Source organism: Pezoporus wallicus, unplaced genomic scaffold (assembly GCF_028554395.1).
Source record: "Pezoporus wallicus isolate ANWC-B61680 ecotype Strahan unplaced genomic scaffold, APGP_CSIRO_Pwel_v1 contig_13071, whole genome shotgun sequence".
Classification (NCBI taxonomy): domain Eukaryota; kingdom Metazoa; phylum Chordata; class Aves; order Psittaciformes; family Psittacidae; genus Pezoporus; species Pezoporus wallicus.
Genome location: NW_026641407.1, coordinates 521,280 through 623,309, shown reverse-complemented (window position 1 = coordinate 623,309; position 102,030 = coordinate 521,280). Strand labels below are relative to the sequence as shown.

The window sequence follows — 102,030 nt, the reverse complement described above, 5'->3', positions numbered from 1 at the left end:
ACTGAGTGTTACTGCACGAACCCTTGGCTGGGTAACCACGTGTATCCCTGCAAACAAGTCCTGGGGTGAGGGAGGGGTGGGGGGGAGAATTCAGGTGTTCAGTCTCTTGTCCTGTGGTTGTGCAGCACTTAGGGTTGCACCATGGAGCATGCTCGAAATGTGTAAACTCTCCCTCTGTGAAAGGTACAGCTGACTCTGAGCAGGATTGTTAGGTGGAGGAGTCCATTGTTCAATAGGATAGCGTCCCTGATGCGTTGGCACACTTCACATTACTTTTTTTGTTGTTTTTATTGATGTAAGTTTCATGCTGTCTTGATTTGCCAACAGTGTTGTCTAGTTGGGGAATAAAAGGGGAAGGGTTGGGACTGGGGGTGGGAGGGGTGGGTTGGGACAGGTACAAGTTTTGGGAGGGGCATTAATTAATCCCTGGCTTGGGACAAGAAGAAGTTGCGGAGTTCAGCGACTTCTCCTTTGTCAGAGCAGAGCCAAGATGTGAAATTAAATCTGCAGTACTCTTTTTTTTTTCTCTTTTTTTTTTCCTTTTTCCTTTTTTTTTCCCTCTTCCCCCCCCCTTATTTAACAAAAGAATATTCTAATAAATACTCACTGTTCCAGAGTTTTTCTCTCTTCCCAAGAAGCGCTCACAATATGAAAATCTGATACAAATATCCATGGAGCCCGGGACAGGGGGGAATGGTATCTTTGCTGGTTTGGCAAGAAGCTGTTCATTTTAAGATCCTATTCTGTTCCTTTTACTTGTTCTTGCTTTCATCAGTGTGGAGTAGCAAGGCCAAAAGCAGTGCCAGTGATTGCTGACATGGAAAACCACGCAGAAGAAAAAGCTGAGGCATTATTCCAGAAGTAGCTTGAAACCGAGTGTCTGGAATTGAGCCCAAATTACACCAGTTCAATTCACTTCAACTTAGAAACGAATGTACAATACTTGCTTACTCTGTGCTGATCAGCCTGAACCAAACTCTCAAAAGGGCTTGAATATTGTATCTGGAAGTGTACAAGAAATTCAGTCACCGAGCCGTTGAGTGGCACCTAACACAGCCATCTACTGCCTTCGATTGAGTTTTTGTCTTTACTGTACAGATTAGTACGTTGAAAATGCTTTGCAACAAAACAGCTGGTACTCCTGAAAGAGTAACTGCAGTTTTAATATCAACAGCATGCACAGTTTTGTTTTTAAACTAAAAATGTTTTTACAGGGCTGTTCAACTGACAATTTAGGGTAGAATATTGTTAATGACTCGCTAATGGCTTATTTGTTTGGGTCAGAAAAAATAAATTGTGCCAAGAAAGTGTTTTAATGTGGCATGAATTGATGCTGTTAACACAGGGACATGGAGTGGCTGATATTAATGCCTCCTTAACTGGAAATAGCTCCTGGGGTAGAAATAGCCTTTATGCAACAGATGCGACTTTCAGAGCAGGCCTTAGTCCTGTGCTCCTTGAACCTCTCCTTGCACCACACGAATTCCCCTCTTCCTCAGCATCTGAGGTTCTTCTCTAGTAGCGGTGTAGCTGCACGCCCTAGCAGTTCAAGCAGTTTCGTCCAACATGATGTGAAATTGGTTTGGGACCGACAATCAAACTACCTTTTAGTGACAGAAGAGTTGTTCTGGGCTTCGTGGGCAGACTGGTGCCTGCCTGATGGACCTGCTTAGGGCTGCTCTCATGACCAACTGCTAAAAACCCTGTAGGATTAGAGTGAGGCTTCCAGCATTGCTAAAACTGGTGCTATGTTGAGCTAGTGTTGGAGAGAATGGCATTCTTACCTCAAACGATGTAGTGTCCAGCCTGACCCCTTGCATCGAGCCATTACAATGTGTCTCAGCTTCTTGTTGAAGGATAGTGTTCTTAGTTTGGCCTTCAGCATTGCTTTCATCTTGGTGCTGGTGTGCTCTTAGCTAAAACTGAGGAATACCCCTGCTTTATTTAGGCAGTTTGCAGCAGATTTGGCCAAGTCACCCCTCAAGTTGCAAGGTTTCAGATGCTTGTCTTGGGTTGGGGTAAAGGCTAAGTGTGGTGATGCTGCGCAGTCTCTGTTGGAGGGGCTGCTGTTCATTACCTTTGGGCACACCTCTGACCCCTGGGGTCTCATGAAAAAACATCCTCTGCAGCTTCTTAGGGGTGATTTCTTTACTAAGATCACGTTTCCCTTGCTTTTTGTGTTCATGGTATGTACAAGGACACCTCACAATACATCAAGAAGCAAGTCTGCCTGCAGCTGAGGAAGAGGGGGAAAATTACTGGCCCTCGAAATGCTCAAGGACTGGATTTCTCTATGCACCTAAGCATCACCTCAGGGTTGCAAGATGAGTGATGAAGTAAGGGGGAAAAGGGAAACCTGCTGCTCAGTGCAGCATTGATTCACTCCCCACTCTGGTATTGTCAGCATTAGAAAGCCTCATGTAGTGGAGTTGCATCCGGCCATCTGGGACCTTAATGGGAGAAGCGTGCTCAGCGCTGAGGCACCAGCACTCACTGGGATGATCTTTTAAACCTCAAAGTACCTAAAATCTGTTGCTCTGTCACTGGAAGTGTTTGACAGACCACGCTGCATCGCTGCTGTGGCAGGAAAACATCAGCTGGTGGCTTAAGCCACCAAGCTGGGTAGTGGGTACATGGCATTTGTTGGCTCCAGCCTGGGAACATGAGGGAAAGGAGGACACCCCCAGGATACAAATGTCTCCAGCAGCGTTTGTCAGATCCCAAACCTCTCTGCTGGTCTGGAATGGTGTGTGGAGCTCAAAAGGCTGGTGATGTCCCTCTGCAGAAGGGTGCCAAGTATGATTTAACTTAGTGGAGCTGAAATTGTCCCTGTTGAGCTCTAGGAATTCTCTCTCAAATAAGGTTTTAGGATGGTGGAACAGGGATTTCCATGCATTGGTTAATGTCAGCTTAGGAATCACATGCAGCAGAAAATGAGGTACAGCAACCTTTGTCTTGAAGTGGTTTGGGCTTCGAAGTTGACTTTGTTCATGCTGAGGCTTTTCAAAGGCACATTTCAGATGGGAGAACCTTTGTTTTAACGAGTATTTTATGTTTGGGGAGTATTTAGTCGGTATTTAATAGGTATGGCACGTGGCTGTGCATGGTATTGGTGTCTGGCTGTGTAAGACACTGCTGGGCACAGGAGGTGACTTTTTCCTGGGAGATGCCTAGAGAAGAGTGAAAGAAGAGGGGTTTTTCTCCCCATTTCCCTGGAATCTGGCATTCAGTAATGGTGAAGTGCTTCGGTCGCTTCACAAAGCTGGATTATTGAACTCTAGACAATGGTTTAGTGGTGATAGAGAAACTTGGTATTGTCACAAAGCCAGGGGAAGCTCGTACCTCCTTTAGCTCGGCACACTGTTTCTGCTTGTTGCAGCCCTGGCTGTGCTCTCTGAGGGTTAGCTTCGGCCAAGCTCAGAACTGCAGTGACTCCATAGAAGAAATGAGTGTTTGGTGTTTCCCTCTACCAGGTCCATCATTTGGCACAGCATTCCTTTGGCTTAATGGCTACGTTGCAAGCTGAAAATGAGATTTAGTCTTTGTCACATTGAAGATACGTTTAACTTTGGGCTGTGAAAGCTCTTTAGGACCGAGGCAGTGACGGCCGGAGGGTGCAGGTTGTACTGCAGCCACCGGCTGCTGTGCCGTGGGCATTGCATAGGGTAGTTGTTAGTTGCTCATGACTTTGGGCTCTCAGAATGAGGCATGCACCCTCTGGGGGGTTTTACAGCTGAAATCGTGAGAGAAATCTGTTAAAGAGAAGGGGTCAGGATGAGGCTGTTCAGTACGGGTAGGGCAGATGTAGCAAAAGATCATTCCCAGGATTCTGATGGCGAGCTCGCTTGTTCATGTTTAATGCTGTTAAACAGAGCTGAAGTCATACACTGGTGTTACTGATAGACCCTATTAGCCAGGAACTGCAATTAAAACCCAATACAAGGGGATAGAAGTAGGGGCTTTAACAGAGGGGCTCTTCAGTGATTTGGGTTTTTAAGCTGCCTCATAGATCAAATAGGGAGAGCGTATCTGGCCTGTTAGTCTGGCCATTTTATCCCCCCATCTCTTGCTGATGGTCAGTATGGTAAGCTGCAAGAAGTACTTGGGAGTGGCTGTTGGTTCTTGATAGTAAGGCTGCTGTGATTTAATGGGGTTCTCTCTACGGTACATGATGAGAAACTTCAGATGTGAATGCTCTGATGATGATGCTGGCCTTCGGTCTCACTGCTGTGGAGGAAGGTAAGAGTTCTAGTTTGGGGGCTAGAAAGGAACAGTAGTTCAGCTTTCTGACTCGGTGCTGGACATCGTGTGCGCTTCCCAGATTTCTGTTGAGCACGATGGCAGTTTAGTTCGGTGTCATCTTGAATGTGCCTTAAAGCAAGCTCTATAAACTGGAAAATCAACAGGGATCGGAATCTGCTAGTGTTGCTTTTTCCCTTGTGCCGACACAAAGCGTTCGGTGGCTGAAAATGTGGGTAGGGAATGTCAGGAATCCTCGGCTCCCTTCTCAAATTGAGCATGGATTTGGGAGCCTCTGCCTCAACTTATCCATGCAGCGAACATGTCACCGTTTTGCAGCACGCTTGGTGCTCTGGGGAGCAGCTGATGTGGAGCTGCGCAGGGTGAATCTTTGCCTCTCCCGGTTGCAACCACTTAGATTCCTTTGCTTGTTCTCAGAAACGCTGGTTTATCCCAAATTGATGTTTTGTGCTTTCCGGAGAGCCAGATGCAATGTTTGTCCCTGCACAAAGCATCCAGTGCAAGTGGCAGCTTGTGAAAGACAGGTTCGGGTGTTTAACTTGCCTGGGGTAGAAGCTACAGCTGGTGCTGGCTCCTTGAAATACATCAGGCACTTCAGCCAAACTTGCATCAAGAAATGAAGTTGTTGCAGTCGTTTATTGGTGTGAAGAGCTTTTATCTTACAAAGATGCTGGACAACTTGGTACCCTGCCTTTAAATGCCTCTGCCTTCCCTCCCGGCCATGTTCTTCTGCTCAATAAGATAGCATCATCTAGTGGCTGCACCACAGCCTGGGGATGCAGGTGACCTTGCTCCTGGTGTACTCTCACCTTGTCTCAGAGTTAGATACTATAACATACATACATATATATATGTGAGCCTCACTTTTCTTAGTGTTAGAATGAAGACAGGGCTTTTGGCTTCAGTGGTGGAAGGTGGTGCGTCGATACATGTAGTGGTTTACTGGGTGTCGTGTCATGAGGTCTGTACATGAGAGAGGTGTAGGTGAGTGAAAGGGAAAACTGGATTGAAGATGTGTTTAGGAGATTTATAAAACCTCTTTTTGGTGTTACTTGATACAGATTTTTTTTTTCCTTTTTCGTGGGAAAATGAGTATTTTGAAGTTATTATTGAGAAATTGGCTCTAGAATTGCCTCAGAAATGAACCCCAGGAGGTCCAAGAGCATTTGCTGAACCTCTGTGTGTCCTATTTGATATTTATTACATCAGAAGACCTGGAGCAATCACTTTGTGTTTCCTGCTCGGCCTTCCCAGACCCACTGTCCCTGGCAGCATTCCCGGTGCCGGTTGGAGCAGTGGGATAAATGATCACCCTGATGGCAGCGGTGTGGATGCCTCTGCTGTGCCTTCTCCATCCTTTATGGAACCGAGAGACCTCGAGATGGAAGCTGTGGGGCTGTGACCATCTCTTCATGTCTGAGCTGGTTCCAACGCAGCTTCACAACCAAGGGTAAGACTTTGGTACCAATCCAGGTACTGACCTGTGCTGGCCTCATGCATGGAGCGCCGGTGGGAGCGATCCTTAGGGAAAAGGTTGGTGTCTTAAAGCCTCGCAGATACTTTTCCAAGTCATTCAGTGCCCAGGCCTGGTGGCAGCAGCAGAGGTAGACAGTGATCTTCTAGCATTCCCTGCTCCTGTGTGGTTGGGATAACTCAGTGTGGGCTCCTGTGCTGCTGCTGCTGCTGCCCGGCTTTCACATGGAAGCATCAGTTCCGAGGAGGAAAACTGATGTAGAGACCAGACTTGCTAGTTTATTAGAATAGAAGAAGGCTGAGATTCTCAGTGAGGTGTAAGTTAAATGCTTGGTTCTCTGTGAATTCTGGATGGTTTTGGACTTGTAATTCCCCATAATCTGTTTGCCTTTATTCTTCTGGCTGCAGACTTCTGTTCCTTACTTGAGTGCTTTGTGTTTGGGATCTGGTGACGTTAACACGTGGTTGTTTGAAATGGTTTGCAAAAACACTTTACAACTGCAAGAGCGCTTTGGAAATGTAGCGTTTCAGCTGGTGCTTCTCTCTCTTACTGACTTGGACTTGTTCTCCTTTATGGAACATGGGTCAAAGTCAAATGCATTCAGTAAAAAGCAACGTTTTGTTTGCCTCGAGGCTCAGGTCTTAGTTGGAGCTTATGAATAGCGCAGGTGCTCTCTTGCTCCTGGTTAGTCTTGGCTGGCAGGGGTAGCTATACCTATGTACTTTGGACCCCATAGTGTCTCCTCAGTGCCCACTCCACACTCAGCTCTGCTGTCGGTACAAACCCTCCATCCCTCTTCTGCAGTGAGGCCTTGGTGCATTCCAAGCTGTCGATGGCTGCAGGCTGGTTCCTTTCCCAGGGTGCCTGTGTCTGTGTGTGTGAGGGAGGAGAGGTCGTCGCTGTCTTTAAGAGGCTTAAGGAAGTGGAAACTGAAGCTTGGAGGGTGCAGGTTTGACAAGCGCAGGCTGTAACCCAGTGCCAACCAATAAAGGTGCCAGTGTTTCACACACAGCTCGGCTCGCCGCGTGGTCTCTCTTCCTCCCGGTGCTGTTACCCACAGGTGTGAACTTGGACATCGGGCACTAAAGGAGAAAGGGGCTTGGGATGGGAAAGAAAACCCGGAGGGATGCCACCAACAGCCTGAAGCTGAGGTGGGTTCATCTGAGCAGGGAGGGCACCCTGCACCGAGCCCGGCGTGAGTTTTAAGGCATTTAGTCTTGTTTGGATGCTTCTAGTCCTGACCAAGGGCCTCGTGGAGCTGGAGTGGTCCTGGCTCCAAGTCTGCTCACGTCTATCTCACAAAGTCCGTTCCGAGAGGCCAAGTGCCCGCTGGCACCACGTGAGCTGGGCTGAGCGCTGCAAGGGGACAGCGAGGGTGATGGCTCCATGCGCGTGCACGAAAAATGCATGGGGCGCAAATGCTCTGCCACTGTCTGATTGCTTTCCCAAAGGGTATCCCAGACCCTTCAGGGGTCTCATGCCCTCCCTGCCTGCTTGGGTAAGTGTGCCATAGGAACTCTGGTGCTTATCTGCAAAGTGCAAAGTGCAGATGCATCTCTTAACCTTCATTTGCACATCCCCTATGGGATGTGAACGCAACCGGGCTCCTCCTGCCCTGCATTATTACCCCTGGCTCATGCTTGATGTCCTCACATTTGCAGCATGGAGCCAAAGGCAAGGTTAACCTCTGGTGGGCCCGGGGCTGGCGCTTCCCCTGCCCTGGTACCTCTGGCTGGGTGAGCACGGGAGCGATGCGCAGGCTGGAAATCCGGTTGCTTGCTCTTAGCTGCTTAAATGGAGCTTAGTGCTCAGCAAAGCTGTCCCCGGTTATCTGTTGGGGTCTGAGAAGGGGCTGGTGTCTCTCACTGCAAGTTCTGGAGCAGAAATACCCGGTGTCACTATTTTAGCTCATCGTCTGCTAAAAACCCACCTTCCACCCCAGTCACAAAGGTGTCACATCTCCAGGCCAGGTTATGCCATTGACCTCAGCGTCCCTGGGGAGGTTTCCCTAGGGATGAGCATCCCTCAGCTCCCCCTTTATCCCCATCTGGATGCCCTGGGCAGCGATGGATGGGGAAAGAAAAGAGCCACCCAGGACTTGAAGATGCTGTGGCCATGGGGAAGGGTTGTGTGAGCCCCGGTCTGCTCCCTCGCGCTCTCCAAGGACTTTCCTAGAAGTGGTTGGGTTTATTTTAGCCGGGAAGAGACGGATGCAGCACAGCAGGAGCTGCCGCGAGCATCCCGCAATGCCCCGCTCAGGTGTGATGCTCTTGTGCACCAATGGGGTTGGGGACCAGGGGCCGCTGCGGCTGTGGCTGGTTTGGGAAGACTGCACAGGGCAGGGAGGGTCAGCATGGACAACGGGACCAGGCCCCCCAGCTCTGCCTTTCCCCGGCTCCTCTCTTCCACCTCACTGTTCTTAGCTCTTAGGAAGCAAACCTGGCTCCCTGCTCCCCAGTGCCTCCCGCTCCCGGGGGCTGACCCACTTAGTGGGGCCATCTGGTCCCAGCGCGGGCAAAGCGGATTAGCCCCACGGCCGGGATCAGGGCTGGGTGCTGCCACCGCCATGGGTGACACCGCCGGCACCGCCATGGCCCCGTCTCCTCGCCCTCTGCCTGTAGCTCCATCCATCCATCATCATCTGCGCGCCTACCGCCCCCTCTGCCCCCCAACGTGTACCTCCCATCCCCTCATCCCTCCATCCTGCACCTCCCATCCCCTCATCCCTCCATCCTGCACCTCCCATCCCCTCATCCCTCCATCCTGCGCCTCCCATCCCCTCATCCCTCCATCCTGCACCTCCCATCCCCTCATCCCTCCATCCTGCGCCTCCCATCCCCTCATCCCTCCATCCTGCACCTCCCATCCCCTCATCCCTCCATCCTGCACCTCCCATCCCCTCATCCCTCCATCCTGCACCTCCCATCCCCTCATCCCTCCATCCTGCACCTCCCATCCCCTCATCCCTCCATCCTGCACCTCCCATCCCCTCAGCCCTCCATCCTGCACCTCCCATCCCTTCATCCCTCCATCCTGCACCTCCCATCCCCTCAGCCCTCCATCCTGCACCTCCCATCCCCTCATCCCTCCATCCTGCACCTCCCATCCCCTCAGCCCTCCATCCTGCACCTCCCATCCCCTCATCCCTCCATCCTGCACCTCCCATCCCCTCATCCCTCCATCCTGCGCCTCCCATCCCCTCATCCCTCCATCCTGCACCTCCCATCCCCTCATCCCTCCATCCTGCACCTCCCATCCCCTCATCCCTCCATCCTGCACCTCCCATCCCCTCATCCCTCCATCCTGCACCTCCCATCCCCTCATCCCTCCATCCTGCACCTCCCATCCCCTCATCCCTCCATCCTGCACCTCCCATCCCCTCATCCCTCCATCCTGCACCTCCCATCCCCTCATCCCTCCATCCTGCACCTCCCATCCCCTCAGCCCTCCATCCTGCACCTCCCATCCCCTCAGCCCTCCATCCTGCGCCTCCCATCCCCTCATCCCTCCATCCTGCACCTCCCATCCCCTCATCCCTCCATCCTGCACCTCCCATCCCCTCATCCCTCCATCCTGCACCTCCCATCCCCTCATCCCTCCATCCTGCATCCATCCGCACACCCGTTGCTTCCCCCCCCCCCCAAGAGCCTTTTCCCCGTTTTGTGTTTTCCTTCTTTCCCCCGTTTGCAGTTTTCCCATTTTCCCCTTTTCTTTCCTCTTTTCCTGCCCGGTCTCTGCCGTCACGCGCCTCCGCGTGGATTCCGGGCGCGGGGGGTGCGCGGCGCGCGCAGGTGGGGCGGGGATGCGGTGGGGGAGGGGGGCAGAGATCGTTGCGTGTCCCCGGTTTCCCCCCTCCCCCCCCCGCATCGAGCGGGGCTCCTCGTGTCCCGGGGGTCGTTAACGCTGACCCCCACCCGCAGTCGTCCCCGTTGTCCCCCCGTGTCCCGTCCCCCCCCCCTCCCGCCGCCGTGGGGCCGGACGCGGGCGTCCCGATGCGCGCAGGAGCCGGCGCTGGGCTATGAGCAACGCCACGGCCCCCACGGCCCCGGGCGCGGCGGGGGACTCGCTGGTGGGCTACGTCCTGGGACCCTTCGTCCTCGTCACCCTCCTCGGCGCCGTCCTGGCCGCGGTGAGCGGGGGTCGGGGTAGGGATGGAGGGCGGCGGGGTGGGTCCGGAGCCCGCTGACGCCTTTCCCCGCAGGTGATGTACATCCAGAAGAAGCGGAGGTGAGCGGCGGGGTGCGGGCTTACGGGTGGGGGATGATGCCCCGTGGGACCGGACCCTGCTGAGCCGCCGCGCCCCGGGCAGGTTCGACCGGTTGCGGCACCGCCTGCTGCCCATGTACAGCTACGACCCGGCCGAGGAGCTGCAGGAGTCGGAGCAGGAGCTGCTGGTGCAGGCGGAGGATGCCCGGGTGGGTTGAGCCGCTCCGGTGGTTCGGGGCTGCAGGGGTTGGGTTTGGCTGCGTGCCGTGCCCATCCTTTACATGGGGAAACAGCGTTGAGCAGCGCCGCGGGTGTTTTGGGGCCCGGGTGGGAGCCCACGATGCCAGCCTGCCCTGCGGGAGCATCTCTGGGAGCTAAGCGAGGGGTTGGGTATCATCCATGCGGGAGGCATGGGCTGTGGTGGCTCCCCCGACCCATCTCGACATAGTCTGGGGTTGCTTTGCCCCTCTGGGTCGGGGCTGGGGCCGTCCCCCCCCCATAGCACTGTGTGTTGCAGGTGGTGCCCGGCTGGGGGGGGGCTGCGCCCCTCCGGCCCCTGCGCGGGGACTGGAAGGCCTGATCCTGCTGCAGAGCTGGGACTGAATCCTGCCCACAGGAGCCAAGGGATGAATGCATCCACACCGGCGCCGCTGCCTGCCGGGAAGGGCAGGATGCACCCGGAGTAGCGTGGCACTGCTGGGGGCGATCCCAGGCCATGGGTGCTGATGCTAACGGGTGATCTCCCACCTTGGCACCAAGTTCTGCTGATTTCTTTTGCTTGAGCTGCCCTGCCAGCCCCTTAGAACGTCCTCAGTGGGGCGGCCGGGGCTGGTACTCGGTGCGGGAGCATCCGGATGTGGGCCTTTGCAGGGTGCGGGGGGCACGATGCCTGTGGGGCAGCGGTGCTGGAGCCAATAAAGGTGTTTCTCTGCACTTGGCCAGAGCCTCCTGCATAGGGCAGGGAGGGTTTCAGCAGGCCACAGACCAGCCTGGGGGTCAGCATCGTGTCCCCACCATAGCAGCATCATGACTCGGCTTGGTTGTATAAAGGTGCTGAAGATGGGAGTTCTTGGGGTGGGCGGGCGGCAGGGCTTTGCCTGTTTCTGTTCCCGTTGGCAGCTCCCATCCATCCCTTGGAGGATGGCACCATCAAGGTCCTGTGGAGAAGGTTCCTTGCGGAGCATCCGCTCGTGCCTGTGTGCATGGACCAGGGCAGAGGCGTCAAACGTCCATAAAATGTTTTATTCAAGTAACTGCAAAGAGGAACCCAAAAGGTCGTTAACAGTGAACCCAAAAGGAAAAGACCAAACCAACCGAACCCCAATTGTCCCCCACCGGGGCCGCCCAGCGCCGACCTCCGGTCCCGCTGCAGCCGCTGTGCAGGGAGCGGTGCGGAGGGAGAGCATCCCAGTCCCCATCCCACCGCAGCCACTGGCCCGGGGAGCAGCAGAACAAAAACCTCGGCTGTAAAATCAGCAATTAATGAAAACCAACGAAAAAAAAAAAACAAAGGGGAAGGGAAAAACCAAACCAAAAACACCCCCCGGCCCCCAGCGAGAAAGGAACCACGGAGCCAGCGATGCCCCGCCACAGCAGCAGCACGTGTGTGAGTGCAGAGAGGAACTTAAATATCCAGAGGTAGTTGTGAATGAAAGGAAAACAACCCCAAAACAAGTACTAAAAAACAATTCTCTGTTTATAGCAGAACCGAGGGGGAAGGGGCTGCCCTGAGCTGGCCCCATTTGGGACCCCCGGGGATGGGCACCGAGCCCCGGCAGCACTGTGGGTGCTGCTCCCACACACACGGAGCAGTTGCCCAGGACTTGGGGGGAGCACAAGGGGAGGTTTGCCTGGGGTAGCAGCGGGTTGGGGCTAAGGTCTGATCCATGTGGGGGTCTCGCCTTCGCTGACCCCCTCATCCCTTCCCTGCAGGGTCCCCGGGGCAAAGCCCAGCGCCTGCTTTGGATGGGTGAGATCGCTGCATTGAGGGGCAGCAAAGGCAAGGGGTCCCAGCCCCAGCTCTCTGCCAATCACCCCCTTTGCCGGTGGAGCTGCCCCATAACCCAGCACTGGGGAGAGAGGGGAACTGGGACAGGTGCTCCCCCCCCACCACCACGGGCAGGGGGCTGTGGGGGTCACCCAGGTTGGGCCATTTTCCAGTGCTGCCGTTGTGTGAGGGTGAGGAGGGAGCGGAGGAGGGAGGAGGACAAAGCCAGGGCCGCGCCGTGGGTTTCTCCCCATCCCTGTCCCCCGGGGACACGGGACCATCGATCAGGCAATGAGGTAGCGCCGGTTCCGGAGGCTTCACTGCTCCTCCTCGGATGACTCCTGGGAAATGTTCACCTCCTCTTCGTCCTGCTGCTGTGAGGTGAGGGAGAGCGGTCGGGGAGGGCAGGGGGTGGCCAGGGGCTGCAGGCACCCCCCGTCATCCATGGATGCATCGCATCCCTTGTGCAAAGAAGGAGGCACCAGCATCCCCCTGACCCGGGGCACTGCCCTGTGCTTTGCTCCAGGTCTGACCATTGCAGGTTAAACCCCAGGTAAGAACCAACCCCCCGGGTGGGCTCAGTGCAAGGAGGGAGCCCCACATCCCGATGTGATGCTGCCCCGTCCCCAAGTGCCCCCCGGGGTGGCCATGAGCATCTGCACGTGGTGCTGAGTCAGGGCGAGTGTGAGCATGAGTCAGCGCCGGCCCCGCTGCCTTCATGGAGCGGCAGCACACGGTGTCCTGGGCATGGGATGGGCTCGGGCCCACCCTGGGGGCCCCAAAACTGTCCCTGGTTCTGTGCCACCGGGCCAGGAGACCCCAGGATGCAACCAGGCCCGGTTGGTGTCAGCCCCTTTGCCTTCCACAAGGAATTAAAGTGGGAAAAGAGGCAAAACCTCGCGTGGGGCAGAGCAGCCTCACAACGAGGACGCTGCTGGGTGTCCCAGTTCTCCATGGGGATGTGGCACAGGGCTGGGGACAATAGGATGTGCACGTGGGGAAGGGAGATGAAACCTGCTCCCAGCTATCTGGGTGGCAGTTGTGGGTGCGTGCTACATCCCATGGGGCTGTAAACTAAGGGGGGGGGGGGTGAAAACACAAAGTTAGAGGTGACCATAATGCACGGGGTGGGGGGGTGCTGCTGCACACACAAAGGGCCAGCATGGAGGAGGAAGGGAAAACCCCACTCACCGACTTTTTGGGTCGTCCTCGAGGTTTTCTCCCTGGTGTGACTGCGGCTTTCTGAGCAAATCGGGGGCAAAAAGAGACGTTTTGGTCAAGCTGGGGCTGGTCCCTCATCCCCAGGATGCTGCTGGAGGGGGGAGGAAGGGTGCGGGTCCCCTTCCTCCTCCCACCCAGTGACTGCCAGATTCATCACCCCAATGGCACGTCCCGGCCCGCAGGCAGGACCCCCCCCCCACCACCACCATGACTCACGGGGTGGGCGCAGGATGTGAGTCGCCTGTTTTACAAACAGGTTCCTCGCTGCTGTCCTCATCCTGACACCCACAGTTCCTGCCCCCCCCCCCCCCCCCCCCCCCCCAAACACACACACACACAGCGATAGATCTGCCCCAAATTGTTTGTAATTGAGCTCAAAACGGAGCTTGGCCGGAGCATCCCCCATCCCCAGCACCTACCCTGCCTTTGGGGGTGGCCTTGTTTTTACTGCCCTTCGGCCGTCCGCGGGGTCTCTTGGGGGTCGGGGCCTCACTGGGCTCCTGCTGGAGGGAGAGCAGAGCGGGGTCACGGCGGATGGGGACCCCCCGGCAGGGATGCGTGCCCCGAGTGGCTCCCGGTGCACCAGGATACCCTGGGATACACCTTGGGATGCTCCGGGCTGGGAGCCCCATTCTCCGCAGCAGAGATGCTCTTGCACGTGGTACTGGGAGCACTGATTGCCCCGGGATCGGCGCTCAGGCTGCTGCGTGTCCTTCACCCGGGCTCGTACATGACCCATCCCACCCGGCATTAGCAGCGTGGCTTAGCCCATGGTCCCGGCTGGTTCCTCAGCCCCGGACCCCAGCTTGGTGCTGATGCTGCTGCCTGGCAAAGGGAAGCTACCAGGCAGGAAAACGTGCCCCAAGCCCCCCCCGTGCCCCTGGGAGGGGACTGGAGGAGGAGTTGGCACTGTAAAGGTTCCAGCAGCATCTTATCCCTCTGAGCAGCTTTTGCTAATGGGGCTTTAATTAGCTCGTCTGCAAAGGCAGGTTCAGGCTGGGGTGGAGCAAGGGGAGGCCTCAAGCCCTTCCCTGGCCAGGAGCAATGGGGTGTTACAGAGCTAAAGGGGTGTGAAGCCCTTTGGGAGGGTTCTGAGCAGCAGGAGGAACTGCCCAAAGGGAGGTGGGGGGGGGCTCATTGCAGGCATCCCCATCCCTGCCTGGGGGATGCTGCTTGGGGTGCAAGTGGGGGATGTTTCTTGCTGCCCTGTAACATGGGGGTGCCCGGCCCCGAGGGCATCGCTATGGGCAGAGCTGCCCATTGGGGTCCATCCCCACCTCCCAGGGAGCCCCATGTACCTGCGGCTTCTTCCTGGGCCGCCCCCGGCCCCTCTTCTCCGACACGTCCTTCTCCCCCTTGGAGGCCAGGGGCTGGCTGGATTTGGCGCTGGATTCACTCATGGTCCTTCCAGCAGCGGTGAGGAGCAGGAGAGGGAAGAAGCTTGGTCAGTGATGGTTTGGCCACGCTGGACCACGCCGTTCCCTCCACCCTCACCCCGGAGCAGGCAGGCAACGGGGGCACAGAGGGATGAGTGGGGCAGCCGGAGCCTCCCATGGAGTCATGGACATGCCCTGTCCCTGCTACCTCCCAGGTAAGGATGCTCGCCCCCCCACAGCCACCTCCTGGTCCCCCTGTAGGGACGGGGATGGCAGTGGGGTATCAGCACAGGCAGGAGGTGACAAGGACCAGGGTCCCCCCCTCTAATAATGCCTCAGAATTATCATGCAGCTGAAATGAGCAGCTTTTACCTTAACCCATCCCTTCCCAGAGGCTTGCCTGCATCCTCCTCCTCTCCCTGCATGGACCAGCCCGTGGTGGAGAAACCAAAAGCATCACTAAAAGCTGTGCCTAGAAGGGACCCCACCTGTATTTTTGAACCCATTCAGCAGTACCACACTCTGGGGTGCAGGACTTTTGTGCCCCAGAAACACAAAGCAGGCAAAGACCATCCCTCCTGCCGCTGCAAAGCCACCCCGACTGCGCCCGTGTCCCTCCTGCAAACAGGCCTTTGGTCCCTGCTGTGCATCCCATGGCACAATACTCGCTGCATCAGTCAGTGCTGCTATGGCAGCTCCTGGGGTCCCCAGCAAGCATTTGGGGAGCAGCAGCTCTGCCCATTCCTGCAGAGCCCATTCGCTTTCCGGAAAGGAGGAAAGTGGCTCCGGATTTAATCTGGAGCGCTGGCAAGTTGGAACAAGGTGAATGGTGGCACAGGGCCCCTGGGCATCCCCATGGGAGCCCTAGGGCCCCACATGGCTCCCGCAGCCCTGCTCCCCCCATCCAGCCCCACTGCACCCCCATCCCGCTCCTGCCCTCCAGATGGGTTTAAGGACAAGGTTCCCCCAAACCGGTCCCTTGTCCAAGGGACACTGGGCCCCTTCCCCGTGAATGTTCCAAAGGGCTGGATGTCTTTCCTTGCTCATAGGGAAATCCCACAGAGGGAAAGGCTCCATCTTCCCTCCTCCACTTCGATGCTTTCCCAGGGGCATAGGGAGAACCTGCTCTTCCAGAGCCGTGGGGCCAGATCCACACCCAGCTCCCAGCGCAGGAGCAGGGAGAATGGGCTCCAGGCTGGAAGGGAGCAGGATTGCTACCACAGCCCTGGTTCTTAATGGTGATCCTCAGTACAGGGCACCCACTCTGCTCCTTGGTTGGGAGACTGTGGCCATGCAGGGAGGGGGGCACCTGCCTGGGGGGGGGGGTGTGGGTGTGTGATGTGATGATTCCCAAAGGAATCAGCCCCACCTCGCTGCCCATAAGCATGGGGCTTGGAGCTACCTGGGAGAACAATCACAGCTTTGCTCTGGGACGGATGGAGCGACCTCCCTGATCCCCCTCTCCCCGGGGATGCTCTGCATGCAAAGACGGAGGCACTGTCCCTATCTCTGCCTACAGGGTTAATAACCCCTGCTTCTGAGCAACTGGTTTCAATTTGGGCAGCATTAGAGCAGCTGGGACAGCGCTACCGGAGAGAACAGGGCTGCAGGGGGCAGCCGGAGTGCTGACCCCTCCTCATCCCAGGGGATGCTGAGCCTCATGGGGATGGCTGGGACCGGGCGCGGGTGGGATGTGCAGTGCCAGGAGCCAGGCTCAGACCTTCGAGGCGTGTTAGAAACCACGCGTCAGCTCCTGCTCCCCTCTGGAAGTGACTCACGAGTGCAAAACAACAACAACAGAGAGACAGAAACCACGCTGCCGTGTAAACACCCCGAAAGCATTACTCAGAGCAGCCCGGAGCCCTTCGAGGGGTCTCTTAGACAAGAAAAGAAAGAGAGAAGGATGGTTTCGATTTAGGGCAGAAAAACGCCGTTTGAGCAGGGGCTGGGACGGGTTTGTCTCTTTTTAAGTCAATCTTTGTCAGAGGAAACACAGCTTCCGAGCTGTGCCATACCCTCTCCCGAAGCTGGAAACAGATGGGCCCGGTACAGCCCCCACCGCGCCGTGCTGGGACAGACACGGCCCCACGCAGCGGCTCCAGACGGGGATGCTGAGGGGACCTTTCCCACTGGGAATGGTCCCAGAGCCGGAGCCTGCTGCCACAGTTGGTGCTGGGGAAAGGATGTGCGCACCCAAGGATCTGCCACCTCCAAGCTGCCCCCATGGGCTCCAGGGCTGAAATGCCCTGCTTCAGTAAAGGGAGATGAGGAGGAGGATGGAGCTGGGGGATGCTCCCCACTCCCACCCCAGCACCTTCCCAGCCAGCACCCGAGGGTGGCCCCAGCTCGGTAGCACCTGCCTGACCCTGGCTGCATCCCGAGCCTGCGGATGGTGCCGGACACAGCGCGGGAAGCAGTTCCAGCCCCGCTCGGGTGCATCGAAGCCCTATGGGAGGGAGGGAAGGAGGGAGGGAGCAGCAGTGTTGCCATGGAGGAAAGGAAGCAGCTGAGAGAGAAACCTTTCCACGCAGGGAGGAATCAGTTGGAGAGGAGGGCAGGGGGCTGCCAGGCTCCTCGAGGCCGGGAGGGATAAATCTGTGCAGGGTTTGGAGGTGGAGGGGCTACATCTGCCTCCGGATCGATGGAGCTGGGGGAAGAAAAACTCCTCCCCTCTCCATCCCTATGGATGGGGAACCACTGAACTCATTCCTCAGCCCCACTGTGTGCTCCGAGACAGGAGCTGGGCCGTCCTCAGCAGCCACCTCTTGCACAAGCATGGTTTGGGTTGCAAAAGAGCCAACCTGGTCCCTCGGAGCGATGCTCCCCGCTGCCCCTGGGCCTGCTCCTGCCTCCCCCAGCCCGCCCGCGCTGGCTTACGCTGCTCTGTGCAAATAAACCCATAAATCCCCCGCTCCTGCTCCTGCCACCTACTCTTAGATTAAACAAACCAGCCCAGGAGAGGCAGGAGACAGGCGGTGGCTTAGATCTTACAAGGAAAAAAGCAGAAACCTCTTCACGCCCAGGAAATCCAGCCCGATTGCAGCTGGAGAAGGATCCCGGCCGCACCTCCTGGCAGAGGGAGGACGGGAGAGGGAGGAGGGGAAGGAATAGTAGAGCAGAAGTTGAAGAGCCTGTTCGGCAGGGGTGCGAGGGCTGGGAAGGGATGTGCGCGGCTCCTCATTAGACAAACCCTCCATGGGGCTGCTTTGAAGCCCCCCCCCCAGGCCTGCTATTAAGGAAAGTCACCCCCCCACCCCCCCCTTCCTTCCTGGGCATGCATAATAAAAGGAAGTGATAAAAGAAAGGAAGGAGGGAGATGGGGGAGAAAGAAAAGAGGCAGGAAGGGCACCATCACACGCTTTGTGAAGCCCCTGTCCTGCGGGGTATAATAAAGCCCCGGGTGGAGCCAGCCCTAGGTCACATTCCACCGCCTCCCCCCCCCCCCCCCCCCCCGGCCAAAGAGGGCTGGGTGCGGGGTGCGCGGCCCCAAGGTCCGGGGTAGGGGGTGAGCCCCCAGCACCGCAACTTCGCACCGACCCTCACGCGTGTGTGTGTCCGTGTGTGTCCCGGTCCGCCCGGCCCCACGCACGGTCCCGATCCCGCGCCACGCACCGGCCGCGGCCCCGCGCACCTTGCACGGCCCCGCGCACGCTGCGAGCCCGGGCGGGGGCCGCGGCCGCGCATCACCGGCACCGCGCAAGTGGAGCCAAAGTACCGGAGCGCAGGGGAGCCCTGTCCCCCCGTCCCCCCCGCCAGGTGCACCGCACTATTAATACCGATAATTAATAACAATAATAATAGCGAGAGGCATTGCGGAGCCGGGCCGCCGCACGCACACACACGCGTCCTTGCACATACCAAGCAAACCGAGGGCGATCGTGCACAGCATGCGGAGGGGAGTGGGGGGGGGGGGGGCGAGCAGAACCCGGCTCTCCCCCCTTCCCCTCCTAACCACCCCCCGGCCCTCCCCGCACCCCCCCCCCCCCCCCCCCCCCCCCCGGAGCAGAAAGGAAAGAGGAAGGCCGGCACTCACAGTCAGCTTGATCCCGGAGCCGGCTGCTTGGGGTGGGTTTTTGGGGGGCGGGTTGGTGTTTTTGGGGTGTTATTTTTTTTTGTCCTGGCGTGTCTTGTGTTGTGAAGAGAATTAAACACACACACCCCCCCCCCCCTTCCCGGCGGCGGCTGCTGCTGCTCGCAAATGCGGATCTGAAAGGAGAAGGCAGAGAGAGAGGCTGCGACTCACACACGCATCCACGGCTCAGCCAGGCCCCCCTCTTATTTATATAAATAATAAAGGGGGGGGGGGGGGGAATGCTCCAGGAGGAAGGAAGCTGGATCAAAATCATTTGCAGGAACGAGGAAAAAAAAAAAAAAGGAAAATAGGGAAAAGGAGGGGGGGGGCGAGAAAGGGGGAGAAAGGGGGGTGGGGGGAAGGAGCGAGCTCCCAGCCTTACTGGAGAGGATCCAGCTGCTAAAAATAGCAAAATCACACTCGAAATTAAATAAGGGCAACCAGGCTAAGGGGAGCTTCCAGCCCTTGCGGAGCGGGGGGGAGGAGGAGCCCGGCTGCATCACGGCCGGGGGCGGGCGGCGGCGGGGCCGGGACCGATAGGTCCGTTCAAAGGGCTGTGGCGGGCGGGCGACGGCTGCTCCCCCGCCCCGAGCCCCGGGGCAGGCGGAGGATCCCCCCCGGGGGGGGGGGGGGGGGATGGAGGAGACCCCGACCCCCCCCCCCTCCTCCCCTTCAGCCGGGGATGCTTCAAGGATGCTCCTGGTGGGGCCGTGCGGGGGGCGCGGGTACCCCTCGGTGCTGAACGCCCCCGGCGAGCGGGCAGCGCTGTTTGAGGCTGAGGGGGGATTCGGATCTCCGTAGGGGCTGTGCCACCCACCGGCTCCAGCGCCCATGGGCAAAGCATGATGCTCTTCCCTTTCGCTGCATCCCCGCCGGGTTAAGCCCCATACACACACACTAAAAAAAGCCTCCGGTCCCCGACTGTAGGCACTGGCGGTGGGGGCTGCATCCCTGCGGCTTCCCAGGCCCGGCTGGGTGGTGTTGGGATATTTGGTGTATTTTTGTACTCCAGCACCATGGGAGGCTGGTGTGGAAGTGTTGCCCGCTGAGCACCGGGGGAGGTTTGGGAGCTGGTGAGCAGCCCAGGGGGCTCTCCTTGGGGTTTAAGCAGATGGCGGGGTTGGTGTGCAGTGAAAGAGCTTTATTCTGCATTCCTGTGATTTGGTTTGGAAGGGGTTTAGGTCGGTCTGGAGTAGGAGCTGGGATCAGCTCTGCAGGTAAGTACCCTGAAACCCCATTGTGTCAGGGACAAGGTTTTCCAAAGCATGCACTGGGGATCTCAAGGGGAGTTTCTTGGTGGATACAAGGAAATCCAGATCTCCTCTCAGCGCTGAGACTTTTCCCCAAACTCCTGCAGAAACTCCAATCCCAAGATTGAATGGAAACTCCAATTTAGGTGCTTTCGACTATCCTGACGTGAAATCTGGAGTTAGGAGCTGAACTTTAAACTGCCTGAAGCTGGATTTGGGTTTCAGGCAAGTTTTTATTAATGAAAAGAAAATCACCTTTAAAACTGTGAAACTTGGGAGCGTCAATGCCTGCATGTGCAAAACTGCTTCAGCCGGGAAGGTCTGCGGTGCGAAAAGGAGCCAGGCTCATGGCACTGGTTTTAGTAATTTTCACTTGGATTTTTCAAATCCCCTGCAAATTCCCCTGCCCAAAGAACAATCAAAGCACTGTCCCTTCGGGATGATTAAAAAATGAAAGCAAAGAAGGGGGAAAAACCACCCTGTGGGAGCCTGACCTGTTTAAAAACGCCTGCACAAAGAGCTGGCATTGCCCCTCTTGCACCGGCGCTGAGCCTGGCTCCAGGTCCCCAGCTCGGGAATGGTGATGGATCTCCTTCATCTGAGTGCCTTGCACCCAGACAGGGGTGTGTGTGCAGACCCTGATCATCTCTTTGACCCAAATCGGTGCTCCCCTACACCTGGAAGTGCCAGGGTACCCTATGTCTGCAGCAACCCCAGCCCTGCCCATGGCCACACTTGGGCTTCTCCCCTTTGCTGTGGGCCTGGCGAGGAATTTGGTTTCTGTCCCTGGCAGAGGCTCGTTGTTATTAATATCCCTTGTTATTTATTCTGCAGCAGCAGTGAATGGCTGTAACCAGAGAGCTGCAAACAACCTGGGCTGCTCCTTCTTGCTTGAATCCCTGGAACTTTGGGCAATTCCCTGCTCGGTGAGGCCATGCCAGAAACCCCCCCAAGCTGGGTTCACCTGTGGGGTGACCACTTGGTCTTTAAAACAAAACAGTGCTGCAGTGGTCCCCTGAAACTAAAGAGTGGCACTGAGATGCTTCCAGTGAGCAGCGTTCCGATGGGAAACCAGCACACAACTGTGTGCGAGTAGGGGAAATGGGGGAAATAAACAGGGATTTGGGGAAATGGGATGGATTTGGTGCTCAGGGTGTGTTTGCCAGGCCAGGAGTACCCGGGGGGGTTTGGAAATAGCCTGGTAATGCGCGGCAGTGAGGTCTGCACCCGCAGGAAAGGGGCTCAGGGCAGCGTCCTCTGTGTTAAACAGGAAGGAATCCCTATGCGATGCCCGTGCAGCAAGGTGGAGAGCGGAGCAGAGCAGAGCACTGGAATTCCAGCAGATCCCAGTGCTGGTCCCAGGGCTTCAGGCCGGGAAGATCATTTTCACTTTTGTTTTTGCAGTTTTCCCGAGTTAAAGCCTGCGCCCGGTGCGGGCTCAGGGTGAGATCCGCAAGTGACATTGTCTGGAAGCAGGGAAACAAGAAGTGATTTGTTCCCCCCCTTCCATGGTGGCTGAGCCCGATGCAGGGGTTGTCCCTGGTGGAGGTGCCTGTGGGGCCGGCCATGGCAGGAGGGAGGACAGAGATGGAGCCTTTGTTTCCCCTCCCGGCTTTGTTTCCCGCTGGCCCCATTGATGAAGTCCCATGTGGCCAAACAGCCCCAGACCCACCCCGAAACTGTCCTTTTAACTTGATTAAACAGCTCCTTCCTTCTCCCCCACTGAGCAGATTTAACACTCACCAGAGCAGTGTTTTCCCGTAGCCCTATTCCGGGGGCAAATTCCTAAATCACCTGATAATTATAGGCTTAATGCTGGTGCTTTCAGGAGCCCTGAGTTTGCAGGACGCGGTGATGCTGGATGGGGGGTGCACGTGTGAATTAGCGGGTATCCCTATTTCTCTTTCGTGTTTCAGGCCTGGGAGGAGAGCTGATGGGGAAACGGGTGCCCAGTGCCTGGGAAAAGCTGCACCTCTGCCAGCTCCCCAGGAAAAGAAGGTGCTTGAAATCATTCCCTGCTGCTTCAGTTCAGCAGGGCTCCGCGAAGCTGCAGGCACTTGAGCGACTGCCCTTGTCGGGAGGGATGTGGGGGGACCAGAGGGTGGCCCTGGGGAGGGGGGCACCTCATCCTGCTCTGCCACTGAGCCCTGCAAAGCTGCGTTTAGGATTCGGGTGCCTAAGTCCTGCTGCTCGCCCTGGGAAAGGGGAAACTGGATCCTCTGAGGCAGCTCTGGGAACAATCTCAGCCCAGGTTGTTGGGTAACTGCTGTGGGCTAATGAAGAGCAGGGTGTGTTTGCCACCTCCGGAGTCCTCCTTAATCCGGTAGCTCTATTGTTACCCTCATTGCACTGATGGGGAAACAGCAGCGATGCCACTGATGTGGCTCAGAGTTGGGGTGACTTGTTCAAGAGCACGTTTCACCATGGTCAGTGTCTGTTCTGATGCTTGGGCTGCACTGGGTCCCTCTTAGGTGCCTTTAGCCAGCATTGCTGTGATTTTGCTGTCCGGGGATGTTTCATCCGGTGCTTGGAGCATCCCCTTGCACTTCTCTGGTCGGGGCTGCATCATGGGGACCATTTGTTGGGGGTCCTCCTGCTGCACAAGCCACAGGCAGGACTCAGCACGCTCTGAACCTGAGTTTTCTCATTTCCAGCATCCTTGGGTTGATGCAGGCAGAGGAGCACGTATTTGTCTCCTCTATGTAGAGGAACCCCTCTCTCTGCTGCCTCTTGGATGGTCCTGGTGTCTCAGTTGCAGCTCAGGGGCAGGAGCTGCACTAGGTTGGGCAAGAGGATGGTGGCAAGGTCTGGCCCAGGCCTGAGCTTATTCAGTCTTGTCTGTCTCTTCCAGCACAGGAACTGGCTGAGCTCAGCATGGCCAGGATCAATGTTCATGCCACTGTGGGACCTGGTGTCCCCTGAGTCACTGCAGGGATGACTGGAGACACCACCCCCCCCGCGATGTTTCCACCCATTTCTGCTTTTTCTCTGCAAGGTAAGAGGTGGCTGCACAAGTAAGAAAGCTCTGCAGATGGGTCCATGGTGAACTGCCTTCAGTAATTCTTGCCCAGTGCAATAGGGTGAGCACTGCCTTTGCCACATGTTTCTTAAGGCACTGCAGGGCTGAACTCTTTCTTCCTCCTGGGAGGACATCTCCAGTGTGGAGCATCCTGAGACCGCAGCGTTTGGGAAGGGTTTTCCTGAGGTTTGCCACATCCTGAAGAGCTTCCAACACACAAGAACAAATACTCTCCCTCCAAGAAGCAGAAGGACTTGTGTAGCTCTGTGCAGGAGAGGCGGCAGTGAAGCCAGGCACGCAGGACCCATCCTTCCTCCCATTACTGTTATCTCAGAGCTTGCATACAAATCCCTGCTGAAATATTTATTACTGGCCGCAATCAATGATTAACCCCCAGGAAAAGACGTTGCTGGCAGCCTCTTTGCTTGCTTCCAGAGTGGGATGGGGCCGAGGCATGTGGGTTGCTGAGTGCCTGCCCCCCATTTATACCCAAGGGGACTGGGTGCTGGGGAGAAGGGTTGCTTGGGGGTGTACAAGGGTCCCTATGGTGCAAAGCTGGAGGAGAAGGAAGGGAAGATTACACCTTACGCCTGTCTCAACCCTCCAGCGTCGAGGGGCTCGGCTGACCAAGAGCATCGGTGCCCTTTGTGCCTGCAGAGAAATGGCCAAATCTGCCTGGACCAAGCCAAACCCATAGGGTGCTGCCTTGTTTTGAAAGCTCTGCCGGGAAGTCACCCCTGGGACAGCTTGGCTGCCTTGGGCGAGAGTCACAAGGCTCATCCCGGTGCTGCCAGGCGCTCGTGGCACATTCCCTCCCTCCTGCCCCTCTGGATGTGGCATTTTGTGTTTGCGATGGGGAGGTGATGGGGCCCACATCCCCTGCCTCCGGGAGCTGTGGGTTTAGGGGAGAGCTTGCCTACTTGGCCACAAGTCCGGCCATGCTATGGGAGCCAGAGGTGAAGCCATCCCTATGGGCACAACGTCTCTGATGGGAGGACAGAGGCTGGGGCAGGCACAAGGCACCCTGAGGGACCACCAACCTGTCCCTGTCTCATCCTTCCTCTTGTTCACAGTCCCTAAAATCCCTGGCTTCAGGGGTGTTCAGCTGCTGCTGCCTTCCATACTGTGGGGCTTGGGCTTCAGACCCCTTTGATCCCAGAACCAGGTCTAATTCCCTCTCCTCCTTTAACAACAAATTGGGATTTGCTTGCTTTTAATCTCCTGCCTGCAGGAGCTGGGCTCGGATGTGCTCACTGCCCCAGCTTGGTGCTGCCCAGGCCTCCACTATGTCTAACCTCATGTGTGTAAATACAGACATAAACCTAACGTGCAGGTCAGGGAGTGCTGGGGCAGGGAGAGCCGGATGAGCCGGTGGGGCTGGAAAGTGGCTCTGGCTCAGGCAGGGACGATGCTGCCATGCCTGGGCACCCCCCTGCCTGCACGCCCTGACCTGCTGCTGCCCGTGGGGACATGTCCCTGCCTGTGCACCCGCTTGGTGCGGCGGGGGCTGCACCACCGGCCTGATCCCAGTGCATGCCTCTCCCATCTGCTGCAACGGCGAGGATGAGCTTTGGGCGCTGCTGCCCAAAGAGAAGGGGTCCATGGGGGGAGGCTGTTTGGCTCAGGCACCCCAAGGGGGAGCATCCCATCGGTTTTGGGGGGCTGCTCGGTGTCCCGCAGAAGGGTGCCCCATGCTCCTGGGCCACCGGCTGTGCCACCCCCCGGGGTGGGCTGCTGGGAGCTGGGATGCTCTGGGGCTGCAGCCACACCGCGGTGCACAATGGCCTTTTGTCTGCGGGGCTGCCCCAGGAGCATCCCGACATCCCAGTTTTCCAGTAACATGAAACCTCCTCGGGGCTGCCTCCAGCAGCACAAAGACTGGGGCTGCTGCGGGGGGGCAGCTGCAGGCACCGATAGAAAGGGGTGGCATAAATCAGGGCACCACCACCAGGAACGGAGCCGTGTGCCAATCCCTGTGTCCATGGATGCGCCCAGCCCATGCTGGGGGATCCGGCACCTTCTTCAGCCCGGGGCTCCTCATCTTTAGCTTTAGCCCCACCATTGCTCGCAGAGGCAACCAGGGCACATGCCAGAGAGTGAGTGAATACTTGTGGGTGCTCCCTGGAGCCCTCTGCAGCTCTCACCCAGCCTGCCATGTGCTGGGGCTAACAAAGAGGGGTAAGAAGAGAGGTTCCAGGCAGGAACCTCTGTAAATCATTAACAGGGGACGTGGTGGAGGAGAATGCAAAGGGGGCATTACTTGAGAATTTAGGTCTGACTCACACGGAGCCTGATTCCTCTTTAAATCAAGGTATTTTACTGTGAGTGGCACATCAAAACAGAGCAGGGCAGCAGAGAGGCTGGTGGTGGCTGCAGCATCCCAGCGGGGCAGCAGGGGCAGAGTGGAGGGAGGCGCTGCAAGGGACATGGTGCAAGGGGTTGGGGGATGCACTAAGGGGGTTGTAGGAAGCCGGAGGACCTGTGGAGCAGGTGGGTGTGGGACACACGGTGCAAGGGACAGGGGACATGTTTTTCCTGCCTTTCCCAGTCCAGGACTCTATCCCTTGGAGTCTGCAGGCCCCTTGTGCTGGGTAAGGAGCACCCCAACCTCCCTGGGCTGCCGGTAGCTTCACTGCCCTACGTGCAAAGACCATCCATCCCAAGTTGTTCCCAGTGGGCACCAGCTTTGTGCAGGGCCATGTCCTGAGCTCATCCTCCCACGCAGGGCAGCACCGCAGGGGATGCTCTCAGCCGCATCTCTTGGTACCCCTGGCACCCCACGTCGTGTCCCTATTTCCCTTTGGAGGGGTGTTCCTGGCAGTGCCCCCCATGCGGGTGTACGGACACAGGCACCGTGTACTTGTTTGCTCCGGGTTGCGCTTGCTGCCGGTAGCCCTGAGTTCACTGTGGCAAAGGGGATGCTCGGAGAGGCTGCTCCTTGTCGGGGCTCCAAGAAAACACTTTTCCGGCCAAATTCCTTGACACTTTCCCTTTTACTCAGCTCCGGTTGGAAAAGCATCGAGGACCGAGGGACTTCCCTCCGTCGCGGTGACTCAGGTACTGGTCACGGGTGACTCAGCCGCTGGCGCTCTCCCCAGCTCCGGGGATGACCACAGAGGCTGGGGCGGGGGGGGGACGGGACATGGAGGTGACGGGGACAAGCGGGCTGCGGTGGGACAGAGGGAGCCGCGGCAGCCCCGCTCTCTGCTGCGGATGCCGGGACTCGTGTTCTCCTCTACGGGCACGGGGGGGGTTAAACCCCGCCTTTGATGGGGCGGGCGACGGCAAGCGAGGCTGCGGCATCGCGGTCCCCTGCTGCCACCTAACGGGAAGCGGCCTCCTGCAGCGGGGCGGGCTTGGGGGGGGCCAAAGCCTTTTCCCCTCGGCCGTGCTCCCTCGTAGGGTGCGGAGCCCCCCCCGGCTGTGTTTGGTCGCACACGAAGCAAAGGGAGCATCCTCCTGGAGCGGTGGGGTTGAGGGGGGACCTGCGAGGCAGTGAGGGGAAACTGAGGCACACGAGGAGCTGGAAAGGGACAGGGGTGTCCCGGTGTTCATCCCAACCCTCCGGCCGGGTCAGCGGCACCCGGCATGGGGCTGGAGCTGCGGGAGTGCTGGATTGAGCCCAGCTGGGAGCCCACGAGGTGTGAAGTGGGGCTGGTCCCTGCTCCTCAAAAGCAGAGTGGGCAGGAGCCTGCCCTGGGTGGTTTCTATGTTGTGCCCTGTGCTGCTGGACTTTGTGCCCTCTTCCTGCCTGCAGGCATGGCCACATGGTGAGGCTTTGGCCCCTTCTCTAGGGCGCAGGTTGGTTCTGGGGTGGGCTTGGGGATGAGGTAACGCTGGCTGGGACTCAAACTGCCCCTGCTTCTCCCAGCCTGCATATGGAAGTCCCCATAGGGGCTTGCTTGGTCCCCTGAGGACAGGATGGATGGACAGGGGATGCTGGTGGCCTGGCTCCAGGGCTTAGCCCTCCACAAACTGATTGCTTTGCCCCCCAGGGACCGCAGCGGCAGCATGTTTGTCCCTAGCAGGGGACAGCCCTGCGCTGTGGCTGTCCTGTCCCTGGGGAGGGTGTGACATCCAGCCTGGCCAGAGGATTAGGGCTATAATGGGCCGGGTGGTCACTGGTCGCTCCCGGCTCCGGTTACATGGCGCCTGGCCTGAGCGCTGCCCGGCGATGCTGCGGGTCAGCTTTCAAGTGGTGTGGACATGTTGGAAGAGAGCAGAGCATGGAGAGAAGGGGTGAGGGGCTGGGGGGGGGGGGTCCACAAGGCTGGAAGCCACCATGGGGCTGAGCATTATACCCTTCTGCCCCTAAACCTGCAGTAGGAGGAGCACTGCGGCCCCTGCCCGGTCTGGGGTTCCCACATGGTGCCTGCTGCCTTCATGACTTTGTTGCAGTGGGGCTGAGGCATCTTGAGTGCTCCGGTCCCTTCCATCCATCCCTAGAGCAGCTCGGTTGGAGTCTGTGAGGCTGTCACCTCCCCAGCCAGCTCCAGGGCCTGATTAATTGCTCACTTAGCAACTGATGCTCTATGTAGGTGCTGAAGCGTGTGCATCTCTCTGTGGAGCATCACGACAACTGGGGCTGGGGGGCGGCTTGGAGTGACTCGGAGCAGGGTTCCCATTCCCGATGAGAGGCCCCAGGGTCCCTGTGTGGGGAGAACACCCCTAAACCAGGCCAGCACTCAATCATTGCCACTGAATAGAAACACGTATTTAATGGGTGCCTGCTCCACAGCAAGCTTGGGGAGAGTGCTTGGGATGCATTGGCTGGAGAGGGGATTTTTCCTGAAGGTTTAAGGGAAGATGCTAGGACATGATTCGTGTAGCACCATCTGGAATGAGGTCGGTGGGAGTTCGGTTGTACTCATGCTATGCAACACCCTTTGCATGTGGGGCAGGAGAGGACAGTCCTCACCGTAGCCATGTGTGAAGGGGATGTTAGAATAGAATCATAGGATAGTTAGGGCTGGAAAGGACGTTAAGATCATCTAGTTCCAACCCCCCTGCCATGGGTTAGGACAGTGAATTGCCCCAAATGCCTTTCTCTCTTTCCCTCCTGGCCTGAACGGAGCCCAGCACGGATGGATCCATTCCGCCGCATGGCTGCAGTGAGGACGGCGGCCACAGGAAGGCACTGGAAGCCTTGAGATGCGAGATGCTGAGTCGAAATGTGGGACCCGAGGGCTGGTGTGGGCTGCGGTATGCGGGAGGCTGGGGGTCCCGGGGGCTGGCACTGCTCTTTTGGGACCCCTTCACTGCTGCTCCCCTTAGATCCTTGCTCAGTACAAACCATCCCGCCCTGCTGAGCCCCATGGAAACCCCATCCCTTGCTCTGGGTGCTCTCTTCTCTCCAGTACCAAGCCCACTTGGAACTGAGGAATGCGCCTGCCTTTGTCACCCCCTCTTCTCCTTGTCCCAGGGGATGGGGGCTTTGTTGGTCCTTACCTTGCTATCGCCAATGCACCCCTTTGGAACCCCTCACTGGGATGCAGGGAGCTGTGCTGCCCTGACATGATGAGGTTTGGCTGCTGCAGGCAAGTTGGTGGCAAAAGTTTGTTTTGGGCGATGTTTTAAGTGCTCTGCCTGCTTGGTTTTAACTGGCCCATGGTGTAGGAGCTGGGCCATGCTTTATTACAGCACGGGTTGCACTGGGCAAGATGCGAGTGATTAAACACGTGCTGCTTCTTGCCCGGCCAGTCCTGGAGGAGAGGTTAAAGGAGCTCCCTGTCCCTATGCTGGGGGCTCTGCTTCACTGCGGGTGTCCCCATGTGCCAGTGACCGGAGAGATGGCCCAGGCCCCGCTGTTCCCATTGCTCCCTATGGGCGGCGCTGTTCCGCTGTTCATCTGGGGTGATGCTGGGGGAGTTGGGTCCCTTCTGGGGTGGCTTTGCTGGTGCAAAGTGATGCAGCCATGAGCATGGGGAATATTTTGGGATGCAATTTTATGATACAGGATCCATCCCGCCTCTTCCCAAGCCCTTTAATTGCCCCTTTCAAAAGCCTCTTTCTTGCATGGGGGACCCATGCTGATAACGGATGGGGGGGGGCCTTTCCTAGTGCAGCCCCTCTTATTGCAGCATCCAGTCGATGAGGAACATCATAATTACTCCTGCAAAGGCAAATCGTGCCAGCCCTGGCTGCTTGGTTGCACTCCAAGGAAGGCAGTGTTTCCTTGCAAAGTATGAGCCCATGAATATTTGATGCCCAAGGAAGATATTTCTTTCAGGAGGTTGTTGCATGAATTATGGAAAAGTTGGGAGGAGAAGACTGGTGTTGTTGTGATGGGGTCGGCTCCATGGGGGAGGCTGCCCTGGTACCATGGGGCTTCGCTTTGCTCAGGATCCCTTCCCCAGGGTGGGGAGGAAGCTCTGCCCCTTGCCATGCAGCAGCAGGCAGAGCTTGCTGGAGGAGCCCTTGGTGCAAATCCATCCCAATTTGGGGCATTTTGCTTTCTATCAGAGCAGGTTGGTGCACGTGGAGTGAATGGGGCAGTTTTGAGGGTGGGCACCTTCAGGTGCTGGCTTGGAGGCCTTTGAGAGGGGTCCTGCAGCTTCCCTAGGCACTTGCGGGAAGAAGCAAAGTGATGCAGCCTCTCCGGCCTGTTCCATGCTCTCCTTGCTTTCCCCCACTCCCTGTGTGCCCTCACGCCTGGCTGGGAAGCACTGGGAATGCCAGTGCTTGATGCTGGGCTCATCCAGCATCCTGCAGCTTTCCAGGGCTGGTCTCTCCCTGATGGCTCGTGGCTGGTCCTGGCTGGGAGCTGGTAATGTGATGTCGATGTGCTGCTCTTGGGTCCCCTGCCCATGTCCTGTACCCTGGGCATGGCTGGTCAGGAAGGAGGAGGGGGTTAGTTAACACACAAAGCTATTCCCTTGATGCTCTTGTTGGTGCAGAGGCAGTATGGGCTGTGTTAATTTTACCACCAAATGTGCTTTCTCCTTCCTTTTCCTCCCTCTTATTTTAATCCTTTATTTTACTCTTAAAGAAAGCATTTCCAGCTGCCAATGACCCCTGCAGGTAGAAAAACCTCTCCTCCATCCACCTGGAAGTGCAGACAGAGCAGTCTGCCCCTTTTCCTTGTGAAACTCCCCTGGAAGTCATCTCTTGCCCAAAGCAGCCTCTCGCTGCTCACCCCGAACCTGCCCCATGTGAGCCCGTGCTCTGACACAGAGCAGCTCCTCCAGAATCACGGAATCAGGCATGGCTGTTTGGTTTCTAAGGACTGTTTAAAGGGTTTCGGGGCTGGAAGGTACTGCAGGGTGTTCGCTGCTGCTTGGCCTTAGCCAGAGAAGCATCAATGATGTTTCGTGCCAGGGCTGGATCCCACTGCAGAGGGCTGCCTGTGGGACAAGAAACCTGTCCTCTTCCCTCTTCCCTTTCACCCATCAGCTCTCTTGGGAGGGTGGGAGCAGCTTGGGTCCATTTCCAGTTTTCTCTGCCTCTGTGTGAGGGCTGGCATCTTGCTCAGCCACGCATCCCAGTAGGAAGGGGAGGAAATGGATGTCAGAGATGCCCACGCTTTGACAAGGCACAGGTTCTGCCTGGAGATGTCCCAGCGCATCCCACACTGGTAGTGGGTGAAATAACTTGTGGTTTTCATGGTACCAGGTCATGGTGTCGGCAGCTTGGATCTGAGGGAGCCGGCCTCTGCTCAGGGTGCCATGTGGGTGCTGTGGGGCTTCTCCTTGCTGCCACTCTTGCCGATAGGTGGAAGTGTTGTCGAGGAGAAGAGCTCTGGTGCTGCCTGACTCGGAGCTCAGAGAGCAGCGACAGCCAGGCAGGAGGCCTTTGTCCTCCTGAAACACGGAGGCAATGAGCTGCAAAGGGGAACCTTTAGGCTGCGTACACCCAGGAGAGTGCAATAAACCCTCGACAAGAGGCTCCTATGTGGCAGCTGGAGGAGGTTTGGCCGGGATGGGTATTGCCACAAAACAACGGTGCTTGCTCCATCCCCTCAGTGTCGTGGGGATGGGGAAGTCCCCCCCACCTTGGTCCTGCTGCTTGGACTCAGTTGGGGTTCTTCTGGAGGTCCCACATCAATGGGATGTGGGTGCTCGGCAGGACTCCAGCATGCAGGGGAGCCACTGGTGGGGCTTAGGAGCTCTCAGTGTTGGTGAAGGGCGAGTGGGGGGCTGCTGGGGAGCTGGCAGGGCCGCAGCAGCCTTCCTCACGAGGAGGAGTTGTCACCACTCACAGCCTGCAGCCAAATCATCCCTCTTTCATTGCTACGTCCTCCCTGCAAGCCCCCATGGGCTCCCCCCCTCCCCATTTCTTTAAAATGCAACTCTTCCCATCAAAATCCAGTTAGTCATGAAGTCTATAATGAGTTTTATATATACTTTAAATGGTCTGGCATTCAGCATCCCATTATCCTCACTCCTCAAGAGAAACAGGGACTCGCTGTGTGACTGTTGATCCAGTGTGAGTGCGGTTGGTACCATTTTTGCTCTCTGAAATATCTGTATCTATCACCCATATTCATGCGCCGTTTGTGTGTAGGAGTCTCTTTCTTTCAGAACGAAATCAAAGGCTGGGTTCTGGTGGTTTCTTTCCCTCGGGCCTGCTATTTAGGTACCTTTTGAGGGCAAGATGAATTATTTTGTTGCTTGGTTTTGTTTTGCAGTTGTGTTGATTCCTTCAGTAACTCCCATCCCTGGCTCTAATTGCCCAGTGCAGGATAACTCAATGGCTTTTGCAAGCAGCTCATGCAATTTCTGCTGGTACATGGCAGCGGGGGGCTGAGCCGGGTCACCCTGCTCAATAACCAGCCTGAATCACCCTGCAAGCTTCCAGCAGAGGCTTTCCCTGTTCCCCATCCTCTTGCTTAAGGCTCTTCTCTGCCTGACATCACTGAAACCCTTCCCTTTGCTGACATAAAAGCCTCCAGGGAGCATGATAAAAGTGTCAGTGTGTTCCTCTTCCATTCTTTTTCCCTTAAATCCTTCTCCTCCTCTTCTCTTTTCTTGCAAACCAGCTTTTTGCTTCCTCCCGTCACTGAACACGGGGCAGGAGGCATTGGCCGGACAGAGCCCATGTTTTTTCCCCCCAGATAAACCAGGAAAACCTTCCCAGCCCCTCTCCTTCTTACCCTGCAAACTTACTTTGTTTTAAATGCACATGAAAACAGCTCTTCCTGGGACTCCGGCTTTTTAATTGTGTGGATATTGCACCTCATTACAGCTCTATTAATATTTTACTTTGAATTAAAGATTTATTTTCCCCACCCTCCTATCCAAGAGGGAATTAAATCCACACCCAAGGCAACTACAGGCGCTGGCAACGCGTCCCACTCTGTCTGTCTCTGATCCATGAAGACGAAGGTGGTGACTTCAAGGTCCTTCTGCAGAGCAGAGCTGCGAAGTCCAGTCCATGAGATGTGGTTTCATGTTTTCCTATATTAAAAACAACCAATGAATTAAAACTGGCAAATCTCCCTGGAAGTGGCTTTAGCAGTGGACACGGTGACCTTCCTTGTTGGAATGGGGCCCGGGCAGTGGGAGGCTGGATGCTGTATGGCCAGAGCGGTGCCTGTCTCCATGGGCTGAGGAGGCTCTGGGAACACCGGAGCATCCTGCTGGGGTCTGCCAGCCCTGGAGGCTTGGGAAACGCTGATGGGGACCTTGGAGAGGCTGGAGCACCCTGAAATCCCTGGATGGAGTTGAACATGGAGCTGGGAATTGGCCTGGGGTGCACCCCTCCAACCCTGGAACAGGCAGTGCCTTGTTCAGTTCCTTCTCTTGAGGCTGATGAAGCTGTATTGATCCTGCGGAAGACAATGCTGCATCCATTTGCTGACAGCATTGAACTCTCCTGGAGTATTTGATCATCTCTTGACCTGGGTGCCCAGGCTGCAGCACCAGTGACCTTTGCTGAACTGCTCATGGGGTCAACCCATTAACCCCATGCATGGATTGCTTCGTGGTATCTCTGGGTATCTCCTGTTAACCCCTACCCATCCTGCTCAGCCACTGGGGGAAGCTCAGCAGCACTGTCCCCAGCCAGGTTTCCAAATGTTAATTGGGTTTTGATGCTCTGGATGGTGACACAAGAGCTGTGATGATATTTGGCTTCTGGCTGATGGCAGGGAGAGGGGTGTGAGGAGGGGAGATGTGTGGTCCATGAGGCTTGGAGAAAAGGAGGTGCTGCACAGAAGCAAGAGCATCCCTCACATCCCTGAGACTCTGATCCACAAGACTGGGGTGGGGGGGAGCTGCATAGTGATTATTTGCTATTGGAGCCAGTGAGCACCAAGCATCTCCAGGTAAGCAGGCTGCTGCAGCAACATGGGTGATGCCCAGACACCTTACCCCAGCTGTTCTTCAGGACCTGAGCAAAACAGAGCAGGCACAGCCTTGCCCTTCGCTGCCAGACCCCAAGCTGTGATTGAGATGCCCTCATTTCTCCCTGAAGGCAGAGCACAGGTCTTTGAAATCCCCTGGGAGCTCAAGGCTTCACCTGACCCAGAGCAGAGCTCTTGACCTTAGGGTGCCTCTGAGAGCTGCTTTTGGCAAAGGGATTTGTTGCCCAGTTTATCCCATGGTGGCAGGAGCCCCCTCGGCCCTGGTTTGGTGTGACCTGAGGATCTTCGGGGCATGAAGCAGTGGCATAGGCTCCTCTCCTCCCTGTGGTCCTGGGCACTGATGGGCGCAGACCCCCCTCCTGCCTTTGACTGTGCCCTGCTGGTCCAAGCAGCACCCTTGGGTCACCAGGTGGTCCCGTACCTGTGTCCTTGGTTTGGTCCCAGGGCCTCTTCCAGCCCCATTGCAGTGTTTCAGCTGCTGCCTGTGGTGGGGACAATGTGGCTTCTTGACCCCCCCCCCAGCTGCTCTGCTCCCAGTGCAGTGCTTGCCTCTTTGGAAGTAAGCCATGGACCCCCTAGGCAGGCAGACACTGGGTGAAAGCTGCTGCCCTGGGGCCCTGCTTGGGGACAGGAGACTGCTCCTGGTGGGACAACTTGAGGCTAAGAGGTGGGCTGTCACCATCATTCATCCTTGTGTCCCCTCCCCACAGCACCAAGGTCCTTTTGCTTCCATTCCTGGCCTGGATTAGGGTTGCACACTGTGCATGCAACTGGGGGTCTGGATGGGGCTGTCCCCCTTCCGGGGCTGCACTCTGCTGCACCGGAGCAGAATGACAATGAGGACTGCTCTGGTTCTCACTGTAAATGAAATCACTGCAACAGCTTGGTCTGTCTGCAGGAGACAGTGCTCTGGCATGATCCCGTGAGCATCTGAATCCATGGGAATATTGCCACTTATTTTAATGGCAGGAGGGCGGCTGGCCAGCTATTCAGGTGAGTGCATCTTGCTGGAGAGCACGGAGCTCCTTCAAAGGCTCGGCCAGGGAGCTGTGTTGGGAGCAGGGCACTTCCGAGTGCTTCTGGAAAACCAGATTGTCTCCAGCCTCCTAAACAGAACTTGAGCATCAGGGCTGCCAGCACCCAGCCATCTGCAGCAGCTCCCTTCCTGCCTGGGACCTGGCTGAGCCTGCACCAGGAATTGCACTATTCCAAGCAAGCAACACCAATCAACTCTTTGGGAAGATGAGGCTGGAAAAGTCTATTTGAAGGCCTGTGCTTTGCTTTTTGGTGCTCGGAGGGGCAGGTGGGGGCGCAGAGAGCCCTCCCTGCAGCCAAATCCTCCCTTCGTGTGCATGAACTGAGGTCCCTAGGGGCTGGGTGCTAAGAGTGTTGACCCCTAATTACTCCCGTGACCGATTCTCTTGCATTCATTACCGTGATGGATTGGAGCAGTTAATGTGTCAATGGCCATTACTAGGGGGCTGTGTTTGCTCTGGATTAATGAATTGACACACCACGATGGGCTCCTCGGAGCTGCCTGGGGCTGGGAGGGGGCGATTTGGTCGGGCAAGGAGGCAATGCATGAGCCGTGCTCCACGAGCACGTGTGCAGAGTGGGAGGTTGGCATCATTTTATGGGACTGAAGAGAAGGGCAACGGCTTGGGGTGACGAGTCCCTTGTCACTGCCTTGGGGAGCTGCTCCCACAGTGGGGAGAGGAATCTGGGGATGACAGGCCTTGGCACAGGTTGGTGGGTTTGCACCTACGAGAGCTGCTGTGGGCCTGTGCTCCTGCAGATGCTGAAACTGGAGGCTGTGACCTGCGAGAAGCTGTTTAACCCCGCAGGGTCTGGAGGCCCCGGACTCCGGGCAGTCCTGCTGCTGTGCTCATGGCCGCGATCGTGGCTGCAGGCGATGGGCAGGGATAGAAGGACACGTACAAGCAAAACACGTCTCGATGCAAAGACCAAGGGGCGGCAGGGCATGAGAAGAACCAGATCCATCCCCATTCCCGACGGCCGAGGCTTTTGCAGCCCTTTGTGCCCGGCGGAGGGGGATTTGAGGGGCTGTAGACCCCTCCCCGCGCCGGAAGCCGGGTTCGGGTGCGGGGGGTCCCCCGCAGCCTCCCCGCCGCGGTGCGCTAGTGCTTTAAAAGGCTGGCAAAGCCGGCGGCGGGCTTCCCAGCGCCTCTTCATGCAAAACTTCCACGGCCCCGGCCCTCCTCCCCCTCCTCTTCCTCCTCCTTCTCCTCCTCCTCCTCCTCCTCGCCGCGGCTGCGGTGCGCGGAGCTCGGCGGGTCCCGCCCGGCTGCGGCTCGCTCGGCTCCCCGGGCCGGGGCTGGGGGCCGCGCCTGCCCCCGCCGCATGCCGCAGGGTCCCCCCGGGGTGCCCGCGCCCCGCCGGGGCCGGAGATCCATCGGGAGGAGACGGGGTCGGCGGCGCCGCCAACTTCGCGCTGCCCGCGGGTAAGTGCGGGGCGGCGCGGGAGGGGCGCGGAGCATCCCCGGGACCTCCGGTCCCCCCCCCCCCCCCCCCCCCCCCCCCCCCAGCCTTCCCGGCGGGGCTTTGGGGCGGCCCCTCTTCCCCAACCCCCCCTCCCGCAACGCTCCAGCAAATTTTCCGCCTTTCCTTATTCTTGTTCCGGGGGGGCTGCGACAGCCGCGGCTGCAGCGGGGAGCCCCCAGCGAGACCCAGCCCGCCGTCTGCCCTCTTCCCCCCCCCCCCCAGGGTGCTCCCTACCTCCCCGCGGCTGCTCCCCGCCTCCCTCCCTCTCCCACTCGTGGCATTATTCGTGGCTGTGGGGCTGCTCCTCGGCGAACCCCCCGTGGGGGGCAAGGGGGCAGGCGCCCTGCTCCAGTCCCCGAGCTTGTCCCCAGAGGTACCCATGGGGTCGGGGGATGGGGGGGGCTGAGCGGGGATGGGAAGGGGTTTCGGGGCAGGAGACACCGGTGGCTGTGGCTGAGCAGCCGGCGGGTGCCTGCCCTCGCCTCGCCGCAGCAGCCGGGGCCCGCAGAGCCCATTGCTGGGGCTTTGCCCAGGTCAGTGGGGAGGGGGCTGCCCCTTTGAGCTTGGAGAGGCTCTGGGGGGTGAGAGCTTTCCGCGGAGCTGCAGGGACCCCGCGGGGGCAGCCCCGGTCCCGCTGTGCGCGGACGCGAGCTCCCGGGTTTGTTTCCCTCCCGTAGCCGCTCTCCTGCTCCGCGATGCTCCTCGGGAGCGCGGATCCGTGCGGCTTCGGGAGCTGCTGGGGAAGTTGAGCAGTGGGAAAAAAAACGGAGAACTCTCCCACCGCCTGCAGGGGCACAGCCCCGCAGCCCTTCCTCCTCCTCCTCTTCCTCCTCCCGCTGTGATGAGTTTGCCGTGCTCTGCCAGCCGGGCTGTTTTGCTCTGTGTTGGAGGGGAAAGCCCCGCTGCCCTCAGCGGCGGCTGCGACAGAGGCTGCGGAGTGAGTCACTGCCACCGCTGCTGCGGGTGACCTGTGGCTGGGGGCTTGGCCGGGGGGGGATGGCTCGGGTGACCCGAGGAGCTCACCGGTAGGGCTTTGGGAAGGGAGCGAACGGAGCCGATCTGTTGAATGCAGCGAGGAGCAAGGAAAGATGCCAAGAAAACTGCCAAAAGCGAAAAAAAAAGCTGATTTCCTTTGCTCCCTGTAAGCAGGGATTTATCTGCTGGGGTGAGACAATCCCCCCTGAGCTGGGAGCTGCGGTCGGATGGGCTGTGTGGAGATCCTGGCTGCATTTGGCCACCTTGGTCATCCCCAGGGCCCTGGGGATGCAGTGCAGGGCTGTGGGTGTGTGTGTGGGGTCTGTCTTTGCCAAGGATTCCAGCTCCCCACAGGCAGCGGTGTGCTCCAGCTGCCCTGGGCTGAAGGGGGGGGGGGGGGCACAGGCAAGCTCGTTTTGGGGAGGGCAGCAGGCACTGGGCTGGGGGTGCTGAGCTGCACCCAGGGGTGTCAGGGCAGCGGAGGGTGAAGCTTCAATGGGATTTTACAGCAGGAGCCAAAGCTTGGATGCAGCCGTGGCCCAGTCCCGCATTCCAGGGGCCAGCATCACCCTGCGGAGGAGCTTGCTGGCTCCCCAAAAAAGAGCATCACGTGCTTCAACTTTGGCATCAGGCAGGAGGAGGATGGATTTGTCAGCTCAGCCACCCCCTTCCAGCTCTTCCCAGAAAGGCAACGGCTTGGAGATGTGGCAGATCCTAATTATAACATATGCAAACCTGCTCCTGCCGCCCTCCCTGGCTTTCGCACCCACTGCGGGCACTGTCTCTTCCTCTTGGGCTTCGTGTTTAGTGGAGGGGTTTCCTCTGTGGACTGCTCCGGTTTCCCGCTGCACAAAGCCAGGCTCAGGAGGGGGGGTCTCTGCCCCCATTGGGCACTTCCAGGGCTGGTTATGGGCAGGGGCTCGTTCTGGCGCAGGTGTGATGGGGGCAGAAGCGCTGTGCTGTGCTGCGGGCACCGCTGGGGACTGGCAGTGAGGCTGCGCTCTCGCTCCGAGCCAGCATCGCCCCAGTTTGCAGAAGGTGATCACAAATTAACAGTGGGGTTCTGCTGCACGTGGCAGGAGTGGGGATGAGTCCCGGCTCCTTCCCTCCCTCCGGCTGCTCCCACCTGGAGCTCTGTGCCTTGGCTGCTGGCAGAGAGCCTGCACTGCCTCCCGCAAGGTGAGCCACTGCCATCGCTGCTTGCTCCGTGGCCGGATCCTGCTTGCCTTCTCCACACCGCTCCATCTGATCCTTCAAAGTGAGGGATTAGCTCGGCCTGCTTGGCAGCAGGGAGGGAGGGGAAAGGAGGGAGCTTGCTTGCAGTTAAGGATATTTTATATATGTATATATATATCTTGCATGATAAATATTCCCTGGCTCTGATGGGGGAGCTTCTTCTTTGGTTTTCAGCATCCTTTGGGGGATGCTCAGGGGCAGAGAGGAGGCTGGTGACACCCGGCTTCCCCGCTGTGGGGCTGTTGATCCAGCTGCTGGCAGGACCTGCTTGCAGAGAGGTCGAGTCAGCACCCTGGTGTTGGGCTTGGGCTTATGCAAGCATTGAGATACCGGTTTCAGCATCGACTGAGGGGCTCCTGGGGCTGGGAGGCTGTGTCTTGGAGCATGTTTGGTGGGTTTTGGTGGTAAAAGCTGGGGTCTCTGCTCACCGCTGCCTGCTGAGCCATGGCCTTGCTTTTCCTCCAAGCGAACGCTGGGGTACTTGACCTGAATACTGAAGGTTTTGCCTGTAGAGAGAACTTAACCTGGCGTCCCCTCTCTCCGTGTCAAAAATCTGCTGTATTTCATGGCGCGTTTGCAATGAAAAAACAACCCAGGAGCCAAAACAAACTTCCCTGGAATAGCTTCGAGGGGGGGAAGAGCAAGTGTGCGCTAATTGGGATATTGTGCTGGTGCCGGCTGGCCCCGCTGGCAGGAGGAATTGCAGGTGGGGAAAGAAACGGCCTTGATTTTCAAAGAGCTGCCGCCGAGTCTGTGGCAACGTGGCACGATCCAGGCACAGCATCCCCAGGGCCGGTGCTGGGCTGGGAGGTCTCTGTGGTGGTGAGCTGATGGGTGGTCGGCTCCTCGGCAGCCAGGGATGGGGATGTGCTGGTGAGTGCTGGGTGCAGGCTCTTGGCTGCTTATTCCTGCATCTTCTGGATCCCGTCCCCGGCTCAGCCTTTGCCTGGTTTAACAAACCCAGTGCAACCGGGTGGGCTCAACGCAAAACCAGTGAGCGCCCTGGCTCTGCGCTGGGAGCCAACGGGTCCTGTGCAGCCGAAGGAGCCCGATCCTGCTGCAGGCAGAGCTTTGTGGTCCATGGGAGCAGGGTCTGCGTGGAGACGGGGGAGCGATGCTTGGGCCACCGTGTGATAAGCCCTGGCTGGGATGCGGATAACTCACCTCCGGCTTTGCCCGCTGCCGGCGGGCGGTGATAAAGCCGCGGTGATAAAGCCGATGATTAGCGCTTAGCCAGCGCTTGGGTTGATGGCACATGAGACGTGAACTCGCCTGCCTGCAGCGGCACCGGCTCCACGGAGCTAATGGCAGTAAAATGACTTGGTTTTGACTGGGAGTGGGGAGAAATGGGCCGTTTCCTTCCTTATTTATTTCTCTCTCCCCTCCGAAGGAGCTTTTTCATTGCTGCGAAATCTCTTCTGTGTGTGGAAGGGTGTCAGCCAAGAGACCCCTGTGCTGTGCAGCCACGGTGGGGCAGGTCTCCTCTGCCCCCAGGACTGGGTGGTGGGGATGGGTCGGTGTGACTTGGGGGTCTCTGTGGGCTGTTTGTTCCCAGGGCTGTGGCAGCACCAGGCTGGAGATGCTCCAGCTGCATCTCCTGGAGATGCACCCGCCCTGGGGAGTGATCTGGGCACTTGCCTTGGCTCCAGAGCTCTGGGGCCGTGTGTTCGGGGGCTGCATCCCAGTGCCTGTGAGCACTGTGGGACATGGTGAGCCCAGGCTGTGCCTCGCTGCAGCCCTGTGGGCACCAGCGCAGAGCTCACAGGGATGCATGGAAGGAGGATGGGAAGGAACTGCGGAGGTGAAGCCCGGGATGGCCGGTGCTTGCCTCTGGGCACTGGAGATGGTTTTGCAGCAGGAGCTCAGTGCAGCGCAGGGCTGGGGTTTGACCAGTGTTTGATTTCTCTTGCCCAGCTGAGCCTTTGCCCTCACCCGATTCAGGGGCCTTCATGGATGGTGATGCCGGTGCTGGCCCGTGGCTTGTTGGCATGGCCACCACTAGAGGGGAACAGGATGAAACCGAGCAGGACTGGTCCTGTGCTGGGGACCCCCAGGGCAGAGGCACAGTCCAGGAGCACTGCCTGTGGCCCTCCTGGCTCTGCAGCAGCCCCATTAGATCAGTTGGGCTCAGGCAACATCCCATGGCCAGGATCTGGAGATCTGCTCCATTTGATTAACTCTTGCACCGCTTTCAGCGTGCGGATCCAGCTGTGGGATGGCTGGGAAGAGGGTGATGGAAAGGCTCGTTCCTCACTGATGACATGCATGTGGGAAGTGGGAGGAAGCAGCATTGCTCCTTCCTTTGGTGCTGTGATAAGTGAGCGTTTATCCCACTCCATTATTACCACCTTGGAGTGTGTGCCTGCACCTGACTTGTTGCAGTGGTTCTCCCCCGAGGCTGCAGAGATGGGGCAGGAGGGTGCCTCTGGCCCCTCGCTGCCTGTAGCATGTTCCCTGCTGTTCCCTGCTCCATGATCACCTGCTGTAGGCAGGTGTCTCCTTCCAGATGTTCATCTCCTTCCAGATGTGCAGGACCAGCCTCAGGACCCACGGGGTGCATCTCCAGCACAGGTGGGACCAAGATTTGGGCTGTGGCTGTGAGGATGCTCGTGGGTGGAGGGAGGAAGGGAAGGGGATGCTCACCTCCTGCCCCTTCCTCATGGGCCTCAGGCTATTTGCAGCACAGGCTTGTCGGGGAATTCAGGCTGCATCTCCCCTAATGATTCAGTGAGGGATTCAAACCAGCTCCTCCTCCCCTCCCCATTATTTGCGCTTTCTTCTTGCTTGCCGTGATATTTTTACCTTCGGTTCGTTCAGATTATATGATCAAAGGAGGCACAAAGGGGAGAGAACACAGACAGGAAGGCTTAAAAGAAGAAAGGGAGAGGCTCTGGGGGCACCGCCAGCTCTGCCGTGGGCTCAGAGGACTTTCCTAGGAGCAGGTCCACGTGGTGACCATCGCACCCTCCCCGCTGGGCAGAGATGTCGCAGCTCCAGGGGTGATGGTGTGGGAAATGACCTGATTTCAGCTGGTGCGAGGCTGCAGCCCTTGAGCATCCCGGGGTCTCCCCATCATCTGCCTGCTCGCCACAGGCAGAGCCTGACCCGCTTCCAGTCTATGGCAGGAGCTGCTTTTCCCCGCTGGTGATCACGGGGTGGCTCTTGCAAAGGAGGGGGGCCATGCAGGGGGTTGGTCGTTGGTCCCCATCCATGTGTGCGTGGGGCTCTCGCAGCGGTGGGGCAGGCTGGGGAGGGCGGTTATGGTGTTGCAGCACTCCCGAGCTCCTGCCTTTTGAAGCAGAGCTCGGCACTGGGTAATTCTGGCTGCTAAAAGCCCTGGCTGTCAGAAACGCTTTGGAGATGGGCCTTCAAGTGGCTCCAGCGGGCAGGGATGTGCATAATTTATGGAGGTGAGTTGAGGCAAGGGCCCTCCTTGCCTTGCAGAGCTGGGAACCTCCTCCATGGTGTAAAGGGGCTTGGCAAGGCCGGCTATTGCGGGCAGCACCCATGGGGATGGATAAGAACCTGACCCAGCAGGCACAGGCTTGGATACTGGGCTCTGCACTTGAGCTGAGATTCATTTAAGCTGTTTCTTTGGTCTTGCTGTTGCAGCCCATCCTGCCTGGGGAATGCATTTGCCTGCTTGGCTCTCCTCTGCTTTTTGGTGCCTTGCATTAATCATGCACTGCCCTCGCAGCATCAATCAGTATCTGCTTGGAGACAGCAGGGATGAGCTGCACAGGAGAGTCTTTCCCAGAGGGGAAACTGAGTCAGGGGCTGTGCTGGTTGGGCAGGGGCAGCTCTGTGACATGGGGAGATGGATAAAGGGCTGTACTGCAGTGATCTGGGGCTCAGACTGTGGCAGCATCCTGTGCCCACTGGAGTGGCTCAGTGGTGAAAGCAGAAGAGACAAAGTGAGGGCACAGGGGGCTGCAGGAGGATGGTGAGAGGTAAAACCTCCCTCAGCTACAAGCAGAAGGCTCCTGCAATGGTGTGGGGCCGGGATACAGGTGTTGGTGTGTGGGTCAGGATGCAGCCTGTGTCCATGGGCACAGCCTGTGGGCATCTCAGTGCTGCCAGTGCTTTCACCACTGGTTTTCCCCCCTGTTTCCCAAGGGACCATTCACTCCCTCCTTCCTCCCTTATGGGCACCCAGCTCAGGGTCTGAGGGCCTTTACAGCCTGATGCTGTAAGATGTTGGTAATGGATCTTGCAAAGAAGCAGCTGCTGGTTCAGGAATCAGTGGTCTGGAGGAAGAGCGGTGGGATCTGCAGTGCTTTGGGTAGTGATTCACATCCGTGATGCTGAGCTTCGGCAGTGCCTGCCTGGGTCAGCTCTTGCTTAAGCCACGGATGAGCTCTGAGCCCACTTGGGCTGTGGGGACTCACGGCAGGCAATTGATAACTGCGTTAGGAAACAGCCCCAGGTCCTTCAGCAGGGGAAGGTGATGCAGGGAGGAGGCTTGGGGGGATCTTCAGGCACAGACTGCTTCGCTGGGGCAGGAGGTTGTGTCTGGCTGGGCCATTGGTGGGACAAGGGAGGGGATGCTCAGGGGAGGAGGAGCTGTTTAAACACCAGGTTTCTCCCCACATCAGCTCAGGGTCTAAATCAAGCTCAGCTTTAAGTCTGCTGCTTGGCTCCCGTGCTCAGCTGTGCCCTAGGCCAGGAGAGGTGCTGTGGGACTAGGGCTGTGGGTGCATGTGGTGCCCCTCTGAGCACTGTCTCGGGGCCTGTCCCACCCTGACAGCTCCCTGAACGGGGGACAGGGTGGGATGGGATCCCAGGGCCTCCCTCCAGCCCCAAGCAGGGGGTGCAGAGCGATCTGGGAGCTCCTCACCAGCCCCTCTGCGCAGATGCAGCTGAGCTGAGCCAGAGCTGCTGCTGTGAATCAAAAATCAAATGAATCCCAAACCTCTTCCTTGCAGTGACCCCCGGTGCTAATTCCTTCTGGGCTCCCTGATGGAAGCTCAGGAGAGCTGATGCTTTACTCATGCTCCTGCTTAATTTTCTCTTTCCCTCCTGTTCCCCCGTCCCCCTCCCCAAGGGCTCCGGAGGAAGGACCCGAAGCATTGCTCGGGCTTGTGTCTCCATCACGGCATCTTGTCCCGGCGTAGCCATGCAGAACCCGGCACCCTCCTGCAGCCCGGCCGCCCGCTGCTCCTGGGGGTCCAGCACCGCGGGTGGAAGGCGCTGATGGGGCTGTGAGCAGAGCACACTGGGAGCCATGCCCGGAGCCGTGCTACCCGCCCGCGCCAGCCGCGCTCCCTGACTGCTGCCGGTCTCGGCTCCAGCTCTGCCCCAGCGTTGGCGATGAGCCGGGGTTCCTTTTGCATGGAGCGTTTCTCCTTCTGCCTCCTCCTGAGTGCCTGGAGCTGGGGGTGGGCGCCCGGGGGTGCCGCCAAGCCCAAGGGCCAGGGCTACCCGCACATGAACTCCATCCGCATCGACGGGGACATCACGCTCGGGGGGCTCTTCCCCGTGCATGGCCGGGGTGTGGAGGGCAAAGCCTGCGGGGAGCTGAAGAAGGAGAAGGGCATCCATCGCCTGGAGGCCATGCTCTTCGCCCTGGACCGCATCAACAACGACCCCGACCTGCTCCCCAACATCACGCTGGGCGCCCGCATCCTGGACACGTGCTCGAGGGACACGCACGCCCTGGAGCAGTCGCTGACCTTCGTGCAAGCCCTCATTGAGAAGGACAGCACCGAGGTGCGCTGCGTCAACGGCGGCCCCCCCATCATCACCAAACCCGAGCGGGTGGTCGGCGTCATCGGTGCCTCGGGCAGCTCTGTTTCCATCATGGTGGCCAACATCCTGCGGCTCTTCAAGGTAGGGCTTGGCGTGGGTATCGAGAACCACTGGGTGCAAGCACCGCGGGTGTTGTTGCTGTGTTCCTCTTCCTCCACGGCTGGGGGCAGGATGTCTTTAAAACTCTTCTCCTGCCTCCCCCAGGTCCCTGGGGATCCCCTCCTCCATCCCCCTCCAGTGATGACACTGTTAGCAGGAGGATTTTGAGCTCTTCTCCCCCAGCTTCGTGGTGTGGGGGGGATGACGATGCTCCTGCTGTCAGTGGGGCTGTGGGAGAGAGGTTGCATTGCAGGAGGTGGGATAACTTGGGCTGGAAGGGACCGTGGGGTGGTGGTGGTGGTGGGGGCTCAGCCTGCTGGGGGCAGACTGGGTTGCTCAGGGCTCGGTTGTGGTGGATCTTGTAAAGCTCCGAGGCTGGAGAGAGCTCAGCTCCCTGGGAACCCCTGTCCCTGCCTGTTACTTGATGGGATTTGGCCGGTCTGTGTCCCCTGGGGGTACGTTGGCTGTGGGACACCCTTTGCCATCGTATGAGACACACCGGACACCTCCCTGCCTGTGCTGTCACCTATAGACCGATGCTCTCGACTTGCCTACCTGGAGCAGCTGATGGAGCATTTCAGTATAGACCCCCCTGACACTGCATAGGGGGTGGCTCCATAAGGGGCTGTGGGTTTGACACCCAAAATGTAAGGTTTTAGCTGGGGAGCCGCAGGGTTGCTGCATTCCCTGCTGGGATGGAGGGGTTGAGGATGGCTGTGACTGCTCTCTGCTCCAGCCCAGGGGACATCAGCCAGGCTGGGGACACTTGTCATGGGGTGTGCAGTGGGGAATGGACACGGGGCTGTGGAGGGATGATGCTCTCCCTCGTGTTCTCTGTGCCAGCCGCAGGAAGGCCGAGGAGTTTATAATTGCTTCCTCCCTCGCTGTGCATTCATTTATCTGCAGCAAGGTCCCTGGGCTAGAGAATGTTTGAACAAGAGCAGGTCCCAGCGCCCCGAACCCCTCCGTTGTGCAGGATTGGTGCCGTTTTCCCTCTCCTCTCCCTCTGGTGAGCACTGGGTGCCCTCTTGGGAGGGCTGGAAGCTGTTAGTGAAGATGGAGAAACCAGATCGCTGATGGAGTTTAATTTTTTTCCTGGGTCCCCTTCTTTAAACCGTGTGAATGTTCCAGGCCATGAGTGAGAGGCTGTTCAATAATTAAAATAATATAAATTAGAGGGAGCGGGAGGAACTTAAAAGCTATTTGCTGAGACAAAAAAGATTGAATGCTTGCTGTGGAGAGGAGGAGGGAGGCAGGCAGGCAGCGGGAAAGGAGGCAGGAGAGTGACAGCTGGAGGAAGGGGGGTACCTGCCCCCTTCCTAGGTTATTGCTGATTGGGTTTTTTCTCCTCCTCCACCTCTAATGTTGCTCTTTGAGCAAAGCCACTGTGACCTGTGCGGGAAGGAAGGATGCTGCTGAGCTCGGGTACATCCGTGTCCCAGCCTTGCAGCCCGGCACTGGTGCTGCTGGTGGCCCATTGAGGGCATGTCTATAGCCCTGGGTGTCCCCAGTAACTTTAATATCCAGCCCAGTGAGATGGACGGGCAGGTAGAGGATGGAGGCATCAAATCCCCAGGGAAGGGAGGATGCAGGATGAGTTCAACCCATCCTGGACAGCACTGAATCCCTGTGTGTGGCGAGGGGTGCATGCACTCCCCGGTGGTCCCCATCACAGGGACACCATTCCCATGGGATGTGGAGTCTTGCTTCACCTCGCTGTGCACAGCAGCTTCCTGCAGGAGCTCCAGGACTCATCCCCCCCCTGCCACAACCTGGGAGCTGCTGCTGCTCTTTGTTATTCAAATAGTGGGTTTATGGCAGGGACATGCTTCAAATGAGAATAAGGCAACTTCCATTTCACGCTGCTGCTGACCTTTAAGCACGGGTGACTCCGCTACGAGGTTCAGCAAAGCGTTTGCCTTGCAGGCGCCGCTGCGCAGGCAGTTGCCTTTGCCCATTCCCTAAGGAATGATGCTCCCCGGAGCTCTGGCTCCTGCTGTGGCCTCGCAGCTCGAGGTGAGCGTTGCTCACTGCTCGTGTCCCCCTCAGCATCCTCGGCCCTCCGAGGGGATGCTGGTGTGAAGTGCTGGGAGCCGAAAGAGAGATCTGCACCAGATGCTGGGAAAGCACCAAGGCTGCTTGCCCTGAATGTCCCCTACAGCAGAGGGAAGCACAGGAACATTCCAAATGCCCTCTAGGTCCTTTAAGGCTTACGCTGCTGACGGGCTGTATCCCATCCACTGAGCTGCACAGGCACAAAATCAATTGGAAAGTCCAACAAGGCGAGAAGCAGCTTCCCCCTGGCCTGGTGAGCGCTCACACCTCTGCGCCCATCGGATCATCCCTCCCTTTGCTCCTTCGCCCCGCTCCAGCAACCACAGGTGGGTCGCAGCAGGTCTGCATCCCACCCTGCAAGTGTTGCAGAGCCCTTGCACCTTAACCCGGGAGCTTGGAGCAGCCCCTTCTCTACCTCCAACCATGTGCGTGGTGGCAGCGGCTGCTGTGCCCCAGGATGGTGCTGTCCATGGGACCCTCGCCCATCCCATGCTCCCTTCCCTGTTCCCTTCACAGCCCACGGTGCTCCCAGTGAGCCTTCGCTCCTCCTGCCTGGGGTTTGCCGCGCCTGTGCTACATGAATAAATAACGTGTCCTTCATTAGATGCCACTGCCTAATTAAAGCTGTACATCAGTGGAACAACTTGCAGATGCGGCATCCTCTGTCCAAGCTGGTTTCGTCACTCCTCATAGCTCTGCCTGCAGAAAAACCTTCCCCCAAATCCCTGGTCTTGGCTCTTCGCGATAGCATCTCTCTGGCGTCACTGAGAGAGCTTTCTGGCACGCTCCGGCTCCTTCCCACCCATTCCTCTTTAGCTCTCCAGTCCCAGCTCTCCTCACTTTCCCCTGAGCCGCCACAGTGATGATGGTGTAAAAGGAACCGAGTCCAACCCCTGCAAATGGGATCCCCAGAAGGCTGTTTTAGGGTCTGGGGTGCATTTTTCCACCCCATCCAGAAAGGGCTGTGACCTGGCAAAGCCCAAGCCGGCGTGAGGAGCATTGACATGAGCTCAACATGTGCCAGACGCTTTGAGGCATTTGTTTCCTGTCATGGCAGCGAGTGCAGCAGCTTTTTTTTTAGTGCAGGGGTGTTCTACAGCATGAGTAATTCACCTAACACAAGGCGATGCCCATTGCGTGTGCAAGGGGAGCTGGGGGTGCTCAGCGCCTGGGGGCACGGGAGGTTTTGGGACCAGGTTGCCATGGCCAGGGGGAATGTGCAGAGCTGGGTCAGGCTTGTGTCTGCCCCATGCCATCAGGGCTGCCTGGAGGCTTTGGCGGGGATGGTGGGGCAGGAGGGGTGCTGCATTTGGCACCATGCTTTGCACTTGGTAGGTAAATAACCTTCATGAAGCCAGCAAGGTGGAGATCAGCTGGGACGCTGATTAATCACCACTCCTGCCACTTCATTTTCTTGTTCTTTATTTGGCTTATGAAACAAATTGCAGCTGCCCCGGCCCCACAGCATCAGTCCGTGGGCATGGCACGGCTCAGTGAGGAGGAGCGGGAGGCTGAAGGCAGGGGGATAGCAAGCCTGGTGATGCCAAAGGGCAGCATCCGCGGCTCTGTGCACCCTGCGCTTTGCTCTCAGTTGGGATGAGCTGGTTTTGCTCGGGTGCAAGCACCCTCTGGCAGCAGCAGGGTTTTGCCTCCCCGGCGTGGGGAGCTGGGACCTGTAAGAGAGTTTTCTTTCCTGTAGCTGGTTTTACATCTGCTGCTGGCACCCCCGGATGAGCCGTCTCCTGTCGCTGTGAGCCGGCGCCAGGGCTGGCCGGGAGCTGCTCCCGCAGCTGCTTCCCAGTGCTTTATTTCTTGACAAGAGCCAGCTTTACGGAAGGGATGGAGCAGCCTGAGCCTGGCCAGTGGCAGCCCCGGTGCTGAGCTCGCCTCATTTACAGGCTTCGATGAACGGGTCAGGGCAAGGGGAGCCTCCTGCTCCCTGTGTCACCCCGGAGCGCTGCCTTGCAATGCCATCGGAGCTGTTAGCGGAGCTGTTATCGGCTCTGCAGCGCGTGGTGATCTCGGAATGATTCCAATGGGAGTTGGAGCAGCTCCCATTTTCAGCTGGGGAAACTGAGGCGCAGATAGGTGGTGAGCAGCTCAGGCTCTGTGCGTTGTGGGATCTTTATTGCTCTCTGAGATGCCAAAGGCTGGATCCTGCCGTGGCGCTGGATGGGGCAGTGGGATAGGGGCTGCAGCTCTCTCTGCTCCTATGACAAGACCCGGCCATCTCTGCTCAGCCCTCTTGCTCCTCCAAGCCCCTGCGGTGCTTTACGCTCTCCCTAATTAAAAGCTGCCGTCCAAATGGCTCGATGATGGAAATTCTAATTAAATCAATTCCATCTTGTCGGTGAACCAGAGGTTTGCATAAGATATGCATGAAAATTAATAATTATGGTTAGGGAATTAGCTGCTCCTGACCTTGTTTCTGGCATGGGGCGGGGGGGGGGGCTGCTGCAGGAGCCCCTTCTCATGAGGATGCTCCAGACCGGTGTGCGTGGCTCTGGCTGTGCTTTTTGGCTCCTTCCCTCCTGGCTGCTCAGGCTGATGTTCACGTTGATGGTTTAAGCCTCAGGGCGGGGGGGGGGCTGTGCTGAAATCACTGCCTTTACCTAATTCCCCCCCGTCTATCTGCCGCTGGTAAATGCTGTGTCAGCTCGTAAGTGGTGTTAATGGAATGGGTATGAAATCCAGGGGCTTTTGCAGTGCGTTTGCAGTTGATCACACCAGTCTATTGACCCAGGGGCTGGGGGCAGCAGGGTGACAACCCCAACCCCAGCTCCTGCCTGCTTTCTTACCCTGAGGGCCATTTATTCAGGTTGGGAGTGCTTCTGGATGATGCTGACTCTGTTTCTTGGTTCAAAATGGGAGGAAGGAGTTTGTACCCCCTGCACTGGGGCTCCTCCCCACTCTTGATGGGACAAGGGAGCCTTGGGATGCAGGGGAGCTGGTCCCACTGGTTTCCCCAGCACCACTGCTGTATTTACCCCAGGCCAGGTACCAGCAGTGCCCAAATATGCAGCTGAGATGCTTCCAGATCCCTCTCCCCACTGCATCCTTCTTTCTAAGAACCTTGAATTCCCTGCCTGTGTTTTGCTTTTATGGACCTGAAAGGACTTTTGTCTTTTATCTGAGAAAATAGCTGGTGCCACAAGTTAGGCTATTGTAGACCAGGAGATCAAAAAGACAGAGGGAGGAAAAAGGCAGAAGGAGTCTATGAAATGGTCATTTGGGAACCGGTACTTTATTTTCAGTTCCATCCAAGGCAGAGGAGTGAGAGAGAACTGTTCTTTCCGTTCACCTGTTAAAATACAGCTTCTAGTTTGTAGCCTGTAGATCAACAGGTATTTTCTAGGCTTTGTTTTCCAACAGGGCTTTGAGCAGGATGGGCAGCCAGGGGTCAAACACAGCCATGCCCCAGCTGAGCTGGGATGGGATGGGATGGGTGCCAGCCTCCATCACAGAGCTGCTGAGCAGGGAGGGATCTGTTTAAACTAAACCTCTGTGCAGAGAAAACACATCCTTGGGAAAGGATCCTCTGGAAAGGCAGGATTGCACCCCTGGTCTCACATCTCCTTTCATACAGGCACCGCTGTTTTCCATGCCTGTTTGTCCTTGTTGCATGGACACGTTGCGCCTCCATCCCAAGCCCCCGTGTCCATCCTTTGGCCGGCCCTGGTGAAGGCAGGGAGGAGGCGAGAGCAGGATCAACGATTGCCCAGAGAGCACCTCACCTGCTGAGCTGAATTCTAATCAAGGCTCATGAGCCAGCTCCGGCCGCAGATACCCCAGGAGCAGATCACAGCCCCTCGGAAAGGAACACAAAGCAGGCAGTCACAGAGAGTAATCCCATTTGTGCTTTGATAAAGATTCCTTCCTTCCCCTCTCCTTCTCCATCTCTCCCTTTTTCCCCATTGTACATTTTGCAGGGAGGTAGCAGGGTGGCTGCTCCTTTCCAGGGGCCTCTTAGCATTCAGGTGGAGTCGTGGGTTTATAACACGGGTATTGCATTAATAGAGAGAGAAGATGGCAGTGGAAGAGGGGAAAATAACAGAGAAATAAAGGAGAAGCTGTAAGGTGCAGCCTGGAAGCAGGAGTGGAGGAGGATGGAGCGTGCTGTGGGAGGGCTGGGACACCCGGGAGGGTCTGTGGGGTCTGTGTAAGTCTCCCCATCCTTGGGATGCTGCTACCCAGCAGGGCTCCCAGCAAAGTGACTTGGTCTTGTAACACCAAATAGGATTCCCACAGACCCCAAACCCTTCCCTGTCCCCTTCAAGCCCACCCGGGTGTCTCTGCTGCTGGGAATGGGCTAACTGCTTAATGGGGAATGGTGATGAGTGAGGCCAAAAGCAGCCTGAGTGCAACGCAGGTGCCTGCTGAACCCGTGGGATTACTGGGATCCATTGCAGTCCCCTGTGGCTCCAGCAGTGTTTGTGCTCCTGCAGGCTGTGATTACTGAATTATTCCCAAACTGGATTAGAGGGAGCAGGGGAGGGGAAAGCCCTCTGGGGGCTGGGGATTGCTGCTTGCTCTCAAGACATGGGGTGGTTTGGGATCGGTGATGCCCTGGGCTGCTCCTCCTCCGTTTGCTTTGCCCTGGCATAAAGCAGCATCTGCAAGAGGGCGAGAGGGCAGTGGGTGGCTGGACCCTTCCCAGGGCTGTGCCAGCTCCAGGTAGGGCTGATGCTGTCTCTGCAGCCCCATTGATTGCCCCAGGGTTCCAGCCCTTCTGATTATATTGATGCTGGATTTAAAAGCTTTTGGGAAGGGCTCTGCTGGCCCTTGCCTGCTCCCAGGACCGGTACCTGCCTGTGCGGGAGGAGAGGATGATGGATGGGGCTGTCTGGGTGTTCGGTACGTCTTTGGTAGGGAGCTTCAGGCTGGTAGGGAGAACCTGGGCTTGATAATTTAATAAGCCTATTCCATCTTTAAGATAAATTAAGATCTGTTATGTGTTTTGGAGATGTGAAGTGCTGTGTAAGTGTTAAGCGTCGTATGATCCTGCGGTACTAAATCATTCTAATGCACTGTGTGAGGTGCAGCAGCTCTGGTTAATTTAAAGGGCTTATTTATGGCTTGCATAGACAGGACCTGGCAAGGTGGGGCTGGATCTGTCCTTCCTGGGGAAGGAAGCCAAAGGGGGGAGACCTTAGCAGTGCTCTCCAGGGCAGAAGTAAGGTTTTCTCTTTGGCCTTTCCTATGCTGGGCACGTGTGATGCTTGGAAAGCCTTCTGGGGTCCTGCTGGGTGTCCCTGAGCTCCAGGCGGTCCCCAAGCTCCATGGACATGGAGCATGGAGGGGGGATCAATGCAGTCAGGTAGGGAGCAGAGCATGTGAAGAAATGGAAGCTTGGGATGCTCTGAACCTCTCCCTGTAAAGCCCAGGGCTGCCAGGCTCCTTGGTGGACCTCAAGGAGACTTGTTAGTGTCTGCTCTGCCCTAGGGCTGGTTTCCGTTCTCCTTTGGGAGATCCTGGAGTCTTTCTGACTAGAAGCATCCCCACCAGTGTTACGAGATCACCTCTTTCTCCTGATGCTTTGTCTTTCTCCCCCTCCATCCCAGATCCCACAGATCAGCTACGCCTCCACCGCTCCGGACCTCAGCGACAACAGCCGCTATGACTTCTTCTCTCGTGTCGTCCCATCTGACACCTACCAGGCCCAGGCTATGGTGGACATCGTCAAAGCCCTCAAGTGGAACTACGTCTCAACGTTGGCCTCCGAGGGCAGCTATGGTGAGAGTGGCGTGGAGGCCTTCATCCAGAAGTCCAGGGAGGATGGTGAGTGGGTTTCTCCTGGGCTGGGAGCTCAGCATGGGCTTTGGAGCAGGTGAGGCTGGACAAGAAGAGGCTATGGATGGGGATGGAGGGATGCCTCTGGTTGAGCTTGGCCTGAGCTGGGATGTGACTGTAGTGTGTGAGCATGGGTGGATGGCACGGTTTGGGGGATGACCCTGGTGTGGTGCAGGTTTTGGGGCTGTCCTGTTGCAAGGGCAATGTGGTGGCCAGCAAAGAGCTGAGCTCTCCGGCAAGGGTTGGGACCAGCAATCCCAAGCTATCTCTGCTCTGCAGGGCAGGTTGCTTTATTGCTGCCGGCTCCTTTCAGGAAGCATCTCAACATCCCATTCCCTGCTCACCAGGAGACCTTGGATCCACTGAGCTGGTCAAACCCCTTCCCCCTGTGTCTGAGCCACGGCGCTCGAATACTCTCAGGTTTTGACAGAAGATGGAAGTTGGCACCAATACCCACATCTCCCAGTCCGAGTGGAGTTATCCCTGAGGGCAGGTGCTCTCATTTGCTTTGGGCAGGCAGAAAGTCCATGCTCAGCAGAACTCCTTGAGAGGATTTGTCTGGAGCCAGAAAGCATTTTGCTGACTGGAGCACTGGGATGCTTAGGGGGGATTAGCAGCCTTGGGAGCAGTGACGAGTCTGTGGGTACCTGCTGGTGGCCAAGCACCAACCTTGGACTAGCTGGGATGGGCGAGAAGCCTTGGCTGTTGCTGCTGTGGATGCTGTTACCTTGAGCCTGAACCTGCCCCGAGACCCTATAAAGGGACTGGCACAGCACCAGGGTCCCTCCTGTCTCTGGCATCACTTGTGCTCCGCAGCATCGTGTGCGTGGGGTAAGACGGGAGCTAAAGAGTGTTTTCTGAGCCAGTTAAAACCCTGCAGTGCACAGGCTGCTGCCTATTACTGGCTTAACTGTATCTGAATGGCACATTAAGTTCTGGCAAAGTCGGTGGGACACCAGCCTATCTGGAGCTAGTCAAACTGTGTTATGGCCTTATAAATGGATAAAGGGAATAAAAACTTCTAGGTGACGAGCTCCTAATCAAAGCCCTATAAATAGGAACAGTGTTAATTCTGTCCCTCGCGCGCACGCCCTGGAACTGGGTACCGGCTGTGCTTTTAATATGCAGAGAAACCCATCTGGGGATTCAACCTGGAAGCTGCTCTTCAGGATTTTAACTTGAAAAGCAGAATATTTTCACGGAGCTGTGGTTTTGTGAGGAGTAGGCGGGTGCGAGGCTCGTTGTACGCTGGGTGTGCTGCCTGCCTGCCCCGCGATGGGGATGCGGGTGTGAGCGGTGCTGGGTTGTGTCACATCAACCGGCGGTGACAGCGAGTTGCTGCAGGGGATATGTGGATCTGCAGATGCAAAGGGGCTGTCGGGTGTGTTGGCAGGTCCAGGGGAGTTAGAGAGGTGCCCTGGGGTATGGGGTGTCCCATGGAAAGGTTGTGAGCGAAGGGCTGCATTTGAGTCTCTGTGAACAGTTTCCCTGCTAACCCTACTGGGGGTTGTGAGTGCTCACAGCAGCCCCATCTGGCTGGTGGTGATAATGAGATACTCATCTGAGTACAGGAGGAATAAGGGAAAGCAGTTTCTTATTTCGGACTGGGAGGGCATTTTTGCATCATCCATTTGCATTTTTCCACCCCAAAAAGGGAGTTCTCTTGCCCATTTGGGCCAGCAGGTCCAACCCTGCAGGGTGCTCGGGGCAGGGTTGATGGGAGTGCTGGATGACACAGAGAGGTAACAGTAACATTGGGTTCAGCAGCTTTGCTAGCCCATTCCTGGCCCTGTTATGCCCTTATCCCACAGCAAGCGTGGCTGGAGGTCGCTCTGCACCCTCATCCGTGGCACTGGAACCTGGGGGTTCCAATGTGGGGATGCACATGGCTGGGAGGAGTGGGTTGATGCACAGGCACAATTTGAGCCCATGTTCCTCCTTCATAAGGCACTGGTAAGGAGCATCACTTGTGACTGGAGCCCACAGCAGCATGAGCACTTCTTTGAGATAACCTGTGGTTACCGCAAATCCTCATAACCAGATGGTTAATGATATGACAGCATAATTGCAGAGTGAGCGAGTGTACATCGAGCAGGAATGCGCACGTATTAATCCAGGGCTGAGGCAGTCCTGTAATTTGTGTATCCTCATAACCCAACGATTATGTGCATTAGTGATAATTTAGTTATCAAAAAGCATAATTCCACTGTAATTGCGGTGTAACAGTGGGGTAAGTGCAGCCTGTGCGTTATCAGCAGCAGCACCGCTGCAGGAACACGGTTGTTTGTGAGAGCCATTGTGTATTAGCCCAAGCACGGGGTCCAAGTGGGCTCCAAGCTGCTGCCTAAAGCATCTCTCCTGGGAGGGAGCACTGGGGGGTTTTGCCCATGGAAGATCTGTCCACAGCCATGAATAACGGTGAGGTTGGAGCAAAACCAACTCTGCAGACACCAAATACCTTTATATACCAGCACAGAGCCCCTGGGAATGGGTGAAGGGTCTATCCCCTCTCTTATAGCCTACTTGTATACACCTGGCTCTCGTTTGTGCTTCTCTGGCAGCAGAAAGGGTCCTGTGATTTATTGCTGCTTCAAAGAGACTCCAGCCATCAAAGTGATGTTAAAGGGCTATCGGGTGACTGAGGATGTGGCCTCTGCCAAGAGCTTGCCAGCAGTTTGCGAGGCGTTGAAATGTCCCCATGCAGGGGCATTTACATGGGGCAAGAGGCAGCTCCTGCCCTGGGGGCAGCACTGCCCTTCCTGGGGGGTTTCTCACCCAACCCCAGCATCAGGATGAGCACGTCCCTGCTCTCCTCCCGAGCCACGCTCTGCTTCATTCCTCACGCCAAGCCCGAGCCTTCGGAGTCAGTTTTTATTTCCATCAGGCGATAATGCTCATTGCTGTAGTTAGCAGTTAGCATTCAAGCTGTTTGCTTTCTGATGCATTACCAACTTGACCTTCAGTTTCAATTTTTAGCAAAGCCTCATATTCGAGCCTTCGCTGTCGCAGTGGAAAGCGCTTCTGCTCAGGGCACAAACCAGCCCCCTCCGCCAGTGCGGGGGGAAGAAACTCACCCTGGGGACGGGTTATTCTTACAGCCAGGGCTGGCCCTGTGCTGCTGAGGCAGCCTGGCCTGGCTGGGACATTGCATCTGATATATTGCAATTACCCTGGCAATTATGCTGGCGGCCCCTGGCAGTTGCTGGTGGCTGCACTGATGCCCAGCCAGCCATTACTCACTCGAGCCATAGTTTTTTGGGTGCTAGCATTGCAGAGATGTAAAGCCTGCAAAGGATGAATTTTGCTTGGCTGTTTTAATGCGGTTTAGGTGCTCCCTGAAAGCATCCAGCAGAGGCAGGGGATGCGAGGTGTGTTTAGATTTGGCACCAAGGTGCAAGGCAGGGCCAGCATTGGGGTGTCCCCATCTCCAGCCCTTCTAGTACAGCATCTCCCTGTGACCCTGCCCCGTGGCATCCTTTCAGTGGACAGACAGACCCATCTGCAGCCCTCCGGCTCTGTGTGTGTTGACATCCCTGCTGTCGCTGAGCTCTGGGAGATGAATTATTAGATTTATGTTTATGTAATTTAGCTGGTGAGCACGGCATGTTATGCCATGCGTCGTAATGTGCAGCACTTGGGTTTGTGAAGAGGGTAATATTTCCAGCCAAATGCAGGACTCCTTAGTCATGTGTCTGGATCAATTTTAGGCTGTCATTTCCCCCCTCTTTTGTTTTATCCTTCGCTGAGTTTTCTATATTTTTACTTAAGAGGCTGATACATATTTGTGATGCATTTGTTCATCCCCATGTGACATTCACGGCTGTCTCTCTCTGGTTTTAGCTGGGTTCATTACTTTTGGTTGATGCATCAGGATGCTGCCCCCCAAAAGCCGTTCCCAAGTCTTACGGCATAAGCAAGCACAGAATATATGACTTTATGGCAGATCTGTACATGCAGACGTTTCCAGTCCTGGTTATTGACTGGCCTTGGGGAGTGCCATTGTTCCGTATTCCATGGATGCCGTCCCCATGGGATGGACGGGAGGATGATGCTGGTGGGTACCTGCCTCTGTAAAGCAAGTGACCTTCACCCCATGGCAGCGAGGTGTGCCCAGCAATAGGGTGAGCAGGGCTGATCCAGCTCCCTTTCATCCCCGAGGACGCTGTTCTTGTGCAGTCAGCACTCAATTACCGCGGCTTACCGAGGGTTGGCATTTGCTGCCGCCGTCTCGGCTCCCCAGCCAGATCCTCCCGCTCAGCAGCCAGCACAGAGCTGGATGCTGATCCATGGCATGATGCCGAGAGCCTGATGTGTCCCTGCGCTGGAGGAACGCGGGGGTTTGGGTGAAGCTTTTCCTGTGTCTGGAAACACCGAGGGTGGCAGCATCTCTGTCCCCTCTTGGGCTCGAATGGACCATGCCTGGGAGGTCCTTTCACAGCGTGGCTCAGGAAGGGGCCCTGGTTATACCCATCCCCTGAGTTTCTGTGCTGTTTCTGTCACCCCATCCCCTGCTCAGAAAGGAGCCCCAGCTCTTAGTGGATGCAGCACCTTTTGGGGCAGCTGGAGGGACAGGTCTGGTCCCCGAGGCTCTGCTGCCATCGCCGCTTTGGGTCTTGCAGGTTCCTCAGGGCAGAAACCACATTTCCTGGGTTATTTTCCTACTTCTTCCCCCCCCGCTGCTGCTTTTCTTTTTGCTGCCGTCAACACTGTGTACACCAACACAGCCTGAATTTCCTCACCTGGAAACCATCCCTGCCCTCGAGCTGTTTGCTGGTGGATGCCAGGTGCATGGCAGGCTGGTACTGGGGCTACTGGGCACTGCTGCTTGGGCCTGGAGCTTGTCATGCCTTTGCTGGCTGAGATCTGCTTATAGATAATGCTGTCCCCACCTCTTAACTCTGCCCCTTGTTCCCACATCTCACAGCTTTCTCTATGTGATGGAAGCGGAGAGGGAGGTGAGTGGGGCTGGACAAAAGGGAGCTGTTAGCTGTGGCTGAGGCTGGCACGAGAGCTCTGGCTCGGAGCCCGGGTCGATAACTTGCTCTTTAGTATTATGGTGTGTGTCAGGGGCTGCCTGCGGGTGACCCAGCCTGGGTCATGCCAAGCAAACGCCAGCGGCTTTGTGGAGTGAGGTCCGGTCTGAGGTGGGATGAGGAGGGAGATGCAGCCCTTGGGGATCGGTGAAGCTGAGGCCGTGGATGCTCTCTGTGATGTGGGCTTGGGTCAGGAGGGAAGGGTGCAAAATCTTGCTATAAACATCCCCAAAATCCCAGCGTTTCCTGGCTCTTCCCAGTCCAGGGCTGGAGCAGGATGAGGGGGATGGAGAGAGCCCAAGGGGCAGCTCACCCACAGGGGCTGCAGGAGCTAGTGGGGCTTGACCCACCTGTGTCCCTGGTTAGGTCTTTAGCAGAGGATCCTTCCTGTGGACACAGACCGTGGTGTTATTTCCTACATGAGAAGCCTGAACTTTCTGCTCCCTGTTGTCCTGCCCGGGGCCCTGGGTTTGAGCTGAACACTTGCTTCTTTTCTCCTTCTTTTCCCCTGTTACAAATTCATTAATTACTGATTTAGCCCAGCAATGCAGGCAGCTGAAAAGCAGGCTCAGATTGCTCAAATTGATAATGTCTGATGAGATTTCAAAACCCTCAAGAGCAGTATTTGAGCTGGTTCCAGGGATGAGGCAGGCAGCAAGTGCCAGGAGCCTCCAGTGATGGGGATGTGTGATGCAGAGCCCATGACACACAAGGAGGGACCCAGTATCCCCAAAGTGGATTAATGTGGGGATTGATGAGCTTCCGTCACTCCCTGCTTTGCATTCCTAGGAAGGAAAGGGTGAGATGCCCACCTTGGAGCGAAGTGCAGGAGTCTAAGAGCTGAGATTTGGCTGTACCAGGGGACGCGCTGTGGGTGATTTTGTGTGACAAAGGTGTCCTGAAGCTCACCTGAGCTGGTAGTGGAGGTGCTTTGCCATCAGTGGGGCTGGGACTCAAGTGGTGTTGCAGCCTCTGTGCTGGATCATCTGGGTATTGCTGTCACTAGGGCTCTGCCACAGCAAAGGAGAGATTACAGCCATGTGTGATGGGACCTGGGGTGGCTTACCAGCACTGCCTTGTGTGGGGGTACCTGTGGGACGTAGGGGGCCTTCCCTACATTGCAAAGCTGCTTTGTTACAGCAGTGTTGAGGGTGAAAGGGGAGATGGACGGGGCTGTGCAGGACATCCCGTGCTCCATGCTTACACCAAAGGGTTCCGATCTCACGATGGCGCAGGAGCTCTGCCTCCACGAGGGCGCAGAGCCGTGTCCCTAATGACTTCTCCTCTAATGAGTGGGCTCCTGGAGGCTTTGAAGTGATGTGAATAATGAACCCTGGGGCAGGGGAGCCGCCTGCCGCTCGCCAATTAAGATTGGGCTTGGGAATCTCACTTGAATGCTGGGGTTAGGAAGGGGAGGCTGGAAGCGTGCAAGGGGAGCTGTGCAGGTACTGCCTGCAGAGCCTGGTCCCCACCTCGGGAGGCGGACAGGGGGGGACATGCACGTTGCTGTCCCCAGCATGGTGAAGCCAGAACCCCCTTCTCCAGCGCCCCAGGACCATGCTCAGCAGCTGCTGGCTCTGCGGCAGCCCCGGCAGCGCGCTCCCTGATTGATGGTGCTCGGCAGTGACAGCAGTCTGATACCTGCAATCAAAAGGGTGCTTCCCGCAGCTCCCACTGAGCCTGTAATGGTGGAGATTAAACCCGACCTGTGTTTGACAACACAGTTTAACCCCAGCTCAGTGAGCAGAGTCCCACGAGGCCCCCAGCAAGTGGCCAGCAGAGCCATAGGGATGCTGGGGCCAGGGGGGTCTGAGATCCCACTGGGCTTTGGAGATGCTGGTGGGAGGGTGACAGCCCTGTGCTTGAGGATGGTGCAGGTTTGCTCCAGGGTGGGTGTGATCCTGTGATTACATCTCCTCCATTTCTCCTCCATTTCTCTGCTTCCCTGGATGCAGGCTGCTGAATATTTCATCCTTGGCTCTTCCCAGCAGCCTCCCAGTGAAGCTGCTGGCTCTGTCACCATGGGACCAGGCTGCAGGGGCTGCTGGACCCAGCTCTGGGTGCCTGCTTGCTGCCTCAGCCCATGGGAGGTTTGGAGATGGGCTCAAGTTGAGTTTTCAAGGCTGTTTCTCGCTGCAAGCACCCTGTATCTTGTGCTGCCATCCATCAGTGATGGTATGCATGGGACCTTGGCTGAGCACTCTGAAATCGGGTGCCCATCTCCAAACTGCCTCTGGTAGCTTGCTGTGGGCTGTTGCCCTGATCCTGGAAGCTTTCCCCACTATTCCTGCTCCTCTTTGGTCCTTTCCCAAAGCTGGGGGTGAAAAGAGGTTCTGTACCTCACCTCCTGCCTTCTTCCAGGGCCAGGCCTTGGGGAGTGATGCTGTGCTGTCCCACAGGAGGAGGGAGAATATCTACCTCCTCCCCATCACCACTGCCTCCTCCCCATCACCTCTGCCTCCTCCCCATCACCTCTGCCTCCTCCCCATCACCACTGCATCCTCCCCATCACCACTGCATCCTCCCCATCACCACTGCATCCTCCCCATCACCACTGCTTCCTCTCCATCACCACTGCTTCCTCCCCATCACCACTGCATCCTCCCCATCACCACTGCATCCTCCCCATCACCACTGCTTCCTCTCCATCACCACTGCATCCTCCCCATCACCACTGCATCCTCCCCATCACCACTGCATCCTCCCCATCACCACTGCTTCCTCTCCATCACCACTGCCTCCTCCCCATCACCACTGCCTCCTCCCCATCACCTCTGCCTCCTCCCCATCACCTCTGCCTCCTCCCCATCACCTCTGCATCCTCCCCATCACCACTGCATCCTCCCCATCACCACTGCATCCTCCCCATCACCACTGCATCCTCCCCATCACCACTGCTTCCTCTCCATCACCACTGCTTCCTCCCCATCACCTCTGCCTCCTCCCCATCACCACTGCCTCCTTGCTTTGATTTCTGGCTTTGAAGCAGCATTTTTGACTGAATGGATTTTTTTGTGCAAAGACAGCAGGAGCATCGCTTGGCAAATCCCTCTTCCCACTGCAGTGCCTGGGGCCATGAATAATGCAGGCACTGAGGGCTGCTGGGGGTGAGCGGGGCCACCTCCCCCGGACCCCCTTGACCTCTTGTTTTCATTATTAAGAAGATTTCATTAGCAAAGCAGATAGCAACATTAAGTGGTGTTGTCAGCATCAGTGTGTGGGCTGGAGGGAGGGTGCTGCAGGAATATGGAGCTCACAGACCCTCGGGGTTTTGTTCCTGGGCTGGGTCTGTGTTATTTTCAAGCTTGGAGAGCCCCAATGAGCTTTACTAAACCTTAGGGCCTGGGCGGTGCAGCCAGAGACTGCAGACATCTGGGTCCATCCGTTTTCAACCGGCATCAGGCTGCTTTTCTGTGTCCCCATCCCTGCTGGCCTGGCCATGTCCCCCTCGCATGCTCCGTGCCCTCCAGCTGCCGTGTTAATGAGGTCCTTGCTATATCCTAACTGCTCATATTCCCCTTTCTGTTTCATTCCTCGTTTGCTTGATTTAACAGAGCTGCCAAGTGACTTGGTCCTACCTGAATTGCCATTGATTTAGTCTCTTATTCATGGGCCCATCTCCTATTCCCATACATGCTCACCCAAGGCCACTTGCTGCCTCTGCAAGTGCTGCAGGACCCTGGGGGTGTTTGAAACCACTGCTTGAAGTGAAAGGGAATAAAGCACGTGTGGTGCAACCCTGTGCTGCTGTCCCAGGAGAGTCTCAAAGCTGGGTTTGCTCTTGCCATGTGCACGCCTGGGACCCCCGTGTCCCTGTGTTACACACTCAGGAGCATGCACAAGCCCGGAGCAGAGCACACGCAGCACAGGAGCCTCACGGTGCTGGTGGCACATGGGTATGTGCTGATGCCAACCCGGAGCTGTTGCTCCTTGCTCCCGTGCTGCACCGGGGCTTTTGGAAGGTTCTTGTGTTTGCAAACTGCTGCTTTTGTTGGATTTTCTCCTTTTATTGCCATGGAAACTGTAATTAAGCTGCACCGGCTCCTTATCCGGAGCACTGTCACTGCTGGCACAGCCGGTGCCACGCTGGCCTGGCCGGGGTTCAGCAGTGACCGGAGCTGGGTGCCCCAGGCAGGGCTGTGCCTGTCCTGCTGGTGCTGCTGCTGCTGGTGCCCGTCTCACCTGCCTGCTCTGTCTGTCCAGGAGTCTGTTTATCCAACTCCCTCCTCTCCATCCATCTGGCTCCCCATATGGGAAACAAGCAGCAAATTGGCCCAATTTCTCACTGTAGGAAAGGAAAAAGAAACCCCCTTCTTTGTAGCTGGGGAGTGCGGAGCTGGGGTTGGGTGATGCCCCCCCCCGAGTCAGCAAGTATTTGCTGGGGGATGCTGTTATCCCCAACCTTGTAACCCTCCCTATGTGCTCAGCACCCATCGCATCCTTCCCGCTCTCTTTTATTTGGCTGCAAGTGGTCAAATCATCCCGGTTTCCTTCTGTGGGTGGGAGGGAGTGAACTTTCCCATCCCAGAGCCCTCCTTGGTGCCTGTCCCCATCCCTGCTCCTCTCCAAGACCATAAGCTGGGAAATCTCTCCCTGCTGCTGTGTGCTAATTACTCTGACCTTTGCTTAAGTGAGGATCTTTTAATGGCAGGGAGGTATCATCCCTGTCATTTACTATGCAAATTGAGACCATCAATTACATCCACAAGGTCCCGCAATGTTTAATTTTCTCTCCAATCTCTCTTTTTTATTGGCATCTGCAAAAATGCAGGAGCAGGAGGGCTCCGGCTTTCCGGAGCTGGAGGCTGGGAGCCCAGCAGCCATGTGTGGGGACTCTTCCAATTGTCAGCTTCCCCTTGTCTCTTTTAATTTTAATGAGCTGCTTTTGCAATTGCCCCATGGAAAAGCGGGCTGGGAGCTTGGCCAGTGCTGCAGGGATGGGAATGGAGCTCTTTGCAGGGCCAGGCTGCTGTCTGGGGGTGAAGGGTTTGTGTTGGGGCTGCAGCCCATCCATCGTTGCCACTTCCCATGGGCTGTGTCTGCCAGAATTTGACCATTGCATGTGCAGAGCTGGTCGTGTGCTGGGAAGGGGCTGGTGCTTGGAGCCGTTTCTGCAGCCAGGATGGGACCGTGTGTCTGTTGGGGGCACAGGGTGTGATGTGGTTGTGTCTCCAGACGAGCAGGTACTGAGAGGAGTGGGTGAAGGCGGAGCTATGGAGATGTGGGATGGGAGGGGAGGCACAGCAGAAGGGCTGAGCTGTGGGGCAGAGGAGGGGTGAAGGCATCGACCTGGGAGAGGAGGTGTAAGGGGAGGGCTTGGGCACATGTCCCGAGGGGCTGGGTGAGCGCTCTGTGAGCGGTGCTGAGCCCTTTGCCTGTTGTGGGGCTGAGGAGCCCGGGGCGATGGGGATGCAGGATGTGTCTCATGGAGGAGGGGGGGATCTCTTTGTGCTGCAGGGGGTGTGTGCGTGGCCCAGTCCGTGAAGATCCCACGGGAGCCCAAGCCCGGAGAGTTTGACAAGATCATCCGTCGCCTGCTGGAGACCTCCCATGCGCGCGCCGTCATCATCTTCGCTAACGAGGACGATATCAGGTGCGGAGGGGCCGGGGGGGGACCGACTTCAGGGCACCCGCAGTGAGCTCCGTGTGAGCCCCGCGCATGGGGCTGGCCAGGGTGCGGGATGCTAATGGCAGAGCTGGGCACTGCAACAGGAGCCAACCCCACCTGCGGTGTGCGTGTGTGTCTGCAACGGGGTGTAAATGCATCTGTGATGTGGTGTAGATGTGTCTGCAACATGGTGCATTTAACATGGGGTAGATGTGTCTGCGGCATGGTGTATTTAACGTGGTGTAGATGTGTCTGCAATGGGGTGTAAATGCATCTGTGATGTGGTGTAGATGTGTCTGCAACATGGTGCATTTAACATGGGGTAGATGTGTCTGCGGCATGGTGTATTTAACGTGGTGTAGATGTGTCTGCAATGGGGTGTAAATGCATCTGCGATGTGGTGTAGATGTGTCTGCAACATGGTGTATTTGACATGGGGTAGATGTGTCTGCGGCATGGTGTATTTAACGTGGTGTAGATGTGTCTGCAATGGGGTGTAAATGCATCTGTGATGTGGTGTAGATGTGTCTGCAACATGGTGCATTTAACATGGGGTAGATGTGTCTGCGGCATGGTGTATTTAACGTGGTGTAGATGTGTCTGCAATGGGGTGTAAATGCATCTGTGATGTGGTGTAGATGTGTCTGCAACATGGTGTATTTAACATGGGGTAGATGTGTCTGCGGCATGGTGTATTTAACATGGTGTAGATGTGTCTGCAATGGGGTGTAAATGCATCTGCAATGTGGTTTATCCAATGTGGTGTAGATGTGTCTGCGACATGGTGTATTTAACGTGGTGTAGATGCGTCTGCAATGGGGTGTAAATGCATCTGCAATGTGGTTTATCCAATGTGGTGTAGATGTGTCTGCCGCATGGAGTAAATGCATCTGCAATGTGGTGTAGATGTGTCTGCAATGGAGTGTAGATGTGTCTGCAATGGAGTGTAAATGCACCTGCAATGTGGTGTAGATGTGTCTGCAACGGGGTGTAAATGCATCTGTAATGTGGTGTAGATGTGTTTGCTACATGGTCTATTTGCTACATGGTGTATTTAACATGGTGTAGATGTGTCTGCGACGTGGTGTAAATATATCTGCAATGTGGTGTAACCAATATGGTGTAGATGTGTCTGTGATGTGTATTTAACATGGTGTAGATGTGTCTGCAACAGGGTGTAAATGCATCTGCAATGTGGTGCAGATGTGTCTGCGACATGGTGTATTTAACATGGTGTAGATGTGTCTGTGACATGGTGTACTCAATGTGGTGTAGATGTGTCTGTGACATGGTGTACCCAACGTGGTGTAGATGCGTCTGTGACATGGTGTACCCAACGTGGTGTAGATGTGTCTGTGACCTGGTGTACCCAACGTGGTGTAGATGTGTCTGTGACCTGGTGTATTTAATGTGGTGTAGATGTGTCTGTGACATGGTGTACCCAACGTGGTGTAGATGTGTCTGTGACATGGTGTACCCAACGTGGTGTAGATGTGTCTGCAGTGCGATGTAGCTGTATCTGCATAGCTGCCTTTGCAGCGTGGCTCGGATGTCTCTCCAGTGGGAAGAGGATGCACCTTCCAGCGTGGCGGGGACCCACCAGAGCTGACTTTAGGGTGGCTGCCTGGTGCGTTGCTGCAGTCAAACCACAACACCACAGAGCTCACAGGAGATCAAACCCGGTCTTACAACCCCTGCTGTCACAACCCTGCTGCTTCACGCTGCTCATGGGCTGGGTCAGCTCCAGCGTGGGGCCTCGCTGAGCACTGCCTGTGGCAGGATCCAGATGCTTGTTCTGCTCTGCTCTGCAGCTCAGCCCCTAGCATGGAAGAGGGACAGGTCCTGGGGTGCCTTTGGGGACCCCCCCTTGCCGCTTTGCCTGAGGATGCAGCCAGGCTTTGAGGTGATGAGCTGCTCTGCAGGCGAAGCGATGTCTTGCAGCTCCTGTTGTTTATGGAGCAGAATGATTCACATGGAACTACCCCTGATTTCTTAAGTATCTAATTTATTAATCAGCAAACATTATGTAAATGTGGGTAAACTGCGATTCGAAATCAGTTTACATCAGATGCTCAAACGCTCCAAGTTTCTTTTTTCCTTCCTTAATAGAAATGTCTGCAAGCCTGACATTTACGCGGGTGTGTGGCGAGAAGCGGGGGATTTACCTCGCTGTGTAAATGGCAAGCCCCATTAACTGGGGTTTGTAAATATTTACCCATCCAAATAGGATTACATCCCATGAACAGCCGTTTACACACACCCCCACCTCGTGCAGGGTGAGCGTGGGTTTAGCCCCGGCATGGAGATTGCAGATCCTGACCCTCGTGCCAGCTTAGGCTATGGAGCCTGGAAGATGGAGCTGCCTCCCCTGCAGTGTGCAAGGAAGATGGTCCAAGGATGGTTGTTGCTTAGATTTCTGCCTGGCTTAGATTGGGTGTAAATCACTGATCCCCCAGGAACACCTTTGATTTTCCCTGGGGAGATCTGGCCCGGCGCAATGACCATGGGTGGCTGGAGATGCTTGCAGTGGGACATGGACTTTGCTGACTTCCCTGCAGTGGGATGTGCATGGAGCACGGGGCATGGCTTCCTGCTGTCCCCATAGCTCCAGCACGAGCCTGCCTCTTCCCATCTTGTCTCCCCTCTCTGATTTGTATTTATTGTTATTTCTCCCTTATCTCGTGTTTCAAACACCATCTGGACTTGAAATGATCAGCTCCTGTGAGTCACAAAACCTGCTTCCTCGCTGCATAAGAGGATGAAGCTGCCCCAGGCTCCGCTCCCATGGGGCTGGGGACCCACATGAGCCCCCTGAGGGCATGTGGGGCTGGGAATAAAGAGCCTGGAGGGTTGGATCCAAGAAAGCTCCTCTCTACCTATTAAGGTTTCCTGAGCTGGCTGGCACTGGTGGAATGCACAAGCACATGTGGCTGAGTGTCTGGCCATGATGAGGATGCTCAGCAGGGTGGATGGCATCTCTGGCTCCCAACTGCTGCCCAGCTGAGCCCAGCAGAGCCTAGTTCAGCTCTAGCCTGAGCACTGGCAGCACTGCCTGGCTTTCTCCCATGGCTTGCAGTGCTGATTGGAGCTGAGAGCGCACTGCTGCTGCGTTTCCTGCCTGCTGTGGCACAACCTGATTCCGCCCCCCCCCAATGTGTAATTAAGGGGGAAATTCAATTACCAGTCAGCAAATACACAAATGATGTGGGAGAAGCAGCCTGAGTGCCCAGGCTGGGAGGACAGAGGGTGAGGGAGCTGAGCAGCACGGTTTGCTCTTGCTCCACGAGTCGTGGATGGTGCCAACTGAGTGCCTGGAGTGGGCAAACAGCGCAGAGTCCTGCCCTGTGCCGGTATCCTGCTTCCGTGGGGCTGGACGTGGAACCCCATGGTGCCAGCCCTGTTGCTTCTCTCTGCAGAAGGGTGCTGGAGGCTGCCAAGAGGGCGAACCAGACAGGACACTTCATCTGGATGGGCTCGGACAGCTGGGGCTCCAAAATCTCCCCTGTCCTTCACCTGGAAGAGGTGGCCGAGGGCTCCGTCACCATCCTGCCTAAACGGGTCTCTGTTAAAGGTAAGGGGCTGTGGTCCATGGGTGCCCTCAGCATCCCCCTGGGTCAGTTGTGCCCCTTAACTGCCAGGTTTTGGCTGTAAAATCATCCTAGAATGGTTTGGGTTGGGAAGGATCTTAAATCTCCTCCAGCTCCAACCCCTGCCATCCCAGGGATTTATCCCTTCCATCCCCTCTTCCCTGGGCAGGTTTCGACCGCTACTTCTCCAGCAGGACTCTGGACAACAACCGCCGGAACATCTGGTTTGCTGAGTTTTGGGAGGAGAATTTCCACTGCAAGCTGAGCCGGCACGCGCTGAAGAAGGGCAGCAGCATCAAGAAGTGCACCAGTAAGAGCTGTGGGGATGCTGTGGGCACGCAGAGGCTCCCGGGTGTGTGTTGCTGTATCACACTGGGTGCAAAGGGATGTGGAGGCAATGGCAAAGAACCCAGGTGGGAATCTGGGGAAGGCTGGAGAAATACTGGAGGTGGTGAATGAGGGTGATGCAGGTCTGCCCTGTGCCTATGCGGATGTTTGCTGGTCTCCTGACAGTGGCAGCTTGTCTCAAAGTGGACAGGAAGGGTGCACAAAACTGCCTTTGTGCATCCTGGTGTGCTGTGTGTGGTGCAGGAAGCATGTGGAGCCTGTTCGGTGGTGTGTGTGTGTGAAGGCACGGTCCCCATGCAGGGCTCCCAGGGCAGCTCCCTGTCATGCATGCTTCTTGCATATCTCCCATCCCTCGGCCCCTGCTTCTGCAGGTACAAAGCCACCCAGGTTTGGGGGACTTGGGGATGAATTCTGCACTATTATGCAGCATTTGGACAACTGCCTCTTTCTCATCTTGTGCTAACACAAGCACCATTGTCCTGTGTAAGGCGTGAAGCCACTGGAGCATCCTTGCTCCCTTGCAAGCAGCTCCTATCTCACTGGAGCAGGCTGAAAAGATGGGGTGGTTGCAGAGGAATGGGGCCAATAGGTAGGACAGGGTCAGGATCTGGCTCTTGCTCAGCCAGCATTGATGCTGTGGCAGCAGGAAGGGTGCTGCCAGGCCCCATGGGAGGGTGCAGGGTGCCTGCAAGGGAGGCACTGCTGCAGTGGTGTTTGCCTGTGTCCGATGTGCCCCTTTGTCCTGCAGGCAGGGAACCTCATCCCTGCAGAATCCGATCCCAGGGCCTCAACCTCCTCTTTAACCCCCCCATTTTTACCCATTTCCAGCTAAAAGAGGCTTGTGGGGATTAATGCAGTAAACAAGGCAACCGGGGGGGATCTGTCTTGCTGACAGCGCTGCTGCTGAGGTGATGCTTGGAAGCTCAAGGAGGTGACATGTTTACTGAGAGATGGGAGAGATTTACTGCCTGCCTGGCACCGGCTGAAGGCAGATAACGACGCGGCGGCTCGCAGGCTGCGAGGTGGCAGGACTGGGGACATTTGTATGTGTGTCCCTTTCCCTTGGGAGGGATGCCTGTGGAAGCTGTGGCGTGATGGCAGGTGGATGGACCCGGCTGTGCCTGGGGACTTTGATCATTAAGGGCTGTTTTTTGCCCCTGCTTTAGCTGCTGAGGATGAGGATGAGGAGGATGCTTCCACATCCTCGCCCTTGCAGGCATTCCCCATGTGTTCAGCTGATCTGGGGACACCAATTTGGCTTTCCAGTACTGTAGCTTCCCCAAGTAGTCTTGCGGCTAATGCATAGGGGCGAGCTGGGTAAGTAGCAAGGGTGAGCAAGAGACCTTGCCCACATCCATGGTCTTGGGTAGCTCAGAGCTTCTCATCTTCCCTGACTGCATCGAGAGGTCCCCAGCACCGGGAAATGCATGAGCAAGTCTAGAAAACCACTGATCTCTTCATCTTCATCGTAATGTAGCATTTAAACAAGCAATATTTCAGGGCCAAGGTATTAGTGGAGGCGGCTGAAACCATGACATGGCAAATGTCCTAGGAACTGTCTTTAGATTATCTGAATTTGTCAGCAAATAAATTATCTCCTGAAGGTTTGCTTGGCAGATAGACCGGGGAAATAACACGTGATGAAGCAAATAAGCCGCCCGTGCGGATCCATGCACTCCTGCTTTGCATGGCTTATGCTAATGTCCCCTTTGGGGCTGTTTTCTAAAGGGAATTGCACTGATTTTCTCCATAAGCTTCAAGTTTAGGTAGAACGCAGCATGTGCAGAGAAATGCTGGGTTTGCTTGCTTTTGCATCCCAAAACCGAAGGGTCCCATGGAAAGGTGAGGGGTGAGGGCTGGGGTGGGCACCAGGTTTTGGGGCAAGTCCTGTTGGCAGCTGCTCACGTTATCCCTGAGACCAACCCCATCACCCATCAGGACCAGTGTGCCCATCCCCAAGCAGTCCTGCTAGGACCAGGATTAGGCCAGGACCTGCTTTTACAGGAGGATGCCCTCAGCATCCTTCCCCACATCCAAGCTCCCTCCATCGGGCTATACATACATACCCTTATGTATAAGGGTCCTGCAGGAAGCCCTTGCTCACACTGGGACAGGATCCTGCCAGTGCTGCTTCATTAATAGTTCACACACATGCGGATGCAGACAGGGAGGAGCTGGGATGGAGGAGCCAATGGGGTGACAAGGGCAGGAGGACGGGGCAGGGCTCGGGGCTCTGTCCCTCCGTGTGCCACTCACAAGGGGACTGCAGGATGCTCCCAGGCTCTATGGGCTACTCTTTCTCCAGGAGAGCTCAATAATGGCCTTCATTTAGCAGGGCTAGATGGTGACTCTGCTTTGAAGCAGGATGGGGATTTGTCTGTGTTCACCTCTGCCTGGCCAGGCGGCGGGTAGATGTCGAGCAGCAACGTGGGCACAGGGGAGAGGAGCTTTTATTTGATTTTCCTTCTTTATTTGTGATTCCTCATATTCTTTCCCCTTTCTGTTTTGCTTCTCACTGCTCTCAGTATGAGGTTGGGGTTTTTTTCCTGTGGCACTGGCTGTTTTCCAGCACAGCGTGCCCCAGCCAGGCCAATGGGGAGGATTTGCACTGCTCGCTGGTAGTTAAGATGATAAAAGGCTCCTGCTGACTGCAGGCAGGTCATCCCAGCAATACCTCTGCTCAGCATCCCTTCAGCTCCACCGGCTGTCCAAACAGGCACTTACGCCCTCGTTGCAGAGATGTTTGCAATGAGCATCCCTCTTACAGGGACAGTCACTGCGGCTGGATGGGCTCCCCCCAGCCCAAAAGCATTATGCTGGGTGCTGTCGCCAGCACCCATGAGACTTGGAGATTCAGAGGCAGCAACCTTCCCTAGCTCTCTGTATCAGCACTGAGGGTGATGCCGGCGATGTGATGGGAATTGATGCTAATGCCATCTCATCCACTGCCTGAGGAGATGGCTGCGCCCGTCCTGCGACGGGTGCCCGCAGGGGCTCATCACGCGCTTGTAGATTAATTACCAGCTCAGTAGAACGATGCACGGCCCCGCTATTGTAATCAGCGGGGTCGCATGCCTTTTGTTGCCCTAATCTACTGTGAGTTTGGAGGAGATTTATTGTCTCCTCGGTGGGAACAAGCCTTCGCTTTCTGCTCTGCGTTGTCCCCTCTGTGCACCAGCTTAATTCCTGTCTGCAAAAGCAGCTGGGGCTTGGGGCAAGGTGCTGATGGAGATGCACAGCCTTGGAGGTGTCTGCTTATCTGTGACAGCTTGGCTTTGGCACTAGAGCTGGGTTCTCCCACCGCTGCTCGCTGCAAGCCAGGGGGATGTTTGGGAGGCAAATCCAGGCTCCGCAGCCTGTGTTATCACAATGGATTGTATTTTACTTGCTGGGACCCGTGTGGGATTTGAGGTGCCTGCTGGGAAGCTGAGGAGCTGGAATGGGATAAGTCCTGAGTGTCCCCTGGGCAGGCCAGCAGTCCCAATGGCTCGGCTCCCCTGGACAGTCTATTACACCCTGTGTTTCAGTGGATAATTATCCTGACAGGATAGAGCAGATTGCCTGTGCCTTGAGAGCTGAATGCAGGGAAAGGCCCAAAGTCGAGGGAGGAGATTAATAGCTCTTGTCAATAATGTGGAAGAAAAGATAACTTGATGGGTTTCGCATGAGTAATCTCCATGTATACAAAAGCATTTTCATAACTTTGAAGGATGTGCTATAAATTCATTCCCTTGATATCATCTTTCCTTGTTGGTCAGTTCACTGTGCGTTTGCTTTAGTGTCCTGTCAGTGGCACGTTTCCCTCTCAGTCCCAAAGGGACCTTTGGGCATGTAGCCCTTGGGCTATCCCCACTCAGTGGAGATTTGCTTCACATTCAGCACTGGTCTCATCCCACCTTCCTGCAGCAGGAAAGGGAGGAATCAGCAACTGCTGCTTCCATATATGCCTTTCCTGTGCCCATCTGCACAGGCTGTGTGGCTGGACCCCTGCTATCCCCACCTTGCATCCAGGAGCATCCATGCGTGGTGGAGTCAGGATTAATTTTGGATGCCTTTGCATGGATTTCTGGGGTGGCTCTGCCTCTCCAGAGCACGAAGCTCTGCCTTCATCTCCCTGGGAAACTCTTTCCCTCTTGCTGCTGTGGCCCTACTGCAGAGGCGGTGATGGAGATGTAGAGGCTGTGGCTCTGTCACGGCATTGCCCCATGGGAGACTCTTTCTTAGCTGTAATTAACAGTGTGCTACATTAATTGGTGTCTCCTGCTAAATGATGAACGTGTTTCTTGTCCCATTAAGGGCGGTGATGACAGGAGGGGCAGGGAGCTGTCAGTGGTGATTACCAGATCCCTGCAGGATGCTGCAAGCTGGGATGGCCACGGAGGCTGCAAAGGGCTGTGGGTCAGCAGGGTGGGAGGGCAGCAGGGGGTGACGAGGGGAGCAGGGTGACAGGAGGACAGTGATGGACGCTGCCTGGGTGCTCCCTTGGTGCTACTGATAGAGGCTGAGCTGGTGGGAGCTCCTGGCAGAGGGGGTGAGGATGGGACGTCAATCACAGCGCAGCCCATGTCCCACTGGGAGTACAGGGATGTCCATGGCACTGGGCTGTGACATCCAAAGGGCTCTTGGAAGAACAGCTTGAGGTGTGCTTCTGCCCTGCTCCTCCTTCCTGTGGCATTCCTAGGTAGTGTAAGCTTCCCACTAGGACAGGGGTTCCCTGGCTGGTGATGGGTCTGTGGGTTTGGGAATGGGGTTGGACTTTCCAGCTGCTTCAGTCCAGAGCAGGTTTGTTTGCAAGGGTTTGGCTGCAGCGGAGGTGGGGAATGACTGGGACATCAGGGAGATGCAGCCCGGCTTTACGTGTGTCTGCAGACCGGGAGCGGATCGGCCAGGACTCCTCGTATGAGCAGGAGGGCAAGGTTCAGTTCGTCATCGACGCCGTCTACGCCATGGGGCACGCTCTGCACAACATGCACAAGAACCTGTGCCCTGGCAAGGTGGGGCTGTGCCCCAGGATGGACCCGGTGGATGGCGTGGAGCTGCTCAAGTACATCCGCAGCGTCAACTTCTCAGGTCTGTCCGTCCCTGGGGCTGGGTGGCTCCGGTTGTCCCCGTTATGGGTCACACAGCAGCACCCAAAGTTATCTGTGATACCATTTGGCACCCACTGCAAGTACTGGCTGGTTTTGCAGCACATCAGCGGATGGGGAGGTCTGAGCTTCCACATCTGGAGCCTTTGGAAAGGAACCCGGCATCAATCCTGCTCTCCCCCTGCTATCCTTCTGCCTGTGTCCCCACGGCTGCCCCACTGCCTGGCAGAGGTCCTGCTGCATCACGTATCATGCTGCTGTGTCCTTGTCTGTGCTCAGATCTCCTCTGGAAGTACATCTTTTTCTCTGCTCTATCTCCTTAAACATTTCCTGTCTTGTTCTCCTTATTACTTCTATTTATCTCCACACTGCAATCTCCTCTGTAGTGACTCTTTTATTTATTTTTCCTTCTTGCTTGATTTTTCTCTTCCTTTCATCGTGTTTTTTTTGCACAGTTTACTTGATTTAACTTTACAGCTGCTTTTCCCCCTTTCTTATAAGAAGCACTAACCCGGCTGGTGTAACTGCTCGGTGCCTGGCGCTGCTCCCTGAGCTCCAGCTCCTGGGGCAGTCAGTGTGTCAATGCTATAAGGTCCTTGCACCAGCATCACCCTGGCAGCTTGCAGCACCCCCAGCAGTGAGAAACCCCACACCAAGAGGGAAGCATCAAACCAGAGCCCCTTTCAACACCAACACCCAGGGCAGCCGGTGCTGGGGGATGCTGGGGATGCTGAGCCTCCCTCTCCTGCAGGCATTGCCGGGACTCCCGTGACGTTCAATGAGAACGGAGATGCACCAGGGCGCTATGACATCTACCAGTACCAGATCAGGAACTCCACTCCCGAGTACAGAGTCATCGGGCAATGGACCGACCACCTCCACCTCAAAGTAAGGCTGGGGTCTGGCTGGTGCCTGGTGCCAAGGGGAAGGTCCTGCAGGTTTCTTCTGCATCCATTGAAGACATATAGCCTGTAGCAAACCCAGCTGGGAGCCAGGGAGCCCATGGGTGCAAAGTTTGGCAGCCAAACTTTGGGGGTTCAGAGGGGAGGGTGTCTCTTGTGCTTCAGCCTCAGAGACCCACCATCAGTGTGTGTGGCCATATCCCATGGGCTTTGGGCATCCGACTTTGCAGCTCTGATAAGGGGAGAGGCCAGAACAGAGCAGAGGGGTTTTCCTAGGGAAGGAGGGACTTTATTTTTGGGTTTCTGGTGTTGACTCCTCCCAAAAGGTGGATGGAGAGCTTGTCCTGTCCCCATGCTGGGTAGGCCCATACATGGGATGTACTGCTGGGGAGAGGGGTCAGATGCAGGCACCACTGTTCTGAGCAGAGGTGCCCTAGGGATGCTGGACATGCCCAGCTCGATGTCAATGGGGCTGGTGCCATCTTGCCCCACAGGTGGAGAGCATGCTATGGCCTGGGGGTGGGAATCAGCTCCCCAGCTCCATCTGCAGCCTGCCCTGCAAGCCAGGCGAGAGGAAGAAGTTGGTGAAGGGCATTCCCTGCTGCTGGCACTGCGAGCGCTGCGACGGCTACCAGTACCAGCTGGATGAGTTCCACTGCAAGCGGTGCCACTTCAACGAGCGGCCCAACGAGAACCACACCAGCTGCACCCCCATCCCCATCATCAAGCTGGAGTGGAGCTCGCCCTGGGCCGTCGTTCCCGTCTTCATCGCCATTGTGGGCATCATCGCCACTCTCTTTGTGGTGGTCACCTTCGTGCGCTACAACGATACGCCCATCGTCAAGGCGTCGGGGCGGGAGCTGAGCTACGTCCTGCTGACGGGCATCTTCCTCTGCTACGCCACCACCTTCCTCATGATTGCTGAGCCCGACTTGAGCACGTGCTCCTTGCGGCGCATCTTCCTCGGGCTCGGCATGAGCATCAGCTACGCCGCCCTGCTCACCAAGACCAACCGCATCTACCGCATCTTCGAGCAGGGCAAGAAGTCGGTGAGTGCGCCCCGGTTCATCAGCCCCGCATCCCAGCTGGTCATCACCTTCAGCCTCATCTCGCTGCAGCTCGTGGGCGTCTGCATCTGGTTCATCGTGGACCCGTCCCACTCTGTCATTGACTACGAGGACCAGCGGACTACAAACCCCCACTTTGCCCGGGGCATCCTCAAATGTGACATTTCGGACCTCTCCCTCATCTGTTTGCTTGGGTACAGCATGCTTCTCATGGTCACCTGCACTGTGTATGCTATTAAGACCCGCGGGGTCCCAGAGACCTTTAACGAAGCCAAACCCATCGGGTTCACCATGTACACTACTTGCATTGTGTGGTTAGCCTTCATCCCTATATTTTTTGGGACGTCACAGTCAGCGGAAAAGGTAAGTGAGGAGGGACAGGTCTGGCTGGGGGCTGCCACGAAGGGGGCTGAAAGAGGCTGGCGTGTCCTGAGCAAGGATGGGGCCTGCCAGCTTGGGAATTGCAGTGGGAAGAGTTGCTGTAATAGGGAACAGAGACTTTCCTGTTTCATTTCTTCCCTCTACGTCTGGTTTTCAGTGCCCCGTTGGCTGCTCTGCCCCTCTCCAGACAGGGTAGCAGTGGGCAGCAGAGGCTGCTGTGGGCTGGGGGAGGATGAGTGCCCAGAACAGATCTAGGTCCCCATTGTCATGAGCACCATTTCTGCATGGAAAAGGGATGAAGGGCTGCCCAGCCAGCACCTTTTCCCGGTGCTGAGTCAGTGATGGAGAACGGGGAGATGGTGCTGCCCTCCAAAATCCATGAGAGCTGAGAGCAGGGGAGGGCAAGGGGCTGAGGGGCTTGAGGGGGAGCATCCCTGCCACTCCAGTTGTGACTTAACCAGTCAGGGTAGACAAGGCCAGGCCGGATACAACGCATCTGTCTGTCCATCCTCCTCCCCATCGGCTGCTCCTGAAGGGTGGTCCCGGTGCTGGTACCCGCGGGACTGAGGCCAGCCTGGATGAAGCTCCGTGCTCAAGTGAGAGGGATTGAGAACAAAGAAGAAAAACCTCATGAACAAGACCCAAATCCCCTTTGCCTGCCAGCCAAAACAGGAATCCCATTTGAGTTAAATACAAACAGCTCACGCCTGCCAGCCGGAGCTGCCTGTGAGAAGTAAACCTTGGTGTTGCTATTCCCTGGGAATCCCCAGGGTGACCCACTGCCCAGATTCCTTCTGGAGCCATCACAAGTGGGCCCATTTCCCCTGGATGTGCCTGCTGTGATGCTGAGCTGCTGACACCATGGCTTTCGGATACACCTACTGCAGAAGGGCCAGGAGTGGTTTGCTGGGAGATGTTTCAGCTGTGTCCTGGAGGGCTGTCTCTGCTCAGAGCACCAAACCTTGGCGCTTGAGATCTGCACAGGCACCTCTAACCTTGGCTCAACCAAAAAGCCTCTACCAAACCAGCCCGCCCTGGCTGGAAATGTAAAGGATTAAAGGAAATAAATGGAACCTTTTGCAGCATTTCCATTTTGATGAGATGGCAGGGGAGATACTAACAAGAAAGCAGGTTTTTTAAGAAATTATTGCAAAACAAAAGCTCCCTTAAAGCCTCTTTAATGTGCTCGGCATACTGTGGGTAATAAAGATGGAAATGATAATGATTGTAGATTATGCGCAAGGTTGCTCACCTCTTCACTGCAGCTTGTCATGGGATAATTTAGGGCTGCCGAAAGCTGGCTGTCAAGCAGCAGTTCGACAATAGGCTGTGCCTCACTTCGGGGGCTTGTAATATGCAGGGCTCCTCTGTTATTAGGCTGCTAACAAGCTGATTAGAGGCGGAAAAAGTGATGTTCCCAACTCCCCTTGGACGCTGCTCGCTCTCTCAAAGCCTGCGGCTGCCACGGCATCCACTGAGCACTCCCAAGGAGGGGTTTGTGGCGGTTCAGCTTGGTGCTGGGCCGTGCTGCCATGGGCTGTGTGCTCTGAGCATCGCCGGGCTGCGGCTGAAGGATGATGGATGCGCTCAAAGGGGCAGCCAGAGGAACCGGGTGCTCGGTGCTGCCCCGATGCTTTAGCTGCTGGTTTGAAGTATTGGGGAGGAAAAGGCCAAAAAGGTGTCATTAAGCAGCCTGCACAGAAGATCTGGTGTTGGCATCACACTGTGGTGCTCCTGGTGCTGCTGGGATGCTCAGGGGGCCATCCCCATGTCATCTCAGAGAGGGATCCCCTCATCTTCACCCCATTCCTACAGGGACATTGCCCACTGTTCTCCCCATAGAGCACGGCTGGAGATTCACTGGAGTCCTGAGGATGCCATGGGGCAGACTCACACCTCCAGTGCTGCCGGCAGCTCTGTCCTGACCCCGTCTGAGCTGCTGATGGTCCAGAGGAGATGAATAAACCCCTTTGGTTTAATTGCATTTTGCTTTACCTTGTGCCTACAACTTTGCATGGAGGGGGCATATGATTATAACAAGTCCCCCAAGCCTTTTCTCAAAAGAACCTCTTATCCCTGCCGATCCCAGCGGATTACAGAAATAGCAATAACAGAGGATCTAAAGAAAGAGACAATTTCCTGTGCTGATAAGGCAGCAGCTGAACAGCGGTGTCATTGTCTGCTGCTCTGTTTATCACATTTGCTTTCAGCCAGGGAAAAGAGGGAGAGAGAAAGGAAGGAGAAGGACTGACTGTCCAGTGATTTGTTCAGCAGTGCTGCATGAGGCCTGAGTGGGTTTTCCTTCCCTGGGTTTAGAAGGGGGGAGGTTGCCAATAATGGCAGAGGTTTGCTCTGGGACAAACACAAGCTGTGCAAGGCTGGGGCTGGAGTCTGAGATGCTCCCATGGGGCAGGATGGGCTCATCCAGCCCTGGGGCAAAGGTTGAGCACAGTGCTGAGCTTGGGGATTGTCTGGGGTCATTTAGGGTGGCTGCGGACCCTTGACACAGCTTCATCATCTCGAGTCAGAGACAGGCTGTGGTCTTTGATCCTCTCCATGAAGCAGCGGATGCTGCTGCGCCGGGAGCTGGAACTTCTTTGGTAGCTGCAGCACACACCTCAAAGGGCTCTGGGGAAGCTCAGGTGTCAATAGCAGAGGGGTAAAGTGGGGCCCTGGGTTGGAAACTGATTAAGAGAGCAGGAACCAGAGTTGTGAGCAACGTCATTTTTTGATGTTACCGGTTAACTTCATGGCTGTGCTTGGGTTCCAGGCTGAAAATACTTCTCTCGGAGCTGGAAAGGGGCCTCATGCAAAGCTGAGGTTAGAGCGGGCTGCAGAAAATGGGGCTGTCTCTGGCGAATGCATCAGTGGGGTGCAGGGAGCCACGATGGCCATCCGAGACCCCAAAAGTGCTGCAGGGCTCAGAGATGCGGGGAGTATGGGGTGTCTGGAGCTGGTGCCACTTGATAGGGAATCCCTATCAGCGCTGGAGGCCGCCCCGGAGATGTCTGAGCTCAGTCTCAGCTGCTCTTTCCCTCGTGGCCGAAACGCCTCTGAGTCCCAGGGCATGGGTGGGAGTCACTGCAGAGGCAGGAGACATGGGAAATGATGGATTGAGAAGTGAGGCTCCTCCGAAAGGCATCTGCTGGGAGCAGGAGGAGCAGGAGCATGGCAGTGGTGGGGATGAAGGGCTGCTGAGTCTCAGCTGTGCCCCATGGGTGCTGAGCAGATTTGTGCCCATCTGTGGGACAGGGCTTGGGGTGCCTGGAGGTGGTGTCCCGGTGCTTACCCTCATTCCCAGTATCCAGGTCACCCACAGTGAAGTCTGGAGAGTTACAGCACGGGTTAAAAAGAAGAGGGAAGCGTAAAGGAAGTGCAGCTATTCTGGCCCAGGGATGTGTTTTGACTTTCCTTGATGAGATGGCATTTTTATTTCCATAAGGTGCCTAGATTGACTCTGTGTACACGTAGAGAGAAGGTGGAACAAACCAACCAGCGCATGTGACAGCAAGAGGTTTTCTTCTGGGGACAAACAAAACTTTTCCATTAACTCAAAACCAGCTTTTTTTTTTTTTTTTGCCTTCTTTTTCCCCTTTTGGGTTGATTTGGAATGCGTTGGGTCCGTGTGGTTTGTTTTCTTTGCACTGTTCCTGGGATCCATGATCCTGCGTGGGATGGGATGGGATGACACCCCCGGGATGCTGCAGCCCCCCACATCCTGCTGGCTCCTCCAGGTCCTGCCACCTTGCGCAGGACTAAGTCCCACGTGTGAAACGACTGCAGAGGAAACCCCAGACATCGCGCTTTGAGCCATGGGATAAAGCTCAGAAACTGCCTTGAGCCTCCTTGTTGGCAACCCCTGCTCCAGAGCGCAGATGGAGAAGACACCAAGGTGCATGCAAAGGCACTTGAAGACCCAGAGCCCTCTCGCTGTCCCAAGAGACCCAGCACGAGCTGCGTGGTAGAGGAGAGGATGCTGGGGCTGTGTGCCTACAGCAGGGATGCTCACGGAGGGGCTGCTCGCCCAGACTCCCGTGTTTCTTGGGTGCGAGAGGTGGGGATGAGCATAGGGAGGGCGTCTCTTCGCCTCCCATTGCCCCTGATTCGGATGCCCCCGGCTTGTAAGGAGCCTGCCAAATGCTTTCCATAGAAAAATGGATTATTCTGCAGCCAGATTAATGGGCTTTCATTTTGCAAAACATCTGTCACTGTTAGTCCTGGACAGTGAGCGTGAAATTAGTTTTGACTGCGGAAAGGCAACGTCAGTGTGTAATATGTGACTTACATGACAACGGCCCAGGGAGCCACATGGGGAATGGGAATTACCTGTTGAAGGAGCTGGGGAAGCCGGGGGTGCCCTAGGCTGGACTGGGAGTGGGCGTTCTCTCTGTGTCCATCACCGTAGCATCGGTGGGCTGTGAGTGTGGGTAAGACAGAGGGAGGGTGATGATGTGCAGGGGTTCTGTCCCTGCTGGTGCTGGGGGGCTGGCAGGTTGCTGCTGCAGCACACATGAGTGTGGGGAGGGCTTGGCACAGGGAGGCCCTGAAACGCAGGTCCAGGCACTGGCACAGCATCCCTGTGTCTGCAGGGGGAGGAAACAGTAGAAGTGAGCAAAGGCCCATGCAACACGGCAAGTCTGATGTTTAGGATCCAATATTGACACCATTTCCAAGCCTGGCTCCCCACCCCTTCACTTATTTAACCCAAACTTTTCCATGCTCCCCTGTTTCCTCCCTTCCCTCTCTGGATAGGAGGATCTACCCAGACCCTCCTGGATCCTACAGAGCCGTGCTGGCTCTCAGCTCGTGCCCTTGTGTCTTGCAGATGTACATCCAGACCACGACGCTCACCATCTCGGTGAGTCTGAGTGCCTCGGTGTCCCTGGGCATGCTCTACATGCCCAAGGTGTACATCATCCTCTTCCATCCGGAGCAGAACGTCCCCAAGCGCAAGCGGAGCCTCAAGGCGGTGGTGACGGCAGCCACCATGTCCAACAAGTTCTCTCAGAAGGGAGGCTTCCGTCCCAATGGAGAAGCCAAATCAGAGCTCTGTGAAAACCTGGAAACACAAGGTAACGTGGTCCTGCTGGGGACCAATGTAGTGCGGGGAAGCCCAAAGCCCTGGCTCGCTGGTGGGTCATAGCCATGCTCTCCTCCATGGGCACAAGCAATGGGATATCTCAGCTCCCTCCTGCCCCATGGCTTTGCCATCCCCCAGGGCCAATGGCAGCGTGAGAAGGGATGCATCTCATGCCTGGGGGTCACTGGTCCCCGCCGTGGCCAAAGCCGCCCTGAGGAGGGAGGTGTGCTCTGGTTATCTGTGCTCCAGCTGGGGCATGAGGAGGGATTCCTGGCTGTTGGCCTTGTCAGGATGACACCAGCCTCCCTGGGAAGAGGCTCGGGAGCCCTTGGGAAGCTGTGTGCGTGCCCGTTTTGTGTTTGGGTTTCCAAAACCAGAGCCTTGCAGGAGGAAGGAATGAGTGGAGCCAATGCTGCTGGGGTCCTCTGGGAAGGGAAATCCCATCCAGGCTAAATCTGAAGTAAACCCTGTGGAAATACAAATGTTCCTCATGTACCAGCAGAGTTTCTGGGTTCCAGCATCAGCGGGATGAAGTCCAAACAGCATTTAATGGAAAGCCGTGATTGTCTTTGTAATCCCACACTTGCTGTCTTTCCATTCTGAGCTATTTAATATCCCTTGGCATCTCCATCGCTCTGTGTAATGGCTCTCGCTGGCTGTATGCGACTTCTCTCTGTAGGAGTCTCTCGGCATAATCGACTCTTTCATCTACCTGTCTGCCTTGTGAAGGGCTGCTACATGGTCAGACCCACCAGCACCCATGCTTTTGAGAGCTGCTATCACAGATCTGCACGGACTGTGGTCCTATCCCAACGTGGCAGTGGGTACTGGTCCCCCTGTTACCCCCATTGTGTCTATGCAAGAGATGCTCCAGGCAAGGCTGGGAGTACCACTGGGCTCCCCACAGTAAGGGCTTGCCAGGAGCAGCCCTGTCCTGGAGGCTCCCCATGGCATCGGTGTCACAGGCTGTGATACTGTGTCTGTGTGACCTTGTTTCCCTCCAGCCACACACGGCTCCTGCCCAGGGCTCTGCTGGCACAAAGGGCTCGGAGGCATGGATGCAGCGAGCACCTCACCTGGGACCTGAACCCAGACAGTCCCATGTGCTCTCAGCTGCTCTGGGCATCCTTTCCCACACGGGTCTCACAAGCAGGAGCCCCTGGGGCTTGCATTTGCCAAGAGCAGGGGGACTGAGCCTCCCGTCTGCTGCATCCCAGCTCTGGGAATATGGGAGCTCGACGTGAACAGGGCATCCAGCTGGGCATGGCATCAGTGCAGAGGGCAGGAGGCACTGGGGGGTGGTGTCAGCAAGACCAAGGGGCTGTTCTTCACTGTCACTGACAGGTCATATATCATTCAATAAGCAGAGTAAGTAATTCTCAGGGCTTTGATGAGGGCAGGTTGTGGAAACACTGCGGCTAACCGCTCGCTGTCAGCTCCGATTTCTTAGGGCCTATCTAATTGTTATCTGGGAACACCAGAACCTGCAGCAAGGTTCATTTGTCAGCGAGGCACTGAGACAGGGAGAGCTGCTGGGTGCCCCCTCGGCACAGTGCCATGGGGATGGTCTCTGCAGAGGATGTGTTTGTGCCGCTTGTGGTGTTTTGGGCTTTGCTGTGTGCGCTGGTGCTTGTCCATGCCCTTGGCTGGAGGGTGCCTGTGTGTGTGCTGAGCCCTGTGGTACCTGGGGACCTCATGGTGGGACCTCTGCAGCGCAGCCAAGGCTCTGGGACAAGCCAGAGCTCTGCAAGCAATAGCTTCCACCTCGCAGAGCTGTGGCTGCCTCTAAAAGCAAGTGAGCCCAGAGGCTGGGCGCAGGAGGATTTATTGCTGGCTGGTGAAATCTATTTATTGCTTTCCTGGCTCCAGGCCTTGCTGCAGCTCCCTGCTGTCAGCCTGGGGCATGTGGTGGTTCTGTAGCCACTGCTTGCCCTCCTGTGTTCAGCCCCATCCTGAGGGCTGGGGAAGCTGGAAGGTGGCAGCAGGTTTGTGTACGTGCCCTGCTCCTCCAGCACGGGCACAAGCATCCTGGGCTGAGGGATGCAGCCATGCTTCTTGCCACCACTGCGGGTGCTGCTGCTCTGGTCCATGGACCAGCGTGCAGGGGTGCAGGCACCCGGCTTGGACCCCAAACCTTGCTCTGCAGGGCTGGGTCAAGCTCAGCTTTTGGGAACGTGGAATGGGTTTGTCTGTAAGAGGTTGCTGAGGGAAGTGAATGGGAGCTTGAGAGCACATTCCCCATGGCTCATGTCATGTCCTGGGGGCTCTCTTCATGATGAACTGTGTTCAGGGAGCCCCCACGGTCTGCCATGGGGCTCAGCCCCTCTGCCAGACTCATTGCCCTTGCAGGGAATGATCCCAAGTGCCAGCACTGACCCATCCGTGAGCAAACCCCATGTCACCTCCTCACCAGCATCCCCTGGCATGACGCTCAGGTGAGGGTGATGGGTTAGGCACCAGGAAGGGATGATGGGCTTCATTAATGATACATGTGAGCTTTGTCTCTCTTTCCAGCACTGGCTACCAAACAGACCTACGTCAGCTACAGCAACCACGCAATTTAGCTCCAGTGATCACAACTGCCTGGCATGGAGGGAGGCTGCGGATGCCCCGAGGGAGCCGAGTCGCATCCTCATCAGGGGATGCTGGAAGGGACAGGGAGATGGCAGCGAGGCGGGGGGATGACAACACGCTCCTGGTGGGGCCGCTGGGCAGAGCTCCTGGGGAAGATGAGCAACAGCAGCAAAACAAGTACAAAGAAAGAACAGCAATGACCCCAGCGAGCGTTGTGATGGTGCGTGCGTCCCCAGGAGCAACAGTCGGACAGGGGGAAGGTGGTGCAGGGAAGGGGTGATGGACTTTGGCAAGTCTTTGGGTTTTGTTTTTTTTTCCTGTATCTTGGCAAAAAAAAAGAACAACCAATACCCAACATTTTCCCCTTTCTGGAATTTGTGAGATTGTTTGTGGTTGTGCAGAACCTTCCGTTTGCTCTTTCTTTTGGTTTGAATCCTCCCTTTTCTTTGGTTCCCGTCTTCCTCCGTCCCTCTTCACTCTCTCTCCTGTCTCCTACCCAATCCTATATGTTGCAAAAAGGAAAAAAAAAAAAAAGAAATAAAAATGCATAAAATTCAATTTAAAAACAGACAACGAAATAAAATAAGATAAAACCTAGACTGTGTTCAAAGTGCTGATTTCTATAGGTGGTTAATTGATGTATGTGATGACCATATGGATTGAAATATGTCTGCTTCATGTACTGACCAGTCAAAAAACAAAAACCCACAAAAAAATAAAGAAGTTCAGTGCCTGGATGTTTATGAACTCTTCGAGGACTGTGTAGAGCATGATCATTTTTATACGAGGAGATTTCTAATAAAAGACCATGGTTTTGCACTCGGCGTTTGCTGTCTCTTGGTCACTGTTCGTTCCAGGCTCCTGGAAGGGACTTGGGTTTGGTTGATGGGGAAGGTTTTGGGTGGCTGAGGGCTCCAGGACAGCGTGGGGCTTGGTGTCCTTCTCCAGGCTAATGGGGACCTTGGGAGCAGGGATGGGACAGGGAGAGGAGAGCTCAGCATCCCCTTGGCACAGTGAATTGAGGTGCACACTGTAGCTTGTGCTGCACCAGTGCTCAGGGGCTGGGGCAGGATGCAGGGTAGAAAGGGACAATTCCTTCTTATTTGCTGTTTCCCAATGAATGGGCTGGGGATGGAGCACAGAGGAAGGGAATTTCCCCTTGAGGGGCAGGGCCAGCTCCACCCTCCCCATCAGGACCACCCTGGGTTAATTATGGAGTTCCCAGCTAACAAAAGCAGCTCTGCCCTTCCTGTGGGGAGGGTTCTTTCTCCTGGCTCCTTGGGATAGTGCTGCCTGCTGTGTAAGGTATGTGGCTGTTCCAAGAGTCTTGGGTTTGCCTGGTTTTGGGGGGTTTGTTGTGTTTGATGCCTGTGCCTCTGTCCCTGTGCCCTTGGAAAGGGGGTGGATGTGCTGATGTGCTGCTGGCTGAGGAGAGGGTGGTCTGAGCTTCTCTGTCTCCTGGAGAGCACATGGGAGGTGGGGAAAGGAGGAAGGGGAAGATGCTGCTGCCTGCCCTGGAGAGCTGTGCTGCCTCCAGCTCCTGGGTAGGTTCTTGCTTTAGGTTCCCAGCAGTAATCCTGGCTTTGCAGAGGCAACTAAAGTGCTGGGATGCCTCCCGCCCCTTTCCATGTGTCTCTTCCAGCTGTCTGTACCCATCTATTCCCTTCTCTGAGCCTCAGTGAATTTACCCTGATATTTTGCATGTTTCCAGACCTATTTGTCTATTAGCTGCAGCTCTGGTGGGTCACCCAGGCTCTGTGCCCCAGGGATGGGAGGCCTCAGTGCCCCTGGGGAGCTTCAGCCCCTGATCAGCGCTGTAAAGAGTTGTGACTATTCCCAGCTGGCTCGGAGAGGACAGAGTGTGGTTTGAAGCCAGGAGTTAAAGAAATAGAAAGAGAGTGTAATGAAAAACTTGAAACTTTGATAAGATCACAGTTGTCAAAAGAGCTGCTCAGGAGAAAGAACTGCTCCCTTCTCGCTGCATCCATCTCTGTTGGATCCGATGTGAGATGCTGCCTGGTTCAAAGGGCTCCCAGAAAACCTGAGTTGATGTCTCTGGTGCTGTTTCTGGCTCTGCGATACTGCTCTACTGTTTTTACAAGCAGCATTCCACCCCAAATTCTGCCTGGTAATGACTGGAAAGGCTGATTCTACCTTCATTACAGCATCCCTCTCCATTCCCTTGCAATGCCTTTAAGGAGGGATGTTCTGAGTCCTCCTGTGGGTGGGGACTGACAGTGCTGCCTCTGAGCACATCTTCCAGCCTTGTCTGTCCTCTAATGGTCCAGGGGATTCTGCAGGGCATGGTGCACACACCAGAGCTGGACAGGGTGTGGGGAACAGACCTAGGTTGAGGCTTTGTATCCAGGCAGGGTGCGCAGAGCTGCGCTGATTGAACTGCTCTGCTTCGGTAGTGAACGTACTGCATTGTTTTCACATGCAAGCACTTCTTTGAGATGCTGCTCTGTGTCTCTCTTGTTTTCATTTCTACCTTCAAACTGCTTCCCTATCAATGGAGCCAGCCTGGAGTGTGTCCTGCCAGAAAGGTGTGTGGAAATGAGGGTTGTGTGGCCACTGCTGGCAGCCAGCAATGCACAGCAGCTCCAAAAGCCATCACGTTGGATGGTGGGGTCTGGGCTTCCATGGCTGGGCTGGCACATCCCAAAGGATGCTTTTGATGTTTGCTTGCTTGCTGCTTGGGAAGAAGTCACTTGGCTACAATTCAAATGTGGTTTCAGGTAGATTCATGCTCCTCTCTTGTGTGAGACCCTATTTAAACACAATAGCTACCCTGATTTCTTGATGGATCTGGTGGAGTGTTAAATCAAAGGAGTCCTCATGTGGGTGCTTATTTGGTTATAAGAGCGCTTTCCAGTGATTCAGTCGTATTCCTTACAGACTTTAGCCTAAATGATGTAAAGAGGCTCTTAAACACATATGCAAAATATTTGCACAAACCCAACCTCGCTGCTCTTGAAACAGGATTATCATTGGCTCCATTTCCCATCGGCCAAACCCTGCGGTTAGTGGCAACGTTCCTGTGTGCTGCTGAATGAGCCCGAGTCCCCCCAGCACCAGGCGTGCTCCAGCAGCGGATGCAGTGACCTCTGACCATGGCTGGTTAATTTTGTCCAGCGTTTCATGATACGCTGCTGTTTAATTCCAGACACTTATTGGATTATGAAAGCTAATTAAAAGGGAGCAGTCTAAGCAATCGAGATGGATGTAGAGCGACGTGGATCTGGGCAGGCTCTGGTGCTGATAGCTACGGAGGTGATGCTGCTGCTGGGGTAGTTTTAGGAGCACGCTGATTTCCAAGATCTGTGGTTTTTTTTTTTGCTTTGCTTAATGTTTTTGAGGGCAGCTCTGCTTGTGGCTGAGCAGAAGAGCAGAGTGGATGCTGATTCTTAGATACCAGATTCCTAGCTCCTAGTGTTTGCGTGTGTTTATATATATTACTCTTTTCAACAGGGCACCTGAAATCTGTGCTGCTGTTTCTCCTCCTCGTGTCCCTCAGAGTCTAAAAGCACTTGTCTGATTTTTCCCCTTATTCCTGTGAAGAGCTGTTGAGTTTAAACAGCAATCATTGTCCGAGTTCCCCGAGGGAACATGCGAGTCTAAGAAGTGGGGGGGAGAAACCTGGGCTGGTGCCATCTCCCTCCATCACCTCCTCGCATCTTCCCCTCCTTGAACTTCCTGTTGGCCTTGGCTGCTGTTCCTAATCGCCTTTTTGTTCCTGAGCTCCCTTCTCCAGGGACAAGTGGGAATTTTTGGGGTCTCGCTGCCCTTCCCATGGGGCTGGATTGGGGAGCTGTCTGTGGCTCTTCTCTCCATCCCTGCAAGGAGCAGCAGCATCAGCATGGAACCTGTTATTAGCTCTCTTCTGTGAGGCAAATTACACACTTTAGTGGCATAATTAGGCCAACTTGGTAGGAAATGGAAAAACAAAACAACTCCGAGTTTCTTGCTCTGTCTCCACCTTGTCTCTTGCTCCTCCATGGCACTGACCTGGGGGAAAGTCTCCTGTGGAGACCTGCTGAAGCCACAGCAAAGCTGTGTAGAAAGCAAACCTGGAGGAAGGGGATGGAAGGAGCAGGGCTGGAGTAGAAAGTGGTTTGTTCCTTGTTCTGAGATGGGTCTTTATCCAGCTCCTCTTGCACACGGACAGCCCGAGTCCTGTTACAACCCCTGGAGAGCCGAGTGCTGCTCGGAGCAAGGTGTGACTTGCATTTATAGCAGAAGGCAGCAAAGCCTATGACAGATGTTGTGGTTCATTACCCAGCAGGGGACCAGCTCTGCTGTGAGCGAGTTGAGCTCATTGCTTGTGCTATGAAGCATTTCTCCCACCAAGACCCATTACCAGCCCAAACTCTTGGCCTGGAACATCAGATCCTTGTTGGGCCACTGGGAGCTTTCAAGATGCAAATGGAGACCTTGAACTTCATTATCCTGGGCTGTGGGAAGCCAGCATGAAGGATGGAGAGCTGCGATGGGCACATCAGTGCTGCTGAGTGATGGCTCTGGGTGGTCTCAGGGGGTCAGTGGGTACTGCAGGAGGAGGTGGAAGCATCCCCAGCCCTGCAGCTAGGGAAGGACCAGCAGCAGAGCGTTGCTGGAAGCACCGTTTTCCCCTTGGTGAAGCCATCCCTGTGGCTGGGGGCACATCCCATGGTGAGGGTCTCTCCCCAGCACCAATGTTCCCTCTGTGGCCGAGCGAGTCAATGGCAGGTTGTGTTGAAATCTCACTTCAGTGGCGGAAGCTGCAATTAGCATTTAATGAAGCTTCTGGCTTTTATTTTTAGGTAACCTCCAATTCCCTGACTGTGTAATTTAGCTCTCCATTGCTTGGAGATAATTAAAGTATGTCACTATAATTTGCTTTTTTTAAAAGCCTGTAATTATGTTTTTATTGAGAATAAAAAAAAAGGGGGGGGAGGGGGAGATGAAAACAATGTTGGGGAGGAGAAGGCTTTGGATGGGCAAGGGGGATTTCTTCCAGCTTGAAGGCTTAGGAGATCTTCCCAGGTTGCTGGGTAGATTGGTGACCGAGGAAGGGCTCCTGTATTAGTGTGGGTAACAGCCAAGCGCAGTGTTTCGAGTGGAGATGTGAGAACTTTGGGTACCATAGAATCAACCAGGTTGATTCTAAGATCATCATCAAGTCCAGCCCTTAGCCCAGCACTGCCAAGGCCACCGCTAACCCATGGCATTGAGGGCCTCATCTACATGGTTTGTGAACACTTGCAGGGATGGTGACTCCACCACTGCCCTGGGCTGCCTGTTCCAGTGCCTGAGCACCCTCTCTGTGATGATATTATCCCTAATATCCAGTCTAAACCTCCAGATAAGTCCTGATCATGTTTGGCTGCAGTGTATCTGTGGGGTGCTCAAGCTTCCTGAAGTACCAGTGCTGCTTCTGCTGCCTTGGTTGTGGTCTCGGCATCATTCTCCTTCCAGCACCAGGAGAAGGGGAGTCGAAGCCTGCAGGCTCCATGTGGGAGCTGCTCAGGATGGGCTCAGTCTGAAGCAGAAGAGCTGAGGTCCCATCCCAGCTCCCAACCCTCTGGCCCTTTGAGGTTCAGTTCAAGGGGTCCCTGTGACAAAACAGGCCTTGTGATGCAGGGCTGGGGCTGTGTCCTCCCCGCACAAGAGCGAATGAATGGGGAGGGATTAAAAGCATCTTAAAAAGCAGGACTTAAACATCTTAAAAGGCGTCATTAAAAGCAGGACTGTGCTGCAGCTAGGGATGCTCCTTGCAGCTTGGGCCATGTTTGCATCTGTAAACGCTGCTGCTGGGTGTCAAACAACCCGCGTGCCTCCAAATCCCCCTGGTGCTGTCTGACACTGACCATGCCAGCTACAGCATCCTGCCTGTGTAATGTGGATTGTGGCCCTGGGCCAAGCATTGCTTCCAGGCAGCCCAGTGGAGCTGCTTCCACACAAACTGGTCTGAAATGGGAGCGCTGCTGTTGCAGGAGGAACCGCTCACCTCCAATTCCCAGCCTGGAAATTGGCTGTTGGAGGGGAGCTGAATAACACATAAATTCAAGATAATTGATTGGCCTGTGGCCAGTTCACAGCCAGAGTGAGCTGAAATGAGTTAGATTGTTGGCTTTTTCATGAAGTTAGTCTTGCTCAAAAATACGAGTGCTAAGAGGTTACATTTAGTTTAGAACATATTTAATTCATTAAAACGTTGATCTTCTCTGCTGCAGAGTTCAGCTCTGATCCCAGGCTTTATTTCTTATCTAAATGCAAAGGTTTCTTGCCAGAAATACAAAGCAAGGGGGGGAAAAAAAAGCAGAATAAAATCTTGGTGCTTAGGAAAAGTGATTTGATGAACAGAGCATGGTGAAGGACTGGCTCTGAGCTGGAATGTGCTGCAGTTTGAGCCAACATCTCCGGCGCCGTGTGCCCAGCTTCCTTCTTGCCCATACTGGGATGGAACTGTGAGGGGCTCTCACGGTGCTCAACGTGTCCTGGATGCTGCCAGCAGTCACCTCTAGCACAGGGTACCTGGATGCTGTGGGATTTGATGCAACATCTGCAGGACAGGAGTCTGGAGCTGGGGCCAAAGTGACTTGTGAGGGTCTGTTTGAGCAGTATCGGGGCAGGGATTCATGGGCAAGTGTGTCCTTAGGCTGTGCCTCCATCCCACCTCTGCTGGTGTTGAGCTGTGCTGGGATCAGCCCCTACAGCCTGTTCGTGTCCCCCCCTTGCTGTGCAGAGCCCCGTCCCCAGCCGGTGTCGCACCACCTTCCTGCGGAGCCTTTGTTACCTGCTGGGGATAACAAAAGGAAGGAGCAGCACTTAAACCCCAATAAAACCCCCACACCACCATCAGCTTTTGTACTGGTTGCTATGGGAACCCTATACGTGCACCGGAAACGCTGGAGTATGCAGATGAGCTTCTTAATTAGTTCTCCTCTTGTCTTTCATGCTTGCGGTGCAGCGGTTTGATCATTAGATGAACATGCCACCTAATTATCAGCAGCTTAACCAAACACAGGCCGGAGTGACCCCTGGGAGGGTGTCTGGGGAGCTGGCTGGTGGTGCTGGGATGCTTTTCCAGCAGCTTTCCCACTGGTGGGAGGTGCAGGATGGTTTCCTTTGGAGAGGAGCAGCGAACTGGGTCCATGTCTCCAGCTTGCTCCTGCCTTGCTTGAGAGAGCTACCCAGATGCTGTGGTCTCCACTGGGTACCTGGAGCAGCAGGGCTGAGCTTCCTCATCTTGCTGTGGGGCACTGGTGAAGAGCTGGCTGGGGACCCCAAGCGCTGAGCCCCATCGTGCCATGGGGCAGGTTGCAATGTCACCCTGCCTCTATTGGCCTTGGGGTTGAACTTGCTGCCCGCAGTGCAGGGAGCTGGTTTTGCAGAGGCAGATGCCAGCTGGGTGCCTGTGTGAGCTCTTGCTGTAAACGCTGTGAGTTTTTCCACCAAACAAGCTTCATTAATCGTCTAATAACCGGATTAATTAAGGACACTGAAAGTAAACAGCAAGAATGTAATTTGCCTCTGATTGCCATGTAATTGCGGGAGTTTGGTCCTATTTGCATATGCAGAATTATGTGTTGATGGAGACACTGGGACGGAGAAGAACAGTTTATGGAGGGCCAATGTGCCCTTGGGGTGTGCAGACCCCTTCAGCCATACTCTTTGCTGCCTGCCTGTGTTTTTCTCTGTGGTTGTCTGACTTCTTCCAATTAGCCAGCTCTCCTGCTATTTGCAGAGCTTTCCGACCTATTTGCTTGGGCAAATATTGATGCTCCAAATAGACTGGCAGATCAGCTCGGGAACGCTCCTGTGTCCTGCAAGACAGCAGAAATAGCTGGGAAGAAACCTTTCCCTAAGGGCTGTCCCGATGAGGGTTAGGACCAGCTGTCCCTTTGGTGATGCTTACTTAGGACTTGGGGATTTTGGCTGTGCTTGGCCAAACTTGCTCTTGCAAACCTCAGCTTCCAGAGCCATGAAAGGAGACAGAGACCGAGAGGTGAATTGGGGTCATGCAGAGAGGAAAGCAGATGCTGTGTGGATTGGAGGCAGAGCCAGGGACTGAATGCCAGTGTCCAAGTCCCACACCATCTTGTGCCTCTCGTGTCCACCCCTCGTCAGCTGGTCTTTTTTCCAGCTCTTCTCCCTTTCCCTGCAAGCGCAGACATCTGGATGGTGACTAATCTTCCATCTCTCTGCCTCCCATTAGCCCTGGGTGAGCTTTCTTCTTGCATTTGACCTTGTCAGCGCTAGATCTGGACCACTTGAGGAATGGGAGGATGGGGTGCTCTGCAAAGACAGCTAAACAGTCCCTCCATGCACACATGCACGTGCCCAGAGGGGAGAATTCCAAGGACTAATCCCATTTTGGAGAGCCCCAGGGTTGTATTTTTCTCTCTGGCAGGCATGGCTTGGTGGACACCCGTGACATGGAGGGATGCTTTCAGGAACAGCCTAGAACATCTATGCCAGGCATGGTTTCTAAGCGTATCCTTTTTTTTCCCCTCATGGTGGTGATGAGGTCTGTATGCTCCAGCTGTTTCAGCCTGTTCTCCATGTGTAGATGGACTTGGATTAAATCAGTGCATGTTGTTTGCTTGAGACAGGTTCCTGCTGCTCACTTGTGTGTTTCGCACTCGAGCAGGATGAGAAGCCGTGGATACAACCCTTTGAGCAGTTGTTGTAGAAAAGAGCTTGCTGGCAAAATGGATGGGGGCCAGTGACAAGTATCTGTGAAGGAAAATGAGGACTCGGAACTCCCCTGCCTGTCTGTGGGCATCTTTCCCATCCACCGTTTGTTTCCTTGCAGTATCTGAAGGCTTTGGGCCAGTTTCCCATGGCTTTAAGTGCCATACCTGTCCCGAGCAGCTGCCAAACTCCATTCATCACAGGCAGGGTTTTGTTTTTCCTCTTCTGGAAACTTGAAACGTTTAGAAAGAAATCCAGTTTCCCTTTGAAATTCAGTAGGGAGAGGGGTGGAAGGAAGGTAGCCTTCTGTTTGCTTTGCACTGCCTTTCTGGAAGCTGCTCTAAACAACCTGTCATCATATCTCCAGCGAAGCAGTTGAGCAGGCTCCCCAGGAGCCTGCGTTTGGTTCCTTGCCATGCAAGGTCTTGTTAGAGGTGGTGTTTGCTGCTGGTTAGCCATGGACTCCCTTTGAGCTTGAAGAGCAAGACAGGGAAATAGCAACGATTGTGATGAGGGTTTTCTTTTGAACGTGTGAAGTCTCCATTTCCTGCGGTGAGCAGCATCCAGGAGCGGATGGAGGCTGCACCCCACGGGTGTCTCACAGTGAAGTGTTCAGAGATGAACAAGGGAAGCAATCAGCCCCTCCTGAGCATCGACGGGGTGTGGGTGGTGGTGCCTGCTGTGCCTTTGAGACCTCTCCTGTTGTCAGCATGCTTTCTTCGGGATTGAGACCAACGTGAGGGCTCTGCCACTGCCACTGCCTGCTTTAAGCTGTGTCTGAACGCCTTCAGACCTTCCCTGCAACAACCTGGGCTGGCTTTTGCAGCAGCATCGCTGCTCCTGCCTGGGGTAAGGCGCTGCTGCTCCGTTTTGAGAGCAAGCCTTTTCCTCCTCCTGCATGGTGGCTCCTGAAGACCAAGAATTCGGTCGGTGTGGAAACTTGTGAACACAAGTCAGGTATTAAGGCTGAATGCTGCTCTCATGGGTGTTTCTCTTCCCCTACCAACTCCCTCCTTTTGTGTGTTGGAGTAGGCTCGAGTGATCTGCAAGAACTTGACCTTGGATAAACACTGGTGAACCCAAAAGGATGAACGTGTAGGTCTATTGCTGTGTCCTGGCTCCAGTGATCCTTGCCTTTGAGGATACTGAGATTCTGATTTAATTCCCATGAGCAATTCCTCTTTGCCTGATCTCGCTCTTGGAAATCCCTCTCTTTCCAAGCAGGCTCTGTATTCTGGTGCTGTTTTCGAGGCTGATGGGGAAGCTGCCTCCGGTCTGATTGTCAGTGCTGTTGCTTTTCTATTATTTTTCAGATGCCTTGTGTTTTGGGGGGAAAAAAAACCCTCCAAACCCTGCTTTGTGATTATTCTCTTCTCTGTAATTAGATGTAGCAGTGATCAAAACATGTTGCATCGCACTGCAAGCTTCTCTGGGCAGATGTTTCATCACCGGAGGAGAGATGACTTCATCCTTTACATTGGGGGAAAATTAAGAGAGGAGAAAAGGAAAAGGTGAAGGAGAATGCTGGCTTTCCTGTTGTGTGAATACATCTCATTGGGCTTCAGGGGAGGAGCGTGTGTGAGAGAAGAACCAGGGCCAGGAGAGGGAGGGAGGCAGATTTCTTTAACCCTGCTAGCATTCAGGTCTTGAGCAATGCACCCCTTGGTACCGAAGCCAAGCACGGTGGCTGTGATCCACATTGCTGCTTCCCTGCAGCATCGCTTGAGGAGGGTTTTCTGCACAGTGCAGTCTATTAGCTCTGCAGTTTGACTTTCAGGGGGGGCACAGGGCCCCTCTACAGCTCTTACCTAGGAACTCTGAGAGCAGCTGGGGAAGTTGCAAAGGTGGCACCAAGCCCACTTTCTTTCCATCAGCATCTGGGGCTTTTTGGTCCATGGTGCCTTCTATTGATGGCAAGAATGGATCAGTTCCCCAAATATGACCAATAGAAGAAGGTAGGGGAAAGGAAAAGGCCTGTAAATGTCCATCTTCTACCACCAGCTTTAGAGCAGAGACTTGGGTTTGGCTGGGGAGAGGGTGAGCATGCAGGGGAAGAACGTCTCCTATGCTGGGAACACAAAGCACAGTTCCTCCAGCTCAGCTCAATAAAAGAGCCATCACAAGTAAAAACGACAGCAATTCTGCAGTCAATATAATGTGGCTGCAGGTTAAATAAATAATGTTTGAATGATAATTGCAAAATGATACTATTTCATCCACCACAAACATGTGGTTAAGCTCTCATTAGCTGAGGCGGCGAGCTTTGCAGGAAGCAGAGGCTCTCGGAAAGCAGATCCTCCTTGGATTATGCTGCTATAGAAATTCCTGGGCTGCTTTTGCAAGTGGGTAATAATGCCTGTCAGTAAGCTTGCTCGTGGGATTGAGAGGACAACCGGAAAGGGCAGCACCCCAAAATGATGCTGAATATGTATTTATTTGAGGTCTGCTTTTCTATGTCCTTGGGGCTTCTGGAAAACTGAGTTTATAATTAAAGGACTCTATTATATATATATATTTAAAGGACTATTATATCTATAATTAAAGGACTCCTTGAGCTCTGTAGGAAAAAAAGAAGTGTATATTTTTTACTATGTTTTCCACACAGAGATTTTACTTATAGATATCTGTACACAGGCAAATCCAGCCACATCCAGGGTAGTTTTGTCTGAATTTCAGGTTTTAACAGGAAGATGCTCTGTCCTTTCCCATCTCCCTCCATTGCCCCCTCTTGGTGTTTCTGGAGCCATCCTGGGGCAACGCTGTCTGTGCCCCATAGAGAAGACGCTCAGCCCCCAAGTGGGGAGATCGGTGTGCTGAGGACCTCACCAGACAGGGCTGATTTCAGACTTGGCTGCAGTATTGATCCTTACTTACCACAGTAATGAGAATCTGCTTCCCTAATCAGGTTGGGAAAAATCTTATTTTCCAGCTGCCGGAAGAAAATGAGCTTTGTTGAATCGTGTTGGATGTGGCTATGGAGGTGGGTGATGCTGGCTTGGCTTGGCTTTGGGCCCCTCAGTGTAGACAGGAGTCTGTTGTGACAGCTTGGGTTGCGCGTTCTCATCCTGCCTTCTCTCGTACACCCTGATGTTTGGGGTGCATCCTGCTCATCCTGAAACCCAGCTCGTGTTCTTCTGATGACCCCCATCATTCACATCACTTCCTTTGAACCCCAGGGCAGGCGATGGCTTTCCAGCATCGCAGAGACGTGGGGCAGCGACCATGGCTGCTCCTCAAATCCCACCCTTGCGCCTCATCTTCCTTATCCACTGCATTACTGGGGGGGGGGAAGCCTCCTTACCCATCACCCCTCCGCTCCTGGTGTGGGGAGCTCCCGGGCTGGCTCCTTGCCGGACCGTCTGCCTGATGGCAAATTGTTTCTTGATGGCTGCCTCGGTATAACTGAACTCAATTTGCCTTTCAAAAGCAGCTAATAGTCACATTAAAAAATCCATTTTCGCTTGTGATTGAATTTGACGGCGGCTCAATCAATGGGCGAACGGAGCGTTTCACACGCTGTACCGGCGGCCGCTGCCATGGCAACGGTGCGAGCACGCACGGGGCCGGTGAATCCCCCCTCAAACGGTGTCACCGGCCCCGTCACTGCGAGGGGCAGCCCCGGGCATGTGCTGTGATGGGAAGGGAAGGGACACCCTCATCGAAGCGCTGCCGGCAGCAGTCTTGTTCCTTTTCCCCATCTTTGCCACTCTGGAGGATGAGGAGCGCTTTGGTGGTAGCTGGATGTGGCCACCCTGATGGGGACAGTTCATGGCACCCCAGCCGGGCCCCATAGGCAGAAGTGGCTGTTTTGTGGTGATGGAATGGTGGCCCAGTGCATTCCTCGGGACGGGGAACCTGCCCCTTCCTGTGCCTTTCATCCCACAGCCAGGAAGTTCGGGAAGGGAAGGCAGGAGGACAGCAGTGATTCTGGGGCCATGGCTGCGAGGGGCAGGGTGAGAATGGAGCTGGCAATGAGCTTTCCTGAGGGGTTGGGTTTTCTGTGGGGGGGAAGATAAGTGAGGAAATGTGTGTGTGTATGTATATATATATATAAAAATAACATGTTTTCTATATATATATACACACACATTTGTTATTTTTATATATAAACCCCATCTATATATGTTTTTTTAATAGGGCTTGTTTGCATTTGATGACAAGCGAACGTGGCACTTTGCTTGGTGACAATCAGAGTGGTTCCTTTCAGCTGCTGTTTGCGCTCCTCCTATTGTAGTAGGTTCAGTCAGGAATTCTGCACTTGTGATTGTAGTTTTTCTTGCCCAAGCAGTTTCCAGGGGGGGTTTAATTAGAAGCTCTCCCTCTGAGTGTTCCTGATGCAGGGAAGCCAATGTGCACACCAGCACTGCGGCCCTTCTGCTGGCCCAGTGCAGGAGCCCCCCTTGCAGCCACTGCCTGGCCTCTTCCCTGCTTTCCTTCAGCCCTCGGGGTGTCCACATCATGAAACGAAGAAGCTGCTTTATAGCACGTTGGTGTTTTCTCTGTAGGGAGTTTGCCTGAGGCTCCAGGATGCCTTGTATTGCATCGCTAAAGCACACACAAACAATGCAATGCTGTCTTGGAGTTGATTTCCATAGATTGATCTGCACTAGAAGAAGAATAAAGAAGTCTGAACTGGGTTTGAGCTAGAAGAAGAGGAAAGGCAGCACCATGGGCTTCATTTGGTCTGGCAACTGGAATTCACCCCCAGTGAGCTCTAAATGGGGTTGAACCTTTGCTGCCCATCTCATTTAAACCTTTGCTTTCCCAGCCATCCCTGCCACTGCACCAGACCCAGATGGCTTCTGTACCAGGGAGGGTTCCTGGCCTGCCCTGCTGCTGCGTTTCTCACCTTTGGGGTGTGTGCTGTGTCCTGCAGGGACCTGCAGAGCTGGAGCTCAGGACATGGAGCTGATGCGGTGTCAGTGCAGCCTCTTCCCTCCTCTCCGGCACACTGGAGGCTGTGGCACTCTTGCTGAAGAGGGCAGGAGACTCTGAGTTTCCAGCTCTTTTGCTGAAGGCTTCTCGCAGAGGAAAGAATCCATTTCCATTAATTTCACAGGCTGTTTCCACCACGTCTGTGTTCGCCGCTGCTGGTGGCTGAGGATGATTCTCTTTTCCCAAGGAGAAATAAACCCTGCAACAATGGAACCTGAGCAATCTGCAGGGCCCTGGAGGCACCCTGGAGGGTCAGGGCTTTTGTTTCCTGACAGGTACAGGGCTTCCCTGAACTCATTTCATTGTCACCAGGAGCTGACATCTTTGTTTTACATACTGGAAGGAACAGGCAACAGGGCTGGTTTCAGTGTGTGTGTGTTAGCTATGGTCTTTTCCACCTAAGAGCACAGCTCTGCAGCATAGGAGTCACTCTGGAGGCGATGCGGTGATGGAGGGACCCAGTCCTGCTTCTGCCTCCTCTGCTCGGCAGCCTGGGCCAAACTGCTCTACCCCAGCTTTGCCCCCCATTATCTCCCCCCATGACAAAGAGTATTCCCTTGTCTGTGCACCTCCCCAAAACTGGGTGATGGTGCTTTGGGGAGATCAGAAATGGTTGAGGGGTGAAGTTGGGCTCCTTGTCTGCTCTGTGCAGTGGGGATGCTGGCTCCCCTCCAGCCTCTGCGTGGCTCTCCAGCTTGTGCTTGCTCAGAGTATTGGTGGCTTCCTGACCTTTGTGCTGGTAATTGGGAGCCTTCCAAAGGCTGATGTGAAAAGCTGAACTGAATGGAGGGGTGACCGCGCTGCCAAAGCTGTCTGTGATCTCCCGCACTGCTGCTGCCTGCACGGACCTCGCGGGGAGATAAAGAGACCCAGGCGAAGCAGTGCCTGTGTCTGTCTGAGCTTTCTGCTTTCAAAGCCATGCCAGGCCCTGCGAGAGAGCTCAGAGTGAAATGGTTTCTCGGTGCTCCTTTTTCCCCAGCCACAAAGCTGCCGAGGTGTAATAAGCTGAGGGGAAGGCGATAAGCTGTTCGGTCAGCTCCGCGTGCTGCAGCTGCACGTGTGCTGGCATTAACCTTTGGAAGCTTTATCTCATGTAAAAGTCACTTGGGAATGAATTGTCTGCTGGTGCAGCTCCTGGGGGGAGATTGGCTGTTGCATCTTGGCTCATTGAGGCTTGGGAGCAGGGGAAGCATTTGAATCACCATCACGGCCAGACCCTATCCGAATGGTCGGGGACCCTCAATGCTGTACCTAGAGATGGGGATAGCCTATTCCAGAGGTGGAGAAACATTCCCTTAGATGAAATGAGGTATCGAGATCAAATGATTTGCTTGAGTTGTGCAGGAGATCTAACAACGCTTGGGTGGCGAGCTGGAGGCGGTGATGGGAGCTCCGGGTTGAGGTTTACAGCTTGTGATGAGGCTTAACAAGCATTGGCTGGAGGAGCTCAGAGGAAGAAAGCAGCATCGCAGAGGGTGCTAGTGTGGAGCCCTGAACTAAATCTAGTCAGACTGGGGTTGTGCCACGCTTTGGGCCAGGCCATCCTGGGCTAGAGGCTGTTAAAGCTGAGAATGGAGCCTGGATCTGCTGAAGCTGCTTAAAGCTCCTGGATGTTAGCGTTCCCAGCATGACATTAGTGTTCCTGTCAAGCTTGGCACAGGATGGGCTTGTGTGACAAGGGATGAATCTTCCCCTGATGCCAGCACGCATCCATCAAAGTCAGTGAGGACAAGGGATGTGTTTCCCAGTACAGGGGCTCTGGGAATTGAGGACTGTGGGACCTGACGTTGCCTGAAACAGGAGGAGAATATACCTATCACCCACCTGTGGTGTCTGCACCACAGCCAATTGATTTGTTCCCATTCACATGAGCAGCACCGCATCAAAGTGGGCTTTGGGACCCGAGGTGTGAAATGATTTCCTGTCTCACATGGCTGTGCAGTTATTTCCAGATCTCTCCCCTTTGCAGGCACATGGAGAAGTGTGAAGTCATGAGTCTTGCAGTACCACAGAAATAAAACGAAGGGATTAGCATGGAAGGAGTGGAAGCAGTTCAGGGCTGAGCTGGCATTGTGATTAATTACAGATCAGCTGTTGCTATGTACATGTGACCGGGAAGTTGTCCTCATTGCAGAGGGCTCTGTGCACATTGATGCAGGGAAACCCAGACAAGACCTGGGACAAGCTGCCAGAGCAACAAGAACTCGTTGACCCTGGAAGGCATTTTTCTTCTGTCTTCCTTGCTGCTCCCTTTTGCTTTGGGCTTATCTATGTGCGAAAGGGATTCTTTTCCATTAATAGAGCTTTTGAGAGAAACGAGGCGCTTGTGATTGCATTCTGTCCATCTCTCCTGCCTTTTCTAGCCCAGTAATCTCTTAACACATTACCCAATTTGAACCACATTTGAGAAAAGAATCAAGGTCTTGGAGATGTCCTATTTTATAACTTAACTCAGTTTTTCTGTTGACAATAGAAAAAGAGGAATCAATTACCGAGGCTTTTGGGACAGGGGAGGTTTTCCTGTTCTAGAGCTGCTCTGCAGCCGGTATGAAGGAGTACTACTTGCCTGCTGCCATCCATGGCCATCTCTCAAAGCAATTGATAACAAGGGGTCTAAATTGAGGTAATATAGAAATAAGGGTATTATTTCCTCTTGTCCTTTTTTCTTTAGAGAGCCCTTACCTTGAGGATCGCTGCCATAGTCTTTCCAGCTAACAACTGCTGACAGCTCTGCATCAAGCAGCCCTTGCCTTCTCCACCCTTGCTTGTAGGATGAATGCCTCACTCTACAGCCTCTTTCCCCGGAGTTGCGTCTTGTCCTTTTGCCAGCAAAGCCCTTACAAAAACCCAGGGAAAAGCATATTTTAGCAATTCCTTTAGGAATTGCTAAATTCCTCTTGCTGAGGAGGAAGAGCTGTTCCTAAGGGTGTCTTTATTCCTCCTTGAAATGCATCAGTCTTTCAGCAAGTGTGTTGGAGATGATGCCCAGATCCTGAGGATCAGCATGCAAGCAAGCGTGTGCTCCATCCATCCCTGCCTCCCCAGCTCGGGGACCTGCCAGGCTGGGCAGGGATGTCTGCCTGGTGACTCAAGGCTTTGGCACCTGCCTCTTGCACAGGGACCGACTGCACAGACGACAGATAAGACAGGCTTGGAAGAGAGACCTTGCGCGAGGTGGAAGACAGCAGGGTTGGTAGCCTGGCTCTTGTGAGACAGGGTTTGCCAGCGCTGCTGTATCTGCAGACTTCCTGAGGCAGGAGAGCTCCTTTTGCAGATGATGCCCTTCGGAGGGGTTGTGGGAGCAGAGATGCTCTTCTGTGACAGGGCACATCCTGGTGCTGAGCAGTGTTTTCGGGCAGCTGGATAGATCCTGCTGCCCATCAACTCTATCACCAAACCATTGGGAAACTCAAGACTTTCAGCTTTCTGCAGTCCTTCGTAGACAGGAGACTGGCACATAGATGTATTAAAAAAGCTCCATAGCTCATTGGTTTAACTCATGGCTATGGAAATGTTCAGTGCTGGTGCCTGCTGCACTTTTGCCTTCTGTTCTCTGCATAAGTACTAGGAAGGGAGCTGAGATGTGCTGCTTCTTCCAGGCAAGAGGATGGATGCAGCCTCTGTGCAAAGGGGACTGTCTGAGGCACGGCTCAGCTTGGCCTTACAGCTTTAATTGTGCTGTTAATGTCAGAAAGCACAGTCCTAGGCACCTTTTCATTAAAACAAATGCATGAGGATATCACTGTTACTGAATGCCTTAAAACATGTCCAGAAGAGGAGTGAGAAGGGCAGCTTCTGAATGGAAGTGCTGGCATGTCCCTAACCCAGCTGCTTGCTGCTGGCTGGGAGCATTGCAGGGGACTGTGCCACCACTTTAAGATGCTGCTCTGTGTTGCAGCCCTGGTTGTTGGAGCTGAATAGCTCTGAGCAATTCACGAACCGCCGTAACTGCGTGTCTGTGCTGTGTATAAGCTCTCCCCAGGGGGAGAAGTGTGTGTTTGAATGTCTTGTTTTGATAGGGCATTGCTGCTGGTTTTTAGCATGCACAGAACACAGCCTGTGCCTGGGATCTGCCTTTGTACGAGGATCAAGGGAGATGAACCAACCTCTTATGTGAGCTTCAGAAAAATAGGCCTGCCATTTCCTTGCCTGTTCTTTTTTTCCTGTGTGTGTAGGTGGGAAGGGACTGCTGTTATTTTTATTTACTATCCCTGGTTAAGCACCAGTCAAAGATCTGGTTCTCTTTTGCATGCCCAGTCCTAATTACAGCATGGGCATGTTTGTTTTTTCTAAGAGGCTGAGCTCTAAAGCAATTTTCATCTGCGCCTTTGTTTTCCTCACCCTGCAATGTGAGATCTGAGCAGCTGTCTCTGGTGCTTTGCTCAAAGTGGAGAACAAGCCCTAGTGAGAAGGGCAACTGGAAAGAGATTAATTAACCTGGCCTTGGCTGGCCTTGTAAACGGGGAGAGAAATCTCCTTCAAACTGCCTGTTGCTTATTTAGCTTGTAAAAAGCTGCCTGATCTTGCACTCGGTCTTAATCCAATCCACCTTCCCACAAAGCTAATTGCCAGTAATTCGCTTGCACATCTCTAGTGTCCTTCTCTTCCTGGCCGGCTTTACCAGCCGGGGACCAAGGTGATGGAGAAGTACACTTTTCCTCTCTTTGGGAACAGAACAGCAGGTAAAAGTCTGTTGATCAAGCCCATTTATCTTGATAATTTCAGGGAGATACTTGTCTGAAACTGGTGGCAGGAACACGGAGCAGAGGTGGTAGCAGAGAATGCCTCTCCACTGCTCCTGACGTATTTACAGTGTGATCTCATTAAATGAAGGCTGGGGAGCTCAGATCCATTGATTTTCATCAGTGGCAACCTTGCCATGTTATCAGAAGTGAGTAATCCCTGCTCTGTAAAGCAGACATTGATAGATCAATAGCAGAGAACATGCTGTACCTCCTGGCAGCTCCATCAACCTTGGAAGGAGAGCTGTCAAGGGCACCATCATTCCACTTCCCTTACTTCCAAAGCTTCATTGCCTCCTTCCCCACACTTGCTGCACCTTGTCTTCTTCATCACTGGTACAAGCTGCTCATCAGCCCCCAGCCTGAGATCCCTAGAAGAAGTTCTGGTGTTTGCTTCCTACCCCATGGGACTACATGCCACTAAAGTAACCTCCCTCTTGGTTTGGTTGTGCTAATCGCTGTATTAGATCTGTTACTTCCCAGAGTGCCCAAGTTCAAACTTAGGCAGGCTTTAGAAGGCAGGTGCTTGGCATTTTGGAGAAGACCCATGGATAAAAGGACAGAAGTTAACCATGATGGACCAAAGGTTTGGGACTGTGCAGGGCCTGCTGCAGCATTGAGCATCTGTTGTGCGAGACACTTGGTGGCCCCAGTGGTCTTGCCAATAACAAGACCCTGGTAACAGTGAAAGGCACTGATTTTGTGTATGGTTTGAGCATGTTTTGGCTTTCTCTTGGGAAATGGGACTCTGAACGTGAGACTGTAACTGAAAGCTTGTAGGACAGGGCTTGGTGGACAGTTGATTTTGGTTTTTAGTTAGAAAACCCCTCCTTGGAGCAGGTTTTCATCTAGAGCTGCAACTAACAGAAGTTTTTATGCCATTAAGCATTAGACACGCAACTCAGCTGCAGCAATGCACAGTCAAAGCTCAAAGTAGGAGACAACTTGGGACAGAGAGGAAAGGCGGTGGGGTGAGAAGAATTAAAGCCCATCAAGGCTGTTACAAGCCCCTCTGAGCTCTGCTGTTGAGACTTCTGATAACATGTTTGTTTTTGAAGATTTCACGCCGTGCTGCTCCTGGCTGGGGAGTGAGAAGATGCTCTGCTTGCTGCAAATTGTCTTGATGGAAAACAGTGGTACTTTGGCCATTAGCTGCCTGAACAACCACTTTGTTTTGCTCTAATCGCTTTGCCTATACGTAATTTGGTGCCTAACACCCCACTACAAACACTGTGATTATTCTTAACTGTCATATACAGTACATATAATTTGAGGGTGAATGTGGGAGCTGTCAGAAGGAAACATCTAGCCTGTGAATAACTGAAGGTCATGTCGCTACAGTGGGAACTCTTCCTCACGTTTGCAGTTAGGTATGTGAAAGCAAACTCTCCCTGCCAGGAGGTCTTGATCTGTGTGGGACAAAGAGGCAGGAAAACGGGATGCTGGTGTCCGCTCCCATCAGTGTTTGCTTTGGAGAAGCATGGAACCCAGCTGTGGGCTCCAGCAAGAGGCCAGGACAGCTCTGCTCTGCTACCTGGCTGGTGCTCACTGTCCTGCCCCGCACTATGGAGCGTGGGGAGCTGGAGCTTTCCCTTTGCTATGGGAGCAGGGGAGCGGTTGCTTGAGGCTCACCTGGAATGAAAACACGACAAATAATGAGCTTTGCCTCACCTTGAGGCTTCCTGTGTCTCGTCCTCTGTGTGATGGCAGGGCTTGCTGCCCCTATGCCACAATCTAGTTTTGGTTTCTGCCTCGTATTCCTTCTGCTGTTCTTGTAGCTGGTTAATAGAATGCTGCAAGCCAGGGGGTAGAGTCCTAGGAAGCATCAAACCCCTACAACAAATAGCTGCTGAGTGGTTCTTCTCTCGCACATCTTATCTTCCTGAATTAGACACAGAGAGACAATCAAAGTCAATGCCACGCTTATTGTAAAATCTTTACAGCATGTCCCTGCAGAAGTTATGTGTCGAGCTGTTCCCTGGCTGAGGAAGGGGGGGGTTTATCCTTTGCTTTGAAGCTCGCCAGCTGGGATTGCAGCTGGTAGGACTCAGATCTGTATTAGCTGAGCAGGAGAAGCGCTGGCCACGCTTGTGTTGGCATCCGCAGCTCTGCCTCCTTAGCTTCTGCCTCTGAGAAGCTTGAGAGACACCAAATGTCACCGGTGAGCCTGCAAATGCTTGGAATGACAAGCCAATCTTTCTGCTTTGATTTAGGCGTCACTGAAAAATGGGGCTTTGGGAATGTGCTCGATCCTGTGGCACCTGGAGGACGTCTAGGGAGTCAGGTGGGATTGGAGGCTCCCACCGGGACTGAGTCCTTGGTGTTTCTGTGCAGGAGTCTGAAGAACTGGAGATGTGGGAAAGGTGGATGTGGAGAGTGAGTAATTGGAGGTCAAGAGGCAAAAGTGTCTGACAGAACAGGATTGATTCGAAGC

General features: G+C 55.4%; 3 protein-coding genes across 7 annotated transcripts; 2 read left to right on the top strand and 1 right to left on the bottom strand.

Moving 5' to 3' along the window:
* Positions 1 to 9,706: 9,706 nt before the first annotated feature.
* SMIM29 (small integral membrane protein 29) lies at positions 9,707 to 10,877 on the top strand. Its single transcript, XM_057423555.1, has 4 exons — positions 9,707 to 9,863; positions 9,936 to 9,961; positions 10,044 to 10,149; positions 10,458 to 10,877. The coding sequence occupies exons 1-4, from the start codon at positions 9,753 to 9,755 to the stop codon at positions 10,518 to 10,520; spliced, it is 306 nt and encodes a 101-aa protein (XP_057279538.1). The 5' UTR covers positions 9,707 to 9,752; the 3' UTR covers positions 10,521 to 10,877.
* Positions 10,878 to 12,046: 1,169 nt separating this feature from the next.
* HMGA1 (high mobility group AT-hook 1) lies at positions 12,047 to 19,105 on the bottom strand. Of its 4 annotated transcripts, none has more exons than XM_057423572.1 (6): positions 18,979 to 19,105; positions 18,558 to 18,730; positions 14,447 to 14,552; positions 13,568 to 13,651; positions 13,119 to 13,169; positions 12,047 to 12,301 (listed from the first exon to the last, which is right to left on the bottom strand). In XM_057423572.1, exons 3-6 carry the CDS (start codon positions 14,546 to 14,548, stop codon positions 12,245 to 12,247), a joined length of 294 nt encoding a protein of 97 aa, XP_057279555.1. In that variant the 5' UTR covers positions 14,549 to 14,552; positions 18,558 to 18,730; positions 18,979 to 19,105; the 3' UTR covers positions 12,047 to 12,244. The 4 variants fall into 4 exon arrangements, with proteins under 4 accessions (XP_057279555.1, XP_057279556.1, XP_057279557.1 ...); XM_057423573.1 differs by having other exon boundaries at positions 12,047 to 12,298; XM_057423574.1 differs by having other exon boundaries at positions 13,568 to 13,648.
* A 16,477-nt stretch (positions 19,106 to 35,582) lies between these two features.
* Positions 35,583 to 81,338, top strand: GRM4 (glutamate metabotropic receptor 4). Of its 2 annotated transcripts, none has more exons than XM_057423559.1 (11): positions 35,583 to 35,630; positions 42,926 to 43,710; positions 51,345 to 51,561; positions 62,064 to 62,199; positions 65,631 to 65,785; positions 65,971 to 66,111; positions 71,019 to 71,219; positions 71,988 to 72,124; positions 72,633 to 73,568; positions 78,412 to 78,658; positions 81,181 to 81,338. In XM_057423559.1, exons 2-11 carry the CDS (start codon positions 43,192 to 43,194, stop codon positions 81,228 to 81,230), a joined length of 2,739 nt encoding a protein of 912 aa, XP_057279542.1. In that variant the 5' UTR covers positions 35,583 to 35,630; positions 42,926 to 43,191; the 3' UTR covers positions 81,231 to 81,338. The 2 variants fall into 2 exon arrangements, with proteins under 2 accessions (XP_057279542.1, XP_057279541.1); XM_057423558.1 differs by lacking the exon at positions 35,583 to 35,630 and adding an exon at positions 37,398 to 37,824.
* Positions 81,339 to 102,030: the final 20,692 nt, after the last annotated feature.

What these genes read in the sequence shown, in the direction of transcription:
- SMIM29 (XM_057423555.1), top strand. Translation starts at nt 9,753, where the DNA reads ATGAGCAACGCCACGGCCCCCACGGCCCCGGGCGCGGCGGGGGACTCG. An exon ending in TACATCCAGAAGAAGCGGAG is followed by an intron (nt 9,962 to 10,043) that starts GTGAGCGGCGGG and finishes CGCCCCGGGCAG; the next exon opens with GTTCGACCGGTTGCGGCACC. An exon ending in TGCAGGCGGAGGATGCCCGG is followed by an intron (nt 10,150 to 10,457) that starts GTGGGTTGAGCC and finishes TGTGTGTTGCAG; the next exon opens with GTGGTGCCCGGCTGGGGGGG.
- HMGA1 (XM_057423572.1), bottom strand. Translation starts at nt 14,548, where the DNA reads ATGAGTGAATCCAGCGCCAAATCCAGCCAGCCCCTGGCCTCCAAGGGG. An exon ending in GGCCCAGGAAGAAGCCGCAG is followed by an intron (nt 13,652 to 14,446) that starts GTACATGGGGCT and finishes CTCTCCCTCCAG; the next exon opens with CAGGAGCCCAGTGAGGCCCC. An exon ending in GAGGACGACCCAAAAAGTCG is followed by an intron (nt 12,302 to 13,118) that starts GTGAGTGGGGTT and finishes CTCACCTCACAG; the next exon opens with CAGCAGGACGAAGAGGAGGT.
- GRM4 (XM_057423559.1), top strand. Translation starts at nt 43,192, where the DNA reads ATGAGCCGGGGTTCCTTTTGCATGGAGCGTTTCTCCTTCTGCCTCCTC. An exon ending in ACATCCTGCGGCTCTTCAAG is followed by an intron (nt 43,711 to 51,344) that starts GTAGGGCTTGGC and finishes CCTCCATCCCAG; the next exon opens with ATCCCACAGATCAGCTACGC. An exon ending in TGAAAACCTGGAAACACAAG is followed by an intron (nt 78,659 to 81,180) that starts GTAACGTGGTCC and finishes CTCTCTTTCCAG; the next exon opens with CACTGGCTACCAAACAGACC.